This window comes from Oryctolagus cuniculus, chromosome 10 (genome assembly GCF_964237555.1).
Source record: "Oryctolagus cuniculus chromosome 10, mOryCun1.1, whole genome shotgun sequence".
Lineage (NCBI taxonomy): Eukaryota > Metazoa > Chordata > Mammalia > Lagomorpha > Leporidae > Oryctolagus > Oryctolagus cuniculus.
Genome location: NC_091441.1, coordinates 20718858 through 20863036, shown reverse-complemented (window position 1 = coordinate 20863036; position 144179 = coordinate 20718858). Strand labels below are relative to the sequence as shown.

Sequence of the window (144179 nt, the reverse complement as noted above, 5' to 3'; positions counted from 1 at the left end):
AGCCCACCTGATGCCATCTGGGCACGGCATGCAGGTAGGCTGTGGGCTGGGCGGACAGATAGTCTCACTTGAGGAGCCAGATTCCTAGAAGCTGTGGACATTTATTGTGAAAAACTGTCCCGCACAAACTGCCCCAGAGGGCAGGGACTGCAGTCCAGCTTGGCGCCTCTCTCACCATTTGAGGATCCATTACTCTTTCTGTAGAGAGCAGACTTTGTTTGGGTTGGAAGCACACCTCCACCGTAATTTAATCAGCATTGGACTTTGGCTCGTGTAATCAAATATACATATACTTTCTCCTGCAGGAAGAAAAATAATTTCTCTGTAACTGGTATTGACTTGAAGTCATGTAATCTCTGGAAAGCATCACATTTTTAAAGGGAAAGGTAAAATTAAGGGGAAAAGAATCCACAGGTCCAGTGGTTTGCCTTGTCCATTACAAAGAAGGGGCAGAGGGAACACTCTGAGAGCATGGATATTCGTGCAGCTCCAATTGCAGATATTTCACTACAATTCCTCTGTGTGGTCAGTTTCTGAGATCTGTATTGATAGGAAACCAAGTTAGCTGTCTCACCAGATCCTAGGACGTGGGTTAACATGTGTTGTATTGGCATCCTTGAAGGAACCTGTGTAGCATCTCATTTTTCTGCCTTTTGTTGGAGAATAGCAGCTCCCTGAGTTCCAGCAGACTCTAGGTGGGCAGCAGGCCCCATTCTTTTAAGGATGACGGGCACCCATTGCCAGCTTGTTCTCTACTCCATCCCAGGGCAGAAGCATGAGACTGTTCCCTAGAGCATTCTGGAGCAAGCATGGACTCCCCATCCCCCAGGGTGAGGCTCCAGGCTTTGCCCAAGTTGAGTCTGTTAGGGAATCTGTTGTAAACACAGATCCATTGATTTGCATTTGTCAGAGAGTAAAGTTAAACCAGTGAAAAGAGAAGCCCTTACCCTTTTATGCAGGGCCAGGGAAACCTTTCATATTGATCCTATTGATCCAACCTTTCCCTTTAAGGAAACCACATAGTTAAAGACCCTCGTTCAATAGATTTACCCTTCGCGCTTGTGATATTCCTTTAAGTGTTCTCATCTAGGATAGCTGGGCATTAAGCCCACACTCCAAACCAAACAAAAATGAAAAGGGAGTGGAAAGGGGGAGGGAGGTCAGGAGGCAGAATTGTGGGAAGTGAAATTAAATCAAATTGAAATGTGTAATGACCCAGTTGGGGATGTTTTTCTCATTTTTCTAAGATGGCATGAAGAGACAAAGACAAAATAGATGCATTTAGCATCTCTTGCTCTTTTTTTTTCCACAAAAGAAAAAAATCTGTGTATATGTATAGAGTAGCAATGTCTCAGGAACATCATTTTCTACTGTAACATTATTTCAGTCCAACCACTAGCTTGGTTAATTTAAGCTGATTCACTTTAAAAATAGTGATACTGCCACAGTCATTATTTTGGTTGATTTGTGGCAAATCAAGAACACAACTTTCCTTAGAAATGCAGTATTTTGGATTCTGTATATAAGCAAGCTTGGACACCAAAGTCAGTTAAGAAGAGAGGGAGCTTGGAGTTGTGTATTAGGATGGAAGTGAGTAGATGCTAGTTCAGGAATAAGGTACATTTGCTTTAGGACAGTGTTGATAGAACAGGAATTGCACCGGCGCCGCGGCTCACTAGACTAATCCTCCGCTTTGCGGCGCCGGCACACCAGGTTCTAGTCCCGGTTGGGGCACTGGATTCTGTCCCTGTTGCCCCTTTTCCAGGCCAGCTCTCTGCTGTGGCCAGGGAATGCAGTGGAGGATGGCCCAAGTCCTTGGGCCCTGCACCCCATGGGAGACCAGATAAGCACCTGGCTCCTGCCATCGGATCAGCGCAGTGCGCTGGCTGCAGCGCGCCGGCCGCGGCGGCCATTGGAGGGTGAACCAACAGCAAAGGAAGACCTTTCTCTCTGTCTCTCTCTCTCACTGTCCACTCTGCCGCGGCAGCCATTGGAGGGTGAACCAACAGCAAAAGAAGACCTTTCTCTCTGTCTCTCTCTCTCACTGTCCGCTCTGCCTGTCAAAAAAGAAAAAAACAAAAAACAGGAATTGCTAAATTTTCAGTATCCCTCTTGATTACAGATATGAAAATGAAAGTCCCCTTTGTCTCCACAACTGTTGGCGCCATCGGTTTCATTTCTTCCTTGACCTTAATTTGCTCTGTAAATAACATCTATCCGTAATTTTTTTCAGATGTGGTACAAGAGCTATTCCTAATTGGCTATCTCTCGGGTTGTTTTTGGACATTCATGTTTGTTTTATGTGATTGAAAAATATTAATGATTCCTTAGGTGAGCTAATGTATTTATCTGCTGAGTGAGTTCAAAGGGCAGAGTTCAGCTATGGTTCAGGTTAATTGAACAGGAAGCAGTGAGTTCTCCAGGCTGTGTTGAACAAGGGACCAGTCCCTTAAAATATCACACTCAGCAAACACACAATTTCACTGTCCTCATCCTGGAGTCTGATGTAAGAGGCTCAGATCAACTTGGATTGCCTGTTTAAAAACCCAAAGCAAAGCACAGCAACTGCAACAAAAACCCTTGAGTCCCCCTCGGGGAAGAAGAGTTTTCTCATTGGCTAATTGCTTTATTGGTAGCACTGACCTGCAGAGCAGCTGCAGGGGCCTGGATGAAGGCTTAGGCCTCAGAATAATGTGCTCCATTAGAACAGGGCAAGGCAGTTTTTTGTTTACTCGATTGGAGCTCCCTGCAAAGTGCCATTAACCCCAACCCAACTACATGTGTGCTGCAGAAGCCAAAGGTCACGCCAGTCGGTCTGTAGGCACAGCCAGCTTTGCCCTGGTGGGAGGGAGGGGGCATCCTGTTGGCACCATCCTCCCTGGAGCTTAGCCAGCCCTGGGGGCTGCTTCCAGAGCTTTGACCAAAGCAAGCAGTTGCACAACTTGTTTACATTTCCCAACTGCTGAATCATGTTATTGATGATTAAACAGTTTTGATCTGAGTACCATCAGTCACACCAAAAAAAAAAAAAAAAAAAAAAAAAAACAACAACAAAACACTTCTCACTGATCATCTCTTTTCTATTTAGGTTCCCTTCATTACTGTGCATTACAGTAAATAGAATTGTGCAAACTATGCTTTTAGCACGAATATAGTAGCCTGGATAAGTGCTTGGATCAACAGGAAGAGAGATCTCCAAATCCGGCTGGGGAGTTATTTGGAAGGAAGTTTTAAGTGGAGCCTTGAACCACGGCTTCCACTGCCAGCACCATGAACTACACTGCCACCTGCTGGGGGTCGTCTTAGAGGCAATCAGTTCTGCACTAACCCATGGTCCCAGCCCCTTCCTTCATATTGCCCCTGGTATTTGTGTCCCCTTCCCCACCCTCCAGATCACCACCCATGCAAACATTATCTCCCTGGAAATATCTTAGGTGACTTTTCCCGATCCTCTGGGACTCAACCCTCTGCCTTTTCTAAATAATTACCCCCAGAGAAATCAGTTCTGCCTGTCATGGGTGAGGTGATTCACCTACCCTGCACCTTGAGGTGTTCTGGTTGGAAAAGTGTTGAGGGAGGAGAGGCAGAGGAAGCAGAAAGTATCTACAGGAGAGAAGAGAAAAGCTTGTGTGTCAAAGAGGTATGGCTCAGTGGATAGTGCGAGGGAGGGTGATGCCAACTGTCATATGCTCAGCACAGGTGAAATACTGCAAAACGAGAGTGGACAGGAGAGAGTTCACATCCACTGGGAGGATGTGGAGGAAGAGATGCCAACTCAGCAAGCTCCAGGTGGGCTCTGGGAAGCCCCCTGGGGAGAGAAGTGAAGCAGCCGTTTTCAACTGCAGAGAACACAGCCAATGAGCTAGACTTGGAGCCAAACTGCGGAGCTGGCTGCAGCTCTGTGGGCGGCAGCTGCTTCCAGACTCCCTCCCATCGATCACAGCCAGGAGCCCTGTGGCAGCCAAGCGCCTGTGGATGGGTCGCTGCCTCCGCTCCCCGGCGGGCTTCAGCACCACGAACAGCACCACGGGGCACCCGCGAGTCAGTGTCTGCATCCACCTAGAGACGGGAGATGGGCCCCCTATTGGGCAAGACCCTGGCAGAGCAGGGCTTCTTTGGCTCTCAGTAAGAGGTCAGTTATAATACAGAAAGAGGAGGGTCAGGAGTGGGAAGACGAAAGGTGCTGAAGAAGAGCTTGGCAGGGGGATGCATTGTCTCCCTCCCCTGCTGCCTCTGGAGGCACTCTGCAGCTCTCGGTGTTTCAGGTTTAGGATTCCCTCTGAAGGTTTACTACCTGGTTGCCCCACACACCGATGTGCACGAGTGGGTGCCTTTGTTTCCTCACCTGTGTACTCCTGATTTTTGAAAATGTGGGTCTCATTAACGGTAAACAACATTCTCACATGTCAGCATACTATGGCAGGGAGAGCCCGCTATGGGACCTCAGTGTCTGCTGTGGATGTGTGATTCCTTGAGAGTATTAGTGATGGGGCTGGCTTTACACAGAACCTCATCGCCACGTCTGCTCCCCTACAAAGGGCTAGGGGTGTTGAGTCACTTCCGGCAGGCCACACAATGGAGTCATATGGTCCTGACCATAGTGAGGGCTGACACCAGGCGCCGACCCCTGACCCTGGCCTTGTTCAATCAAGTGCTCTGCTTTATTTGTGGTTTTATTCCAGAGGAAAGAGGCAGGTGGGCACTTTCGGTCAATGATGGAGCACAACTCATATCTCTGGGTTCTCAGTGAAATGCCCCTTGGTGTTCTAGAGATAATTAAAATGTAAATTTTTCACTTTATTTCAAGGAATGTTGGTTAAACCCTAGTTTCTTGCTGAAGTGTTTCTCAGAGAGGTGGAGTAGAGGAACAGACAAACATGTCCCCTTCAAAAGAAAGTGAAGAACTTTTCTCAAACATGAAAAAAAAAAGAAAAGAAAGTGAACAGTGTGATAAATAAATGAGATTTTTCTTCCCTGTCATAATTCATCTTTAAATTCCAAGTGGCTCTTGTGTGAAAGGAGAGAAAATCTAGCCCCCCCAAAAAACAATTCTGGTACAGCATTCAGATCCAGTGTTGAGAAAAAACAATTGTCTATGTGTCTGAGTATTTAAAATTTTGCTCTAAAAATGAACAGAAATATATCTGAGCCAGATCTAAGAGCTGGTTTTAAATCTACTTGATAAACTCTGACTAAAGCAGCTCCTCTAAGTGGTATAATATGTACTTCTTAGTAGTTATTGGGCTATGCTATCGAAACCCTTTCCCGTAAAACATGGATTTGATAGCATAGGCTGCTTAGTAAAGCCTGTTTTATATGCGTCACTGCATCTTATTTAAATAAGGCATTACACGCTGCATAGACTTGGACTGAATGCCCTTCCTTTCTAGTGAACACTGTATGTTTTCTAAAAGATAGTTTGACAAGACTGCCATGGGAACAGGATATTTTCTAGTCCTTTTTGGCTCCAAATACTAAAGCAAATATGTGAAGTAAGATAACTTTATGCTCTTCTGTATCAGGGCCACAGATCTAAAAGATGCAGGGGCTAAATCTCAGATGCAGTTGCCTTCTAATATGTTTCAAGGTTCAGTTCATGTTCAAAGCACAAGAGTGAATTCTCTAGTCACTCCCAGTGACTAACCCCACTCATCTTTCATTCTTCTGAAAAGGGAGAAACAATCCTCCTGTTCAAGGTCAAGTCCTCTACTAGGTTCAGGGCCCCTGCCTCTCCTGCCTTCTCAGGACCCTCCCTTCTCCTGCACTTATAACCTCCTCCTCTCTGCCAACATCTTTCCATTCTGCATTTTTATGCTCCATTCTTTTTCTAAAATGCCCCCTACCTGATGACTGTTGTAGCTATGTCTCTTCCTTCCCTTCATTTCTGGGGAGAGTTGCTATAACCCAGTGTCTGTTTCTTACCTCCTCCCTCAGCCTTAGCCCTCCTGTGTTCTCTACCTCCTCTTAACACTGTCACTTTAAAAAAAAAAATGTATTTGAAAGGCAGAGTGATAGATGGGAGGAGGAGGGGAAAGATCCTCCATCTACTGGTTCATTCCCCAAATGGTCACAACAGCCAAATCTGGGCCAGGCCAAAGCCAGGAACCGGAATCTCCATCTGGTCTCCAACATGGGTGGCAGAGACCCAAGCCCTTGGAACATCTTCAACCCTGCCTTCCCAGGTGCATGAGCAGGAAGCTGGATAGGAAGCAGAGTAGCTGGGATGCGGGATCACAAGCAGCAACTTAATACCCTGTACCACAACACTGGTTCTGCAGTGTGACTGTTGAGGTCTTTATAGATAAATCCTGTGGATTCTCAAGCCACTCCACAACATTCAATACACTGTTAACCATTCTTTGCTACAATACTTTCTTCTCTTGATCTCTATACTCATTTTCTTTTTAGCATTCTATTCACTCCTTTTCTTTCTAGCCACCTCTTATTTGTTCATAAAGCCCTATATTCTGGCCTAGGTGATTTTGTTGTTGATTTTTCCACCCAGCATAACCACCTTGGAAGATCTTATCCATTTGGTTACCACATCTTTACACTAAAGCCTTCTAGGTCTTTCTTAAGCCTGCCATCTGTCTCCAGGTCCATGTTTCTTCTGCATTTGGACATATTTGCCTAAGACCTTCAAACTCAGGGCATATCAAAGTGAACTCATTTTCTTATTTGCTAACCCTATGCACCACTACCACAAATTATGAGTCTCTTCTTTTATTCCCTCTTTGGTCAACATCATCCTGTCCACAGAATCTCAAGCCAGGGGCCAGTGCTGTGGCATAATGGGTAAAGCTGCCACCTGCAGTGCCGGCATCCCATATGGACGCTGGTTTCAGTCCCGGCTGCTACACTTCCAATCCAGCTCTCTGCTATGGCCTAGGAAAGCAGTAGAAGATGGCCCAAATGGCTGGACCCCTGCACCAGCATGGGATACCCAGAAGAAGCTCCTGGCTCCTGGTTTCAGATCAGCCAAGCTCCAGCTGTTGCAGCCAACTGGGGAGTGAACCAGTGGATAGAAGACCAATCTTTCTCTCTCTCTCTCTCTCTCTCTCTCTCTCTCTCTCTCTGCCTCTCCTTCTCTCTCTGTGTAATTCTGACTTTCAAATAAATAAATAAATCTTTAAAAAATAATCTCAAGCCAGAAATCAGACAGTTACCCTGGCCTCTTGCCCTTTCGTCTTTCCCCATCAGTCAACCATGTTGGCCATGTGGCTTATTCCTCCTAGTATCTGTCTTACACCATGCCATCCCTCTGCTGCTGCCTTAATTGGAGCTATTGCCAATGTCAACAGCCTCCTGACTAGCCTCCCTGTCACTGGTTACTCTCTTTCATTCTTAAAAAAATTTATTTATTGACTTGAAAGAGTTACACAGAGTGAAGGAGAGGCAAAGAGAGTCTTCCATCCACTGGTTCACTCCCCAAATGGCCGGAGCTGGACCAATCCAGAGCCAGGAGCTTCTTCTGGGTCTCCCATGCGGGTACAGGGGCCCAATGATTTGGGCCACTTTCTACTGTTTTCTCAGGCCATAGCAGAGAGCTGGATCAGAAGTGCAACAGCCGGGACTCGAACTGGCACTCAAATGGAATGCGGGCACTGCAGGCAGTAGCTTTACCCACCTCGCCACAGTGCTGGCCCCTCATTTCCATTCTTAAGCTAGTGATTTTTCTGGAACCCACATCTGACCACATTCCACCCTTGTTTAATACTCTTTATTCCTTTTGGTTCAACTAACTTGAATTCAACTTCAGGGCTTGGCTTAGATGCTCCTGCCTTAAGAAGTCTTCTCTGATCTTGTAAGTGGGTGTCTCCTAGAACTACTACTCCCATTTCATTTAGAACATAATAGGGATCACCTGATGATTTGTCAATGTCACCCCATCAGATTAAATTTCAGAAGAATGGAGGTTGGATACAGCATACAGTAGGTAGTCAATAGATATCTATGAATATATTAATATACCTTTTCTGTCATGGGACACCATTTCTGTCTGTTGTAGTCACCTCAATTAGTAGATGACATTTGAAAAAGAATAGTCAATACTGGTACATCATTTAAACAAAATATTTCCTATTTCACAATATCAAGTTCTTATCAATAGCATTTTCCTCCAAAGCTAAGACACTCCAGCCATGGATTAATTGTAAAGCTTTTTTCCCCTTTGATTTTATTGGATTTTAAATATTTCAGTGGATAAATCCTTATTTGCCTTTATAATAGCTTAATGTAGACTAAAGTCACGTTCGGAGCTTCAGAGGATTGCCAGTGAAATGAGAGCTATGAAATGATGACCACACTGGACACCAGAATAGGGACCCATTTTCCCAGCTGGTTCTGGAGTCCCTCGAGGTAACCTGCTCTGACCAGACCCAGGCCCTTCTCCCTGCTGTGCTTCTTGAGTTGTGTCCACATCTTTGCACTGTGTCCCTCCACTTGGGATGCTTTTACCATTCGTCTCCCGAGGTCCTCTCTGTCCTACGGCCATCCCCAGTCCTCCTTCCCTGAATTCTCCCCAGCTGACTGTGGCCCGTTCTTCCCTCTCCCTGTCCTGAACTGCCTCAGATCAGCGGGACTGATTTCTTCTTCAAGACATCTTCATGATCAGTAAACCAAATTTACATTTAAATGGCCATTACTTGATATTCTACAAATTCTTACATTGTTACTGACTTAAATTTAGCTCTAAAGAAACAAGAAGTCAATATTTTTGTAAGTTTATGCTCTTCTTTTCATTTGCTTATCTTTTGGCCAGCAAGTACATAAAGTTACTTGAGACTTTTGAAAGCCCGTAAACATTGTAGGGAATGAATACAATTCTGTCTATAGAGCACTGACCTAAGAAGTTAAGAGTGGGGTGGGGCGCTTTCTCTACTTCAATTTTACTAGGTTTTAAAAATTTGAGCAGATAAATTCTTATTTATTTTTATCATATCCACATGACATTGAGTGAGAAAAGATTTTATTACTACTTCAACTTCTGTGAGAAACTAAAACTAAGATAATTTAATTGTTCTACATCTTATATGGAAATTATATATTGTCCTGTGATATTCTCTTTTAGAGTTATATCTGACATTCATATATGAATAACAAATTGTGAAGACCAAGCATATATAAACATAATTTAATGTAAAAATTAAAAATTATAGGCATTTTTTCTGATGCTGCCAATTGAATGCATTAGTTTGCTTGATGATGATTAGGTTTGCCCAGTAAGCAGTTAACTTCAGTGCCTGCTGTATCTGTGCCTTGCATAGCCAAACCAGGATCACTTTGACAAGGCAGAGACATGCAGGGTATGGGTGACTAGGGAGCCTCTCTGAGGCCTGTTTGAGGGGTCTTAGAATCACAGCTCTGGTATGTTCTGAGCCCACCCTTCTCTCTGGTGGGGGCACAACAGCTGGACATGACTGCCAAAGACCAGGCCTACGTGGTGCCCCTGCCTACTCCTCTGCCATGCTCCAAAGGAAGCACGTAGGACCAGGAGGAGTTGGCAATGCTGGACCCAACCCTCCCTTGAATCCAGCTCTTCTTCTAGACTTTCAGACTCATCCTTCTTCCATAGGCAAGTTCTGCAAGGCAACTGAAAGGGCAGAGTGAGGTGTTGATAGGTGATTGGATTGGAAGGGAAGAGAAGACAATCCAGAGTGAAGCCACTTTTAGACCATAAGCCACACCAACCCAGGACCCAGGTATTTTACCTCCTTAGAGCTCTGGAAATCCCTACAATATGACTGTCTCTGAGATGAAGGAGGAGCCCAGACCAAGAGCACAGGAAGCCCAAGCAGTTCCTGAGAAAAGTGTCTATGTGAGCAGATCTTCTTCCTCCAGGCTGCTGGGAAGGAACTGTGGATAGCAAGAAGTCCTCTCTCTGCCTTCCCCTCACCCCTCTCTCAGAGCTGATCTTACAGAGGCAATAGTGGTGGCAAGGTAGCACAGTGGAATGAATGTTTTTGGAGTCAGACAGGCTTGGGAGTTAATTCTTTTTTTTAAAGATTTATTTATTTATTTGAGAGGTAGAGTTACAGACAGTGAGAGAAAGAGGCAGAGAGAAAGGTCTTCCATCCACTGGTTCACTCCCCAAATGGCCGCAATGGCCAGAGCTGCGCTGATCCGAAGCCAGGAGCCAGGAGCTTCTTCTGTGTCTCCCACGTGGGTGCAGGGGCCCAAGGACTTGGGCCATCTTCTACTGCTTTCCTAGGCCATAGCAGAGAGCTAGATTGGAAGAGGGGCAGCCAGGACTAGAACCAGTGCCCATATGGGATGCTGGCACCGCAGGCAGAGGATTAGCCTACTGCACCATGGGCCGGCCCCCTAGGAGTTAAGTCTAACTCTGCCATTGAGTAACTCCCTAGCACTCAACCTTTCTAGGCCTCAGTTTCCTCTTTTGTAAAACGGGAGTGCTATGTCCGCCTTGGAGAGCAGCTGTAAGTATTAGAAATCATCTGTAAAATGACTATCAGGTTACAGGTTGATGTGAAGTGTCTTTTGGATTTCCTCATAGAATCCTTTGCCAGGAGTAGTGATCCAAGGGACAAGATGTCATTGAGTGTTAGGAACCTGGAGAAAGGATGTAAAATACCTATTTTATTGAATATTTGTTACATGCTGTGTGTAACTTACCCAACCAGACAATAATGCTGGGCAATGCACCATGCCACCACTCATGGCATTCAACAGTAAACATTTATTTCTCAAACATCTGCAGGTTCCAGCAGATCTAGACTCCCAGCTGGGTTTGCCCATGCATCTGGGGTGCAACAAAGCTTGATCATGTGTTGGTTGGGAGAGGGGCTCTGCTCCTTATATCTCCCATCCTTTCCTGGAACCACCAGGTTAGCCTGGGCATGACTCTGTCTTGGCAATGGCAGAGGTAGAAGGCACAAGCCGTCACATGCTCTGTGATATCCCTATGGTGAAGAAAAGTCATAAGACTGAGCCAATGGCCAGCGCCGCAGCTCACTTTGCTAATCCTCCGCCTGCGGCACCAGCACCCTGGGTTCTAGTCCCAGTTGGGGCGCCAGATTCTGTCCTGGTTGCTCCTCTTCCAGTCCAGCTCTCTGCTGTGGCCCGGGAGGGCAGTGGAGGATGGCCCAAGTGCTTGGGCCCTGCACCCACATGGGAGACCAGGAGGAAGCACCTGACTCCTGGCTTCAGGTCGGCACAGCACGCTGGCCATGGCGGCCATTTGGGGGGTGAACCAATGGAAGGAAGACCTTTCTCTCTGTCTCTTTCTCTCTCTCTCTCTCTAACTCTGCCTGTACAAAAAAAAAAAAAAAAAAAAAAAAAAGACTGAGCCAAGAGACAGACTGGAATGGCTACAAGCTTACATAGCAAGGAACATAGGTACGGAAAGGGTAAAAGGGCTGGCACTGTGGCACAAGTGATGTCATTTATGTTGCCTACATCCCATATCAGCATGCTGATTTGAGTCCCAGCTACTCCATTTCTGATCCAGCTTCCTGTTAAGGTGCCTGGGAAAGCAGTGGATGATGTCCCTAATGCTTGGGCCTCTGCTGCTCATGTGGGAGATCTGGATGGAATTCCTGGCTCCTGGCTTCTGCCTGGCCCAGCCCTTGCTTTTGCAGGTATTTGGGTAGTAAATTAGCAGGTAGATCTTTCCCTTCCTCTTGCCCCCTTCTCTCCCTCTATCTGTGGTATTCTGCCTTTCAAATAAATAAATAAATTTGTTTAAAAAAGAAAGAAAAGGTGAAGAATTGGACCATTTTTGTTTTTGTTTTTGTCTACCTCATGTCACACTTTCAGTTCACTTGTTCTTGTAGGAAGCACTCCCAAGATCAAGGGGTGTTAACAGGGTAGGACTGATTTCTATTTATATAGAAGATGAATGTGTAAGTGTTTCACATTCACAAGTAACACATCTGTGTCCATCAGACCACAGGCCATGTCTCTGGACTGTGTCTGGCCTAGCCTACTAAATCACCTTCATCTTCCTCTTAGCCCTGTCCCAGTTCCTAGCACACAACTGGCACTCAATAAATGCGGAAGTCTTGGATGGCTCTTTGACACAGCAGTTAAGATGCCACTTGGGATGCTTACACCCCATATTGGAGTGCCGAGTGCAAGTCCTCCTCTGCTCCTGATTCCAGATTGCTGCTCATGTGCTCATGGGAGGCAGCAAATGATGACTCAAATACTTGAGTCCTAGCCACCCACATGGGAGACCCAGACAGAGTTCTGGGCTCATGGCGTCAGCCTGGCTCAGCCCCAGATGTTGCAGGCATTTGGGGAATAAATCAGCAGATGGAGATTTCTGCCTCCCTTTGCCTTTCAAATAAATGAATATATAAAATATTGTAAAATGTGCAACTCTGCATGACCCCAAGGGTCACGCAGCTTCAGTGCCCCAAAGGAAGGGCCCCTCAGCTCTATGATTACATTTAATTCAATGTATATTTTAAAATAAGGTTTCATGTTAAACTTCTAAAAATTTTGCCATTGAAATAAGAACCAGTCACCTAAGAAACAAAAATCTAAGTCTGTTGCTTACACAAGTTAAGGCATCCAGTTCAGATCCTGGCTGTTCTGTGTTGACAAAACCCAATGTAAATGCTGTGTGATATCTGCCAATGATATTCATTGAAGCAGTTTGCAAGTGGTATCAGAAAGATCAAAGGAGTTACTCATTTGTGCCTCTAACAATGTCTAGGTTTTTTTTTTTTTTTTTTTCAAAAAAAGAGATTTATTTATTTACTTGAGAGACACAGTTACAGACAGAGGTAGAGACAGAGAAAGGTCACCCATCCTCTGGTTCACTCCCCAAATGGCCACAAAGGCCAGAGCTGGGCTGATCCAAATCCAGGAGCCAAAAGCCAGGAGAATCTTCTAGGTTTCCCATTTGGGTTCAGGGACCCAAAAACTTGGACATCTTCTACTGCTTTCCCAGGCTTTTAACAGAGAACTGGATTGGAAGAGGAGCAGCCAGGACACGAACAGATGCCCATATGGGAGACCGGTGCTACAGGCGGAAACTTAACCTACTACCCCATGCCAGCCCCGGTTGTTTTTTTCTTTTTTAACCTTAGGTGCTACAACTTCCTCCCTCCCTCCCTCCCTCCCTCCCTCCCTTCCTTCCTTCCTTCCTTCCTTCCTTCCCTCCTTCCCTCTTTCTTTCTAAATCATATGCAGTGTTAAAGACTTGACAGTTCTGTCTTGAGTCTTAATTTGGATGTTAAGGGACAGCTTCCATTAGTGAGTATGCCCCAGATAATGTGTTTATTTGCATCCTCCTTCTTCCCTGCCTGTCCCCTAATGGTCTGGTACACAGAGGGCCACTTGAGCTGATTTATGTGGATCTCAGACTGGCTCACATATGTGCATTACTTAATTCAAAGAGGATATCACATTGATTTCCAAGCCCCACTCTTCAAGACATTTCCCTGACATAGCTATCTTAGCTGCCTTGACTCCATTGTCTAAAAAGGAAAACATTTTAAACCTTTGGAAGCAATTTTGATGGACATTTCATTGTGCTCTGTATTACTTACATAATTAAATTTCCTTCACTTCAACGTCTGTTTAAAATTAAATTGAAAAATATTTTTGAGCTCCATTGGGCAGTTAACTTTGTTTAGCTGGATTTGTTCTGCATACATATGAAATGGCATCCTGTGAATCAATGCACTTCCATAGATGTGAAGAAATGACAGCCTTCGTGGGCAGGGGTAGCCTCCTGCTATTCGTAATAGGCTGTTCCTAGCTATTAAGCTTGTTTACCCTATAATTCCGATGGTGCTTGTGTTTTGGTGCCTGCAGTTTGGCAGGCTGATTTATATGGACGCCTGGCGCTGTGAGCAAATCTGTAACTTCTCTCATGGCTTAGCTGGAGTTCTAGGACTCCTGCTTACAAATTCACAGCTCAGAGCAGCTAACTTCCTTTGGGGACATAGAGAAGTCTTATTTGCATAGCCAAGGGAGTAGAATTCTAGCTTGGGTTTGAAGGCAAATCAGGGAAGTTGTTAGAAGATTCATTCCCCAGCAGAACAAATGTGATTCTCAGTGTTTGTCTGGAAGCTCCTCCCAATCTGCTATTGAGGACAGAAAATCAGACCCTCCTCATCTTTTATCCTAGTTCCTGTAGAGCCAGCTATTCCATCAAATTCTGTGCCAAGGCAACCCCTGGGGATAACAATGTGATGGAGAAGTTAGCATTCCAAAAGTACTGCTTTAGTATTTTCTAAAAAAAATTGTCACGAAGAGCTGCTTTTTGTTGCATTGTTAGGCTTCATTAGATTCTTAAAGGTCTGTCAAGATCTTTATCTTGTTTATCTCTGTGCCTCAAATGATAATAGGTATATAACATTGTGAGCCTTACATAAGGAAGTGCATAAGATGCTTACAACAACTGATATATAGTGAGTGTTTCTAATTCAGCTGTGTTTAGTAGTTTTTGGTTACTACTGCCTTTTATAACTGCTCAGTATAAAAGCAAGAGAGTGGCCTGAGTCACCAACTCTCCCGTAGTATTTGTATACTGAGAGCATAGCTTGACATCATCACAGAGAGAATGAATGCTGGACTCAGCCCCGTTTGTGTCTGAGCTCCACTATTCACCAGCTGTGTGACTTCAGGCAAGGGATTAACCTCAGAAAGCATCTGTTTTCTTTTCTGTAGAATGCAAATAAGGCTGATGTGGGCAGACATCTCATTGGTGTGCTGATTAACTGAGATACCCAGCACATTCACTTCTGATTTTCTCAGTACCACACATGACACCTTATTGCATGGGTGCACATCTGTTCCTCAGCGTAATTTGTGTGTCATTTTCACCGCTGGAATTTGTAATGTGCAAGATTGCCAGATTCTACACTTGTCACTGGCTACACTGCTTGCAGATTAGTCAAACATGCAGCAGGGCCATTTCCTCCCTACCCCTTAGTGTCCTTTTAAGACTCATGCTGAGAGCTGTAAATCCGCGGTGCACACAGTAGGCTCCAACTGAATCCTTACAGGCTCATGTTGGGAGAAAGTAAGTCCATTTCGCAAAGGTAGAAGACATAGAGCAAACATTCTACATTTGATAGAATTTTGCATGTAAAATTTGCAGCTAAGCCAACAAGACTGAACTCTATCTCCTTAAGGATCACAGGTTGGGTCTTATCAGAAAGTTATTTTCATAGTTGCGAAGTGGTCATGAGGTTAAAAGTGCTAAGGAGAATGGTTTCCTCTTTAGTATTTTTTCTGGATCCTGCCTCTTTATCACGTTCCCCAAATCCAATCACGTGGGCTCCTGTCTGACACCCCCAAGAGCTCCTGTTTTGGGTCACAACCTTGTCTTTGATCCCAAATCCAGGATCCTTAACAAGAAAGGAAAAATAGAAAGGAAACCCAGACAACCAACTGTTGCTTTCAGGAAGTACTAACTTATTTGCTAATAGGAGATTTTGAAGCCATGGACCTCTGAATTCTCAACATTCAAGTGTATTTAAACAGTCTCCAGTATCTTCTCCTGACCCCAAATTACTCCCAAGCATTAATTGTCCTAGTGGTTTCATGGCCACATTATTTCATATTCATTACTGTTTTCATGAAAAATTATAACACTAATTAGAGCGGCTTCCAGTTAATTCACTTGGTGATTCATTACTCTCTCCCCACATGGTGTTCTGTATGTGGTCATCCTGGAGAAAGCCTCCAAGGGTAATTGCTGCTCTATTCCCTGAGTGATCACCTAATACCATTAGTTCTGATGTGCAGGCGCATCTCAGCAGCTCGGATGGGGCCTGGTTACAGCTGCACCCTCCCTGCCCTCTGGATGCAGGGAGGGGGGGATCCTGCAGTGAGAAGGGGTCCAGGGCAGCCAAGGAGAGGGACAGTTCAGAGAGAAGTGGGAGAGGAGCTCTGGGATATAAGCATCACTAGCATCTTCTCAGTCCAGGGGTCAGAATAGGATGGAACAAAACCTGCCCTAAGAATGTGCATGTAGGTCAGAGTGTGGAAGGCTGCTTCTCTTTGGTTTCAGCAGATGTGTGGACAGGCACTGAGCTAGACTTTGGAAGCCTAGTTCCCTCTAAGAGCTCTGACATCCAGTTCTTTCAATTAAAAATTTATTTGACCCATTAGCCTGGCTGTTCTAACAAAGAAAACAAACAGAAAATAACAGGTGTTGGTGAGGATGGCAAGAAATTGGAGCCTTGTGCGTGAGTGGGAATGTAAAATGATGCAGCCTCTATGGAAAGATCATGGCAGTTCCACAGAAATCCAAACACTGCATTACCATGTGACCCCCAAATGCCACTTCTGGGCTTATACTCCAGAAGAACTGAAAGCAAGGTCTCAAAGAGATATTTGTATATCTATGTCTAATGCAGCATTATTCATAATCGCCAAAAGGTGGAAGCATTCTATCTGCCCATCTGTTGATAAACAAAATATGGCATATGCAAACATTGCAATATTCTTCACCTTAAAGAGGAAGGACACTCTTCACAGTCTACAGTATTGATGAACCTTTAGTGAAAAAAGCCAGTCACTAAAAGACAAATGCAGGCTGACACCGTGGCTCACTTTGCTAATCCTCCGCCTGTGGCGCCGGCACACCGGGTTCTAGTCCTGGTTGGGGTGCCAGATTCTGTCCTGGTTACTCCTCTTCCAGTCCAGCTCTCTGCTGTGGCCCGGGAAGGCAGTGGAGGATGGCCCAAGTGCTTGGGCCCTGCATCCGCATGGGAGACCAGGCGGAAGCACCTGACTCCTGGCTTTGGATTGGCACAGCACACCGGGCATAACAGTCATTTGGAGGGTGAACCAATGGAAAAGGAAGACCAAGACCTTTCTCTCTCTGTCTCTCTCTCTCACTGTCTAGCTCTGTTTGTCAAAAAAAAAAAAAAAAAAAAGACAAATGCTACAGGATTTCACTTCTATGAGGTATGCAGGGGAGAAACACAACATAGAACATCTGGGACTGAGCAGAGAGGGGAATGAGGAGTTGTTTAATGAGGATAGAGTTTCAATTTTGCAGGATAAAACGTTCTAGAGCTTGAATGCGCAACAGTCAAGACACTTAACAGAGCTATATATTTGAATAGGGTTAAGATATATGTATTTTACCTCCATTTCCAAGAAAAAGGTGATTTCTCATGTATACTGCAATGCTTCCTTAATTTAAAAAAAAAAAAAAACAGAAACAGGAGAAAAATTCTGCCACCCACAGACAACCACATTATTATTTTGCTTTTATTAAAAGTATCTTTTAGTTACTTAAGTAACACACTGAAACATTCTCACTATAAAAAACCAAGATACCAATGATCAGGATGAAGTCCTCTTTGCCCACTTCCTTTAACCCCAGTCTCCTTCATTACTGCCTAGGATAATCACTCATATGGCTACAAACACAGCTGCTGATCCAGGTGCCTCCAATGTATTTATCTGCCTATATTCAGACTCACAGAAAAACTGTCTTATATATCACAGGTCTGTACATTGTTTTAGCCTAAGGGGCATCACCCAGCATGCAGCAGTCTGAAGCTCCCTTCCTTCATGCAGTAGTGCCTGCCCGGCTTCCACATGTAACTGAGGTTCCTCAACCTGCATGCTAAGAGTATGAGGACCCTTCAAAAAGCTCTAAGGAAAATGGCATTCAAAGATAAGTTTATTTTGATGCAAAAGACATTTGAAATCCATGCATGGTTTTCATAAGACATATTTTCAGTGAACTTACTGAAGATCCCTCATATATATGATTCCAAAATTTTTTTGAGCAAAAGAAACTTTTAACTCTATTCTTCCATGACCCTTTAAAAATACTCTGATATTTTCATTTATTCCACCATTCCTGTATTGACAAGCAGTGCTGTGTGAACATTCTCGTGCCCTCCCTCCCTGTGCACCTGTATGTGTCCTGGAGCAGACGGTGAGGACAGGGCTGCTGGAGCAGGCAGTGAGCATGTCTTCATTCTGACAGATGGTACCACATTGTCTCCCAAATTGGTTCCCTGTCAGCATGGCAACAGAGCCCCTGTTTTTCCCCACTTGCCAAAAAAATATATCCTCCACTTCATTTATTTTTTTGGCATAGCTGGTGTACTAAACAGTGGCATTTGTAATATTTACTTGTTATATTTTTGTGATTTCTGGTGAGCCTGTATATGCTGGTCATACATATTTCCTTTTCTGAGCCTGTCCTGATCATATCCTTTGTCCATTTTCTCAATGGCGTATTTCCCTTTCCTCCTTTTGAACATTCTTTGTATATTCTGGGTGCAGATCCTTTGTTTCTTACTACTATACTGCAAATATTTTCTCCCATGGATTTTTTTTTTTTTTTGAAACTTACTAAGGCTTCTTTTAACATTGATGCAAATTGCTCTCATGTTGTTTTATTTTATATGTTTTGTTTCTTGGGTCATTTGTAAACATTCAGATTTTCACTTCTTAATCTAGAATTTCCTTTTGTGAATGATGTGAGATTGGGCTCTATTTTTCCCCCCACAAAAATATAGTCCCTTAATCCACCATTTGTTTCTGAACACTTCATCCTTTTCTCACCATTTGAAATATAATACTTCTTAAACTATACATTGAATTTTTTTATATACTTTGCAGTGTTTCCGGACTCCATGCTGTTTTATAGATCTGTTAATTTCCATGTCAACTTCACACTATTTAAATAATGTTTGCTCTATCATTTGTCTTAAACTCTGATAGTGTAGTTTCCTCCTCATCTTTTGTTTCTGTATTAAGCTCTCCTTGCACTTCACTCTCCCATAGGAATCATGGAATCAGCTTGAATTTGCATATTATTTTGACCTTCTCAATTATGTATAGGGCACCAGAGTTCTATTTATTCAAATCTTGGCAAGGAAAGAAAAGCTTTAGTTCTGATCTATTTTTTTTTTTTTTTTTTTTTTTGACAGGCAGAGTGGACAGTGAGAGAGAGACAGAGAGAGAAAGGTCTTCCTTTTGCCGCTGGTTCACCCTCCAATGGCCGCCGCTGCAGCCGGCGCACCGCGCTGATCCTGGCAGGAGCCAGGAGCCAGGTGCTTTTCCTGGTCTCCCATGGGGTGCAGGGCCCAAGCACCTGGGCCATCCTCCACTGCACTCCCTGGCCATAGCAGAGAGCTGGCCTGGAAGAGGGGCAACCGGGACAGAATCCGGCGCCCCAACCGGGACTAGAACCCGGTGTGCCGGCGCCGCAAGGTGGAGGATTAGCCTATTGAGCCACGGCGCCGGCTTCTGATCTATTTTTTAAAAAATCTTTTAATTTTTAAAATTTTTATTTATTTGAAAGGCAGAGTAAGAAAGAGAGAGAGAGAGAGAGAGAGAGATATCTTCCATCCGCTGGTTCACTACTCAAATGCCCACAACAGCTGGGGCTAGGCCAGGCCAAAGCCAGGAGCTCAGAACTCTATCCAGGTGTCCTACATGGGTAGTAGGGACTCAAGTACTTGAGCCATCACATGCTGCTCTCCAAGTACATGAGTAGGAAGCTGCACCAGAAGCAGAGGCAGGACTGGATCCCAGGCTCTCCACTGGCATGCATGCTGGCATGCTGAGCAGTGGCTTAGCTTGCTGCACCACAACATCCACCCTGATGTTTCCACTTTGGGGTTAGCATTATTCTTACTTACTTGTACTACTGTGAAGGATTTCTTTCTGTTAAATTTTCAAATAGCTTATTTATTTTATATAATGTATTGTATGGATTTAAAAATATATTATTGATAATGAAATACAGAATCAGGGAGTACATAAAATAATCATACAGCTTAATGAATTATTGTAAAGCAAACTGAATATTGGGGCACTCTGGAAGGAATAAGCAATGCTGCTTATCAAAAACCCCCTCCCTTCACTGTAAAGGTACGCAAAAATCTGCCTTTTATATGATAGCTCCTGGCTTTGTTTCATAGTTCCTAACACTCAAGTACACATCCTCACCATTATAGTTTTGCTGGGTTTTTTTTTGTAACTTTATAAAGACAGTATATATTTCTTTGTGTCTGTCTTCCTTTTTCCAAGATTATGATCCAGCATTATGCCCTCATACATACTGTTGCAAGCAGAAGTAGCAGTGGTTCCTCCTTCTTTGTAGCTATATGATATTCCATCCAACTAATATGCCAGTTGATCTATGTTCCTGTTCATAGGCACTTGAGTTGTTTCCAGTTTTGTTGCACACAGATGCTCTGAACATTCCTGCATATGTATGCTAGTGTATAGAAACAGACATTTCTGTGGGGTTTTCTGAGTGTCCTCAAAAGCAGATCTTGAAGGAAGGATTCAAGTACAGGCATAGTTTATTTCAAAGGTGATTCCAGAAAATGCTAGTGGACGAGTAGAGAAGCAAGACAGAAAAGGGAAGAGGTCCAGTAAATGTTGTTTCATCAAGCACAGTCCCAGAGCGGGCAACAGGAGCTCATTCCTACAGAGCAATTCCGTGGACTCCATAGAAAACATGCCCTAGACATTTCCAGCTGAGGGAAAAGGGTGCTGGCATGTTGATCAGGCAGATCCAGTTATTCCCTGACGGGCAGAAGCTCCTGGAAAGGGCACTGATTCTCCAGTGCTTCTGGCCTGCCCTCCCGGCAGCAGTCAGGCAGAGAAATGAAGGTGCTGGGAGTTGGAAGTTGGGCTGGTGGGGGCCACACTGTGGTGAAGGCCAAGGGAAAGTGCAAGCCATGTCAAGATCTACCACCAAAATAAATCTTTAAAAAACGGGGGGGGGGGGGGGGGGGTGTGTGCTGTGGTGCAGCGGGTTAACACCCTGGCCTGAAGTGCCAGCATCCCATATGGGCGCCAGTTCTAGTCCTGGCTGCTCCTCTTCCCATCCAGCTCTCTGCTATGGTCTGGGAAAGCAGTAGAAGATGGCCCAAGTCCTTGGGCCCCTGCACCCATGTGGGAGACCTGGAAGAAGCTCCTGGCTCCTGGCTTCAGATCGGCGCAGCTCTGGCTATTGCGGCCATCTGGGGAGTGAACCAGCAGATGGAAGATCTCTCTCTCTCTCTTTCTTCTCTGTGTAACTCTGACTTTCAATAAATAAAATAAATCTTTAAAAAAAAAAAATCTACCACCAGGGAATCACCAAGAGCAGAGTTTCTCCATCATGGAGAGGAACTGCCGGCCAGTGCTGTACCAATTTACACTCCACCAGCAGCCCAGGAAGGTTCCCAGGAAGTCACATCCTTGGAGGCTCTTGGCATTGGCAAACCTTCATGTTTAAATCATTTTGGTGGTGTGTAGTGGTGGTGTTTTAATTCCTGGATTGGCAATAATTTTTATGTGCCTTTTGTTTTCCTCTATTAAAAAGGATCCCAGCATCAAGGTAGGGAAGGGGAGAACAGCATAGAGAAATGGGGCAGAAGGATAACCCTCAAAAGAAGGATGGGAGGGGAATGTTGTGAAGGCAGAATAGCCTCTGTAAGAAATTGGAGAAGGGGTCTCCACACCCAGAGATGAAGGCAGAGACCACCTTCGCAGTGGGCTTTTCTCCAGGCAGGTGTCCAGGAGAAGAGGAATAGCAGGTCTTCTCTCAAGTGTGGGAGCCCCGCATTGCTCACTCTGAACACCTTTTTCCTTTAGTAGACAAGAGTGCTGCAGGCACTGAAGGCAGAGATTCATTTGTGTGGCTTAAAAATCAGTACATCCAGGGGCAGATGCTTGCCACAGTAGTTAAATTGCTGCCTGGGATACCTGCATCCCATGTTGGAATCCCTGGGTTTGAGTGTGAGTTCCACTTCTGATCCAGCTTCCTGCTAATGTGCACCCTGGGATAAAGCAGGTGATGATCCAAGTACTGGGGTCCCTGCCACCCATGTAGGAGACCCAGATGGAGTTATCTGGGACCTGGGACTCCTGGCTTAGGCCCCTGGCTTAGCCCGAGCTGTTGTGGCCATTTGGGGAGTTAACAAGTGGATGAAAGCTCTCTCAATCTATGCACATGTGTGTCTCTGCCTCAAATAAATAATAAGCAATTTAAAAAGTCAACATGTCCAGGAGCAGCTGTGTTCCAGGGTAGGCACCACTGCCTACCCTGGGCCAGGTCCCCTAAGGAAAAGGCTCCTGGGCTAGAGAATCCATCTCCGGCTGAACATCCCCTGGAGGTGCGGGATCAGGTCAAAGGTGTTGCCCATCAGTCAGCTTCCAAATTTCCATGAAAGAGAGACTTTTGATGAAACGTCTCTGCAGAGACTCAGCCAACATAGCACTTAGCCACAGGTGCTGTGCATAGATCACAGACGAGTGCAGCACCACAGGTGTAAGCACCATCTTGTAGCTGCAGATTCTGTAAAGTGAGCCCACCTGACCCACCACTTCTTGCCAGAATGTTCTCTGGCTTCAGGGCCCAGGCAATGGGATTATTGGCATGAAAGAAATCTTGGCCTTTTGTGAACTGGCACGTCAGATCCTTGATGCCCTCTACCAGCAAGTGTAGTGGGGGTGCTTTGCCCAGATTTGTGCTTAGGGCTTGGTCTCCTTGCTCAAACCCCAGGGTCACCTTGGTCTCTTGGTCAGTTTGAGAGGTAGCACCAATGTCCATCAGTACAACAACAGTGGAATAATCAGAAGCCTCTGGCTGCCCCAAAAAAGGCCACCTCAGGGCCAGCACTGATGGGAGGGTACCCTCCAGTCCCTCCTCCACAGGGCATGTGCACACTCTCGAGAGACACAAAGTGGCCACTGTTGGGATCACAGGCCGTGTTCACCCTCCCTTGACACAATACCAATTTCAGCCACTGGCTCATATAAAGAAGAGGCCTTTCTCAGGTCGCACCAGTCTGTGAGTTGTGGGGTGGCCCAGTATTGGGCCCAAAGCCAGTTCCTGTGGCACCATACAACTGAGCTTGGTCCTGGGCAGTTACTACTAATCTTCAGCGTCTTTTATGTAATGACTGGATATCTGCATTTTTTCTTCTTCATAAAGGGCCTGTGAAAGTATTTTGGGGGAGGGGGGTGCAGTTTTCCTATTGTAACATCTGGCTTTTTCTTAATCAATTTCCAGTAGATTCTATATAATCTGGGTTCAAGACTGTTGTCAGCCATATATGTAACAAATATCCAGGACTTTCCTTTTTAGTCTCAAGATTGTTTTTTGATAAACTGAAGTTCTTCATTTTAATGGGCCCTGATACATAAATCTTTTCCCTTTGGGTTGGCACTTGCTGAGTCTTAAGAAATTTTTGCCATAATTATGAAGTTGTTGCCTTATGTTATTCTCTCAAGACTTCAATGTTTTGCCATTCACACTCAATTCTGTGATCTGTGTAGATCTTGTCTTTTGTGTATGACATGAAGCAGGGGTCAAGAACCGCCACCTGCACGATGCCCATACACTTACCTGAACCCAGCATCACACTTCCTGGTATTCTCCATTGCCAATCGCGTCATGAAATCAAGTGTTCATAGGTGTATGGGTCTCCCTCTGGGCTTCCTGCTCTGTCCCACTGGCCTGAACTTGTATATCCTCATCCCAGTACATTACCATTGTCAACTTACTAAAGTTCTTGATATAGCTCTTGGTTGTAGCTCCTGCCTTGTTCCTATTCTTCAACAATAGCTGGACTATTCTGATTTTTGCATTCTTCTGTAAGTTTCAGAATCACCTTGAAAAATTCCAAAGACTGAAAGGAAAGAGAGGAGGAAAGGAGGTGGACCAAGAAATCTGCTAAGATTTTGGTTAGAGATTACATTGTATCTCCAGACCAATATGAAGAGAATTAAACTCTTGATAGTAAGTGCTGACTCTTCCAATCCATGAATGTAGGGATTCTTTAATTTCTCTTCCAGAGTTTTGTACTTTTTCTGTCAGTCTTGCATTCCTATTGTCAGAATTATCCTGTGCTATTTTGATCCTACTATTAATGACATCTTTTTCATTTTCACTTTGTTGTGTTCTATAGAAGCACAATTGATTTTTGTCTACTGATTTTGAGTCCTATTAATTCTAACAGTTTATCTGTATTCTCTTGGATTTTTTTATATACACACAATCAATATTGATTTTCTATGTTTGCCTTGTAACTAGCCACCTTACTGAACTTTCTTATTACTTCTAATAATTTTTCTTTGAGGCTCTTGGGTTTTCCAAGTAAAAAGTCACATCAACTTACAGTTATAAGGACTCTCTTTCTGCCTGGAGAAGCAGTGTAGGGTAGCTGAAAGGTACAAGGAATCTGGACTCAGGATGCCTGAATTTGAACCCTAGATCCATTACTGACTATGTAAACTTACTAATTTGCTTAATCTCCTATACCTCAATATCATGAATAATAAACTGCTTTCTAGGATAGTTTTAAAAAGTAAATGACTTCATACAGTTAGAACAGTGCCAAATAATGAGCTATCAGCTTATGTCAGCTTTTATCATTTTAAAAAAATATTTATTCATCGACTTGAAAGAAAGAGTAACAGAAAAAGAGACAGAGACAGGGAGAGACTGACCTTCTATTTGCTGGCTCAATCCATGTGCCACAATATCCACCCCAGCTTTTATCATTTTATCAATTTTATTCCTATTTTTTCTTATTATATTGACTACATTTTTTATTTCCCTATATTGGCTACTTTTCCACCATAAGACTGAATAATAATGGTGCTTGCAGGCCCTATCTGAAACTTTATCACTATTATTTCTGTTGTTTTATGGGATTTTTTTTTCATGTCAGACATATCTCAAATTCCCTTTCACTGAACTTGTAAATCTGGTTTAACACCGCAAAGAGAGAGATACTTTCCAGAGGAGGTTCTTTAGTTCAAACTAAGTTATTCATATAAAAATCAAAAACATTAATGATAAAATTATTTGTTTTGAGACATCATAAAGAACCTGTGGGGGAAACAGATGCCAGCCCTTCCCCTTCACTGGAGAAAGGGTGCCATTTGCCAATACAGTAAAACGTGGGGCATCTGGGAAGAGCTCAGGGGTGTTCATGGCCACACAGGGCTACTGATCAGTCTTTTGGGGGGCAGTATCACATTCTTGAGTTTTTAAGTTTGATTAAATTCTTAGCAAGCCGAAGTAGGTTTTTAACATATTTTACTTTTCATAAAGAATATATAGGTATACTTTTTACATCATTAAATAACTGAGAATGCCTTCTTATAGGAAAGACCACCTGAACTGCATACAAGTCTAGCATTGCAACCATAATGTCAGTTTTGCTTTTAGTATCTTCCAGTGTTACTACTGTATTTCTCATTTTCCTGTAAAATTTTTATCTTTTTTTAAAAAAGATGTATTTATTTATTTGAAAGGCAGAGTTACAGAGGGGGAAAAAGAGAGAGATGTCTTCCATCTGCTGGTTCACTCTCCAAATGGCCATAATGGCCAGAGCTGAGCCAATCTGAAGCCAGGAGCCAGGAGCTTCTTCCAAATCCTTCTGCTTTCCCAGGCACATTAGCAGGGGAACAGGAGCAGCTGGGACTTGAACTGGTGCCCATATGGGTTGCTGGCGCTATAGGGAGAGTCTTAGCCTGCTACACCACAATGCCAGCCCCCAAATTTTTATCTTAATCATCTTTCATCTTAGTGATTTTTCTTTATATACTATTACCTATAGATCTATTTTCTTTTTAATTATTTTTGTTCCTGTTTCATAAAAGCCATCTCTTTTTGCATCACATTGTGATTATCAAGCAAGTCTCTAAAATGTTCTTTAAGTTTCTGTAAGATATTTTCAGATAAATTTTCTCTGATTTTTCAGATCATAGTCCTTATTTATGTTTCCCACTATTTTTTTAATCTCCTTTATGGTGGTTCTTTGCTCATTCACGCATGATGTGTTGCACAGAAAGGTGTGTGTTTTGCACACAGCTTCCTCTTTGCATGTTAGTGTTCACTAACATACATGAAGCCGGCAGCTGATGCACCTACTGGAGCCCCTACCTTCTGAACTGACACGGAATCAACCCCCGCCTGCTCTGATCAGATGAACTATATGCAGCAGTGCCCAGTACCTGCACTTCAAGGGCTGCTGCTCTTGTCCTTACACTCACTCATAGCACTCTGGGAGCTATGCCTCCAGGGAGTGCTGCACCACCACCATTATCCCTCCCCCACCCCCCAACTGGTGGGTGGGCAGGAGTGGACCGCACTCAGGCTGTTCCAAAAGGCAGCACCTACCAGGTAGACTGATGGCTGCTAAAGCTGAATTTCTGAACAGTTGGAAGACTCAGACATGCGGATGCCATCTTTCTCTATAGTCCCATTGGCCTTCTAAACGTTTAGGTGAAAATTCCCCAGAAACGCCCCACCACCACCACCAAAAAGGCTGACTGCAGTCATAGTTTTCATTATGGTAAGCTTGATTTTTCACTGTGGGTCTTAAATGATTTTAATGGGAAGTCCGAGAGGCTGCCCCAGATGTTAAGTCAGACGTTTTCGTCTAGAAGTAAATATGTGTTATAGCAACCCAGGGCTTCCTAGATGGCTTGGAGGGATGCAGCTATAGGGCAGAGCTAAAGATTCCTCATAGCCAGGCTTCTGCACAGGCAGAATAGAGGACTAGGAATTGTGATTTCAAAGCTGACCACCCCTTAAGTTGTATTCCAACAGGCAGGTAAGAGAGAAAGGCCCCCTGGACTAGACAAGGGCTTCTGTGTTCTTAGAGCTCTGTCACAGCCCAGTCGTATCAGTACTGGGCACACTATGTCACCTCTAGGAGTTCTGGTCTCCAAATCTCTAAAACAGGAGACTGGGCCAAATGGTCTCTAAGGTCCTGCTGTTCTAGGGCCTCATGGTTTTACTGGCTGGCCTGGACCATCTCCTGTTAGAATCCCATTCTTCAGGATTCCTTGCTTTTACCATCAGACCTTCTGCTGCAGGGAAGTGGAAGTAGGGCCTGTCTGGCTGGGCCAGCTGCAGGACTTTTGGGCAGCTTGCGTTCCCCTCCTTCTCTCTTGTTCTGTCTCAGTCTGCTCTCTCTCCTCCTTCCCTCTTGCTTCCACATCCTCTTGACTGTAATGTTGGCTCTAATAAACCATATAGCTGGGTTCTCACATGCATGTGAGCTGTCCAGGACACTCTGCCCAATGGCTTAGAGGTCTTGCCAGGGCTTTGCCTATACCCACAATTAGAAGGGAACAAAAGGGGAAAGGAAAGCCAACAACCAGTGGACTACAAGTCCCTTGGCACAGTGCATCCCTGGCCTCTGCTCCTGGCTCCCTAAAGGGATGCTGGTCTGGATGTCACTGGCTCCACTGCCTGAATGGATTGGCATTTGGTCCATGAAGACTAAGTTTCTGAGAAAGCCGGATCTTCAACTTGAGACAAAGCCACCAAGCTCTCCCCAGCCTACCCCCAACTCAGATCAGGGCCATTTGGAAAAACAAAGGCCAAGTTAAGAGTTTAATTGTTGGGGCCAAGTTCATTGGACTGGCTCAGTAGTAATTTGGATCCAGGTAGCCTTTGATGATAAAGTTCCACAGAGAAATAGAACAGACTACAGGGAATCTAACTGGAAACCACAGCTTCCAAAATTTAAGAAGCACAGATTAAATATGGACTTTTAAATAGCATCTCCCCCTCCAGTAAGCCTTCCCTGCTCTTAGCTGGTTATCAATGTCCTAGCACTAGCCCTGAGTGAACAATGGAACTGCCTAGAGCCTAAGCCCCAACTCCTTGTATGTCACCCTCTCCTATGTCCTCATAGTAATCTGTTGGCACTTGCTCTTAGCCTGCATGACCAAAACTGACCAACACTGAAGATTAACTGAAGATTAAATATGTAGTATCAAAAAGTGTTCAATTATTTTAAAAAAATTTATTTATTTCAGAGGCAGAAAGATGGATATACAGAGAATTCCCATCCACTAGTTCATTCCTCAAATACCCATGACAGCCAGAGCTGGGCTAGACTGAAGCCAGGAGCTGGCAGCTCCTGGTCTCCCACAATGGTGGCAGGAACAAAATTACTTGAGCCATCACCGCTACTTCCCAGGGTCTGCATCAGCAGGAAGCCAGAGTCAGGAGCTGGAGCTATGAATTGAACCCAGGCACTCCAATGTGGGATGTGGACAAATTAACTGCTAGGCCAAATGCCCACTTCAAAGTGTGAAATTCTTCTATTTTGTTTTTTGCTTTCTGGTTTAATGCAAGATCTTATTATTTTGAAGGTTCTAGAATATGCAAATTAGTTCCACAAGAAGGTTGCTTTTAAATCACCATCACCTCTTCCATGGGTTTGCTATTCTAGCAGCAACAAAATGAAAGAAGTTTGTTTCTTTATTTGTTATTCTTATCTCAAAACCCATAGCTTTCTCAGGGAACAAGGTCAGACATGCAAATGTGAACTATTTTGTAATTGATTTTCCTGGCATAACCCCACTTGATGACCTTGGTTGATCTTTGCAACATAACTACAGCCCCCCACGTTCCCCCTGGAGTATTCCCTTTTCCATGAAGAAGGTCACTCTCCCCCTCAGTGCAAGCCCTTCTAAAAGGGGCAGCTTGGCGCTGTCCAGCTGCAAGATGAAAAGGATTCTGGTATAGGCATAGTTTTCAGACCCATATACTTGGAGGTTAAGTGTTTGCTGACAAATGCAGCCTGGATGAGTTCCTTCCCCTCCCCCAGCCTCTGCCCTGGCAAGATCATATTGAACTATTCAGGGAAAGTATTTACTGAATGCAAGGAGAATAGAGTACTGCTGCATTATTTATGATGGGCTAACAATACCCATCATATGTAGAATGTATTTGGACATAAATTAGTGATGTTAGGAAACACCAGTGGTCCACAACCTATTAGGATCTCTGACACGTGTGTGAAAACACAGAACGGTCTTACCTTGCACAAGGCCGGGAATTGGCTATGAGACAACTGCACAAGGAAAACAAAGCTCTTTAACCTTTTCTTTGCCATGAGCCCTCTGAGCAGTTCATCTACTCTTGAGTAAGACCTGAGAAATCACTTCAAATAATGAATTCCTGACTTCATCCTCTTTTTCTCTCTGTGAAGGAAAACTGTTCACATTTCCTGAGTGCCTACTATGTGCTAAATGTTACAGCTGGCTGCTTGATGTCCTGGAGTGGTGGCTGTTAGTATCCCCATTTACAGGTGAGAAAACTGAGGCCCAAGTTCATGCAGCTGATAAGTGGCCAACATGGAGCACGTTCTCGATTTCAAGCTGAGGCTTTTCACCACACACTTCACTCCCTCCCTGGGCAGGAAGGCAAAGGGTGTTCTCAGTTTCTATATCAGTTATCTGTCAGCATAGTAATGCTTTGCAACACAGAACTGCAAAATGGGTGGCATAAGACAACATTTACTTCTGTTCAGAAATCTGCAAGTTGGCTGGGCTGATCTGCTGATCCAGACCATGCTCGGCTGATCTCAGCTGGACTCACTCAAGCATCTGAGGTAAGCTGCTGGGTCAGCTGAGGCTGTGATCCCAGAGGGCCCAGCCTAGGACAGGCCATCTCCCCCAGCAGGCCAAAGTGCCTGCACCAAGCACGCAGCTTCTGGAGGCCTGGTCTCACAGCTGCCGTGCCATCACCTCCACCACAAATCGGCCAAAGCCAGCCAAAAGGTTGGCCCAGAGCCACAAGAAGGTGGATCTTGCTGGAGGAGCTGTAGTCACATTATGAGACATGTAGACATAAGGGAGGTTTTTGCAATCAGTCTGCCGCAGCTCCTCTGTGGGGCTGCTTCCCGGAAGCCCCAATTCCCTCAGCTCCTTCCTCTCAAAATCTGTCCCTGATTCTTGGCTGCTGCAGGTAACTGGGCTACTTGGAGATCTCCCCCTTGTCCAGCTCTGAGCATCTTTGCCTGACATTGAGTTTGCTGTGGGGCCAGGGTCCTCCCCAAAGCTTTCTGCAACAACCCCTCTTTGGGCCATGTGCTTACAGCTTTAGGGAGGATTGACGGGAAAAGCAATGTCTGCAGGAATCCCCATGCTCACCGAGTCTGCATAGGAAATGACATTCTAGGTGGCAGTGGAAAGGGAGGCGCTGAGCAGGCCTAGACTGAGGTGGGCGTGGCTCGGAGGTGGAGCCTGGCCTGATGGGCTTAGCCCAGAGGACAAAGGCAATGGCCAGAGGACAGGCATGGGCCCGAAAGCACGTGAAAAACAGGTGAGAGAAGTTAAGAGTCCCACGTGAAGGATCAGATATGAGCAGAAGCCAATGACTGCAGAAGCTGGAGACCTAGGAGACCACCCTTCCCTGCTGCTCTCTCCCTCAGGTAGTTCATGCACACCCACTAGGACTGCGACTGGGTGCCCCCAAACCCTGAAGCTTCCAGACTGGGAGGGTGGAGAGCCCAGCTCCTGATTCCCTCCTCTGCTGGGGGGAGGGGTGAAGCACCAGGAGGCAGGAGGCAGTTTTCGCCATCTTCTGAGGACTGAGGGAGGGTGAGAGGAGGTGTCCCTAGGAAAGGCCACATTTGCCTTTGGTTTGGGTGAGCAAAACCGCCAGCTAGAGGACAAAGGCTGTGAAAACCAAGTCCCTCACCAGAAGGACCTGAGCAAGCATTTCTGGCCATCACCTCTAGGCAAACCAGGCACAAGCAGGCAAAGTGACTTACCGGAGTCGCTCAGCAGTCCGTGGCAGAGCTGATGGGGACCTGCTTCCCACTTTGCCACTCTACTGTCCTTCCACTGGTTGCCTCAAGAAATACAAAACTATAAATATGGACTTTAGCTTTTAGGTCTTAGCCATGTTCCCTCCTGTCTAGTGAGGCTACTGGACAGGATTCCTCATTGTTCCAGTACTCATAAGACTGTAGCCAAGAATCAGGGTGAATTCTCCAAGAACAAATAGGAAGCTTCCAGTCAAGCACAGAGATGGTTGTTCAGTGGTTTAAACCCAAGGGTTTAAGGTGGCCCAGCTGACCTCTTACCTTCCATTCAGAATTTTCCTTGAGCAGCTGGGACTCAGGAGCAGCTGAGCAGCATAAGGTTGTGGTAGTCTCACTCCAACTGCACTGCCCATGAGCGCCTGCCCTTCAGTTGGGTTTCTGACACAACCCTGAGTTGTAGGGAGCTATTTGGCCCTTCCCTGGCTGTTCAGAAATGGGTACTTACTGACTACAGAGTGGAATATTTTTAGGAATACTAATGCCATTTACACTCTACCTGTGCCTATAGGGGACAGCTGGCTATGTTATGAGAATTCTGAGGCTACAACCTCATACCAGCTTCCAGACAACATTCAATCTGTCAGCTTCTCAGACTTTCAAAGTGGGTATTTCCCTCCTCTTTTGATACTCCTTCAGCCCCTGGCCCAGTGCTTTTGTAAGACTCATGGGCTGGCCACTTCCAGCTGTAAGGACTCTGGGAAAATTAAGGATCAACTGCCTCAGTACTTTAGGCTCTTGTACTTGTACATTTGGAGACCACAGCCTACAGCTTTGCATTTGCTGATGTGAAATCTGAGCACTCTGGAGAGCACCTGGGGAGGCACAGGCAGGTTGTATTGACTTTTTTTTTTTTTTTTTTTTTTTTGCTGCAGCATAGAAGGCTAAGTCTCCGCCTGTAGTGCCAGCATCCAATATGGATGCCAGTTCAAGTCCCAGCTGCTCCACTTCAAATCTAGCTCCCTGCTGGTGGCCTGGGAAAGCAGCGAAGGATAGCCTAAGTCCTTGGGCCCCTGCACCTGTCTCTCCTAAGTGGGAGACCCGGAAGAAGCTCCTAGCTCCTGGCTTCAGCCTGGCCTATCCCTGGCCACTGGAGCCAATTGGGGAGTGAACCAACAGATGTAAAATCTATCTCTCTCCCTCTCTCTCTCTCCCTGCCTTTCAAACAAAAATAAATAAATATTTTTAAAAAGATTTATTTATTTGTTCGAGAGACAGAGTTACACACAGAGAAAGAGATCCTCCATCTGTTAGTTCACTCCCTAGATGGCAGCAACAGCTGGGACTGCGCCAGGCCGAAGCCAGGAGCTTCACTCAGGTCTGCCACACGGGTGGCAGGAACCCAGACACGTGGGCCATCTTCCACTGCTTTCCCAGGCCATCAGCAGGGAGCCGGATTGGAAGTGGAGCAGCCAGGACAGGAACCAGCTCCTATCCAGGATGCGGCATTGCAGGCAGTGACTGCACCACAGCACCAGCCCTTTGACCTAGTCTTTCTCTGCAGCCTGCTGAATATTAAGTCTTTAACATTTTTCTTCTAAATTAAGAGTATATCTAACACACACACACACAAGTACTTCAAAAGGTTCATGGAAAATGGAATTAAAAGATAAATTTATCTTGTGTGCAAAAAATATCAAAATCCATCCATAGTTTTTCCATGATATACTTTTTTCATGAACTTTTGGAAGACTTTGTATGTGCATACATTGCAAGATTTTTTGTACCAATGTCAACTCATCTTTTAATCCTATTTCCCACAAGCCTTTTGAAGTACCTTCTTAAGTGTTTATATCTTTCCATATATATATATGGAAACATATATATACACACATACACATGTACATATATATGGATATATACACACATTATACATAACCAAATGTAATTTAGTAAGTCCATGTTGTCTAATCACCCTATTAAAAGCACTATTATAGCTGAAAAATAATCCATATTGGTATGAAAATTGATTGCTATATGGTTAATCCAAAGGACTAGAAATTGACAGAAGACCTCAACTAATATTTGCAGAAGGTTTTTGCCACAGTTTTGTTACTGGGAGCTTATTACACATCGCTGTTTTTTTAGAGTCCTCCAGATGAAAGCTTGGCACCAAGCATCCCAGGAGGTGGGAGCAAGGATGAGAGATGGTGGTCAGGGACCTGCAGTAGCAGTGTGGTCAAGCACACTGGTTCCCCAAAGGGGTTGGGAAAACAGAGTCCAGAACCTGACCTCACAGGTGACAGTCACAATCCCGGTGTGGAGCCCAGACTTCCCTGCACAGAGGGTGTCTTCAAGGTACAGTTGGGTGTGGGTGACACCCTGGAGAGATGAAGGAGAGACAGTGTGGTCTCAGGGCCATCACTTACACTCTCCAGGTCTCCATTTATTTCCCTTTGAAAACAAAACAATTTCTGCCCAATGGCCTAGCTCTGGATTGCTAGAGGAATCCAGTGAGAGAAAAGGCCAGAAGTGAACATTTACCCAGGTTATCTCACGGAAGCCTTTCCTGAGGAGAGCGCTCTGATTTCCTTCATCAGGTGGTAAGGACAGACATGCCTGTATTCAAATCCAGGCCCTGCCACCTACAAGACCCACACCCTGAGTCTTTCCCTCCCTGGTTGTTTTGTTGTGCTTTTAATGTTTCCAAAGTCAGAATGGAGGGGATTTGAGTCAGAATGATACCATCACCCTGTCATTTCCAATTTGATTCTGTTAGCAATGTTTAGAATCGTGATGGGTAGAAGGTTTGATTTGGAAAAAAAGGAAATATGCACTTTGCAGTTCTTCTGCAGGCTCAGCTGCATGAAGGAGGAACTCCCTCACTGGGCTTCTCTCGGGGCCCTGCTGTCTCCCCTCGCTTCCCAGATTCTGATTTCAGAGATAAGGAATTTTGAGGATGTGCTGGGAGGGCAGGGACAAAAAGAGAATGGCAACTGCACAACCAGACTGCGTGAGCCGGCCCTGCTGTCTTCCCCAGGCTCCCAGCCCATGGTTAACGGATGCCTTCCATCACCCGCAGATGAGCTGGGAAGGCTGGGTATTGACAGCCCGGCAGTTTGCACAGTAAAGTTTAATGCTTTACATCACTTTGTACGACCTGGTCAATGTTGTCAATGGATCACCTTTCAGGTGCTGGTTCTCCCACTCTCCCTGACTCCTCTCCTTCTTCTCTTTTCCTTCAAGCATGCAAACGTAAAGAGCAAGAACCAAACAAAGACAGGAACAACTCCCAGAAGAAATCCCGCCTGGTGTTCACCGACCTCCAGCGCCGCACGCTCTTCGCCATCTTCAAGGAGAATAAACGTCCGTCGAAGGAGATGCAGATCACCATTTCTCAGCAGCTGGGCCTGGAGCTCACCACCGTCAGCAACTTCTTCATGAACGCCCGGCGCCGCAGCCTGGAGAAGTGGCAAGACGACCTGAGCACAGGGGGCTCCTCGTCCACCTCCAGCACTTGCACCAAAGCATGATGGAAGGACTCTCACTTGGGCACAAGTCACCTCCAAATGAGGACAACAGATACCAAAAGAAAACACAAAGGAAAAAGACACCGGATTCTCAGCTGGGGCCCTTCACTGGTGATTTGAAAGCACAATTCTCTTGAAAACAAACTTCTATTCTAGCTGTAATCATAGGCCAGGTGTTCTTTTTTTGTTCTTAATGGCTATGGAGTCCAAGTGCAAGCTGAAAATGAATCTCTTTGAACCAGACACTGTCCTCTGAGCATGCTAAGCATTACAGAAGCTCAAATGGGGCCTGTAGGAGCTGATTCCAGTATGGTGTCACCTAGGCTCAGGATTCCTTCAAATGTCAACAGTCCCACTTGAGTCCTGCCGACCTCTTGCAGTCAGAGTCCCCATGGGAAATGGTAGGAATTCGGTCTGTGTAAAGACTCTAAGTGTAGGCTTCCAGGATGCTATTGGAAGAGAAGAATTTTACTGACAAGATGGACCTCATTTGCTTTCCAAGTGCTTAGCCTCATGATACCACAGTACACCAAAGTTCACAGCCATAGTATAGAAAACATCAGAATGGAAATTACTGAGCACAAGTTTTAAATATGGAAGTTAAAAAAAAAATCCAAGGACCTGTTTTTCCAACTCAGGCATCTTTTCATTGAGTAGCTTAGAACACTTTAAGTTGATTCAGTTTACAATTTTCTTACCTCCTGGAAATTTCACATGGTCTTGGATCTGTCCCCAAACAAATCAGTTCACTTGAGCTCAAAGTATCAAGCACAACAAAGAGAAACAGAAGTAAGAAAGGTTCTGGATTCACCGCATCTGGATTTTCAAGAAGCCGAACGTGAAGTCCTTGGGGAATCGTTGGGAACATGGCTTCAAGCACATTTTGCAGTTTGCTACAAATTCTGTTTGTACATAATGCAGACGCACACTCAGGAGGCCAATTTAACTGTTACGGTACATAGAGAAGATACAGCATTTTAAAAGATCTAAATATTTTTAGAGCATTAATATATCCTTCTTGGTTTATTAGTCATCTGGTTCCTCCTATCACGCATTATGATCACTGCATAACTCATTCTCTCACTTTCTGATTTCTGTTGTTCCCTCATCCATCCAGTTAGTAGGAATGTTTTCAGTGTTTTCTAGCAAGGAAACAAATAATAAACCAAACCACCATGCATGTTGCTCATGACTGTCATCTAGTCCTAAATCTCCTCCATGTTGAATCATCCTTGCAAAACAGCTACATAAATCTGGAGAAAAAAAAAAAAAAACACAGCACACCAAAGAAGCAGAATACTGCAAACCAAAGACGTTTCTTACTTGCCATTTTCTAGCCTAGAAATACTGTGATTACTTTTAGAAATCAGAAAACCTCTGCAACCCCGAACGGCATTCAGCTCTTGCATCAGGCTCACCATCAGGCTGAGCGAACCAGCCACGCCAAGGACAGTAGCCAAGCTTCACCATGCCAGCTCTGGTTCCTGGCTGTCACCTTCCCACAGCAAGTGGCAGAGAGAGCACCCGCAGAACTCCGGGAGATTGCGAAGGTCACGATGTGCGTATTTACCAGTGAACGGCCCCAGGTGGGCACCGTGGGGGTGTTCAAAGCAAGCCAAACGCAGCAATGATTCTTTACAGACACTTGAGACTGACTTTTTTATGAATTACTTAATCGAAACCAAAGAAACTTTTTCTGCACCTACTTCTGCAACAAACAAAACTGTCCCATTAAAGTGAATAAATAAATCCGTGAATCAGTGGAAATCACCACCAAGAAGGAAACACGACAGAAATTAAAACAAAAACAAAAAAACGGCGAGACACACTGTGTTCAAACAGACCTCTTGGGACAATTTTTGGAAGCAGATTTTAAAGAAAGGGTTGAGACAAGAATAGAAGTAAGGAAGGGCCTCAGTGGCTGCTGCTTCATTTGACAACTCACGCGGTAATCTTAAAGTTGAAGATTGTCTTTAATTTGTGCCTATGCAGTTTTTCAAAAGAACACGGAACAGAGCAACAGAAACCTCAACAGCTACAATACCAAAGATGAGGATTTCTCACACCTTTTGTTTCAGTTCATTATCTCTTCTTGCCTGGCTAAAATACTAATAGCGCCATTGATCTGTACAAAGGTAATCAATTTTGTTTCTCTGAGCAACAAAAGGAAAGGGTCATTTATTTGATGTTATTGTTTCCCTTTAAGTTTGTCTTATGGGTTTTTTAACCCCAACATGGAATCTCTCAAAAAGCTTCCATGGACTCCAAGTTCAAGATGTTGGGATACTGAATGAGTCTCCCCTCTCTGCTCAGCAGTGTGGGGACTGGTATTGTCACTTGAATGTTCTTTGCTTAACCCTTAGACTTGGTTCCTTCTATGTTCAGAGTCTGATCATCAGGGGAGGAAAGGGGAGTGAGAGTCAAGGGGGAGGGGGGTCTTGGTGACACATCCTCTCCCGAGCCACAGAACCAAAGAGTTTATAGAGGAGTTTACAGTCTCGTCTTCATGGGACTGCTACATCCTAACAGGGCTTCATTTGGGGGTGGGGGAAAACATGTAAAAATAATTGCCAGTTTCTACTTTTCTATTAGCTTTTTAAAAATCAGCTGTAAAGTTGCATTTCTAAAGAAAGATATATATAATATATGAATACATATATAGATCAACTTGACATTGGTGATCACTCAAAATTCTTGCTGTCCAAATTCATGTCTTGTTTTTGTCAAGTGCTTCATTTGCTAAGTATTCAGTTCAGAATTTTGCTCATTTCTCATGCCATTTCAGAGTTAATTTGCCACTGTGGATGATGTGGAGTATTCACATTTCTATGAAAATTCCTGGGAAAGGTTGAAAGTCAAGTTCAAGGATTTCAACATTTAACCTGTTGGTAAATGGATCCATGGGGTGAATGAGCTTGATTTGAATTTTAAGCCCTATTTTATGCCTCAACCATGGTCAAGATGGTGAGTGAGGTTCATCCACCAAAGCTGAGCCATGGACAGTGCAGTGCTCATCTGCAACTGCTGGGAAGGCTCAGGGGTCTGTTCCCATCAGGCATGGGATGTGAGGCCAGCCCCACGCACTCTCCTGTCCTCCAGGAGATGCCTGTCCATCAGGGTTTTCCAGAGCCCCTCAGTGAGTGGATCCACCAAAAGGGACTTCTCACGGAGAAGTCCAGCTCCTGTGGCAATGGGCTGATTAGGTTTCCTCAGGGTGGTAATTGCCAGTTTGCATTGACAAGCCTGTGTTGCAACCACAGCCAGCTCTAGGGTGGGGCAGTGGTGGCGTTGGGGTAGGGGATATTGCAATCCTGGAGAGAAAATATAAAGCAAGTTTTGAGGAGAGTCCCAGAATCCTCCCCCAGGAGAGCTCCACTGTCTCCCTCCTTGCTCCCACCGTGCAGGGGAAGTCGTCGTGGAGCGTAAGAAAATGAGGCTCTCTGTGATTTTTGTGATTCATCCTGCCTGGGAGTCACTCCTTGATTGCTCCCTTGTGTCCCTTTATCCTGTGCTCATACTTCATGTACCCTTCATCAGAAGACTTAGAAAAGGGTACATTTCAGCTGGGGGTTGCTACCCTGTGGGTTGATAAAGATGAATTTCAACTTTGGAATTTCTAAATGAGTCCTGGTGACTTGTAGCCACTGGAAATGGTTGTTCTTCTTGAGGTTAGATTGAGGAACCAAGCCTACTTGGTTTGATTAGTGACTCTTCGACACATTAACCTCAGCATTTGGTCTTGGACATCCTCTAAAGATGTCTAGACCAAAAGAGGCTGTCTTTGTGCCCTGAAATTTCAACACTGGCCAAACCAATGTTCTGATGAGTGGAGGAAGATGTTGCAAAGTAAGAAAAGGCAGTAACTCCCTGCAGTAGCGCCTGACAAATGTCTCATACCAGATAGTGTCCTATCTAAGAGAAATGCTTGCATTTAAAAAATTATTTACATTTATAAAAATACATGTGTACCTATACATTTTGTATCCAAATTTTAAGTCATGCAAAATTTCAATTTGTTAGACATCTGAAAAAAAATGCTATATTGAAAGATAATAGAATCTAACCCAGTGTGTTTCCTCAAGTATCTTAAAATTTTAAATTAAGAATTTCAAAGAACATAACCATATGGACTTGGTTATAGTTTAGAATCCATTTCCTTAATCCAAGAAAAATTCCAGGCATGCCTCAGCCATCAGCAATGAATGGGACAGTGTAAAGGGACAGTTCTCCACCAAACTTGACAGGCAGTAGAAATACAAATGCTTACGGCTATTGAGTGGGGACATTTTTTTTTCTTCATTCCTTTACATAAATAGGCTAGCTTTGTTTTTCAGTGTGATTTTGGTACTGGGGATGTAATTCTTTCATTCCAGGAAATTAAAAAGAAGATAGAGCCAATACATTTATTTTTCAAAGGAAAATAGCAGCAGTGGTAAAACCTCAACACCAGTATTGAAAACTTTTGCTAAAATGTAAAAGGTGCTTTAGGTTGTTCTCCATAAAGGCATGGGCTAGACTGAGCCAGGAAGAACCTAGCATGATACTGCTTCTGGAGAAATCAGAGTATGCTAGACAGCTGCTCTTCTCCCACAAGCTCTTGGCAACTGTAAGGTTAGGAAAGCCACGCTTAATTTTTCACTTCAAGGCAAAATAAAATCAAAATTAGAAAGGTAATTCTGCTAAAGTCAAACAATGTATTTCGAAGCCAAATATAGGACCTTTTGGATAATCAACCATTTTACCATGTCTATGCTGGGCACTCACCTATTAGTGACAAGAAATTAAAGTTGAAACGATTTTTTAAAAATCACTACTTCCTGGGTGTGGGGAGAAACTTTCACACTTCTGAAAGCATTGGCAGAATTACAGGAGTATCTGTGTATCAAAGTGTCATGACAGCAAGCCTTTAGAATGAACTTGGGTTTTCAGGAGGTTGTATAGTTGGAATTTTTTTTTAAACAAAAGAACAGACTGGGTTCCAATTTTGTTGAAGAAAAATGAATTCTATTTTTTAAAAAGAGAAAAAGAGATGATACGCGCGGTCAGGGATTACCACAAGCCCCAGTTACAAGTACTTTGAGAATAACCCTCTAGATTAATAACAGATTAGAGTTGAGTTTTCTTGTTGTTGTTGCTAATGCTGTGTGATTCAGACTTGTTAGCCTAACTAGGATGAGGGAATGGAAAGTGGTAGAAGAAGGAATAGACCTGGTATACCTGTATCTTTTGAAATTTATCTACAAATCTGGTTAGATTGTGAAAATTCTTTACTTTTAAAAACAAGTTATTTCTGAAACAACAAAAATTCCAAGTTTTAAAATAAAGCCTCAGAAATCATTACTGAAGGAAGACTGACACCCCAGTTGGTTGTATAAATCTCAAAAGATAATGATATTGGCTTTAAATGTGGATGACCCAATTCCTATTTACATCAATGATTTGTTTCTTTCTAAAGTCAGGGGTGGAGTGGAGTTTTGTTTGTTTTAGAAAGTCCCAGAATAAAGTACAAAAATAATTTTTAAAAATTAATATAGGAACCCTTCCCCCATGTAAATAGATAGAAATATATCATAATTGAAGCTAATGGGCCATGGTATGAATCTCACAATCCCTCATTGTCCAAAATGGTACCAAAATGACTCTGACAGGTTGAGGCACATCCAAGCTAGAGCCCAACCTTCCCATACAGATTTTTGAGTTAGGTTAATTGGAATTAAACAGCTAATGCCTTTCTAGTGGAGAAAAAACACCTTGCTACAGATTCATTCATCCAAAGGAAATGTTCCACTCTGCTCCATTTTTAGCAGTAGGCATTTGGTGTAGCATAAATCTTGATAGCTAAGTTGGCCTAAAGCTTACACAGTCTGTCAGCTTGGATGTATACAGATTTAGATACATATTTTTATATGTATTCTCACTCATGTCTTTACAGCAACACACAATACCTATAAGTGTCTAGACTGTGTACATACAAGTGTGTACAGACATCTTAATACATCTCTACTGTAATCTGTTACGATAAATAAATTTTAAATAATTAACATGTATGTTTTACTTCTACAATATACATTGTCTTCATTATTATTTATTGTAACATTGAAAACCAAAGTACAGGAAGGGGAAAAAAGTATCCCAGCATCTCCATTTTGTACACTTGGAATTACTTCCATTTGGGCACACCCAAGGTAAACTTAACTTTCAAGAAACTCTGGATATTATTCAATCACCTGTATCAGAATGACACCTATGCTTGATGGCTTCGGTTGAATAGCTTTATTCTGGATCGTTCATAACTAAAGCTAAATCCAAAGACCTGAAAAGGGACCAAAAAATTAAAAAAAAAAAGAAAAGAAAAGAAAGAAAAATAATAATGTGCAAAGCAACGGGGAGAAAGTGGGCTCTGGTTTCCAGGGTTGAGATGATGGTGACATGGCCTTGTGGAGGCTGTGCCAGCTGGGGGGAGGGGGGTGATTTTTTTTTCATGCTTGTCACATCTAAATGGTCTTTAATGTGAAAAGGCTTTAGAAATTATAATTCACTGCTTTATTTTAATTTTAGACACAGAAAGAGGTTACACATTTTGTCAGCCAAAAAGTGCACACAACTTCCAAAAAAAAATTTTTTTTTTTTTAATCTTGTCTCTTTGGGTTATCACCCAACAAGCTAAGTACGGTGACTGTAATTAATTTATTTAAATTAGTTTTAGTACTGCAATGTATAGGATTTGGGTACTTATTTAATCATCCTTCCTTTGTTGGATTTTATTTCTTGTGCTTATTTATCAAAATCTAAACCAATGGTGCATCAGAGATGCAAAATCCTATTTAGATGACTCTCGAAGTTTAGTTTGCTTTATAAAGCAGTAAAATTCTGTTACAGGCAGGGAAGAATTAACTACAGGTTACAGAAAAAAAAAAAAGCAGAATTGGGGATATTTCTCCTTCTTGAGTTAACTTTTAAAATAGGTTAAGTAACAATTATTAAATTATTTAATTTAAGTTCGCAGCCCCACCTGGTACCAGGCGAACTTCACTTCCTAGTTATTGAGGCCCTCAGAGCCTTCCTATTGTAACTTATTTATTTAACTTATTCAGCATCTGTGAAAGGTGCACTGTATAGTTTATATTTTTTATTTAAAACAACAGAGAGCACTGCAGTTTGTTTGCTGTCAGAACAACAGAGCAAAATTTCGTGGACAAGCAATGACTATTCAACCTGAACTTGTGCATTCAGAAAACTTAAGTTGAGACCCTGCCTCACCAGCCTGGATTTCGGGGCTTCTATACAGAAACTGGAAAAAAAATAAATCATAAACAAAAAGAGAGAAACCCTTACACTAGCTGCTTCCAAGAATGAACTCTGTGTGTGTGTGTGTGTGTAAAGCAACAAAACAAAAAAAAAAGGAATAAAAAAAGCAGAAAAAAGAAAAACAGAAAAAACTTTCTATTTCTAGTGAGAACCAAAGGAGGCTACCTCACTGACTGTTTCCTTGTGTAATTTTAATCGTGTTGATGACACCAAAGATACCAAAGATTTCTTTCTCTGTGCGGTCTGCGTTTTGCCTGTGCTCTTTTATAATTTGAACTATTCTCTCTGATGTATGGTATGTACAGCCACAGCTCAGATACCCCAAAGAAATGATTATCTATGCGATGGTGGCTGCTAATTTGGAAAGGGATATTTTCTGTGTTTCGCTCATTTGTTTGCTGTCCCCTCCTCATGTTCAGGGGTGCAAGTTTGGACACTGTTATATTTGGATTCCTTAAATTCTGATTCCAAATGGGTAAAAATACTGGTTGGAAATGGCCTTCAGTCCTAGCCGTAGCCTGTCCCCACTTAGGAGCCGTCACAGGAAAGAGTTCCAATTACTAAACCACAGCAACTCATAACCACTGGACAACAGAGCTGGAAAGGCCCTTAGAAATCCCTTAGTCCTGCCCCTAGGGCTGCAGGAGTGACACAGTTATTTCAGTCAAATGACTACCTAGAGACGAAGGCTACGTAAGCCTCCTGGCTCCACCCCAGTGCACTGCCCATGGTGCAGTGTCACCTAGGCCTGAGACAGGTCACATGTGGGCAGACAGGAAGGTGGCAGTCCTTTAACCATCATCAGACACTGTGGTTTATCCCTTGACACTTCATTCTGCGGAAACAGCCACAGGCATTTTCTGTGTCTGTCCAGTTATATCTCCACATAGTCATATACAATCAGTTGCTTAATAAAGGTAATCAGCTTTGAAATATCAGGGCTCATCCAGGCATTACTGAGCCCACAGGATGACTGCTTCTTAACCGCACCACTACACAGTATTGTATAAATAAGCTTTTGATTCAGTGAGAGGAGAAGGTTCACCCTTATCTGATTGAGTTTAATTATTATAGTTTTTTAAGTCAGCATTTATTAAGAACATTTGATCACCATTTATACATATGACATTTCGGTTCTCCAGCTTTACATTCTGGGTGCTTACACTTCATTGCTAAGCCAACTCTGTATTTATGAGGGAAGTTTAAGCTTCACATCATTTGGTTATTCATTGTAAATGAAAAATCTAAGACTTCCAGAGAAATTAATGTCAGTTTAAGTTGCTTCCCTCTTCTCTAATTACTCATGGAATTAATTGGTTTTATGTTTCTTTTAATTCTATCAAATGACTAAATCACTATTATGATCCATCCATCAAAATGATCCAGATGTTAGTCATAGAATCTTTCTCAGCTTTTGATCAAATGGGTTTTAGACACATGCAAAGATCCACCTCCTATCTTGAATGCTTTCCACTGAGTACTGGTATTTTGCATTTCATGTAATGTAGTTATTCTGAGCTTTTAAGGAACCCATTTAGAAAGAGAAGCTAAGACAGGAAAGACCCAATCAACTTGTCAGTTCCATGCATCAACAGAGGGTAGCTAGTAGAGTTTAGAAGACAGACTGACAACTGTAGGACACATTCAGTTGCCCTCTTTGTGACTTTCTAAGCACCATCCTGACATACAGACAAGTTCCCTGCTGTCTCAACAGGCTCACAGCGCTCTCTTCTCCCTATACAAGGTAAACCTGTAAGGCCTTTCTTCCAATCAGCAAATTGCTTTGGTTTTCTTCCCAGATTCTTATTGGAAACAGAAGTCTCAGACAATCTGAGAATCCAACAAAGATGATTTAACTCATAGGGCAGCAGAGTGCTCCCCTGTAAGTCAATATTACCTTCCCCAGCCTTCCCACCACCAAGCCCCCATAAGGGAGAACCTAGAAAGAGTGATGGCAGCCTGAAAGAGTGATGGCAGCCTGAACACAGAAAACATCCCCCAGTGGCAGACCCCTCCTCAGCAATCCCCCCTCAAGCCTCATGCTTCACTTGCAAAGTGTGACATAACCACGGGACGAGTGCCTTGCTTGAACCAAAGCAACGATTTAGCCAGTCTGGACCTCTCTGTGCTTTTTTTAATCCTTCCTGTGAATACCTCAGCTTCAACTGGGCCTCCATGCAGTAAATTGGTGGGCTTATTGTACTGTGGTGCTTTGCAATGCAACCCTGCAAAGAACAAGATTTGTACTAATACCAAAGGTTCTTTCTCTATGTTTCCTCCTCCTGCCGCCCCGTTCTTCCCCTTTTCTAGTTCTTCATGGTTCCAAAGCTTTAATATGAACCTGGGCATGTTGGCAATGCAGACCGCGCAATTCCTTACCGAATTTTCTCAGATATACCTCATAGATAATAGTGTTTAGAGTAATGTTATTATAGCGTATGTAATAAATTATTCACTGTTTCTTTTGGTAACTGTGATTTAAAAAAAGAAAAAAAAGAAAAAAAAGCTTTATACGTTTTAGGTTGTGCTTTTGTAATAGACAAAAAGGTGCGCTTAAAAAGAAAATGTATGTTCTTTTTTTTCCCCTTTGGATTTTATTTATTCTGGATTGGGGAAAGTTGCAGAATGAGCCCAAAGTTTACAGTTTCATATTTTGCTGAAGAAACAATCTGTGTTCATTTGCTCTGTTAAAAAAATGATTATTTTCTACTTTTGTGCTACTTGGTCTGAACAATTAATTGTTCTGTGTTAACAGTGTAGTATTATAATTAGCAACTGCCAATCAGTGCTATAATTTTATGCATGAAGCTAAAAATTTAGCTGTGTGATGCATTGTGGTTTTAATAGCAACATTTTTTCATTTTGAACTAGATCCTCCCCTTCGGTTCACAGACTTTATTTATGCATGGACGCCTATTGTTTGTTAGCAGTCGTGGAACAGTTGTGTATCATTAACCTGTGAAAATGTACACAGTTCAGCCTCAGACAGTGGTAATATTGGTTTTATTGGGAGATGTCTCACCTCGAAAATACCTTCACATCTGTTGGGATTTCAAAATGAGACTGAATCGGGTTCAAATTTTATAATGAAAAAGGTCATTCCAAGTTGAGTTAGTCAACCTGCATTCCACAAATTGGGATCCTCATAACCCAGTTACATCACTGTATCCAAGAGGGGTTTGAAAACAAGTGTAGAAAAGCAACTCACCTCTGCCTTTTTAATTCCCACTAGAAAGAGTGATTTTGGCTTTGTGTTCATGACCTCAGACCCATCTGGCCACACACCTGGGGATGCTAATTCATCCAGCTTTAGCTCTCTTGGGTCTCTGGCTCGGCAATGGCAATTTTTGACTGTGTGTGGTTTCTTCTAATATTTTGTTGTCAGGTCAGTTTCCAGCAGAAACTCAAATGGCATCAATATCACTAATTCTTCTCTGGCTTTTTTTTGTCCACTCTCCTGGACATTCCACCAAGTGGTTTCAGAAAAAAATGTAGAACCATTCCCAAAAAATTCACCTGTGCAGCTGCAACATAATTTCTCCTCACTAGGGTCAGAGGTCACTGTAACTGACTCTATCCACCCCACAATGTTCTATCCATCTTCTAAAGGGGAAGTAGAAGCAGTTTTCAAATACAGATTATGAACACCATCCCCAGTCATCCGGGGTCTCTGTATCTCAAAAGATATTTTTCCACGGCAGAGGATTGGGCAAACTTCTGATATTTAAGTTCTGAGCTCCACTCTCAAGCTTCATACCTGTTCCCCAAGCTGATATGTTTGACATAAAGCCAAATCAACCACCAAGCACATTTTATTTTGCATAGGGAGTGTATTCATTAATACAAAACCACATGGTTTTAGTTGGCCTTATAAAAGTACATTGTGATCATGAAAGCTTTGTAAAACAGTATTTTTATTTTTCTTCTAATTAATCTGCCAAAGATGGGAATGGATACAAGAATTTTTAAATCAGCTTTTGTAAGACAGTTGATGATTGTAATAGTGTTTAACCTTCCAGAAAGCTTTATATGTTCTTCTGCAATAAATCAAACCCATATTTATTTCAGTAAAATTCTCACCTACTCACAAAACCACAAATTGTTCCTTTTGATGCAGATATTGTTGTATCGACAAAGTTCAAATGCATTTTAAATCCAAAGAATACAGAGGGTGTCTGAGACATGAGTGTGCCCAGTCTTTTCTATCACAGGCCACACACAGGTCTGGCTCACTGGGATTTGCCAAGAAGACTTCTCTATGAAATTCAAGGTATATTTTGTTATGCCATTTCATGTCCTTTTTTTTTAACTTTGTGGAAAGTGATATGTTGAATCTAGTGTAAGCGGAGTTTTCCAGACAACTGAAGTAGCTACATTGTGAATGTTATTTTGTTATTAAAGGGTTTTTACTCAATGCTTTGTGCTAATGGATGTCCTTTTCCTTGGAGACACAGAACTATGGAATTATCTTTTTGTGGCCTCAAGGGGGGAATATGGGCCTGCCCTGGAAAACCAATGGAAGGTCATGGGCTAAAAGGTAGGTTTGGGGCACTAGGAAGACATCTCTGTATCTTTCAGCTTTAAAAAGAGCTGGGTTCGAACTCTCTAACTTTCCTCTTTCTGGATCCCAAAGCTTCTCTGAGACCCCTTACCCTTAAGCACATGGCAGCATGAGGGCAGAAACTGATTTGTATAGGAAAGGCAAGATGGAGAAAATGTCAACTTTGAATGGTCTGTAACTCCACACACATACCTACCCTCCCCAAGTTGAATTGACTCAGCCAAGGCTGTGGTGACCCATCTGCTTGACTCCACCTGGGTCATCAATGAAGGCGGTCCCCTTTCTCTTGACATCTGTAGGGATCTACTTCTCCTCAATGCAGTGCTCTTCCGGAGCAGAAGCCCTCTTCCCACCCATTGTGTACATCCCATTTAGCTTTCTCACTCAACACTTTTGGAGATAATTATTTGGAATACAAAGATAGGTATTGAATAGGGGTTTTTAATGTTTTGTTTCTAAGTTGTATTTTAGATAGACCAAATTCTTTGAACTGGAAAAACACAGAGGGAAAAGAAGCCTGTACTGTCTCTCTGTGCCTTGCTCCCCTCTCAGGGGTCCTGCACATTGCCCATGCTGTTGGTCTTTCTTAGGGGACAGGCTGAACCACAGCTACTGAGCCAACAAAAAACACTGCCCATCAATGCAGACTTTATCTTAGCATATAACTCCTCTTCAAAAACTCGTAGCATTTAGAGTTTCCCCATATCCTTTACTTTGGCTTCACTGGCATTTCGCATAAGAGTCAGTTTATTGTCTAGGAAAGATTTTTTTCAGACTGTGACTGGGAACCTGCCATCTGGGAAGAAAGGTGAAGTATCCAAAGACTAGCTATTGGGTAGGTAGTCACATCATTAACAGGTACATCCTTGAAGATTAAATATCACTTCCTTTCTTTACCATGTTTTTGTGGTACACAAGTCCAAATGCTACCAGAGAACTCTGCACCACGAAAGGTTGCAGAACATCTGGCATGCTGAGATTTCTGAAATAAAAACCCGAGCTTCAGACTGACAGGCTGATAAAGAACTGCTGAAGTTTGGAGGCAGAGAGCTGAAGCAGGAGTAAACTTGCTGTTGGTTTCTCTGTGAATCCATATCTCCAATCAGCAAATCTTATTTTTCCCCTTCCATCCAAGAGCAGTTCAGCCTTTTCTGCAAAGGTTTCATGGGCAAAGATAATTAGGGATTGATCAACATTTTAATTAGTTCTTTTCTTCATTGTTTACTTTTCTCAAAGAAGGTGTCTTCTTGGCCTTCAGAGAAACAGCCTGGCCAATTTTTTTCCTATTTGAATATTTCCACCTAAATGAATACTTCATTATCGCAGGTATTGCCAGTTCTTTTTTGGTTGGTGAAATCTCATAAGAAAAACTACCCTCCCATCAAAGTTCCAGTTCCACACAAGTTCCAGTATCTTTTTTTCCACCTGGCTCTGTTCTCAGATCCAAATCAGTCTTGGCTATTTTCTCACTTTTGGCCTCGGCCTCAGATGTGTTTACTTGTGGTATTAAAAACACCTTTTAATTTTGCATGCTGGCCTGTGGGGCTTCACTCCTTTCTTCCAATCTGTTGGTTACTTTATGGTATTTAAAAATGACTGTAGTAGGGGAAGGACGGAGTGGTAAGAGAAGTCCCAGCTCTGTTTAAAGCTTCAAAATGGAAAAGAAACCCACGGGGACATAGCTCTGGAATATGATTCCTCTCTGTCCAAGAACACCCTTTACCACCTGCCTTCTATAAAGTGGTTCCAGAAACCCAGCACTTTAATAGAACCCAACTACCCAGACTCATGGGTGTGTGTTCAGATTCCAAGAGGACAGGAGATCAGAGAGTCACATGCACATCTCTCATTTTATTTCCTTGCTTCTACAGATATTACCTCAAAGAAAATCATTGGAAACTTGAAGCTGTTATTTTTAGTCATTCTGTTTGCCATCACCTCTTACATTTCAAATCAGGAAAACATGCACCTAAAATTCACACTTCCTCCTGTTTTGCAAAAGAAAACCCACACACTGATCCACATGCTTATTTCCTTTCACCCTGGGCTGTATTCCCAAGCGTGCTAGAACCCAGACTTTGCCCTGTGTCAGACATATGAAGTCAGATTGTGATGACAGCTTTTCCAAGGACAGTCAGCAGGACATATGTCCACCGGCTGCCCTCAAATCCTGGGGGGACTGAGGATGACTCTTCATTGTCAAGGGTATGCTCACCCCTAGCAAGCTCCCTGTCCTTGGGAAGATTTCTTTGAATGTTAATTACATTTTCAATTTTGCTCACTCCCTACCCTGTTTTGTCTGCAACGTTGCTTACACTGGATTCTTTCTATTTTTATTCCTATCATTAAATGGTAGTGCTGTAAATTCTGCAATTAATGTCAAATAAACTGCTTTAATTCATTGACCATGGCTCAGTGGCCTTCTTTCTCCCTTCCTAGAAAGACTCAAACACTCTCACACTGCCTCCCATTGTAGTTTCATAAAGTGAAATTGAAACTTCTTCCTCTAACAGGACGCAGGCACATTCTATAATCAGTTATCAGTCACACAAACGCAGGGATACTCTAAAGAGTACCTTGTTCTTAAGCTATTAAAACTTTAGAGATAACCTACCCTAAGCTTATCCTTATACAGATTCCATGTGAGTCACCTGTGGTGAGTCAAGAGCAAGACCACATAATTTGCACCCTGTGGAAGAATCAAGGCAGACAAACAGACTTGGAGCTAAGAGCATTCATATGGCATCTAAACTCTGCTACAAGTTAGTTGTATAACTTTGAGCAAATCATTCAAATTCTGGTCTTCAGTTTCTCCAAATGTACAAGGTGGAAGTTACGATAGGTTAAACCCAAAATCCTTTCCATCTTTTCATTTGCCAAGAATTTTTGAAGTAATTTATATCTTTGCATACATAATACTGCAGATTATTATTTTCTGTAAATTAATGAATTACAAAATTCTTAGGCTGGCATTTGGTTAAGATGCCACTTTGGAATGCTCACACCCCATATCATAATGCCTGGTTTGAAGTGCTCCACTTCTGATTCCAGCCTCTTTCTAAGGAACACCATGGGAAACAGCACACAGTGACTCAAGTACTTGTGTTCCTTCTCCCCACGTGACAGACCCAGAATGAGTTCCAGGCTCCTGTCATCAGCCTGGCACAGCCCTAGTAATTACAGGTATGTGGAAGTGAACCAGTGGATGGAAGATCTCTGTCTCTCTCCATCTCTTTCAAATAAATAAAATAAATAATTTTTTAAAGATAAGAGTTTGTCTATTCGTTTTAACATATATGTCCTAAGTTTCAAAGGAGTCCCATTAAGTTAAACTTTGGTCTGACCCACCTATAACTCAGCTCATGAAGTACCAAGTGCCTTTATCTAGACTAATGGTTTTTAACTCTGGATGCAGATTAGAATCATTCAGAGAGCACTTAAAATATACTGATATGTAGGTCCATCCCACACCAATTAATCCGACTCATTAGGTGACTCAAATATTGGTGTGCCAGTTAGCTTTTGCTGCATAACCAATCACTCTGACCCACAGAGGCTTAAAAGAACATATAATTACACACTACCAAAAAAAAAAAAAAGATAAAACCCATGTATCCTATTGTACCCCATAAATATGCACAAATATTTTGTGTTAATTTAAAATTAATTTTATATAATTCTTAAAATTTTACAAAAAATAACCCCCTGGTTTAAGGCTCACAATTCTGTTATCAGTTTGGGCTGGTCTTGGCGGGGCTCACTTGGGCAGCTGTAGTCAGTTCCCCAGGGGCCTAGAAGCTGGCCAGCCTAGAGTGGCCTTTATCTGAACAACTGAATCCTGTTGTCTTTTACACCCCTGCAGGCTGCCCAGGAAGGGTCAAGCACACAAGTTCCCCTGAGGCCTACACAGGGAACCAGTGTAATCACTTCTGCTGCACCTTATGGACAGAAGAAACCCCTAAGTCCAGCCCAGACTCTCAGGGAAAGGAGTGGAAAGAGGCTCCACAGGGGCTGATGGAGAAAACTGTGAAATAACATTCACAAAAAAGAAGTGAAGGACTGTACTTTGAATGTGAATTACATTGATTTTGTAATCTACCACAATCCATGTTTTTCAAAACTCACAGAGTCTAACATGTAGCTCAATTTGTAAAGCAGCACTGCCAAGCCTACTGTCCCCCTATGTTTCCCATGCCCCCAACCCTTATTTGTGTCAAGTCTCAAATTTTTTGGTGTTATAGCTTGAGTCCACTTTATGAAAAATCTCTTTACAACATCCAAACTTGCAAAGCAGGTATCATCCATGGGCTAAGTGTATACAGTTGCAAACAAATATTCCAGGACAGGTATTTTGTGAAGTGGTTACTTGAGACAACCACTCTCACATCAGAGACCCTGCTTGGATCCCCAGCTCCTCCACTTCTGATCCAGCTTCCTGATAATGTGCCCCTTAACAGGTAGCAGGTAATGGCTCAAGTACTTTGGTTTACCACGTGTGTGGAGACCCAGATAGATTTCCAGTCTCCTAGACAGAAAGGAGCATCTTAAAAATCAGTTGCATAGGGGCTGGCTCACTTGGTTAATCCTCCGCCTTGCGGCGCCAGCATCCCATATGGTCACTGGGTTCTAGTCACCGTTGCTCCTCTTCCAGTCCAGTTCTCTGCTGTGGCCCGGGAGGGCAGTGGAGAATGGCCCAAGTGCTTGGGCCCCTGCACCCCATAGGAGATCAGGAGAAGCACCTGGCTCCTGGCTTCGGATCGGCGCAGCGCTGGCTATAGTGGCCATTTGGGGAGTGAACCAAGGGAAGGAAGACCTTTCTCTCTCTCTCTCTCTCTCTCTCTCTCTCTCTCTCTCTCTCCATCTCTCTCTCACTGTCTATAACTCTACCTGTCAAGTAAATAAGTAAAAAAAAATTTAAAAATCAGTTGTATAAACATCCTCAGCTTGTGCCAAGGCTAGACAAGGTCATCAAAACCTCTTCAGACTCTGCTAGCCCTTGTCTCTAAAGGTCATTATTCTTGCTCAGAAAGTGAAACACTGGCTAAAGATGGTTAATTTCAAGGCCAAGGATCTATGGTCTCAGTTTAGCCCCATCAGGATGGGTGAAATTAGCAATTTCACAATCCAAGTAGACTCTTTAAATGACAAAGCAGACATGTTGGAGGAAAATGCTTTCTGTTTTGGGAGCTCATTGACATGAGGCCATTTGTCTAGCTTTGGTTAAAGCCATCTGATGATATCCTTCCGTCAAAATGCCCTAAATCACGGCCACCATCTTGAAAATCCCTTCTGATGTGTTTTCTCTGCTCCTTGGATTCTTCCCTCCTTAAATGGGGCTAATTATAAGGGGATGAGTCATTCACAAACAGGAAGTTAAAAGCAGGAATAAATTCATGTATGCCCATCAAGCATCAGGAAGCGGTGGTCAGCCCCCAGTGGTTCCCTGAGCATAATTATTTCTGAAGTTAGTGATGGTGGTAGCCAACCTTGCAGGAAGCCACTGTGTCATCACCTTCAGAATACTTCCTTGCCCTGCACAACAGCTGTTCAGAGCACATATTTTAGGGTAGGGTCTGTCTGCCCTACTGACAAATACAAGAGTGGGAATGTGACAACATAAAGAGCACAGGCAAAATTGGCACTCAGACCCAGGTGTCGGCGTTGCTCCTGTGCAGGTAGTCACCAATGCTGCACTGTGGAGACCTGAAGATGAGCAAGGAATGCTTCCTATGGTGGAACTGATTAGACACACACCACCAAATCATTCTTGCTGTGGCACCACATCAGATCTATTTCAAAGAGGTGGCACAAAAAAAAATGCCAAGATTTCAGAGTAAATGGGAATCATCCCCAATTAGCCTGGACAAATCTCTCACAGGCATTTAGCAAGTAAGATACCTGTCTTGGACTCCACATTCTTAACTGTGCAGCAGGTTAAGCTACCACCTGCAGTGCCAGCATCTCATATGGGCATCGGTTCCAGTCCCAGCTGCTCCACTTCTCATCCACCTCTCTGCTAATGGCCTGGGAAAAGTAGCAGAAGATGACCCAAATGCTTGGGCCCATGCCACCAACATGGGAGACCTGGATGAAGTTCCTGGCTCCTGGCTTCAGCCTCGCCCAGCCCCAATTATTGCAGCCATTTGAGGAGTAAACCAGCATATGGAAAATTCTCTGTTTCTCCTTCTCTTTCAAATAAATAAATAAATCTTTAAAACAAACAAACAAAAAGACACTTGTCTCCCACATAGAAATCTGACTCCAGCTTCCTGCCAATGCAGACCCTAGGAAGCATGATGGCTCAAGTAATTGAGTCCTTGCCACCCACATGGAAGACCTGAATTTCATCCCTGGATTCCGGTGCCAGCCTGGGCCATTGCAGGCATTTGGGGAGTAAACTAACCAATTGGAACATCTCTCACTCACGCTCTTTTCTCTCTTTTCCTTCCATCTTCCCTCCCTCCTTCCCTCTGTCTCTCAAATAAGTAAATAAAATGTTTAAAAAGGCTGCTCTCCATTAAGATTTATAAATACTACATTTTTATTACTAAGCCCAAATGCAAAAAAAAAAAAAAAAAAAGGCAAAATAAACCCAACTGAACACAGCTCAATGCACATACCTATGCAAGTTTGTGGCAATAGATCCCTGCCTGCAGGCAACTAACCTCAGATGTAGAGTGTGTTCTTCATTAATATTTAGATGGCTGAATCATGCCTCCAAATACTTTCAGCTCTAATCTGAGTCAACAGGTTTATATTTATGTACTAAGTCCCACCTCTTACTAATATGAGGCTCTGTACAAGTCACTTAGTCACTTAAAATTCTCTGAACTTCAGTTTTCCTAATATAAGTTGAGGATAAGAATATATTACTGTCCAGTCTCATTGACCGAAGTTATTATGAGTATGAAATCACATGATATATATAGAAGTGAGCTATTAAAGACAGCTACCATTATATATGAGAGACATCAGAGAGGTTAGGTAACTTGCCCTAGGTAACACAGTAGGGGAACCAGGATTTGAGTCCAAGAATTTCTGTCTCAAAGCCTCCCTAGAAGTGGTGTTAATGTACCAAATGTGGATTCCCCAAGTGAAAGGTGAGAGCCACATCACAGTGGTTGTAAATACAAGTCATATGCCATTACCTAACAGCCTTGACAATAAGAGAAAACTAGTAGAATTTGTAAACATGTGTGTTCTACTCCAAAATGATTATTCAAAAAGATTTTCACACAATGACTCAACCAATTTGATCACGAACATCATTTGGGTTCTTTTTGGTAGATAATTGTAGCCACCAAAAGCTTTTGAGATAGGCAAAAGTTACCTACTTTCAGACAACTCCCTGCCAGATTTTGAAGAAAGTGAGTCCAGCATCAAATAGTGCCACATACACTCACTTAGCAAATCAGGATCAGAGTCACACATGTCCTCTGCCATATACATTCAGTCTGAATGTCCCTGTGCTGCCAGGAGTTCTAACCACATATGCTTAGCAACATCCCAGAGGCAAGATTTTGCTAGTCCTTGGGTAACATCAGACAACAGGTAACCTCCTAGAGTGGACTCAACACAGGAGCTTTTAGGGATCAAACCTCTTGTGCTTTCCCTAAGGGGGCAGGCCACAGATTTCACTGGATTCTTAGGCCCAGTTCATACACAAGAACAGGATAGGGTCTCCCCAACCCACCTATCTTAAGTCCCTTTAATAATTTTTCAGTCACCAGGGTGCATCTGTCACACGAGGGGGACACAATACAAACTACTACAGTCAGAATGGGTCTAAACCTTGGTTAATGCCTATGGGTTTTATGGTTAATTAATTTGTCATTTATACTTTTTGTTTCACATCAGATATTCTTATACTTTGCTCTGAATATTTTGAGGAAAGAGGAAGTAAAAGGAAGGGGAGGGGGAGGAGAAACAGGGTTAAAGGAGAAGGAGGAAGTAAAAAGAGAAAAGCATGAAGTAGAGGTGGAGTGCCAATCACTGCAATGTGCTAGGGGGCCTAGAACTGCTGAGTAAGGCGTGGGTTTCTGCAGATCCTTTATCAGAACTTAACAAGAGTAGCCGCATCCCCCAATCTGTCTGCTGTGTTCCTCCAACAGCAAAACCCAAGATCATCCACATGGATTAAATGTTAGGAAATTGTAATGTTTGTGACACTTAAATTCCCCAAGATCTAAAGTGGATTTTATAGCCATGGGAAGCTGGGAAGGGGCATGAGGATAAGCCCCTCTTCCCCCTAAAACTGGCCTATTCCACAATGAGAGACATTCCTTTGCTAAGAAACATCACCAAGGTAAAGTACTGATGTTCCCATAAGGTCTGTTCTTGAAAGGATAAATCTAGGACCACGGACAGCTTCCCAAACCCTCTCACTTACCACTGTTACTCATGACTGGTCACTGCCCCAGCCTCACTTCTGCTGGGTCTTGGCTGGCTCAGGAATTCCACAGTCTAGCAGAGAGGGGAAGGAGGTCAAGAGCGGCTGGTGTGAGGTTTCTACTGGGCCACCCAGCTCTCCTCCACCCACAGAGCAGAGCAGAGGATACAGGAGGCCTTGAGTGCTGGCTCCTCATTGGTTTGAAGTGTCTTTCATGGATCATTGCTTCAGTGAGGAAACTGGGGTCCCCTCAGAGAAGTGGCAGCATCTTCCAGCCACTCGGGGCTGAGCCATGTCCAGACATTTCTCTCCAAGACAGCTTCTTTTTAGCACAAGTGTGAAAAACAAAGAATGACTTTGTCCCTCTAGCATATACAATGGGAAACCATGCACACGCATGTGTCCCTGTATGACCCATGTGAGAACATCGGTGAGGCATGTACCAGGAGTAGAATTACTGGGTATGAGGTAATTGTATAGTGAACTTAACCAAACAGACAGTAGCTTTCATGGCATTTGAAATAAAAAATGCAACCTGCTGTGAAACTGGGGCCTGAAATGAAATCTCTTTTCACAAGGAACTCTTTTTTTTTTTTTTTTTTTTGGACAGAGTGGACAGTGAGAGAGATAGAGAGAAAGGTCTTCCTTGCCGTTGGTTCACCCTCCAATGGCCGCCCGGCTGACGCGCTGTGGCCGGTGCACCGCGCTGATCCAAAGCCAGGAGCCAGGTGCTTCTCCTGGTCTCCCATGCGGGTGCAGGGCCCGAGCACTTGGGCCATCCTCCACTGCACTCCTGGGCCACAGCAGAGAGCTGGCCTGGAAGAGGGGCAACCGGGACAGAATCCAGTGCCCCGACAGGGACTAGAACCCGATGTGATGGAGCCACAGGCGCCGACCCACAGGTACTCTTTTGGGTTAAATGTTGCCCTGTTTGGCTGTTCCTTTTTGGTTATTTCTTCCTTAGGGCTTATCTCTTACAGATATATTTTCAGTTATTCCCTCTTATCCTTGCTGTCTGCACCATTAGTTCTCAATCAGGGTTGATTTCTCCCCCAAGGAACATTTAACAATGCCTGGAGGCCGGTGCCGTGGCTCAGTAGGCTAATTCTCTGCCTGTGGTGCCAGCACACCAGGCTCTAGTCCCAGTCGGGGCGCCGGATTCTGTCCTGGTTGCTCCTCTTCCAGGCCAGCTCTCTGCTGTGGCCCGGGAGTGCAGTGGAGGATGGCCCAAGTGCTTGGGCCCTGCACCCGCATGGGAGACCAGGAGAAGCACCTGGCTCCTGGCTTCAGATCAGCGTGGTGTGCCGGCCGCAGCACACCAGCCGCAGCGGCCATTGGAGGGTAAACCAACGGCAAGGAAGACCTTTCTCTCTGTCTCTCTCTCTCTCACTGTCCACTCTGCCTGTCAGAAAAAAAAAAAAAAAAAAAAAAACCACATCTTCAGTGATCACAACTAAAGGGAGTCACTGGCATCTAGTGGGTAAAGTCCAGGGATGCTGTTGATCACACCTACAACACACAGGACAGCCACCCACTACCTGCCACCTATCAGAGAATCCTCAGCCCCAATGCCACTAGTCTGAGACACTGCCTACACCCATTCTACTCTCTCATTGCAGCATTATCATTTTGCTTACATGTGTTCACACAAAATGCATATGGTTGGGAACAAGCATTTTTTTAAATTTATTTTATTAATTTAAAAGGCAGAGTGACAGAAAGACAGGGAGAGACAGATCTTCCATCTGTTGATTCACTCTCCAAATGGCTGCAATAGCCTGGGTTGGGCCAGGCCAAAGTCAGGAGCCAGGAACTCCACCCCAGTGTCCTTTATAGGTGGTAGGGGTCCAAGTACTTAGACCATGTTCTGCTGCTTTCCCAGTTGCATTAGCAAGCAGCAGGATTGGAAGCAGAGTAGGTGGGACTCAAACTGGCAGTCTGATATGGGATGCCAGCATCGTAAATGGTGCGCCACAACGCCAGCCCCAAGAGTGTGTGTATCTTTAATTTATGTTTTGAGTATTGCACCAGATTATCTCATTCTTTTTCTTATTTCCCTGTGTTCAAGACCCATTTATATTTCTGTATGTGCTCTGATCCATTGCGTCTAAGTGCTGCACTGAAGCCCAAGGGGAACATCACTATGTTTATCCACAGGCGCAGGCCCCAGGGCTACCTTCCACTTCCACCACCACCACCACGGCCACAGAGAACATGCTGTGTGTGTTCCTGTGTGGTGCCACAGGAGAGTATCTGAGGCACATGTACCAGGAGTAGAATCGCTATATGAGGTAACTGTACAGTGAACTTGACCAGATATTCTCAAACAGCTCTCCAGAAAGGCTACTCACAGTATACTCACACCAGTAGCACACAAAAGACCTAGATCCTAGGTTTTCTCAGGGTGACCATTTGTGCAGTGGTTCAGATGCTGCTTGGGATGCCTGCATCCCATATCAAAAGGCCTGGGTTCAATTCCTGATTCCAGTCCCTGTTAATGTGCACTGTGGGAGACATAAAGTGATGGATCAAGTACTTGGGTCTCTGTCAAACATGTGGGAGACCCAGAGTGAGTTCCTGACTCCTGGCTTCAACTTGGCCCAGCTCTGTCCATTGTGAGCATTTGGGGAGTGTACCAGAAGAAGTAAGATTGATCTCTCTCTCCCCTTTTCAAAGAAATAAAATTCAGGAATAAAGTTAAGGTGGTCTTGAAAACATATATAAGCTATGCTAATGAAATCACCACCACATTCTGGATGGTTTTGTCAGATCAGCTTCCTCACATAAAGTAGTTTAAGTTGCTTGGAAAGAGAGGTAAGAAGTGCTTACTACTGGTAAAAGATGCCACTAGAAAGAGGGGAGGGGACGACCCAAACACAGGAGTTCCTGTTGCAATTCATTTGGCTGGGTTGGTGGGTGTCTGTTACTAAGCTTTAAAGGAAAAAATCAGAAATAATTTTCACATGAAGCCTTTGTCTTTCTTCCACAAAGAGGAACAGCCTAGAGAAACAGAAGCATGCAGAGCCCAGCCCCTGCGGACTTGGTGTGCACACTTGGCCACGCTGTTATTCATACTTCCTTAGCCTTTTAGCTTGCCCAGAACATGTAATCAACACAGCAACAAACCCACAAATAAAAGCCTATTAATGATGCACTAGCAGAGAATGTATAAAAGCAAATTTTTAAAAGGTTCAATTAGGGTTCATCCTGGGTTTTGGCACAAAAGAAAAAAAGGTTCAGTAACATTGTACACCAAAGTTGGTCACCTCCAATGCCTTGAAGTGAAAGGCCCTTCCCACCAAGCTAGCAAATGGTGGTCAATGAGCCCTGACTGTCAGACACTGGCTCTGAGCTGCTCAGAAGGCATTTAAGGATATCAGCAGGACCGGCCAGACAGCAGGGAGCCTCTTGGGATGGGACTGTGACCCTGATGCCAGTGCCTTGGAGGGCCACCTGTCCTTTGAGATGTGCAGGACAAAACCTACTCTGGGTTAAATATCTCCCCACATTACTTGTCTTCTAAGTTTTCTCCCAGATCTTCCCTCAAAACAAAAGGTGGCAGCTGGGAGATTCTTTTACATCCACTCCCATGTGTTCTCCATATGGAAGTCCTTATTCAGATTTCCTTGGTTTTTAACTAATGCGCTTTTCCTGTTTCAGGACCCAGTATTACATTCAAGCTTCACGTCTCCTTAGAACCCCCTAGGCTGGACACGGGATTTGTCTGGTGGTTTTTCTCATGACTAGCCTATTGGAGGAGACCACAGAAGTCAGGGGCCTTTCTTATCATATCAAGGTTATATACCATTGACCCGACCCTGAATACCTGTCTGAGGAGGGTTTGCCAGTTTCCCTCACTGCAAAGTTACTCTTTTCCCCCATTCCATACCATCTCTCTGAAGTCAGTGTATTCTACACTTCTTTCCCATCTCTGTCTTCAGTTTCCCATCTTTCCAGAATATTCAGCTTAGTGCTGTTCTAGGCCGAGGGCTAAGACCTCATTTGCAGTGACACAGCCACCTTCTTCCTTTCCTCTTTGGGCCTTTCTAAGCTTAGGTTCAGGAGGAGCAGCCATATCTTTGTGAAAGCTTCTGTCTTTAGTCACCTCCCACTGCAATGGACACAACCATCTCAGAGTTCCCAGGAAAGCTCCAATCTCAGCAGTTTGGTCCAGCCTTCCATGAACATGCTTTAATCTTTAATTCAGAAAGAAAAAAAAAGTCATCAGATCAATAATGTCCATGTGTGGGGATACACACACACACACACACACACAGAGAGAGAGAGAGAGAGAGAGAGAGAGATGTAGAACACCCCATAAGCAAAATTCTGAAGCAGGCAGAGTTAATCTCTGAGGCCCTGTCTCTTGCCTGAAAATCTTGCCTGAAAAGTCTCTCTCCCGACACGTCTTCCAGGCCATCACTGAGAGCCCCCATCCTTATCTGCCCACCACTACCCTGGATTCTCACTGCCACTCCTTCCCACTAAGTCAAGACACAAGTGAATTTGCAACTGGAGTTGCAAACTGGGTCCAGAGCAGGAAAGGTGAGATGGAGACACCAGACGCTCCCCACGGGAAGAAAGAGGCCAGGAAGGGTGGTTTGGCAAGAGCGATGATTGTTAATCCATCTCCCTGTCATTGCCTGAGACCTTTGAAAGTCTCCTACCTCTGTGCTTTCAACCTACGGAAAACACAGTCATCATCGAACAGTGAAAAATTGATTCTGCCTCTAGGTGTTTCTATTTAGCCAGGGGATCCAGAGGCAACTTTTGATTTGCATTTCTATCGCTCCCTCTCCAGGCCTGATTAAGGTAACCTGTGCTTCCCCACTGTACCATTAGTTTCCACAACCACCTTTGGCTTCTCACGGTCCCCATCAAACTCCATTTTAGAAATAGTAGGCATCTCTCAGAAACTTGGGAAACTTTCTGCTTTCTCCCTGTGTGAAGTTTTAGAAAAAGATTTATTTTACCTTCCAGGCTTATTTTACTTAGCTGAAGTCATCGGAGACAGCATAAACTTTGCATTTTTATCAGACTTCTTTCAAATGTGCTGGCGCTGCAGCTGAATTTCAATGATTGCGCTCAATGATTTGCAATAGAGAGTATCAAAAAGGCACACTCACTCCCAGAGCTTTCCTGTTGGTAAAAGTCCAGAGAGCACAGCATTTTCTGTCTATTTATTGTCAACACAAGTGCACTGACTCCCATTCTTTTCACAAATAAGTATGAGCAGCACCCTCCTATGAGCCCAGCACCTCCATTACCAAACAAAAAGTTTAAAATAGTCCACTTTGTTTCCGAATCCTGATAATCCAACTGGGAGTCAATGTACACACATAATATGGTTAAACAACATTAGAAAGTAATATGGGATCCAGCATAGCAAATTAAGCTGCAGCCTCAATGCCAGCATCCCATATGGGTGCCGGTTTGAGTCCTGGCTACTCCACTTCTTTCCAGCTTCCTGCTAACAGCCTGAGAAAAGCAACAGAAGATGGCCCAAGTGTTTGGGGCCCTGCCACCCATGTGGGAGACTAAGATGAAGCTGTTGGCTTTGGTCTAGCCCAGCCCTGACTATTGCAGCCATCTGGGGAGTGAAATAGCAGATGGAAGAACTCTCGCTCTCGGTCTATCCCTCTCTCTATAACTCTGACTTTCAAATAAATAAATAAACAAATGATTTTAAACAAAATAAAGGGAAAATTTTTTTAAAAAATGCTAGATGTTACATGCCCACAGTAGTCAACTTGAGGGGAAAAAACCCTCATTCCGCAATAGTGTCATGGCTCAAAATGTCTTTAGATATTTTGTAGAGCTAAATCAAATTAGGGGGCAAAAAATGGGAGAATTGAGATGGTGGAATAGGGAGGGAGCTTACTGCTCTAGTCTAGGGGAAGATAGTTTAAAAACAGTGTAGAAAGCTCAGTTTGAGGGAGGAGTCAGGGAGAAAACAGCAGAGGAAATACCACACTTATTAGAGGGACACTGTGAACCTACATGGAGGGTGTATGCACATACATTTCAAGACCCCAGCAGCCGAGAGCCTCAGCCCCAGCTTCGGAGAGTGAGGCGAGACTACACTGAAGCAGCCCAAGCTACTGGCGATAAAGCTGTGGGAAGAGGCTGGCGCCGCGGCTCACTGGGCTAATCCTCTGCCTTGCGGCGCCGGCACACAGGGTTCTAGTCCCTGTTGGGGTGCTGGATTCTGTCCCGGTTGCCCCTCTTCCAGGCCAGCTCTCTGCTGTGGCCAGGGAGTGCAGTGGAGGATGGCCCAAGTACTTGGGCCCTGCACCCCATGGGAGACCAGGATAAATACCTGGCTCCTGCCATCGGTTCAGCGCGGTATGCTGTCCGCAGCGCGCCAGCTGTGGCGGCCATTGGAGGGTGAACCAACGGCAAAGGAAGACCTTTCTCTCTGTCTCTCTCTCTCTCACTATCCACTCTGCCTGTCAAAAAAAAAAAAAAAAAAAAAAAGGTTGTGGGAAGATCCTGGCGAGAGTCTGGATTGGAGCCCTAAGAGGGACAGTGTACTTGCCAACCTAGAGGGAAAAGAGGGGGGCATGTTTCTCTCTCCATAACCACCCAGCACCTGTAACTAGTTGAGAGAAGGTGGGCAACATTTTGGACATATGCAATAGCTGTGCGTGTACTCTTGCCCAGCAACCAGCCAAGAAGAGACACCTGAGTCTGACTGGGAGACTTGGCAGGAGGCTGGGAGCTCGTGACTGTGGGAGCCTTACGTGCCAGGACTCTGAAAACACTGTGGCTACATGGGAGAGCACAGGGTGTGGCTGGCACTTTGGGCAGTCACTGTGCACAGCTCCACATGCTCAGGGCTCCCTGATTCCCTGGTGAGGGTCACTGCTGCAGGATCTGTGTTTATACCAAGGACTGCACAGATCCTTTGTGTGATTTTTGTGGCAGTGTGGATGAAAATTGTATACACTGGGGCTAGTGGCCAGGCATTGGTCTCCTTTGAGGAGAGGAGGTGAACAAGAGACTACACCAACAAAGCTGAACAAACCTCCCCTCTGATGAAAATAAAGAGAGAGATTTACCATGCCCAACTTGAGTGTCACCTTCAACACTCCCCTGACCCTAAAGCACTGAGCAGAGCTCTGTGACCACACGCAGAATATATATCTGGGTATTCACTGAAAGAGTAGATACTCCACTAAGCCACAGAGGCATAGTTCAAAGATAAAAGCCATCACAGGGAAGGGAAAAAAAAAAAAAAAAAAAAAAAAAAAAAAAAAAAAAAAAACAAGTATCACCACAAATGCCTAATAACAAAGGCAGCAATTTAAGAAACAAGAGTAAGGAAGACAACATGATTCCCCAAAAGAAAAATACTTTAATACTAGAATGTGAAGATGAAAAGATTGATGAAATGCCAGACACAGAATTCAAAAAATTGATCGTAGGATTACATAGTAATTAGAAGCAAATTAATGAACTAAAGAAATCATACATGGGGCTGACACAGGTAAAGATGCCACCTACAGTGCCAGCATCTCATATGGGTGCCGGTTCAAGTCCCGGCTGCTCCACTTCAGATCCAGCTCTCTGCTGTGGCCTGGGAAAGCAGTAGAAGATGGCCCAAGTCCTTGGGCTCCTGCACCCACATGGGAGACCTGGAAGAAGATCCTGGTTCCTGGCTTCAGATTGGCGCAGCTCTGGCTGTTGCAGCCAATTGGGGAGTGAACCAGTGGATTGAAGACCTCTCTCTCTCTCTCTCTCTCTCTCTCTCTCTGAGTCTCCTCTCTCTGTGTAACTCTGACTTTCTAATAAATAAATAAATCTTAAAAAAAAAAAAAAAAAACAGGGCTGGTGCCCCAGCTCACTTGGCTAATCCTCTGCCTGCGGCGCCAGCACCCTGGGTTCTAGTCCCAGTTTGGGTGCCAGATTCTGTCCTGGTTGCTCCTCTTCCAGTCCAGCTCTCTGCTGTGGCCCGGGAAGGCAGTGGAGGATGTCCCAAGTCCTTCGGCCCTGCACCTGCATGGGAGACCAGGAGGAAGCACCTGGCTCCTGGCTTCGGATCAGCACAGCATGCCGGCCATAGCGGCCAATTGGGGGATGAACCAATGGAAAAGGAAGACCTTTCTCTCTGTCTCTCTCTCTGTCTAACTCTTCCTGTCAAAAAAAAAATAAATCAGACATGACATGAATGAAAATTTTTCCCATGAAATTGAGATTTTATAGAGAAATCAAAAAGAAATATTGCAAATGAAAAATTCAATAGAACAAATAAAAAATATGGAGGAAAGCCTTAACAACAGACTCAGTGAGGCACAGGAAAGAATATGAGAGTTAGAAAACAAATCTCTGGAAATTTTAGAGTCAGACCCAAAAAAGAAAGGAACACCCAAGTACAGGAAACACATAGAACTCCTAACAGACATGATCAGAAAAGATCTTCACCACAACACATTGTAGTCAAACTCTCCACAGGAAAACATAAAGAAAATATTCTAAAATGTGCATGAGAGAAATGCCAGATTACTTTCAGAGGATCTCCAATTAGACTCTCAACTGACTTCTCATTAGAAACCCCACAGCCTAGGAGATAATGGCAAGATATATTCCAAATCTTAAGAGAAACAAAACTGTCAACCCAGAATACTGTACCCTGCAAAGCTCTTATTTATGAATGAAGGTGAAATAAAGACCTTCCATAACAAACAGAAATTGAAAGAATTTGTCACCACTCATCCAACCTTACAAAAGCTGCTTAAGGATGTGCTATACACAGAAACACAGAAACTTGGTCATCACTATGAAAGAAGGTAAAGGCAAAAAATCTCCCAGTAATAGTATAAAGGAAATCCAAAGTAAGCAATTAGGAATACTTATGGAAAAATGGCAGGACCAAGTTGTTACTTATCAATAGTCACCTTGAACATAAATAGCCTCAACTCCCCAGTTAAAAGATACAGACTGGCTGAATGGATTAAAAAAAACAAAACTCCTCTATTTGCTGCCTATAAGAAACATATCTCACCAACAAAGATGCACATAGACTGAAAATGAAAGATTGTAAAAAGATATGCCGTGTTAACAGAATCCGAAAAAGAACTAGTGCAGCCATCCTAATGTCAGAAAAAATAGACTTTAACACAAAAACCATTAAAAGAGACAAAGGGCACTATGTAATTCAACAGGAAGATGTGACTATTATAAACGTATATGTACCTAATTACATGGCAGCTAGCTATTTAAAAGAAATGTTCATGGATCTAAAGGGAGACACAGACTCCCATACAATAGTAATGGGGGACTTCAATACTGCACTTTCAGCAATGGACAGATCAACCAGACAGAAAATCAGCAAGGAAACAACAGAGTTGATCGACATTATAGAACAAATGGACCTAACAAATATCTACAGAACTTTTCATCCTACAGATGCAGAATACACATTCTTTTCACAATGCATGGAACTTTCTCTAAGATAGACCACATACTAGGCAATAAAGCAATTCTCAGCAAATTCAAAAAAAAAAAAATCATGCCATACATCTTCTCTGACCACAATGGAATGAAGCTGGAAATCACAACTCAAGAATCTATGGAAGATATGCAAACACACGGAGCCTGAACAACATGCTCTCGAATGAACAGTGAGCCATTGAAGAGATTACAAGAGAAATCAAAAAATTTCTGAAACAAATGAAGATGACAGTGCAACATATCAAAACTTACGGGATACAACAAAAGCAGTGTTAAGAGGAAAGTTTATAGCAATTGGTGCCTACATCAAGAAACTGGAAAAACCATAAATAAATGAGCTATCAATGCATCTCAAGGACCTAGAAAAACAACAGCAAACTAAACCCAAAACTAGTAGGAGGAAATAAATACATTAAAATTAGAGGAAAAATAAACAAAATGAAAAAAAAATCAGCGAAATGAAAATCAGCATATGAAAGAGTTATCTGTACCTCCATGTTTATTTTAGCTCAATTCACAATAGTTAAGATATGGAATCAACCCAAATGCTCATCAACTGAAGATTGGATAAAGAAATTATGGTATATATACATATGGAATACAATACAGCAGTTAAAAAAATGAAATCCTATTGTTTGTAACAAAATGGATAAAACTGGAAAACATCATACTTAGTGAAATAGGCCAGTCCCCAAAGGACAAATACCATATGTTCTCCCTGATCTGTGATAATAGAGCACCTAAAAGGTAATCTACAGAAGTGAAATTAACACTTCAAGATGCAATGATTTGCATAGCCCTCATCTCGACTATTGAGGAACTTTTTTCTTCATACAACTTGTTGAACTCTTAGTATGTGTATAAAGTTAATTGCAAATATATTTTAGTAAAAAATAAGAATGGGAACAGGAGAAAGAGGAGGAAGAGAGGAGAGAGTATGGGTGGGAGGGCAGGTATGGCAGGAAGTATCACTATATTCCTAAAGTTGCATTTATGAAAAGCATTAAGTTTGTATTCTTTAAATAAAAACTTTCTGGTATAAAAAAAAAACAACTTGTCTACTTTGACGTTAGAGTTTGAACTCTGCGGCTGTTTTTAATATTACAGTTACTATGTGGCAACCTATCTTCTATAGAAGATTTGACTAGAAATTATCTTAAACCACAATCAAAAATAACACGTGTTCTCCAGTTTTTTCCCACACATTCTGTTCTGTCCATCTATCAACCTCCCACCATCTTGATTTCTATCTAGTCCAGAGCACAGACCCACTCTCCAGTGACTCCTGCGAAGCTCTCCAGTGCCTTTTGCTGCTGCTAGCTTCCATTGCACACACTGAAATTCTGAGCCTGGGATTCATCCTACTCTCCTCTTCTCCACACCTCAGTCATCCAGCTCCTCAATAAAATCGGAGAAGTCTGATGCTACCACAGATCTGGTGTCCCCGAAAACCAGCAACTCTGACTGTGGCAGCCACCTCCACTGGACTTTGAGTCAGCCCTACTTCCTGGCTCTGGGGCCCAGGTTTTACAAATAGTTTTTACTGGGGCTGGCGCTGTGGTGCAGCGAGCTAACACCCTGGCCTGGAGCACCGGCATCCTATATGGGCGCCGGTTCGAGACCTGGCTGTTCCACTTCCCATCCAGCTCTCTGCTGTGGCCTGGGAAAGCAGTGGACGATGGCCCAAGTCCTTGGGCCCCTGCACCCACTTGGGAGACCAGGAAGAGGCTCCTGGCTCCTGGCTTCGGATTGGTGCAGCTCCAGCCGTTGCGGCCAAATGGGGAGGGAACCATCAGATGGAAGACCTCTCTCTCTCTCTCTCTCTCCCCTCTCTCTGTGTAACTCTGATTTTCAAATAAATAAATAAATCTTAAAAAAAATAGTTTTTACTCTTCTCAAGCCTGCTGTTCTACATCTATCCTCTCACTCCCCGCCCCCACCTTCACACCATCAGCAAGCACAAACTGGCACTCGCCAAATTTATCTGTCTTTGCTTCTGTTCTTCCATTCTACATATTCACCTCAGGACAGAATGACCCTCTCTTTTACCCTATCTTCCACTTGTCTGACTCTACTCTACTTTCTTCAAACATCAACAAAATTTAAAAAACCCAACTTAATTTATATTTCCTGAAACTCCCTTTAGCTATCATTCTCTTTCCCTACATATCAGAATATTTGAAGTAACAGTTTACTGTCAGAATCAACACTCATTCACTCCTTAACCCACTGTAACCTGACATCTTCCAGACCACCCTCCTGAAAACAGACCCTCAAGAAATCAAAACAGGGAGCAGTTTCACGTCATTGTTATGATGCCTGCAGCTTATATCAGAGTAGCTGGATTTAAGTCCTGGCTTTGCTCCTGCTTCCTGCTAATATGCACAGTCAACATCTTTCTCCTGGCATTATGTGTTAAGTAAGACTTGTTGCCCAAAAACACATGCAGATGTTTACATATTAATGTCTTAATATTAATTAACAATGGGTTAAGAGTAAAAACTTGATCTAATTGTGGTAACTTGAAGGTGGGATCAGTGGGAGGTCTATAGGTCACTGGTGGTTCTTACAAAAGGATTATTACTTGAGTTCAAGTTTTTCTAGCTGTTCTCTATCTGCTTCTTGGCTCATCAAGTAATTGCTCTTCTGTACCTGCCATGACCAGCTTCTACCAGACAATGGACTATGGGGCTGCCTGATCCTGAACTGTAACTTCCAAACTGTAAGATGAAGTAAACCTTTTCTTTCCCAAGAAGAGTCTTGTATTTTACCTAAAGTAATTAAAAGAAGACTAATACAACTGTGTTTTATATAAATAATATTTAATTTCCTACTAGATATCCGATAGACACTTGAAACTCTACTTAAAATTCAATGTGTCATTTTCCTCCAAAGTCGGCTTGCATTGTTGTCTTTGAATGGCATAATGCCACTCTGTTGTCTATTCCAGAAACTAGGAGTCAGCTCTGACTCCTCTTTGTCACTCATCCCTTTACCTAACTGATGACAGTTCCACCTGCTCCATGTCTCACAGGTCTGTCCCTTTCTCTGTCCCACCACCGCTGCCTGGATCAATGCCTCACACTCATAGTTTCATTATTGGTGTTTAAAAGAGGTCTTTCTTGTCTGCAAAACTTCTTTGGCTAAACAGTCCTTTATGGCCTTGGTTAAAAGGCCAATAAACTCTCTTTCTTACTTAAGCTAATTTGACTTGAGTTACTGTGACTTGTAACCAAAAGAGGTCCTAACAAATACAAAGAATTCCTATGAAAAATTCTACATGAGGTGTCATGGGCTAACTTGTATTGGAATAGTTAGCAAGGTAAATGTGGTCAGAGGACACTTGGGGCTCTAAACAGGACCTACTGGAGTTGGCTCTAAGGAACATAAAAACTCAGTAACATCTTCTAACAGATTAGCATTCGTACAATCCAAATGTGTTGATTCTTTCATAATAATTATCTTGGGAAACCAAATATACATTCTAACCATTTGGCAAGAACAATATGAAAGGCTAAGAGTTTGAGTGGAAAGGGCCCCCAAATTAGGAAGAACATGAAGCTACAGACTACTGGGAAACCACAAGAATGGAAAGGGTCAAGTCCAGAAGAGAGAGGAGCCAGCAGCTATCCAACAAAGAGAAGTGAGATCAAGAACTAGTCAAGTGTCAGCAGTGAGCTCACAGGTGGAGGGCTCTTTGGGGAAGAGGCTTACAGGGGCATGAACATACTCGGTTGAGAAGCAGGGTCCTGAGCCTCTGATTTGAGCCGTGGAGAGCTGGCTTCCCGTGGACCACATTACATCACAGGGTAAGTCCTGAAGCCAGGTAGAGTAGAGGCCAGGGACTTCACTTCTCATAGGAAGGCTCTGAGACTTGCCAAGACACCATGACCTTGAGTGACCAAGCTGTTAAGAACACCGAGGGGCTACAACCAAATGACTAGCCAGATTCAGATAGATTTGCTTGAGCACAGGAACAAAAGTCCTGGGTATCCCAGAAAGCCCTTACCTTTTCTCCTATTTCCAAGGAAATGAATAAACTTGCTGTAAGTTTCTCCATTAAGTTTTCAAGTCTCAAAGAAAATCTGCTTCCTCTCAATGTCTATCTCTTTGATGTATATGTACACAACGGCCCTGACAAAAGTCCCTCTTTCATATACGGAGCTCCCATCTCTCGCCATACCATCCTGCATGAATGCTGATACAATATTTATTAAGGCTTAAATAGCACTGTTGAGTGCACATGTTGATTTAGAATGATGGAGCATGTCAATGCAAAGCACAGGAACTCAGCCACAGAGTAGGGACCCCCAAAGGACAAGTAGATATATCATTTGCTAAAGACTCACCCTAGCAAATGTCACCAGCAGGGAAGAACCATTCTTTAATTAGCGCTTTCTTTACACCTATTGTTAACACCATTTTTTAAAAAAAATATTTTTTAAAAACTCAAAATGATATATGCACAAGATTAAGAAATTCAAACAGTATAGACTGCTATTAAATGAAAAGTAAGCTCTCCTTCCCACCTCCTCCACTGAGTTCCACCCTTCACAAGAAATCCTTTTAACCTTTTGTTGTTTATTCTCCTGATAAATCACCACCATAATCCTAAACAATAGGCTTAGATCTCAATTCCTCCTATTATCAGGAGTGTGATAATATCAAGTCATCCACTCTTTAACAGTTCATTTACACTTCCCACCATATCTCAACTATTCTTGGTTTTGTTAGTTACATTAATGGGTGTAGTTCTTCAGTTTGTTGCCTTTACACTTTCAAATAGTATACACAGCTTTATACTTTTAAGTAACATACATAAGCTTATAATTTTTCCATTTTTCATCCCAAAGTTAAACTAAGCAAGCTGTACCCCTACACTTGCCCTCAGGCTGCTCACAACTTGAATCCCACAGCTGGAGAACTACTCCCACCCACCCTCCCACCCGCACCTGCACCATGTCAGCTGTTGGACACATATTCCCAAAGGCACCTCCACTGTGTCCATTACATACACAATTCTTGCCTACCACAGTAACTAAATCTTCTGTCTTGATAATTAAAAAAAAAAAAAAAAACTAGCAGCCATTTCATTATATGATTACAGCACTATTACTGCAAAAATAGTATGGTCAGAACCACTGATTCTCTTGAAGGGAAACGCCTCACAGATAGGTCAAATGGAATCTCTTTACTTACAATATTGCTTGGATTCAGGCCGCCGTTTGGGGGGTTTCGTGTTTGAACACTTTCTTCTCCAGTTTTCCCGCTCTTTTCTTGGCGTTTCTAATTATGCTCTCAGGGCTGGCGACGGTCCCCTAACAGTCTGAGCCGCCATCACTCCTTCTGGAAAGAGGTCATCAACACTCTTCCTGCGCGTCCCACCGGGCTGACAGCAGGAGAGACGCCGACGTGCACTCCATCAACACTTCTGGTTGATTAAATGAGGGGGTCCGGGCAGGGGTCTTGGGTTAAGGGTCTGCCTGCTCCATGGCTAATGGACCATCATTCTCCCTGCAAGCCCCCAGCTTGCCACCAGAGGGGCCCAGGCTCTGCCATCTCCCACAGAGAACTTTCCAGAATGACTCCGGTAGTCACGTGCTCTGTTCACGGCCTTTCTTAGCAAGGAGACAAGAGCCAAAGCGCAAACCTGTCTCTCCTCAGGCTCGCGGCAGGCTTTCCCGCCGGCGAGAACCAGCGGCTCTGTGGAAGCCGCAGCGCCACGGAAGCGGTTCTGACCGGATCTTCCTTGTTCACGGAGCCGGCTCCCACCTCGCTTCCGAAAAGGCGCCGTCGTTCTGGTTCCGGTCTTACTCGGGTCTCCTTGGTCCCGCAGGGAGGACACTGGCTGTTTAAGGTTCACGGCTTCCTCCTCTGTGGAGGCCCGGGCTCACCCGCGTGAGGTGACAGACCTCGGTCCCCGGTGGGTGAGGCTGACTCGGTGAAGCCCGCCCGATCCAGTCAGAACCAGACGGACACGCATTGCCGGCCATGACAGAAGCAGTGCTTGCTGGTTGGTGAGTCTCTCTCCTCCGCGTTGAAAAGCCAGGTGTGCTGCAACCCGCCTCAGACTAAGAAGGCTGTAGCGCCTCCGAGGTGAGGTTGTCCCCTCCAAACTCGGGGTGGAATTTTTTTGTTGTTGTTTTTTGTGTGTCTTTTTTTTTTTTTTTTTTTTTACTTATTTATTTGAAACGCAGTTATAGACAGGCAGAGGCAGGATTATAGGTGGACCCAGGAGGGGCCTTTAAGAGGTGATTAGATCATGAGGGTTCTGCCCTCCTAGTTGATTCGGCCACTCACGGATTAATGGATAAATGCATTTATTGAGGGAGTAGTTAGGAAAGCGAACTCTCTCTGCAAACTTGGTCTGTCTCACCACGCATGGGGTGCCCTGTGCCCTTGGAACTCTACAGAGGAGCCACACTGGCCAAAAGGTTCTCGCCAGGTACACCCCTTGCTCTTGCCCTTCCTGGCCTCCAGGACTGTAAGACATGCATTTCTTTTCCTTCTAAATGACCCAAACTGTGAAATTAAGTTATAGTGGCCGGTGCCGCGGCTCAATAGGCTAAACCTCCGCCTGCGGTGCCAGCACACCAGGTTCTAGTCCCGGTCGGGGCGCCGGATTCTGTCCTGGTTGCTCCTCTTCCAGGCCAGCTTTCTGCTGTGGCCCAGGAGTGCAGTGGAGGATGGCCCAAGTGCTGCACCCCATGGGAGACCAGGATAAGCACCTGGCTCCTGGCTTCGGATCAGCGCAGTGCGCCAGCCACAGTGGCCGTTGGGGAGTGAACCAATGGAAAAGGAAGACCTTTCTCTCTGTCTCTCTCTCTCTCACTGTCCACTCTGCCTGTCAAAAAAAAAAAAAAAGAAAGAAAGAAATTAAGTTATAGCAACTGAAAACAAAGACCTTAAATCCACACAAGCACCTGCTGGAACTCACAGCTTGGAAGAGTTCTCTTGAAGAGCCAGTTTCACTTGCACAGTCCACAGGCCACGCCCCTTTCCAGTGGCTTCCAAGGCCTCCAGACCAGGTTTCAGAGCACTTTCCAGGCTCTGAGGCCCCCACTCTGCACCAAGGCCCCAAAGTGCCCAGCCTGCCCCAGACTCTCCTAGGAGCCCTAGGGCCCTACCAGAGGGACGGTAATGGCAGGAAGCCATAATGTCTTAAAACAGTAGATTAAAACAAACCAGAGCATTTTGGATCATATTACACATCACTTTCCTCACGTCTGACAACAGAAAAAAAAAATCAAAGGCGGTAAAAGACAATCGTAGACCATAATGGTCTAATAACTCGGTGATAAAAGTGCTTGTGGGAGCAGCGTGGGAGCAGCCTGCTCCTGGTGCAGGAATCAAAGCCCTCCTCCGAGTCCACAGCGGTGTGTTCGGAGGCATTACTGCTTAAGTGCTCACTCAAGGCTTCCTCCAAAATGCAGTGGGAAGCTCGCTGGAGAATCGTAATTAGGCCTCAGTTGTGGGCCATATTCACACATTGTGCATCATCCTTAAAGATGACAGAAAAAAAATTACCCAGGGCTATGTGGAGTGAATGTTAGATCTCTTATCATTGTCCTCCCTGGAAAAAAAAAAGGCACCACTTAATAATCCCGTCTAGACTCGTAGCTATCTGAATATTGAGCAGTATGACTTTGTTTTGTTTTGAAATGAAAGAAGAAAAGCCCAGAAAACAGGCAGTGAGCACAGAACCTCGACATTTACTTAACAGCCTGTGGACATGGTCAGACCCTTAGGAAAGCACTTTTCCTTGCTTGGGGCACTGTCAACACCTGCAGGAGACAAAAACCCCAGGAAAGTCACAGATCAACATACTCAGGAGCACAGCAGCAGTCCAGATCTGGTGAACTTTTTAAGATACGTCATCTGTTGAAAACCACTCCCACATAATAGTCTGTGTGATGGAAGAAATGTCCACAATGATACATACTTTTAAGTATCATTCTAGTTTTCTACAGTAAGAGGCATTTTTAAAAAACATTTATTTATTGGGGCTGGCGCTGTGGCGCAGTGGGTTAACGTCCTGGCCTGAAGCGCCAGCATCTCATATGGGCGCCGGTTTGAGACTCGGCTGCTCCACTTCCTGTCCACCTCTCTGCTATGGCTTGGGAAAGCAGTAGAAGATAGCCCAAGTCCTTGGGCCCCTGCACCCACATGGGAGACCCGGAAGAAGCTCCTGGCTCCTGTCTTCGGATCGGCACAGCTCCAGCCGTTGCAGCCATCTGGGGAGTAAACCATCAGATGGAAGACCTCTCTCTCTCTCCCCCTGTCTGCCTCTCCTCCCTCTGTGTAACTCTTTCAAATAAATAAATAAAGATGAAAAAAAAAAAAACCTAAAATTTAAAGAGGCAAAGTTACAGACAGAGAGGGAGAAACAAAGAGAGATCTTCCATCTGCTGGTTCACTCCCCAAATGGCCACAATGCCTGGAGCTGGGCCAATCCAGAGCCAGGAGCTTGTTCCAGGTCTCCCACATGGGTGCAGGGACCCAAGCACATTGGCCATTGTCTACTGCTTTCCCAGACCATCAGCGGAGAGCTGGATGGGAAGTGGAGCAGCTGGGACTCGAACTGGTATCCGTATGGGAAGCCAGTGCCACAGGCAGATGCATAACCTACTATGCCACAGTGCCTGCCCTGAGAGGCATTTATTTTATAAGCAGAAAAACAATAATTGAAAAAAGCATCTGTGTGTTGTTTCTTTCATAATAACATTTCAGTTATTTATTTTTAAACTTTTGCATATTTATTCATTTTAATTGAAAGGCAGGGAGAGACAAAGAGACACATAGATAGATGGTCAAACACAGAGAGATTCCATCCACTGGTTCACTCCCCAAATGCCTGCAATAGCCAGGGCTGGGCCAGGCAAGAAGCCAGGAGCTGGAAACTCAGTATTGATCTCTCACATGACTGGCAGATATCCAAGTACTTCAACTATCACCTGTTGCCTCCCAAGGTGCACAACAGCAGGAATTTTGAATTGGGAACAGAGCCGGGACTTAAACTCAGACACTGTGATATGGGCTGTGGGTGTCCCAAGCAACATTTTAACTGCTACACTAAATATAACCTCTCCCTATCTTATTTTTTTATTCTGAAATACTTAACTGACAAAATTTAAATATACTTAAGGTATATAACATGACTTACATATACATTGTGCAGTGATTTCCACAAGCAAATTAACATTATTAGGTTTATTTTATTTACCTGAAAGGCAAAGTGTAGAGAAACAGGGAGAAACAGGGGGGGTGGAGTGGGAAATTTTCCATCTTTTGTTTCACCACCACCACCCCAGATGACCACAATAGCCGGGTTTGGGCCAGGTCAAACGCAGGAGACCAGCACTCTATCCAGGTCTCCTGTGTGACTTTTAGGGGCCCAAATACTTGGCCATCTTCTGCTGCTTTCCCAGACACATTAGCAGGGAACTGGTTAGGCAGTAGAGCAGCCAGAAATCAAATCGGCACTCTGATATGGGATTCTGCCATTGCAAGCAGTAGGTTAATCCCCTGCACCACAACTCTGACCCCTAAAGAAAAGTAATTGGCACATCCACCAGTTCCCATGCTATCTATTAGAACCCCGGAACTTGTTCATCAGATACCACTTGGGCACCATCTCCCCATTTCACCTACCCTGTGGCCAGTGGCAACCACCGTTCTACCCTCTGCTTCTGTTTGAGGATTGCACATCAGTGAGATCACACAGTATTTGTCTTTCCGTGTCTAGCTTATTTCACTTAGCATAACGTCCTCCAGGGTCAACCATGTTATCACAAATAAGTTTCTGTGATTTTAATGAAGCTGTCTCCATTATGTAACTGGCATAATGGAACCTCACCTCTGATCACATGATTTCACAGCCACTCTTCTTAACACCTCATGACAGTCCCCCATTTCACGGGAGGGAAAATAGATACACAACTGCAAAACCCACAGTACTCTAAAATCACTTCCTAGTTGATCATATAGCTGCAATTGATGGTTATTAGTAATTAGCCCTAATTGATGTTTCTGTGTCCTAAATATTACTTATTATTTAAATTCTCATGTGTCGGAATTCTCAACATGTGCATCATGCCAACAATGAGGCAATCATTGCTTTGTGTTCACCCAACCGTTGCCCTTTCACTCTGGGCCTGTAGTGAGACTACGTTTTCCAGTCTCCCTTGCAGTTAGATGCACTCACATGACTGAGTCCTGGCCCCTAGAGCATGGGTAGAATCCTGTTATTTCCAGATCTGGTTCATGAAACCTCGCCTGCAACCCTCCCTCCCCTCATCCACCTGTCAGACACAGAGAGGAAACGGTGGCACCCCTAATTTCGGAGCCTGCATCCCTGACTGATGGTGTGCAGTAGAGAAGGCCCTTCCTCTACTGGATTGGGATTTGCCAAGCCACCCAGGCTAAAGCAGTTCTCCAACCCTGAGCCCAACAACTATCCTATTGTTTGAGAAGTCATGGTCTCCCGAACCCCCTTCCTGTATTGGATATTTTCATCGTTTACAAATACAATGACATGGTTCTCTTTGAACAAACTGTGCCATTTCATTTGTTCCTTCTGACTTGTCCAAGTACTCATGGGGTACATTCCCCAAAAAGGCCCCTGGGTCATCAGGAGAGGTACAGTTTCATAGCCCTTGGCACTCTGTTGCCAAGCGCTCTTCAGAAATCCTGGAGCCAACAAGCATGGCATGGGCAGCTTCTGGTGTTTCCCCTCATCCGCAGCAACACTGGGCTTTATTGTCTTGAGTTCTGTTTTCTAATGCTGCAGCACCTCTTCGAAAGTGTTTCTTACGACTTTCCTGGGCTCATCGATACTTGCCACACTCACTCGGAGTTCCTCTGCTACAGAGGATGTGGCAGGAAGGTTTCGCGTTAGCAGCCGCAGGGACATCCAGGCAGCCCCAGGGACAGTCACTTGACCTGCAGGGAAATGATGACACCACAAAACGCTGTCAAAGGAATCAGGCTTTCGCTCCTACCTTACAAAAGAGGCCTCTAGAAACTCACAGCAGACATGGTAGTTTTCATGGGGAAAAAGCATTCTATGTTTCAAAGGCTGGCTTTTGAGCCCACGAAGCCTGAGGCCTGCAGAACCCGGGGCGTATGGTTTGGGCATAAATAATAGATTTGGGAGAATACGTGATCAGTCAGAACCAGACAGCTCTGCCCCCGGGCGAGATGAAGTTTTCTACTGACTGAGGCGGCGGGGAAGTAGCGAAGGAAGAAGGGGGCTTAAACGGCGGGTCCTGAAGGCAGGGGCCCGCATGGGGGCTGCTTCGCAGCCTCTCGCCTGCACGCACCGGCCCATTCTTTCAGCAAGGTTCCTGCGCAGGCGCTGTTCTGAGCGCCGTGGGTCCCACTGTGAATGAGGAAGATCAAAGTCTTGCTTCTGATCAGTGACGTTGTAATGGGGAGAGATGGACGTTAGCCATTAAATCAACAGAAATGTGTGTATGTGTTTACGTGCACATACACAACATGGATAATGAGTGGTGATAAGTGCTCTGAAGACAACAAGACGGGGCAGAGAGTGAGAGATGCTGCTTTAAATAAGGAGTCTATGGGGTCCATGTTTGGTCTGCTTGGGCCGCTGGCATCCCATATCAGAGCGCCTGATTCTGAACCCTAATTCTGCTCCTGGTTCCGGCTTCTGGCTAACATGCATCCTGGGAGGCAGCAGTAATGCCTCGGATATGTGGGTTCCTGCCACCCACGTGGGAGACCTGGATGGAGTACACAGCTCCTGGCCTTGGAAATGGCCCAGCTCTGCACTGGTCATCTGAGGAGTGAACCAGCAGATGGGCGATATCTCCCTCTGCCTCCCACCTCCACCCCCTTTCTCTCGCTCTCTGTCTGCCTTTAAAATTAACAAGAAAGTAGGTGGTTAGGAGAGGCCTCTCTGAAGTTGACATTTGAATAGTAACTGGGAACGGAACCGAGGTCATATTCGAGCAGGGAGCACTCTAGGAAATGAGAGCTGCAAACACCCCGAGACGGGAGTGTGTCCTGGCACAGTAAGATGTGGAAGATTGATGTGGCTGGAACCAATAAGAGAGAGGGAGAGGGACACAGAAGAGAGGAGGGCTGAGAGAGTAGGGAGGCCAGGGCACTATGGGGCAGGATGTCTGGGCAGCAGGCAGTGACTGAGTCCCAGGGGGCGCTACAGAGCCAAGGCAGTGAGGTGGCACCACAGGGATGAGGCTGATGGTCTTCTGGCCTCCGCTGTCTCCTCCTGGCTCCCCAGTGGTGAACCTTGGCACCCACATCCCTCTCCCTGCCTGTGGGCCTCTGCAGTGCACCCAGCAGGCAGTTGGCTTGCCCTGAACCTTGAGGAGGTCACTGGCAGAGTGCTAAGCAAATTCCATCCCCGAGTCCCACACCCCCTGCTTTGCAACCTCATTGCTACCCAATTCCTGCTGTCTTGGTGTAGTCTGAGCAAGTGCCACATGTGCACCAGCTTTCCAGATCTCAGCCCCTTTCTCGAATGCAGGAATTCAGACCAAGGCCATCTGATTGCATGAAGAGGTAACCCATGCATTGAAACAGGAGTGAGCCAGCCCTCCATAGAAGTAGTTGCTGACCCACATAAGTAAATCTCTAACTGGGTGAATAGAGGAACAAAAGAGAGATTTTTCTTTCCAGCAGCTTCTTTTTGTTGTTTTTTGTGTTTTTTAACCTTTATTTAATAAATATAAATTTCCAAAGTACAGCTTATGAATTACAATGGCTATTTCCTCCCCATAATTTCCCTCCCACCCGCAACCCTCCCCTCTCCCGCTCCCTCTCCCCTTCCATTCACATCAAGATTCATTTTCAATTATCTTTATATACAGATCAATTTAGCATATATTAAGTAAAGATTTCAACAGTTTGCACCCACACAGAAACACAAAGTGCAAAATACTGTTTGAGTACTAGTTATAGCATTAATTCACAATGTACAACACATTAAGGACAGAGATCCTATATGAGGGGTAAGTGCACTGTGACTCCTGTTGTTGACTTAACAAATTGACACTCTTGTTTATGGCGTCATTAATCACCCTAGGACCTGCAGCTTCTGACTATCTATTTTTCCACTCCAGCAGGTGAATACGTGCATAGCCACAGGCCCACCTGCATGCATACACGCACACACACACACACACACAAAACACACACACACCTCCACATGGTCCAGCAAAGATCCGGAATCTGGCACCCACTATCGACAGATGGCCACTCTCGTTCTAAATGAACTGCGGCCTGGGCCTCCTTTTCATCTCCAAGGCCATTTCATCTTCCTTCCGGACTTCTCCTGTGACCTTCATTTTATTCTCGTGCCTGAGTGTGGCAGCTGAACTGGATTCAAGTTCCTGTCTTGTTTCAAATTCAAGGGCTAAACAGAGCATTTAAATGAACTTGTAGCAGGCCTGACCATCAGGATTTTGGAGTCTGGTTAACATTTCTCCCTCAGTGTCCCCCCCTGTTCCCCCCACTTATCACTACTCCATCTCCAGGTTGGCTTCTGGGTGAAGTTCACGGCTGGTTAAAAATGACATCATCAGGGTGAGTGAGAGTAGATTAATGTTCACCCCCATCCATCCATCCATCACCAGCAGTCCTGGGTTCATTACGTGTGCACCAGGCACAGTTTCCCTCCATGCCCCATGATTCATCCACAGGTCTAATGATTGAGGGTTAGGTTTGTCAGTTTTCTCAGGTTTTGGTAGAAGAGACAACAATTATTTGGTGCCCAGCATCTTTTGTCCTAGAGAGAAGATGAGAGGAGGATGGGAAAGTCCTGACACCATGACATAAATGTCACAGCACGCCCATTCATCATTTCTGAAGAGCTCCCACAAGAACAGGGACATGGAACCCACACCTTTTCTTCTGCACAAGGTCTTCAGTCTGATTGCTATTTTTCAGGGAGTCACCTGGTCCCTCCATTCTCTCATTTCCACTGTAATTTCCTGTGATGCCTTTCATGACAGAGGAAGGGGCATGGGAGGAGAGGCCCAGGCACCCATCCCCCAGGGCTGGAGCAGGTACGTGTGACATCACGCCCGCACTCCATTCTCAAGGATCTGTTCATCTGTCCATCCATGCATCAGTGGTCCATCTCTCCGTGCACTGTAACAGCTACTGTGCCAGGTGCTGGGCCGTTTTGTTTTATTTTAAAGATTTATTTACTTATTTGAAAGGCAGAGTTGCAGAGAGGCAAAGGCAGAGAGAGAAAGGTCTTCTATTCACTGGTTCACTCCCCAGATGGCCACAATGGCAGGAGCTGGGCCAATTCGAAGGCAGGAGCCAGGAGCTTCTTCTGGATCTCCCACACAGGTGTGGGGGCTCAAGGACTTAGGCCACCTTTGTTGCTTTCCCAGGCCATGGCAGAGAGCTGGATCGAAAGTGGAGCAGCTGGTATTCAATCTGGCAGCCATATGGGATGCCGGCACTGCAGGCGGTGGCTTTACCTGCTACGGCACAGCGCTGGCCCCTTGGGCCGTTTTAAAACCTGTTTTCACTCAGGTATGGTGAGGTCAGTAAACTCAGAGGCAACAGCCATCGGAAGGAGACTTTCTTACGGTTCCCTGGAGGAGGGGATAGGCCGTGCCCTACCAGGCAGAGCCACTTGGAGAAGCAGCAGCGTGGGTCTGGAAGCAGAGGGAGTGAAAGCAAAGCTCTGTTAGGGTAGGAGCCTTTATTGTGGTTCTCCAGGGAAGGAGCAGGTGGGGCCAAGTAGATTGCTGGGCAAGTTTAAGTTTGGGCACTTTGAATAACTTCAGTGGGGCCCCGTCTGTAGGGGTGATCTTCGGTTGCCTATTACTTGGTCCTGAGCAGATGTGGGGCAAGAGGATGGTGTCAGGGCTGCCTGAACCTGAGAAAGGTGTTAGATGGGGCGATAGACTGGTTAGTTTGCATATCAAAGGCATTCTTGCTGCCAAGTTATTTGTTATGCCTAGGAATGAGCTAAGGCTGTCAGAGGCAGTTTCTCCCTGGGTCCACATGGTCCCAAGATGTCAAAGCAAGATAAAATATAGAAAGCAATCATAATGAATACATAGAGTTTCAAAAATTGATCATCTCTGCCTTTGAAGAGCCCACAGACCTCACAACAAACAAACAGTTCCAGTAGTTTTGATACCATAATGGCACAAGGAATTATACCAGTCTTTGAAGATGTCTGCTCAGCACACAACCTTCTCATTCTTGGGAAATAGATCCCATATCCCACGTGGTAGCACTCCCCCCACCCTGCCCTAGCTAATTGGGCCAAGATGGCCACCTGGTCTCAAGCTCAGCCAGTGGGATTTTCCCTCCCATGGACTTGTACAGAGATTCAAAGGCCGCAGACCTGAGTGGATAGGTATCACAGCTGGTAAACTCAGGGGCCAGAGAGGTCTGGCTGTACCACACAGATCAGGGATCCCCAACCCTGGCTACACAGTAGAGTCATCTGAAGAGCTTGTAAGAAACACTTAAGCCCCAGCTCAGACCACTTAGATCACAATCTTGGAGGGTAGGTCCCAGATGTCACAGCCCTGGTCCCAGGCCTGACTCACTCTTCATCCCTTCTCTGATCAGGCTTTTAGCCCATGTCCCACGGCAGTGTACATGGGTTCAATCTCCTGGCTCTGGCCTCCTGACTCCAACTTCCTGCCAGTGCACACTGGGAGGCAGCAGATGCTGGGCAAGTAGTCGGGTCCCTGCCACCCATGTGGGAGACCTGGATTGTGTTCTTAGCTCCAGGTTTTAATTCAGCCCAACCCCACTTATTTTTCTCTCTCTCTCTCAGCCACGCTCTTCTCTCACACACGTGCTGACTCTCAAATAAATAAATAATAATAGTAATAAAAATGGAATTATCTTTGGCCTAGGCCCTCTGAAAGCACCACCTGCAGATTCTGTCCTATTTTGCTGTGTGGTGCTCACATGGGATTGGGCCATTGTAAGTGTGCATATTCTATACATTCACAGGCTCATGGAGCGTGGCAATAGGGTGTTTGGGGCATTTTTTAAAAGATTATTTATTTAAAAGGCAGAGTTACAGAGAGGCAAAGGCAGAGAGAAAGAGAGAGAGAGGTCTTCCATATGTTGGTTCATTCCCCAAATGGCTGTAACAGCCAGAGCTGTGCCAATCCAAAGCCAGGAGCTTCTTCCAGCTCTCCCATGCAGGTGCAGGGGCCCAAGGACTTGGGCCATCTTCTACTGCTTTCTTAGGCCATATCAGAGAGCTGGATCAGAAGTGTAGCGGCTGGGACTCAAACCAGTGCCCATATGGGATGCCGGCACTGCAGGCAGCTGCTTTACCCACTACACCACAGTGCTGGCCCCTACATGGGCCATTATAAATAAACTTTCTTTCACTGAACTTCTAATAAAGTGAATGCTCGTCAAAAGAAGATATGCAGTGCACCCTAGAAGCCAATGCCGTGATTGACCGGAAATATTTTTGGAGAGGGAGATGAGTGGGAGAAAGGATGGGCACTTCTGCTCTGTAGGAGCTTACAGTCTAGCTGGAGAAGGGGCCTCGATGTTGCTGCTGATGTATAAAATATAAATACATATGCACATGTACATGCTGTTTCATTCACAGCAGAAAACCAAGCATAACACACACTGGACAAACAGAGGTATTCCACATGATCAGAAAAGAAAGATCACTCTGTGCTTGGCTGCTACAGGGAGACTTCTCAGATGTGGGAGGGTTTATTTAGCCTGGTATTTAAAAGAAAACTGGGTTTCAAACAGGTGGAGAAGGCAGGCAGGACATCCCAGGCCCATGGACCAGGATAACCAGCTTTGTAGGTGCTTGAAAGAAAACTGTGAAACACAGGCCCCATCCAAAGGCGTTGTGCACCTTCTACTAGCTCCCTCAGATCTTCTCTGCATTCTTTATTCTCCCACACTCTTGGGGTTTGTGACTTCTTTATCTATCATGCAAACCAGAGACTTAAGGGCCTAAACACCACTGACCCAGGTCCAAGCAAGAGTAAGCACCTAAGTGGGGTCCTCTGACCTCTCAGAGAGCAGGTGTCAGGAGAAAAAGGGAACAATTAGGGGGAAAAGGAGACCTGGACTCACTATTAGACAGAAATCTGTTTTCAAAGACAGAGAAGTCAAACACAGAAAACCTGGAGCCACTTAAAATTGGTTAACAGGGTGAACATTTAGCCTAGCAGTTAAGACACCTGCATCTCAAATTGGAGTGCCTGACTCCTGCTTCCTCCTAATGCAGCCCCTGGGAGGCAGCAGTGATGGCTCAAGTATTTGGGGTCCCTGCCATCCATGTGGGAGACCTGAATTAAGCACCCTCTTCCTAGCTTTGTTCTGGCCCAACCCTAGCTGTCATGAGCATTTGCAAGAATGAACCAGTGGATGAGAACTGTCCAAAAAACCAGTAGCTTTCCCTCCACTTTGCTGGAGCATGAGAATAATGTTGGATCTGGGGACAGGTGTCTCAGAGTCACCCCGACACAGGACTCAGTTTCCCCATGCTACAGTGCAGAGTGGACCCTGACCTCTCTCCAAGGACGCCCCCCACCCCCACCCTCCACAGCTGATCCTGTTGATGGGCTTTTCCCCCACCAGGGCAGCTTATTTGTAGCTGCAGGCTTTCAACCATGCTCAGCTCTGCTCCTTTCTGCTGTTGTGGAACATTTTCCGTGCCACTAGGGAGTGTAAATGCTCCTCACATGCATTTTTGAAAGACCTTGGAAACCTCTGCATAAATCAGTGGAAGTTCATTTATGGTTGTAGAATATTCTGGATAATTTATTTGGTGTCAAGCATCCTGAGTCAGAGCCTTCCCTTTTCCACCAGGGCCCTGCTGGGCCTCGCTGCATTTCCCTTGCGTGTTTGTTTTGGTTGGCCCTGAAATGCTAGCCGGCCACAAGGAGCCCTTTATCGTTATTCCAAATAGCTCTTCCCCTTCCTAATGACATTCTCTTTGGAGATTTGACTTGGAGCCAGTGCTTCTTCCCCTTTTAAAAAACCAACAGCTAATACTGAGCTCTCGCTTCCAAGCCGCACAGGCCATGGCTCTCAGATTTCAGCCTTGTCCTGCTGCCCTTCCTCAGAGTTTGAACTCTGCGGTGCCAGCTTGTAGAGCCATCTGATGAGTGCCTGCTGTCCTCCCGTGGCCAGGGCAGAAAATTGGACCTGATTGAACCTGCTTGTTAGCGATACAATAAAAACCCTAAGGTTTTACACCGAACCGTCTGCAGCTTGGTGGGTGAGCATCCTCGGGCCCTCCTACCAGAAACAGTAGAAAGATCCAGTTGACAGTCTTAGCGATCTGCCCAGTGTCCACCTCCTGTGGCTGTAGAATGAGCTGTGGGAGAGGGTGTTCCCTGCTTTTTGTTCCCTCAGCATTTCTCCACCCTGATCATGTGGCCTGGCCTTAAACTCCTGTCCTGTGAGGACAATCAGAATGACACCTTTAATGTCTGGGCCTTATTTTATGGCCTCGTGATCTTGTGCCCTCTGCAGTTCACAGGTCACATCAGGCAGCAGGCCAGGAGGTTTTTGATGTAACCTCTTAACCCCAGAAACAAAAGAACGGAGGTCCACAGAGACAATCCATCTAAAAATGATCCCATAAAGAAGGCAACTCAATCAGCCCAGAGCATGCAAATCACCTAAGATCTCCATGGCACACCCTGCTAAATCCGAACTTTGAGCTGAAAAAGGACACAAGCCCCATGATCCCATCACATAAATCTAAGCTTGAGAAAAGCAAAGAAATGAGTTTACAACCAGCTCAGAATGGAACGATTTGCAAGATGTGATTCATAAATTGGTTCCCTCCTCACCTCTCCCTCTCCTCCCATCTGCACACAAGCTCACACACATACCAGTCAGTACCACAGCACAGTGGAAGAGCAAACACCTTGCCCATGGATGGGCGGGTAGGGGAGGTCTGTGGAAGGCCAGGTGCTTTCTCTTGGCCATCGTCCTCCCCACCTCCCCCACCAGAGACAAGCTGGAAGTTAGGAGAGCAGGCAGCCTATCAGAAAGACAAGGACCTGCCACAGAGGTGAAAGGGTAGCCCCACAAAGAAGGGTAAATTCTGCAGAACAGATGTCACCTTCCCCACTACACAGATTGTCCCTCAACAGTCCTTAATAGCTGGCACACACGCCCCTGGGGCAAAGGGTCAGATTCATTTCCGAGGTGATGAGAAACTCTATCCAAAGAGTTAGGGGACAGGCAGGGGTGCTCCTGTGTTTATGAGCATTAAAGTGTTATTGTTTTCTTTAGAAAGAAACACTTTGAGTGTGTATGGAGATGCCTAGATAAGATGTGATGCTGGGAAATGGATCTTGAGAACGTAGCTAGATAAGTCTGCGTGAGTGAACGTTCTGGTCAGAGGCCAGAGCTGCGGGAGAGAACAGTAGATGGGCCTTACCTGTTTAGATGAAGACTGGGTTTGCAAATAAAAGGTGTGTCATCTTCGACACTGAAGATGAAAAGCTGTGTAGACACATCTGGATTCTCCTGGCAGATGTTACATTTGAAAGAACCCCTGGCTGCTCTATCTCATCCTGGCTTCTTTCCCCCCCCTTTTTTTTTTTAAGATTTATTTTATTTGATAGACAGTTACAGAGAGATGTAGAGCCAGAAAGAGAGAGAGGTCTTCCATCTATTGGTTCACTCCCCAAATAGCTGCAACAGCCAGAGCTGAGCTGATTTGAAGCCAAGAGCTTCTTCTGGATCTCCCACGTGGGTGCAGGGGCCCAAGGACTTGGGCCATCTTCTACTGTTTTCCCAGGCCATAGCTGAGAGCTGGATTGGATGTGGAGTAGCTGGGACTCTAATTGGCTCCTGTATGGGATGCCGGCACTGCAGGCCAGGGCTTTAACCCGCTGTGCCACAGCACCGGCCGCGTCCTTTCCCTTTAATTTTGCACCAGTTTCTAAAGTCCCTGGGACCAGGGAATGTATTTTAACCATGGCTGAACAATAGCACAACTGCATCCAATATAAAAGGTGCCATGAACAAAGGACCCTAAAGCCATTCTAGATCAGGTACGGACCCTGGAAAGAAAGAATCCTGACCTTGGCCTTGGAAATCAACTCTGTGTGGCCTTGGACAAGTCACTTCACCTCACTAAGCTTTAATTGCCTTCATCTATGAATTCCATTGTACCTGGGCTTCCTGAGTGGCTGCTTCACACTGGCTCTGCTCAAGCGCTCAGACAACCTCAATCCTTTGAGTCGAGGCTGCATGACTTCTGCTTCAGGGAGATCCTGTCTAGGCACAAGAGAATGCACTCAGTAGCATCTTTGCTGTCTGTTCTTGAACTCAAGGTTTCCACAACCCGTTTCCTTCCGAGAGCACCTGAAATACAGCCCACTGGAAGAGGCACCATTTTCCAAGTGATACCTGAGCAGCAGACATTATTTTTGGAATGTTCTGCAGAATCCTCTGTGCTATTTTGGAAGCCCAGACTGCGGAATATGTGTGAATTGTGCTGAAGCTGGGCAAAAATAAGAACAGCCAATCTCAGATCTTCCTGGGGAGTTTCTGCCGAGAGAGGGCACTAAGGCGATCTTGGCTGGAAAGGCTAGAGAATCACGCTATTTAATCACCACCACACTCAAGCGTGGAAACCAACCAGAGGTCACCGGGTTAGTTGGGAACTGTCATGACAACAGCCTGAGTTCCTCCATTCCCAGCCCCCAGTAACAACTGCTCCACTGAGCAACCACACTGGTCTTGAGCATTTGCTGCTTTCTTTTTAAGTTACAGATTTTTTTATTAACATGTAAGATGTGGGCATTTTTATGGGGTATAGGGAAATCCTTTAAAACATGTATGCAGCATAAACAGATTAAGCCAGACAACATCCTTTCCATCTCCTAATCTTTTCCTCGTGTTTAGAGCTTACCAGCTCCTCTCCCCTCAGTGGTTCATCCGGTAAAGAATACCTGGTTGTGAACAACAGTCACGGCCATGCTGGGGAACACGAGAACTTGTTACTTCTGTCTGTGTCTTGGTACCTGTCCCGATGTGGGTAAGGAGGTAGCAACGAGGAGCTGAGGATTGACAGCACCTGCACGGAAGCACACATGCACCACAGCCCCATGTGCACGACCGAAACTGCACTCCCTTCCATGTAGACTGCAGCTGCTAGGTTTTGCCATTTAGAACCGGTGCCACCCACAGCGCCTGTGCCGGTCTCCTAGTGAGGGTCATCTAGCTCTAGTTGTGGGTTCTTGGGGTAGGAGAGGGTTTGAAGTGCGACTGAACGGCCCCTTCCGTGGGGCTTAGTTATATTGTTCCCAGTGGACATCATAGGTGATAGTAGTGGGGTGCACATGGTGGTGGTATGATTGAAACTTGCCACAAGCAGGCATTCAGAAGAGTTGAGTGGTCACACTGGAGCTGAAGGCTGGACATGAGGTGACCGGGAAAGGGCCTGGGTCCGTTGGAGTAAAGATAACCTGACTAACTCAATTGGCCATGGGATATTAGGTCAGTAAATAGGACAGAGGCTAAGTTCCGGGGAGATAGCTTAGCCTCCTAGAGCTAAGTTTATTAAACCACACGGAAGCTACAATACCTTGCAGATGGGAAAACGTATACATTACAGTTGGAGACCTGAACCATACTAGGTTGGATGTTGATCAGGAATCTATTAAATAGCTCTTTGCTGGGAAGACTTCACCCTTCAGCTTCCCCAGGGGAAGGAAAATCTCCTACATTATGCAATAATAAAATAAACATCTGGGTCTCTGCAGCTGTCAGTTGCTCTTTCAACTCTAGGATCCATCTTTGGGCCAGAAGCCTGGTCTGGGCCTAGGAGGACACTGGCCTCGGGATGCTCAAGTTGGCTGCACTCTCTCCTTTCCCGCAGACTATGCACAGTGCCTGGGGCGGAAGGAGGAGAGGTGGTGCAGTTTTCTCTGCTGAGCCTCCCCAGCAGGAACAGTAGTAACAAATGCGCTTTTCACACTAAGGTTTCTTCATTAGTTCTCCCATTAAGCCTAGATCCTCCCACAGTAGATTGCAAACTCGAAGTCCGTGTGATCCCATAGCCATTGCACTGCAGGTGCCCAGCAGTGACAGTGGCCTCAGACTGGGCTCCTTTCTGCAGTGTATGTGGCAGCAGCCCGTGTGCCTTTACCTGTTGTCAAACTTGCAAGCATTTATTCTGTCTTTATGATTGTCATGGGGACTGAGGTTCTTCAGAGAGAAAGAGCGCACTGATGACACGGTGGTTTTACACCTACCCCCTGGACAGGGAGTTTGCACATAGTTGTGAGCTGTGAGCGGGTAGTGCACTGCTGCTGTCACTGAAGGCAGGGTTGATCTCTCACTTGCTTGATAGTCACAGTCAAGAGCATCTAGATTGTGTTGGGGAAGAGACCAGTTGTACTCATGGCTAATTCAAGTATTAAAATGAGGTTGTCCCTACAGCCTTTCTAATCATTCAGGATCCCTGTAGCCAAAATAGTATATGTTCCAGCTGCAGAGAGTTGACTGCTCTCAGCTTGCACAGCACCTTAGGGGAGGAAAGAATATATGGATAGGGAATGGGGTGGAGAAAGAAGGGTGGGAATGTTGTCATCTGCATGGCTTTAGGGTCCTAAGGAGTAGAGAAGGACGGCACTGGGGAGGTCTGGATGGATCTGTGGAGGAGTTTCCTGTAGATAAATTTCTGATCCCCCAACTACTATCCCCAGTATGTGATGGCTGAATTATATGTAATCAACTGCATTGTATCTAAAGCCTTAGAACTAGTCAGGTGCTCCCCCCACCCAATACCATTTCTTACCCTCTAATCCTACCTGATCTTTAACAAAGCATTAATAATTCTAAGGATAATCTCTATTTTGTTATGCTTTTTTGTAACTATTTTAAATAAATCAATTTGTACTGTAAAAAAAAAAAAAAGAACTGGTGCCAGCTAAAAATATCCAATATGGCTTCAGGCTGGGTCCCTAGGATGACCTTCAGGCTGTTCTAAAGTAATTATAATGAAATTATCATGGGTGGTGCTCCCACTCCATCATGCACCTGATACCATGACAACTCTGAGATTTCTAAAATAGGACATGGAAATAGGTAGAACTCCATCCCCGCCCCCAAGCCTCACCCTCTATGAATATTCAATTAAGCCTCACCCCCAGACACCACACCTACATGCTCCAGATAGTATATAAGGACAGCCTTGAACCTTGTTGATTGCAGCTCATTCTATCTCAAGCTTTCCCATGCTTATTCCTTGAGTTTGTACTTTTGCTTTAAATAAATCTTGTTTCTCTGCACAGCTTTTTCTACATCTCTTCCTTAAATTCTTTCTCATGTGGAGACCAGGCTGGATCAAGCCTAGCAAAGGTGAACCTCCACAATACTCTGACCTCCATCTCTCTTTTTATGTGTTATATTCCTCCATCTTTACAGCAATATGAGGGGTTGGGCGTCCTAAGAGGTTCAGTTACTTGCTCAGATCTCACAGCTAACACATAGGGAGCTGGGATGGGGTTCCAGGCCCTCAGATGTGGGCCTGTGCTTATAAACACCCACTACAGCCCTGACCCTCTTTTCTCTCTCTCTCTCCTTTCTTTTCTTTTCCTTTCTTTTTCTCTCTCCTTGCTTCCTTCCTTTCTTCCTTCCTCTCTCTCTTTTTTTTTTCTTAAAGACATATTCATTTATTTGAAAGGCAGAGCATTAAAGAGAGAATAATCTTACATCTTCTGGTTCACCCCTCAAACAGCCACCCCTTACATCTTCTGGCTCATCCCTCAAACAGCCAGGGCTAGGCAAAGCCAAAATCAGAAACCAGGAACTCCATCTGGGTCTCCCACAAGGGTGGTTAAAGATCTAAGTGCTTGGGTCACCATCAGCTGCCCTCCCAGGTGCACCAACATGGAGCTGGCTCAGAAGTGGAGGAGCTGGGACTTTAACCTGCAGTTTGATAGGGGATGCTGTTGTCACAAGTGGCTGCTGCTTCACCCACTGTGCCACAACACTGGCTCCCTGAGAACTCCCCCCATCTCCATACCCTAACCATATAATAGTGCCTCAGCAGCAGAACAATGAGCCTCTCAGAAGTTGAGGAGTGTTTCTGGGTAGGGGGAGGTGGGCAAAGCAGGGAATGTGCAGTAAGTCTGCTGGTACCCTCCTAAGAGATCTGTGTGAGCACAACCTATTTTGGAAAAGGGGACGTAACAGATGTAATTAAGACCAGACATAGTCTAGCCTGAGTCCAAAATATAGATTGACGCATTAAGTGCCTTGGGAATGTGTTAGAGAAGAATTCTTTATCTCAGTGAAGGTTTCCTACAGATACCTCTCTATTGCAGATGTATGTTCCGTGTAACTAGATTTTCAAAACATCCATCGCCTTGGACATTTTTAGGAACATCCCTCCTATGTGAAATATGTTTCCATGATGTGGATCGACTGCTTGTTCCCAATAAGCCCTTGGGTTATAGACAAGGGAGAGGTCCCTGTCTGCGATAGAACCTTCCAGCAGGCAGACAGTCACAAGGGGCCTCCTCCTCGCTTCGCCATTGATGGTGAATGATGCTTCTCTGGCTCACCTGGAAACCCAGTATAAGGTGCAATTGGCTGTGCCCCATTGTCCTTCTTTGTCATGGGATGCTAGGTGAAGCTCTAGGCCCACGTAGCCATTGTTATGGGCTGGGGAAGGAGGAACTTGGATTTCTCATGGCTGTTTCTAGCCAGCCACACATACTTGTTGTTCCCATCTGTAAGCTGGAAGGACCATGTACCCTCAGTGCAGGAGTGGTTAAAATACACAAGGCGCAGCCTGCTGAAGCTCTGAACCAGGGACGTGGATGTTCATTTGACCATCATCCTTGACACCGTCTCCCAGTGTTTTCCAACTTTCCCAAGTAGGACACAGGTAAGAGTCTGCTTTGCTGGTGCTGCTCTGAGAAGCCCGGGTCCACTGTGTCCTGGGCACCCAGAGAGGACTTGCCTGACAGTCCAGGACCCCTGAGGCCACACCTGGCCACCCGAGGTCTCAGGGGACCAAAGAGCTCCCAACTCCCTGAGAAATCTCCCCAAACACAAAGACTTAGGAGCTCTGCCTTACATATGCTGTTTTTTTCCTATCTATTCAAGATTTAATAAACCCATTTTTTAAAAAAAGTCATGAAATCCAAATCCTCAGAAGCAAATCTTGGGAACATGGAAATATTTGAATATTCCTCCAAAGCAGATAAGAGACGAGTAGAGGATTTTCAAATGAGAAGCTTATATTAAGATTTTTGATAGAATGAAACCACTATAATATAAAGTTCTCTGGGCTGCTGTTTCTTCCCATGAGTTCTGTTGAGAAATAACTGCCTCTCCTTGGCATTGAACATCCTTGTGGATAGGTAGTTTGGGGAATATAAAAGCCCCGCTTTCCTCCAGTTTCAGAACAAAGACTCCCTTCCTCCATCCGCTGACTCCCCCAACCTTCAGGCGCACACATGTGCACGCACACCCATGTACACATGCACAATGAACCAAGAAAGGAAGGAAAAGAAATCAGTAATGAGAGAGCCCACTAATGGATTGGCTTAAGTATAGAACAACAGCCCATCACAGTTCTAGAAAATAATCAATCAGGCACTTAATTTTAAACATGAAAGTAAGCTGCCAGGAGACTGTTAATAGATAACCAGATAAATTAACAGTTGTAGGTGGGATCTGAGACCAGTGCAGACTTTCCACCAGGCTCAGGCTCCCTGCATATAAAGGGCCTCTCTGGCGTGGCACTTGATCTCACACTGTTTCAAAGTGGGAAATCTCCTTTTAGCCAATATCCCTTCGCAGCGGGTTCGTCACTTCAGGGAACTGTCCTTTGTGCGTCTTCCATAAATTTTATAACACCACTACTTTAAAATATCGATGGGCAACTTGGCCTTGGCCCAGGCCCGCAGTGGGTTAGCGTGGACATGAAAACCTTCAGGAGCATAGAAACAGGAAGGAACACCTTCCCCGCTGACCCTTGTTAAGGGACAATTGTGTAAGTGCGGTGGCTACCTGAGCTGAGGCCTGCCTGCCTTTGATGGATGGCTCTTCCCCTCTAGGAGCTGGCTCAGAGCCCTGTGGGGACAGGAGGGCATTTGGGACATACACAGGCAGTGTCCAGCTGCCTGCAGCTCCGCAAAGGGTAAGTGAAAGCCACACATAATCCCCCAGGTTGCTCAAACTTGAACCTGAACTTTTCCCGACACTCAAGCTCACTACAAAATGACAATGAATAAGGATCCACAGCTCTGTACTCTGTCTCTTCCCCCTCGCCAGTGACCCCCTCAGAACAAGTAGCCAAAAGTAAATGGCAACAAGGAACATAAATGATAGGACAAGGGAATTGACCCCTGGCTTCCTGAGGCTCTGTGAGCCTTCTGAACTCATCATGTCCTTCTGTAGTCACACTCTCTTTATCATAACAAGGACAATAAACCACTGTAAAAATCCTACTTCCTAGAATAAAGCCACCACGGAGAACAGCACAGCAATAGTTTGCCACACACATGAATAATGCAAGTTAATAGTAGCTACCACTCATGGGGGCCTTTAACACACCTACTCACTGTGGTACCTCTCCAGTTCTGACCCCACTGCAATGGAAATAGACAAGAGGTCAACCATTCACAAGCAACCCAGACAGGGTTTATGGCGGGATGCTCCAGCCCAAGGGAGCCAGCTCATCAGGACCAGGTCCTCCCATCTGGCTCAGTGAGGGGAGCTGGGCAGGGATTTGGATCAGGTGGGAAGGTGTAGCAGTGTCCCCTGGGAACACCTGCCTGGTGTTCTGTGCATTCACTGTTCCCCTTGCACACAACACGCTCAAGATGGCAGTGCTGCTCACTCCCACCACCCCAGGAGGGTCATAAACTAGAGGCGTCGGGCTACTCTGGCATGCACACAGGCAGGAGGGGGTGTCTTCTCTGTGTGGAATGTGGGTGCTCCTTGCTCCTAATTGACTAGAGATGATACTGTCAAATTGTGCTGGGCTTGGTTTTGTGAGTCCTGTTTCTATCCTGTCTCAACTGTGCTGCACTAAATACATCACCTATCTGATCCCATTTAATCCTTTTTTCAAAGCTGCAAAAATATCTTTTGATCCAGAAAAACAGCTTCCAAGAAGTTTTCCTAAAGAAATGATTGAGAATATGTCTGAAGATGTTGTCTATAATGATGTTTATCAAATTACTGCTTAGTAATAAGTGAAAAATGAAAATAATAAAAGTTCTGATAATTAAGAACAGGATAAATGATTTATAAATCTCTATATACGGCCAGCGCCGCGGCTCAGTAGGCTAATCCTCTGCCTTGCGGCGCTGGCACACCGGGTTCTAGTCCCAGTCAGGGCACCGGATTTTGTCCCAGTTGCCCTCTTCCAGGCCAGCTCTCTGCTGTGGCCCGGGAGGGCAGTGGAGGATGGCCCAAGTGCTTGGGCCCTGCACCCCATGGGAGACCAGGATAAGCATGTGGCTCCTGCCTTCGGATCAGCGTGGTGTGCCGGCCACAGCGCGCCGGCCGCGGTGGCCATTGGAGGGTAAACCAACAGCAAAGGAAGACCTTTCTCTCCCTCTCTCTCTCTCTCTCTCTCTCACTGTCCACTCTGTAAAAAAAACAAACAAAAAAACTATATAATACTTATGTTGTGTGGTCATTTAAGATTACATTGTAAAATAATATGCAATGACAACTAAAATATGTACATGCAATGTTAAGTAAGCAAGGTTATAGAGGAGTAAGAACAACAGAGTAGTTTTATAAAATTAAAGTATGCTTAGGCTGTGGTGTAGCCGGCATCTCATATGGGCACCAATTCAAGACCCAGCTGCTCCACTTCTGATCCAGCTCCCTGCTAATGCACCTGGGAAAGAGATTTCCAGGTTGTTGGGCCCCTGCACCTACATGGGAGACCCAGGAGCAGCTCCTGACTCCTTGCTTTGGATAGTCCAGCTCCAGCCATTGAGGCCATTTAGCAAATGAACCAGTAGATGGAAGATCTCTCTCTGTCTCTGTGTCTCTCTATCTATAACTCTGCCTTTCAAATAAAATAAATAAATCTTAAAAAAATAAAGTATGCATAAAATATGTGGGATTAGATTCATCAGTGTCCTAAGACTCCTGGTGTTTTCCCTTTCTTTCTACTTACCTTACATTCTAATTTTTTAAATAAATTATACTAAGAAAAATATTTTCATAGATGATTGACATAGTGGTGAACATGCCAATTGGGATGTACATACCCCATATCAGAACACCTGTGTTTCAGTCCTGATTCCAGCTTCTTGCTGAAGTACATTCTGGGAAGCAGCAGTCATGGCTCAAGTTCTAGGGTCTCTGCCACCCACATGGGAGACCCAGATGGAGTCCCTGGCTCTTGGCTTTGGCCTAGCCCAGTCCTGTCTGTTGCTGACATCTTGGGAGGTAAAGCAGTGGATGTGATATCTTTCACATAAATAATTTTTTATAAATATGACCTTTGTAATATGTCCAAATATTCACAGATGTTAACTTAGTATTGATGCATTTGACATATAAAGCCCTTTCTTGTCTACACTAGTTGTACCCATTGTCTCAGATGATTCTTATACCAACCTTTTCAGATGGGTTGAGCAGACGTTTTATAAATCTGAAAATTTTCAAAAATACAAGAAAGAAAGAGAAGAACACAAGGAACCCAGAGCCTGCCACTGCATCCCCAGGCAGGCTGCACTAAGGCACCCCCGACTCAGCATCTGCTGTGGGAGGTGCAACTCTGCACCCTCTCAAAGCTGTCTGCCCTGTTCCTGTTTTGGCTTTTCTCCCCTTGATGCTTAAGTTTGCTAGAATTCTACTCTGCTCAGGACAGGTGAGGGAACATTCCAGAATACAGGTAAGCAAGGTGGTGGGCTGGAGCTGGCTCACAAAAGCAGTGGCCTTGACCAGTGACGCCACGTCAGCCAGGCTGGGAGTGTTTACATCATGGGAATTAGCAAATGCCACAAATCAGGGTTCCTCTCTCTCCCAGGGAGCCAGTTGTTAAACACTTCCCAGCGTACCGCTGGAGTCTCGGGAGGAAAAGCCCATACATTGAAATGAAGGTCAAACACCCAGACTCCTGCTTTAAGCAGGATTATGCTGCATAGAATAAGCAGACTACAAACGCTGAAAAATGATAATGCATTGTTCAGAAAACGTGTCCTCTTCAAAGTCCACTCTGTTATGTCTAAATCTGAGGGACCCAACCAACGATTCACACCAGACAACTGAGCCCTGAGCCGGCTCCCTGCTTAGAAGTCCCAGACAGCCCCGCAGTCTCGTCCCAAGTGTGCCTTCACTCAGGCGAAGGACTGGGCGGCCCAATCCTCCTGCCTCCCCATCTTTGGGCCATCTCCAGTGCTTCACGCACCATCTCTACTCTTTCCGCACTTGCGGGCAACTCAGCTGCGAGCGAAGCAGGATCAGGAGATAATTTGGCCCAGATGGCGCTAACACAGACAGACAATGACAGGCAGAGCGCCTGCGGGGGGCCCTCCAATGTCTCTGAGAAGCTGCCGGTCCCCTCGGAATGCTACCTCCTGTTTGAGCGGCGATAAAATGTCTGCTCAGGCGCCTGAAGACACGCTCAGCTCAGCGCGCAGGAAGGCAGGGCCCCGGGAACCTTTTCTGTCGGCTTCCTCTGCGGCTCAGCTTGGGACTTGGCCCCTGGGGGATGCGGGAGATCAGGCATAAAACCCCGAAGATATCCGCAGCTCCTGAGGATCAAAGGCTTGCAGCGAAGGATAACCCCGCGCTAGAAGCAGAAGGAAGCTTTGCAGACTGCAGCGTTGAAAGGCGGTTGAAAGGCGGTGAGGAAGAGGCAGAGAGGCTGGGGGACCCCGGGAGCGTGCGTGGCTGCAGAGCAGCGACCTCCACGGCAGTGGAGTTCTGGGGCAACCGAACAGGCTGGGAGTCACTGTTTAAAACAGTTCTCTTTCCTGCCCTGTAATCAACACGAAAAAGACAGATGAAAGGAACTGCTGTCCACAGAGCCAAGCCCCGGGAACTGTGGCTTGTCTTCGGGAAGAGCAGGAACTGCGCCACCCGAGGCACAAGAGAGAGGGTGGCGTGGCAGTGAGAGGGTCCTCCTAGCTGCCCCTGGGAGCCAGCGAGGGTGCCACAGCCCTGGACACTGCGCCGGCTCCACCTGGCTCTCTCCAGGCCCTTTGCAGAACACACGATTTACAAGTAATAAATAAAAGGCACAACACTCTTCAGTGTAAATCCCGTAGAATCAGCTGATTCTCAAAAAACGCATTTACTGATTTCTACCAAGCGCTTTTATCTGCAGCCAGCCTATGGTCGCAACTGATCAACGAGTATAGCTCTGGCTTGCGTGTGGATAGTTTTGTTTACATCCATCAGTGATGTGAACACGAAGCAACTTCTCTGTAGGTCAGAACTTCGCTGGGTGGACTGAGCCTTCCCTCAGGCGTGCTCTCCGCGATGGAATGGCTCCCGAGACAACTTTTAAACTGTAAGTTTGGCCATCACTTCCTTAAGTCTAGATCATGAACCAGTTAATTATATAGTGAGTAAAGAGGAAGTGATGGATTCTGAGTGCTAGCCTTAAATTATAGTTTCATGGTGATTTATATAATTTTTAATGATCAATGTATTTAATAACCTGAAATTTATCAATCAGCTCACAAGCCAGCACACAGTATGTGGATTCCATCCTCAATATAGAAATCACTTTTTAAATGAAAAAAAAAAGGTACAAATGCAGATTACTACACATATTATCCGAGAAAAATCTACTACTTCTTAACATGATAATATGATAGGCAGTAAAGCTTTGGCCCCTGAGGGAGACTGGAAGTTAGTCTGTGTGTTCCTTTTGGGCAGCAGACCGCCAAGACTGTGTGCCTGGAAACAAAAAGCTCGCAAGGACCACAGACAGGGCCTGCTTCCTACCCAGCGGCTTCATAACAAAGGTTCCAACCAGGCCTTTTTCCAAAAATGTTTTTAATTCCAATATCCTAATGGCCTACCGTAGACAAATTTAGCCAATAGCTGTTGTTATACTAAAAATGGAAGCTAATGATTTCAGCTGAAAACAGCTAAGCCAGTACTATCAAAGAATATCGTCAGAGAGTGATTATCACGGGCACATTTGTTCTTCACTTCCTGTTCCCTATAGAAAGGCTTAATAAGATTCCCACATCAAAGCCAGCGCATTTCTGCCTCTCCCGAGACCTTAGAGCATTATGAGCCAGTCCTCCAGAGGCAGCCACCTCCCAGGGCCCCTCTTTTGTAAGCCTCACCGCACGCAGGGAGCAGTGGCTGGGCTGAAGCGCAGCACCTGCTCTTGCTGGCCATCACCACACCATTCAGCCCACACCAGGGGGCTGCAGAACACTCACAGAAAGTGTGTATTATGAAAAAAAATCTGTGCGTGGATTTCAAAATTTGTGCACCAAATGCACTTTTTAAGTTCTACTGCCCATGAACTTTTTCAGTCGCTCTCCTATATCTCTGCACACTTTCTAGTTTTCCAAATGAAGTGCATTTTGATAAGAAATATCGCTTTGAAGGCAAAGGTCAGTTGACAGCCACACCACCCAGCTGGCTGGAGGAAACCTGGCAGAACAAAACATGGGAAGGTTTTCAAGCCCTGCTGCTTGAATGAACAGGAATGCTAGACAAAAGCCCGTGAAACCGTGACATGATTATGACACCAGCACGTATTCCTACTGGCAATGAATCCAAATCTTTTTGTGCTGTCCTGATGAGCAGTGTTAGTCCATTTGACATCTGCACCCTCAAACGCGATAGTTTCTTTCTGAAAAATGAAATTTCTATGTCATGGGAAGCGCCCTGCACTGTGAGAAGTTACTGAAGGAACCTCAAAGATCAGAGCCAAACCCCTGTGAACAACATTCATAAAGCCTTAATTAAATGTTTTTAATCTTACAAGTTTTAGAAATAATGAAAGTGACTAGCTTCTGTCTGCCGAGGAATTCCCATCTTGTTATTCACAGCTGAGAAAGCGAGGAACCCTAATGCAGGGCAATGGTTTGTATAACACAGAATGTTCTCTCTCGAGGCGCGACAGCTCCAGGAACTTCCCATTTCCACCTGTCGGGAGCCACGTGCCTGGTCCATCCTCAGGAATCTGACCCAAGAGGATTTTCAGGCAAGGGGAGGAGGTGAGAGATGCACCCATCCATGCATGCACAAGGTCACCTATTAATACGGCCCCCAGCTGTAGCTGCGCAGGGCGGTCCCTGCTGCACCCCCACCTACCCCTGATGCAGGAGCAAACACACCAGAGCCCCGAGGGCAGCCTCGGGCAGGCTGCAGGCCTCACTCACTGCTGGCCCTGTCCTGGGGGTGAGGGGAGCCCAGTCCTTCCCCCTCAAGGCGCAGTTAGGAATTGTTGGATAAACACAGTGGCATCCCATTGAGCAGGCAATCTTCCTTACATACCGTGGTTTCCTAAATTAAATATCCAATTGATGAGAACAAAGCAGTCAGGGAAAGCAAGCGTAAGTCGGTGTAGTTAGCCTAAACCCAAGTCAAGAAGAAAAAGGTCTTTATTTTTCAGATCAACTGGAAACCCCAGTGACTTCTATTACTTAAGGATTGCTGTGCCGCCTGGGCAACTTGGAGCAGACGAGTCTACTTTTCTCTGTAACTCAGCCAAAGTTAAGGGAGTCTGTGGAAGTGGCACATTCCACTCCTGTGATTATCTGGGCAAGGATGTGGAGTCTGAGTTATCTGGAAGAGCCACGATGTTTTGCTGTTCGGTCAGCAACAACGTGCCCCTGTTACGTATGTAAAGGCTTTCAAACCTGAGTTCATTTCTCCTGATGGGAAGCAGATTTTCCTTGGGTGCAGAAATCCTGTTACAGAGGTCAGCAGTTTAAGGAGCAGAGGTAGGAGAACACCTTCCTCCTGGATACACGGAGGGACCTGGGCCTTCCAACGGCCCGCCCGCACGGATTCATGAGCTCAGAGCCAGGCTGGTACACAAGTGCAGCTTTGAAGAAACTGCCAGCAATCTGGTGCTAATTAGCAGGGCGCAGAGTTGTTATTTCAAGGTTGACGCACAGGGTAACAATGCTCAAAGACCGTTACTCTACAATGATTCCTTCCTGCTAGATGCTCTGCTCTCCGTCCACCATCCACGAGAAGCAACACATTCTACAGCAACAAATGCATGGGTGGTGGGCCCAAGAAACTGCCCCTTGCCTCTCGCTACAGAAGCTCCTGACCCAGTATCGATCAGAATATCATCACAGATAGCCCCATCACTGCCAAGTCTAGGTTTCCATAGCAAACGAGAGGCATCAGAAAGCCTGGCAAGCGCCCTGAACTGGAGTTCTCTACGTTCCCATGATAGATGCTTACCTCTCAAATAGCTGAAGTGAAGCAGACCCTCAGCCAGGGTCCTAAAGCAGAGACAGGTTGACAGCGTAACCTGCCCTCCAGCGCCACACACGGACCCTGAGAGTCCATGTAACCATGGGCCACTCGGTCTACTTGCAGCCTAGTTCCCAAAAAGGTGATGGCAAAGCAGAGTTCAAGTCCGACTACCTATGTTTTGTACTAACAGAAAAAGCCAACAGGAGACAGGGGGATGTAGATGCTACTCATGGACCAGTGTAGGAGGACTATTACCGAAAGCTGACGGCATATTCCTTTCCTTGTTTCACAAAGTAAACTCGTATTTGGTCACTGTGACGGGGCAGGCGTCGAGCCTAATGCTTAAGGTGCCAGGTAAGACACCCACATCCCACATCAGAGTACCTCCAGCTCCTGATTCCAGCCTTCTGCTAATGCAGACCCTGACACCCAATAACCACGCTGTGGGACAACAGCATGATTATAACTGGCTGAAGCCTTAATGTCATAATATTATCTACAGCAAATCCTGATTATAGAAGATCTATGAATCCCCTAGTACTGTCACTTTATAAACTGGCTTAAAAAGAAAAAAAAAAAAAAGAAAGAAATACTCTTTTGAAGAACTAAGTTTCTCGGCTTGGAAGAAAGAAAAAGAGATCATTACAAATGATCTTCATGGTTCCATCAGAGATTTTTAATCCATTTAAATCCAAATATAGAAGATCAGATTCTGATCTGGTATTATTTCTACATTTTTAGAGTAACTTTTCACTCACAAGTTCAAGGTGATAATGCCATTGAAAATATCCACAGGGCATTACTGGCAGGAAACCCAGTCTCATAATAGTGAGCTGCATTAGAGTGGTTTGTTTCTTTACTGTATTTTTTCAAATGTCCTGTTGTGTAGCTGTGTAATTTTCATTAATGAAAATTTGTAAACTCAGAAGGAATTCAAGATCACAAAATACAGTTGACTCCATGAAATAATCCATGAGCCAGTGTGCAGAAAGCAGGGCCCGCGGTCCCTGGCTGGGAGGCTCACCAGGGCGGCAGATGTAAAGATGGATCCCACTGGGAAGCATTTCCCAGCAGCCCTGTCTGGGGGGACAGGAGCAGCAGACGAAGCCCCCTTCACTTGGCACCAGACTCCTACCGAAGCATGAGTGGCCGACACAGTCATTAGCCCCGCGTGCTGGCACGGCCACGGAGCACCTTTGAGAGCTGCACTTGATTCAGTTCTAGGGTGGGGATGCCAATGTGACCAGCAATGATGGTCTCACTGACTAAAGCAGCCATCGAAGGCAACCAAACTGCCTCACCGGCCTCTTGCCACCCTGGGCTCAGGGAAAAATGGGTTACATTCCTTTGTCAAGTTATGTTTCATAAACTCAGCTATGTTCATTCTTTTTTTAATTTTTTTTCTATTTATTCGACAGAGTTATAGACAGTAAGAGAGAAACAGAGAAAGGTCTTCCTTCCGTTGGTTCTCCCCCCAAATGGCCACTATGGCTGGTGCTGAGCAGATCCAAAGCCAGGAGCCAGGTGCTTCTTACTGGTCTCCCATGTGGGTGCAAGCGCCCAAGCACCTGGGCCATCCTCTACTGCCTTCCCAGGTCACAGCAGAGAGCTGGACTGGAAGGGGGGCAGCCGGGACTAGAACCCAGCGCCCATATAGGATGCTGGCACCACAGGTGGAGGATTAACCTAGTGAGCCATGGCGCCAGCCCCAGCTACATTCATTCTTAAAACTACAGCTATAGGCACAAAGCTGCAAACAGATTCATTCACACTGACAGCCCACAAAGGAGATTCTCTTTACCTGGGCAGGAAGTTTGGGACAGTAAGAGTAAACTCTGTGTTTAAGATTGGTGAGCCTGGCGTCAGATGGTTTAAAAGCTCACTCTCAGCATGTCCTGGTGGGCTTTCCAGAGGGGTAACTATACCCAGATAGACGGGCATAAAGGCTTCCTGCAAAGGGCGACAAAAATAGAACACGCGCATACACACTCACACACACACACACACACTCGGCAGGAAGGACTTCAGAGCTGGGCCCTCTGGGAAGCAGTGGGCACCAGGGCACCTCACAAAGCTCATGGGAAAATGGAAGTAAGTTTGCTTTGGTTAAAAAAAGAAAGTTTTGAAATCCATGCATAGTTTTTTGTAACAGACACATTCCCTGAACCTTCTGGAGACCCCTTGTGTGTGTCACACGACTTCCTTGATCTCTCAGTGCCATATCACAGGTCTCTGGAGGTGGCCCTCGGCCAGCCCAGGTCACAGCCGCTGGTTGGTGAAGAAGGACTTGGTCTCCCTGCAGATGGGATTCACACAGAGCGGGCAGCCCAGGGTCCACTGCTTGGAGCACAGCTCGTCTGACTGTATGTGCGCATGCACCAGGTCTGCCAGGGCCTGGAATACAGACAGGAAGCACATCAGAGGCTAGGTGCCTGCCACCACCTGCCCACTGCACCCCCTACTCTGGGGGTCCCTTTCATCTGCGTTGGGAAGCTTCTGAACTGCGTCCTTTCCTAGGATCCTCGGCTTCGAGAAAGTTAGAGATTTCTAAGAAACAGAATCCTCCCGCCCCGCCCACTCAACCTTTGCTCTGCAAAGCAGACTGTAAATGAGACGCAGTCACAGGTGCGTAGAAATAAGAAAATGGGGGCTCTCTGAAGGAAAAAGAGTGAGCAGATAAGGAATTCGATTTTATTTTTGTAATTAATTGGAACTCCAAATGTTCTAATATGAGAGAAAACCAATATTCTGCGGGAGCTTCTCAGAGGATTACTCTCCAGCATGTTATACTAAAGCGGTTGCAGCACTACAGATACCTTAGAGAACAGCGGATTTCCATTAAGAGACTCTGCTCTTCTGATGTTTTCAACTCCACACTGAATCAAATGAGAAAAGAGAGGAAAAACACAAACACGTTTTATTTTCTTTTTGTTTGTTTGTTTTTTTTCCAAAAGAAACTGCTACAAAAACATAAACACATACACAACTCAAGGGTGACTTCAGTGTTCACGCCCTGCTCTGCGCTGAGAGCAGTCTCGGCCCAGCGCCTGGGCTGGTTCCCCTACCATCAGCGGCTCCTCACTTCTGTCCTTCCCCAGCCCCTCACCTGCCCACGCCGGCTTGGCGTCTGAGGTCACAGCTGATGGACTTCTCAAGTAATTTAAATAGTGGATTGCTCTGTTTTTTTGTCTGCTTTTCTACTCTACTTTTAACAGACTCTGCTAAGTAGAATATTGCTTAAGTTTGTTTCCCTACTTACTTTGATCCCAAGTGCTAAATGAAGTAAATTAATTTGTGGATTATCAAATGTATACCAAGCCTAGATTGGATCCAATTCAGAGGTGAGTTGTTACAGAGAAAAATGCAAAATAAAAAATCTGATGATCATTTCAGTATCTGCTCCTCTCTCCAAAAACCAGCAAGTTATTATTCCTCAAATAACTGAAAACCACCCCACCTAACTGTAATTACTCAGGCGGTTAGGATCCTTTTTGGCCCTTTCTCGCTGACAGCCTGTCAATGCTGTATCTCTTAGATCAGCATGAACATCAAGAATCTGGGTGGGGAAATCTGCGAGTCCGCAAGCCCATGGATCTCAGCTAAAGAAGAGGCTGCATCTTAACAGTCACAGAAGCGAGGGTCACAGCGGGGTGCCCGTGTCTGCAAAGGGCCCCGTCTAGCACCCAGCACGGCTGCCAGGCGAGTAGTGGGGAGTACATTGCTGGAGGGCAATCCGGGAAAGTATGTGTCAACGTGAAATTCCAATCTCGGGAATCCGCCCTAATCAAATAGCTGGAAAGGTGAAACGGAAAACGCATTACAGAATGATGCGTGACAGGGTTCTGTCGTGGGGCGTACAGATGACGACGTACTGCGTGTTTCTCTCAAAGAAACACTCCAAGGACTCCGGATGTTTTCCCTATGAAGAAATGCTGACTGTCTGAAGACAGACATGTTCATCCTGATGGGACATTACGTAGTCTATACATGTATAAAAACATCACATAACTATGTACAACTTTTATGTGGCTATTAAAAAACCTTAGGGGTCGGCGCCATGGTACAGCAGGTTAAAGCCCCAGCCTGCAGTGCTGGCATCCCACATGGGCGCCGGTTCGAGTCCTGACTGCTCTACTTCCGATCCAGCTCCCTGCTATGCTGAGAAAGCAGTAGAATATGGCCCAACTCCTTGGGCCCCTGCACTCACGTAGAGACCTGGAAGAAGCTCTTGGCTCCATGCTTCAGATCAGCTCAGCTCTGGCTGTTGCAGTCATTTAGGGAGTGAACTAGTGGAATGCAAGACCTCTCTCTCCCTCTCTCTGGCTGTACCTCTCACTCTGTAACTCTATCAAATAAATAAAATAAATCTAAAATACATCAAAAATTATAAATATTTTAGACATCTATTAATCAGATTTTTAAAAAATTACATAGGTCTAAGTATATTTATTGCTTTGGGTCTACAGTATATCTTTAAGGAAGAGAAAAAGCTTACAAGCCAGGGTGGATAAAATACCATTTTGTTACGTGTGTGGGAGAATGCCATTTCTGTTAAAGTACACACACATTCAGAAGGAAAAGGGGACCCACTTTTACCCAAATCCTAACAGATGTTACCTCTGAGGGGTAAGATCATGAGTGCATTGTCTCCCCGATATCCTCTGAAGTGTCTGAGATCTTTATTCTTCCCATTTACTTCTATTTGGGAGGGGAAGGAATTCAAAGAACTTTTTAAAGTTAGGCAGTGGTTGTACACATGCCATAGTGTCCCATCAAAACAACGGAATACATTGTGGCGAGGTGGTTTTCTTTACTATGTGGACTAATTTATTCATCACAGATTCTCCCTCTGAGGACTTAAGGATAACCTGGATTTACTGATATGAATGAATGTGAACTCTCCCTCGATATAGACAGAAATTCACCTTCCAAACACTGGGCTGAGATGGATTCTCCCTGGCGTCCTCTTAGGCTCACAATTAGCCAAGGTCAGGATGGGACACGGCAGGCATCATTAAGTGAAACCCACAGGCAACACTCTAACCTCGTCCTAGCCAATTACAACTGGCCTGAAAATCCTTTACCAGAACCACCGACAAGTAATTTAGGGACTCCCTAACTTCCTTGATGTTTGATTGATGACTGGCATGCACATACAAAGACTGGGGGCTCAGGGACCAGCTCAAGAGCTCCCCCCGCCTCTCTCTGCCCTGCCCTGCACCTGCCACCCAGGCCCAGAGAGGGGGCAGCATCCTTCGAGGCCAGGTCTTCATCAATCATGCACGGAAAGACCAGGGCCAGGAGTTGGCTTCTCGGCTCCCGGCATTTGCGCACTTCCCACAGAGACAAAGCCGTAAATGCAATGCAGGTTTCGGGCTGGCTCCCAGAGGCCCTGAGATAGGTGAGCAATAGTTTTTCTCTACCCCGGGTGAGAATCCACATCCATCTTGTATCACAAGACACCTGGGATACGGTATCTGTTATTTCAATAATCAGATTGATCACAACCCAGTAACGGAGAGCTAATTAAGTGAGTGCATAAAACGGGTCAGAGAAATCACATCACACGCAGCTTCCGTGTTCATTCCGTGCTCATCTCTTAAATCACAAATGACTCCCGTATGCCTGGAAGCCCAGTGAGAAGCAGTGCTGTAGTCCCAAGAAAAGGACGTGGCTGGCTTAGGCCAAGAAAGGGGATTAGAGAACAATGCCTCTGAACTGGTGAGGACAATGCTTTTTTCGTAAAGAACTGTAGGTATCATTATGTTCAATTTGTACAGTGACTCAAATGACAAAATGAAATGATGCTGACTAGAGCTACCCAAAGGCACAAATGTGTCTCCCGCTGCTGAGGTGGCACTAGCCGCCATGTGCTGAGATGATCCTGAACAAGGCACGCAGGCACACCCAGGCACACAGAGGAAACGGGATTTTGGGATGACACCATGAGGAGCTGCCAAGGCAGCTTCCTCCTTAAATCACGATGGGATCAATAAGCCAGACAGGTGCATCTACCTCCTTGGCTAAGACCTGCGAGTACTCGATATCCAGCTCGTACAGCGTCTCGATGTGGTCACTGGTAAATGCAATGGGAACCAGGAGGATGTTCTTCCTGCCCCTCTCACAGAGCCCTCTGATGGTCTCGTCCGTCTGAGGCCCCAGCCAGGGCATGGGACCAACCTGCGAGAAAGGAGAGGTGTAAGTGCGCTGCCTTCCCGGTGTGGCTCTGGCCCGCCACTGCACACACACGGGTCCGGCAGGAGAGGGAGCCGCCCTTCCACCTGGTTGGCTGACTTCTGGTATTAATGCATGGAAGCACAATCCTTCTAGAAGGTGGTCCCAGATAAATAAGTAGCGATTTCTTGCATTACAACTGAAAATGAAATCTTCAACCAGTGGAACTGAACCAGGCGTCTGATTTCCCCTGCTGTCCGACTTGCTGGCAGAGCTTTTCTACCCACGGGCAAACAATCAGGTGACAGAACACCTGTCTACAGACAAAGCCAAATCCTAGGATTTTACCAAGCCCTCCCACAGCCTTTCCCAAAGGAGCTGGCAGCCCGCAAGCGCGGGGAAGCCACCCACCTTGGACTGCCAAACCAGCCGGTAGGGGTTGGAGTAACCCAGCCGCTCCATGACTCTGTGCACAGTGGCACCCACCTCCTGAGGATAGGGGTCCCCTCTGTTGACCACCTGCAACAACAAAGACGCATTGGGTGCTGAGTGGCGAGAGCCATGAGGGGCTCCAAAAGCCTACAGCCGCATAGTGAGATGTGGGCCCTGGCCCACGGTCCTCCCTTTTTGCCTCTTGTCTGAATAACACTGTGACCCCAGCTCAAACAACACGCATCCTTAGCTCAGTTCTTCACTGGCCAAAGGAGAGCAAGGCACTCTGGCATCGCCGAGGCCCTAAGAAGGGGAGAAGTCTACGTGCTGCATCATTTGTGGTAGACTCACAGGGTCTTCCCCACCCTCCTCGCCTGCAGGGCAGGGAGAGTCAACGTGCAATGTGAATTCCTGCCCCGGGAGTCCCATGGGTGGGTGACTTTATAGCAAGAACTGCTGAGTTTACGGCAAACACCAGTGGAATGAGGAGAAGCACACGGTTTGGGTATAGCAGTGTGACCTATGTCTTCTACTTCCATTTTCTCTCCCCTCTCTTCCCACGGCCGTGGACTGTGGGCAAACACCATGTGCCTGTGGATGCGTGCATCATGTTCCTGACAGGACACCTTGCTGGCACCCACAAGGAGGTCGCAACAAATTCTTTTTATCTGCTTTAGTATTTAGCTGGGTCCTGACTCCCTAACCCCCTACCTACCCTGCTTGACTTTGTCCTGTAACACCCACTGCCTCCTAATCTTCCACACTATTTTCTTATGCTGTGCTTATTATCTTTCCCGCCTGCTCTCCAAAGACTAAGATTTTCTTCTGTTTTCTCCGTTCCCATATCCTATGAGGGTGGACACAACAGTTCTTGGAACACAGGTGCTCAATAAGGGTTACTGAAATGAGTGTTGACAAACGATACTGTTATTGCCAGTGGTTATTTAAAAAGCCATTATAAGCACACACATATGGGGAAGGCAGGAAATAAAATGTTGTCATTAGGAAGCACAGTTATACTATTACAGATAAGACCCCCAAAAGGAGGCCAAAATCAGTGGTAGAAGCTTGAGGAATAACAAAATATTTGCATAGCATAGTCTCAACGGATCTCCTCCAAGAGACTGTTAACTAAGAGGAGAAGAAGAATGGTTTTAAAATGGACAAATGCCGCAGTCTCCACCCGCCACAAGCGGCCCAGGGTCACATCTCCAGCAGCAAAGTCGGCAAAACAGTGCAGTGCTGCTCCAGCCGGCAAGGCACAGCAGCAGCCTCGTCACGAGCAAACATCAGACAGGTCCAAATGGCGCTGCCGGGCCACTGACACGGGGCAGAACGACTCTTCAACAGTATCGAGGGGAGGGAGGCACGTGTGGCCGAGGAGGCCAGACAACCAGATGCATGACAGCCCCTGCACTGGATTCTGGGAGGGAAAGGGGCTTTCCTGGGAAATGAATGAAATCTAAATACAGGCTGGGAGTTTAGTTAACAGGCCTGTAACAGCACTCATTCATTTCTGCATTATGATAACTGTACTATGCCAAGGCAAGATGGCAGAGGGGGTGGGGGAACACTCTGTACTCTCATAGCCACTTTTCTGGAAGTCTGTAAGTGATTTTCAGGGGCCTGAGAGGCCAGCATCCCATATGGGTGCTGGTTCAAGTCCCGGCTGCTCCTCTTCTGATCCAGCTCCCAGAATGCACCTGGGAAGGCAGCAGAAGATGGCCCAAGTACTTGAGCCCCTGCCACCCACATGAGAGACCCAGATGGAGTTCCAGGCTCTTGGCTTTGGCCTGGCCCAGCCCCCACTGTTGCAGCCATTTGGGGAATGAACCAGTGGATGGAAGATTCTCTCTCTCTGTCTCATTCTGCCTTTCAAATAAATAAATACATCTTTTAAGTGATTTCCAAAGAGAAGTCTAAAAACCCACGAGAGGGGCTGGTGCTGTGGCACGGCGTGTTAAGCCACCACCTGCAGTGCCAGCATCCTATATGGGCACTGGTGAGTCTCAGCTGCTCTACTTCCAATCTGGCTCCCTTTAAATGAGCCTAGGAAAGCAGTGGAGGATAGTCCAAGTCCTTGGGCCCCTGCACAAACATGGGAGACCCAGAAGAAGCTGCTGGCTCCTGGCTTTGGCCTGGCCCAGCCCTGGCTGTTAGGGCCATTTGGGGAGTGAACCAGCAGGTGAAAGCTATCTCTCTTTGCCTCTCTCTCTCTCTCTCTGTAACTCTGTCTTTCAAGTAAATATGTAGATCTTTTTTAAAATGCTGCTAGATGGGGCTAGCTAGCCCTGTGGCATAGCAGGTAAAGTCACTGCCTGCAGTACTGGCACCCCATATGGGCACCAGTTTGAATCCCGGCTGCTCCACTTCTGATTCAGCTCTCTGCTATGGCCTGGGAAAGCAGCGGAAGATGGCCCAAGTGCTTGGGCCCCTGTATCCGTGTGGGAGACTCGGAAGAAGCTCCTGGCTCCTGACTTTGGATTGATGCAGCTCTGGCCATTGCGGCCAACTGGGGAGTGAACCAATGGATGGAAGACCTTTCTCTCTGTCTCTCCTTCTCTCTCTGTGTAACTCTGACTTTCAAATAAATAAATAAGTTTTTTTTTTTTTTTTTTTTAAAGTCACTAGAAGCAACGCAGGAAAAGAGCGAGCTAGGCCGGGCTTCTCCCCACCCCCGTCTCCACAGTGCTCAGCCCTGTGACTTCACTGCACTCCAGAGTCTCTCCCATAACCCCCTGGGAGCAGGAGAGGGCCAGAGGGCTGGAGGCCAAGGGTGGCACCAGGACCCTTCAGGGGTTTCCTCCTGCCCCACAGGGGAGCAGCCCTTAGAGCAACACAGGCCTGGCCTGGGCAGGCAGAGGATGAGGACAGGGTGGGAGAAGGGGTGTGATAGCACCAGGAAAGAGGAGGTAGGAGCTTGCTGACATGAAACAGGCAAGCTCCCAGAACAAGAAACTTGTGTCCAGGGCCTGCTTCCCAAGCAGCCACTGTCTGCTTGGTTAAGGTGCAGGTGTGGGGAAGTGCACACAGGTCATCCCTGACGACCACCATGTGGCGGGAGGGAGCAGAAAGAAGAGGGGCCCCTGGCGCTGATTAATCCCACCTAAGAGAACCTCATTCCGCACCCTTCCTGTGTGGAAGGCGATGTTTGTAGAACACAGACCAGTCCCACGCTGAAGGAACTGGTTACTGATTCACAGCGTGTCGTCCTGCGTCTTAGCGAATGTGGTATGCTAATGACCGACCTGGTCACAACTGGGTACACTCGACAATCACTTGGCACGGTGTGGATGTTTGGTTTGAACGTGGAATTCAAACAGCTCCTGTCCAGTGCTGAGGGCGAGCAGAGGGGACTGAAGGCTTGGTCTGAATGGCGACTGCGCCACTCAAACACTAGGCACCAGGCTGGGCTTCAGCAGGGCAGGCAGAAGCAGTCTGTAGTTAACCGTCCCACTTACTTGAAGCTCTGATTTAAAAAAACAGATTTATTTATGTATTTATTTGAAAGGCTGAGTTACAGAGAGAGTGGGAAAGACAGAGAGAGGGGTATTCCATCTACTGGCTCACCACTCAAATGGCCACAATGGCTGGGACTGGACCAGGCCAAAGCCAGGAGCTTCTTCTGGGTCTCCCACATGGTGTCAGGGGGGCTCAAATACTTGAACCACCTTCTACTGCTTTCCTAGGCCATAAATAGGGAGCAGGTTCAGAAATTATGGAATGCCAGCATGGGCCAATACGCCAGTCCCCCGGAAACTATTATAAATGAATGCATCTTCAAGTTGCCATTAAGATAATTAAGAAAAAGAAAGACAAAAAATCTACTTGGAATAATATAATTTGAATTCATTGGTATGAAGCTTTAAGAGGTAGGTGGTGTTAAGTCTGGAAATTGGGGGTTCATCCTTGCCCTGGGGTTTGCATTCCCCATTGGAAAGGGAGGCCCCCCAGGCCTCTCCCAGCAGGCGACCCTCACTTACTGACATCGGCAGGGAGTGTGCGGAGAACAGGATGACCACCTCGCTTCGCTTCTCCGGGGGAAAGCGGTCCAGTTCCTTCAGAATGTGGTCTGCGAAGCACTGTGGGAATGGGAAGAAAAAAATGGAAGGAAAAAAAATTTTTTTTTTTTTTTACGAGAGCTTCACCACAAATCTCAGCGCACCCCTCGGAACCTGGAAGTCTCTCTATTCTCACAATGGCAACCAGTGCAGTCTCTGCTCGGGTTCATCATCAGAATGGATCCGAAGGGGTTCAGGGCCTGGGGAATTTGATGGGAAAGTCTGAAGCTCGCTAATGGCTCCGGGCAAATGCAGGCTGGGCTGGGCTTCCCCTCGGGAGGGCCACGGCACACTTCCAGATGGGAAGCAGGAGCCGCTCCGCGAGCAGGAAGGCAGCTCCGGGTCTTCCAGAGCCTTCTGCGGTCTGGCTTTCAAGCGCAGCCGGCTAGGAGCCGCGAGCCAGATATAGCAGGGGAAGGGGAAGACACCCATCTATTTTTACAGCCTCTTCCTTCTCGTTCTTCACAGCAAGCTCGCGAGAGCAGATGACCGGCCAGGCGGCCCCCAGTCAGTGGAGAGGGGAAACGGCGTGAGGGCTCAGGGGCCCGGTCAGCCGCATCTGTGAACTTGGGTCACGACAGGCCCAGTCAGCCGCATCTGTGAACTTGGGTCACGACAGGCCCAGTCAGCCGCATCTGTGAACTTGGGTCACGACAGGTCCGGTCAGCCGCATCTGTGAACTTGGGTCACGACAGGTCCGGTCAGCCGCATCTGTGAACTTGGGTCACGACAGGTCCGGTCAGCCGCATCTGTGAACTTGGGCCACGACAGGTCCGGCCTCCTCCCCCAGGCCTCCGTCCATCAGAGCAGTGAACTCCCTCCGCATTGCTGGCACTCAGCGGCTCATGCCGCCAGGTGCTGAAAGGCCAGATCTGAAGGGGCTTCCTTTCATCTTCCACTTTAATCTTTCTTTGTCACTTAACTTACAAAGAAAATGCTAAGGGGCCTGGGTTGTGGCTGTGGTGCAGCAGGTTAAGCCTCAGCCTGCAGCGTGGGCATCCCTTCCAGGCGCTGGTTCGAGTCCTGGCTGCTTCGCTTCCTCTTCCGCTCCCTAACGTGCCTGGGAAAGCAGCGAGGATGCTGCACCCACATGGGCGACCTGGAGGAAGCTCCTGGCTCCTGGCTTCAGTCCACTGCAGCCATTTGGGGAGTGAACCAGCAGATGGAAGATCTCTCTCTTCTCTTTGTAACTCTACCTTTCAAATAAATAAATCAAAAAAAAAAAAAAAAAAAAGAGAGAGAGAGAGAGAGAGAGAAAAGAAAAGAAAATGCTACAGCGGACAGTGATGGGTCAACTGAGAAAGCTGGAATATGGGCACCAAGTAGATAAAAGTCAGCATCAGTGTGGAGTGCACCCAGGTGAGTGTTGTACTGAGGCTGTGTAAGTGAACACCCCTGATCTTTTTTTAAAAAGCACACACTCAAGTACCTATAGAGGGTGGTGAGACAGAGTGTGTGGTGTATTTACATATACTCTGCAAAGGGTTAGAAAAAAAACTATGTGTACACACACACACACACACAGAGCATGCAAATGATAGAGCAAGGCGGACATATATTGATACTATGTGAATATAGGTAAGGGACAGGCCAGCGTTCCTTATACAACTCCTAACCTTGTACTTTTCTGCATGTCTGAAACTACTTCTGAATGCCAAGGCTTTTGTCAATTATAAAGGATCACTCTGGGGCCAGAGCTGGGGTGCAGTGGGTTAAAGCTCTAGCCTGAAGTGCTGGCATCCCCATATGGGCACTAGTTCTGGTCCTGGCTGCTCTTCTTCCCATCCAGCTCTCTGCGATGGCCTGGGAAAGCAGTAGAAGATTGCCCGAGTTCTTGGCCACTGTGCCCAAGTGGGAGACCCTGAAGAAGCTCCTGGCTCCTGGCTTCAGATCGGTGCAGCCTCCAGCCCTTGCGGCCATCTGGGGAGTGAACCAGCAGATGGAAGACCTCTCTCTCCCTCTCTCTCTCTCTCTCTCTCTGTCTCTACCTCTCTCTGTAACTCTGCCTTTCAAATAAATAAAATAAATCTAAAAAAACCTTTAAAACATAAATAAAAAGTAAAGGATCTCTTCTGGGAGCCAGAGTGGCGTGCCCGTGCAGGTACTTTGACAGAGCGATGCTCAGTCTACAAGACAGGGAGCATACTGTCCCCTAACAGCCCTACATGGCACTCACCCTGCCAGAGGCCTCGAAATCTGGGAAACGAATGCCCTGAGGCCCACGTGGTGCTCAGAGCCAAGTTCCTCCTTCGGAATTTAAGATCTGCGCACCGAAGCGCAGTGAGGGTCCGGGAGACAGCTGGAAACAGCATTTTCCGGCGGTCGCTCAGGAGCGCAGACACTGGCCTGGACAAGCAGGCCCAGGGCAAGGCTGACACAGGTGCTGGACCTCCCGCCGGCCGTGCAGGGGCGGCGCTGGCCGATTCCTGCTCACACCGGGCAGAAGCGTCGGTTAAAAACTGCAGTGTTGGCTTTGCTTCTTTACTGAGCGAGAGGGAGACCCGTCTCAGGCAGAGGGGAGCATTTCTCCTCTCTGCAGGGCGCGGGCGGCCGCTGCAGTCGCCCCCTGCCCAGCTGCGGGGCTGTCCGCAGCCCCTCCGCAGAAGGAAAGGGGCCCCGCCTCTCAGAGCCGTCCATCACGCGGGCCAGGCGGGCAGACAAATGCCTCTAAAGTCCCTTTCATTTCCCGAACAGAGACTTCCTCAGTGAAGAGACCTTCCCGTCTCCGGCTTCCCCCTTTTCAAAGGCTGCATTTTAATGCAGATCTAATTACTCACTCCATCAGGGCAGGCAGATGCTCTGCAGACCCTCCGTTCCGCTACCACATGTCGGCCGGCTCTGCTCCCGGGCCGCCGGGCCCACATCCACACCCATCCCGAGGGCAGCTTCCCGCGTTCCACTTTCCACTTAAAACTGGGTTTCAACCCGGGCGTTAACCCTTCCCTTGCCTGAGGCTCATTGTCCGCTCCCGCGAGAGCGGCCTTCTTTTAGTGATGTCTAGCGCCACCTCGTGGCCACGGGTTTTAAGCACGTAGTCAGAGGATGTACAGGGGGAAAGCAAGCAGGATGAGACCAAACCGCTTAGCGTTTCTCCTACAGAAGGAAACTGTCTGCAGGATTTAGGGCAATATTTTACCAGCTCCACTTTCATGCAAAGAACAAAATAACACCAAAACTTCTGACTTTACAGTTGTACGCCTGATTCTTCTAAAATCAAGCACTGATTCATTTATATTATATATAAAATAAATTGTATAGAAGAAATTACAATTTTCTAAGTCTTTGAAACTTTCTCAATTGAAATGTTAAATTTGCTTTCACGTCTCATAATACATACATACCTTTACATTTCCCTTAAAAAATCTTTGTCATTTTAAAAGAGTTACAAAATAGAGGATTTCATTCATTCCAGTCTGTGAGTGTGTGTGAGCTGAAACACCATGCAGAATCTCTAACACTCTCCTGGTCCTAGGAAACACGACACTTTCTAAAAGAGAATTTTGTTACGGCTTGGAACTATCAGCGTTAATCTGAAGAAAGAAAAGAGGGCAAACATTTCATCTTCATCTTCCTCTCTTTTTGTCATCAGTTATGAATCTGCTACTTTTTCAAAATCCCCAGCACATAATTTAAGTCCAAGGACAGTAAGGCTCAGAGGATGTCACAAACCCAGGGCAGCGGCTGACTCACCTGGATGAGGAGGGGGTGTGTGGGCCACCTGTCAATAGTGCTCCACCTCATGGCAGGCTTCTTGCCTGCGCCGTTGTAGTATCTGTAAATTGCATTTAAGCTGCTGCCTGAAACATATGGGGGGGGGGGGGCACTTAGTAGATGCATTCCGATCGTGGTGAAGTAAAAACCACACTAGTAAGGCAGTAATTACAAGTTCAAAGTAGGCGACATCTCCTGTGCTGCAACAGTCTAAGAGCAATCATTCCAGAACCTTACAATGCATATAGATCTACCTACCCTACAAATGAAGGTCACGAAAACCCAATCAATTTCGACCGATGCTCAAAGATTCCTGAGACCATTTCTAGTGAGAGACGCGATGGCCGTGGATTGATGAGAGAGAAGCGGCTGCTATTTGCAAGGACCAAATCTTCACAACTGAAAGTATGCTAAACATTTTCTTCCCACCATGAAGGTGATCAACCCCATCACAGAAAATGCAAGGGATGGGGGAAGAAATGAAAAAAAAAAAAGCAAGCCAGCCATTAGCCCAGCCAGCTAGTCATACCACTAATGTTTTATCCCAGCACAGTCATTGTCTGTGATTTTTTATAGTGGTTTTCTTTTACAAAGTTGTAATCTCAGTGTAGGTACAATCCCATATCCTCAAAATCCAGGGGCCCCTTTACTTAATATTAGGAGGCAGACATATTTCATGTTGCAGAGATTTATCGCCGCCTTTCTAATGGTCTCATGCTTAGGAGAGCAGCTTACTGAGGTTCCCATGAGCTCTCTCTGTTTTATCTGCTTCCACAAAATGACCATCCCCCCAGGAATAAGCTCAGTGGACACCCCATCCTTAGAGGGAATCCGAGAAAGCTTCTGTGTGTAAGTGAGAGAAATCATGAAAATTCCCAGCCTGAAGAGAGCAGACGGTGCCAACAGAGCACAACTTTTCCCCAAAGGAGCGGGCACTGGGCCAAACCCTAGTCTTGTGAACACAACCCTAACGTGGTGCCTCTTCCCCAGTCTTACCACAGGGCAAGTCCCAGCACGGCTCCATGCTCCCATCGCCAATCTACCGATTCTCTGTGAGGACTAACAGCTAGGTGGCCAACATAAAATGCTAGTCGGGCAAAGCCATATTTCAAATCAAATGTGCTCTTGGGCTAAGACTCAACTTTCAAAAGAAAAAAAAATAAATGGGTTCCATGTGGGCAAGTAGAACACAGTAAATCCGAAGAATCCAAATTGAGTCCATTCAAGGTTCAAAAATAATCTCTCCAGAAATGCAAACCACAGTTTACAGGTGGATACTGTTTTCAGATGATCAACAGGGCTTCGGGAAGATACATGAGCTCTTTCGGGAGACTCGGAAACATGCAACGAACTACCAAGAAGTAAGTAAGACGGGGGAAATAGAACAGAAATTGGCCTTCAACAGGCGCAGAGAGCACACTGGCCCTGCCACACTAGCACAGATAAGACACGGCAGATAAACAGCACTCTGGGGCCTCGAAGAACAAACGTGCTTCCCTCGGCCCGCCCAGCTCGCAGGTGAAGACAAGATGCAACAGAGAACTGAGCGCACACGGAAGCTCTGAGCGCGCGGTGAGGGGCGGCGGGGCCGGACCCCACGGCCGGCCCCTGGCTGCAGAAACAGGCGCCGGAGCTCATCTCACGCGGTGACGGCAGGTGGTTCCGTGCTGAGGCGGCTTTCTGGAGCGAGGCGAAAGCATAGCTTAAAAATTCCTCAGCTCTCACTCACTGTCCAGTAGTCTAGTGGAGTTACAGAGGTACATGCCCAAAGGGAATCATACTCCAAACTCTTGCTGGGCGCGGAGAGCTCAGCTGTTCTAATCGGCGCTCTCAGCAAAGCCTGCGGGCACCTAACAAGCCTGGACGGCCTTCTCTACTAGAGGAATGATCTGCCTCAACACCCCCACGTCGGCTCGCCGCGGATAAAATGTTGGCTCTCGGTTCTTGAAACAGAATGCAAACAGACATATGTATTCCGAGGTGACAGGGAATGCTCTACCCGCAAGTAAGGACACACAGGCTGCCAAAGCTGCGTGTTCTCCAGCTCCAGGTAAACACACGGGGAACAGTGGGCAGTCACGCGGTCCGAGGCCAGGAACGCTGAGGCAGGCTCACAAGAGAAACCCCAAACTGGGCTTCAGTTGAACTCCAGATGGAAGCACAATCAAATACCAATACTTCCTGGGAATACGCACACCATTTCAACAGCTAGCGCCTTTGCTACGCCAGCAAGAATAACCACGGCAAGAAGGCCGATGACAAACGGAGAAAGCGGCTTTGGGCTCCTGCCTGATCCATCACCCGGCTGCGGGAAGCTCTGCTCGCTTGCTGCCACCCCCTTCCCGCCACCATTTGTAATTCTCAGCCAACTGGCCAATAACTCAAGGGACAGATGAACCATGAGACTTCAAATGGACAGACCTGAACTCTCGTGTTTAAAGGAGACAGGCTGCATTTGCCATTCAGATTGCGAGTGATTTCTCCTTTGCTCCCTGGCTGTTTGGGCTGGGGCCGGAACCACGTTCCCGCTGCCAGAGGGGCGCGCTTACCTGTGGTGGAGCAGCTGTACTGCGGGTATTGGGTGAAAGCAATCGCCCGCTCCAGGCCGTCCCGCTCCATCTCTTCAATGGCTTCTTCCGTCAAAGGATGGACGTACCGGAATCCAATATAGTATTTGTGAGGAGCTATTAGGAGGCACACGGGGAAAGGAGAGAGCATTTGTCTTTATATGGATTCCTTGCAGTCACCAAACATAATGCATGCTCAGGACAAAGAACCGCACAGCCGGCTTCCGGGGATGCCCGTAATGTGAGCAGAGCCTGGATCCCACTCATTCTCCAGCTGCTGGGTGGACTTCCAGCCACTATTTGATCCCATCCACTCCCTCCGCTTAGCGCAGCGGCTTTTTAAACCCAAGTTTCTGTCCTAACTCTCTGTTCTTGGCTGCAGTAAGACAGACTCAAGAAAAGAGAGGGAAAAAAACTAATACTTTTTTGTTTTTAAGTTTTTGTTTATTTATTTCAGGATGGGGGGGTGGAGAGGGAGTGAGCTATCACTCCATGCATTGGTTCACTCCCCAAAATACCCACAATGGTCAGGGCTGGGCCAGGGCCAACCTGGTAGCTGGGAATGCAGTCCAGGTCTCTCCCCTGGGTGGCAGGAATCCAGCCATTATCACTGTCTCCCAGGGCCTCCATCAGCAGGAAGCTGAAGTCAGAGCGGGGTCTCAAACCCAGGTACTCCAATAGGAGACACAGTGTCTTAACCACTAAGCCAAACATTAGCCACCTACGTCTCACTCTTAAAGTGTAACCTCCCCTGGTGTACTGGACACCAGGGCAAACAATTCCTCTTCTAAAGATTTATTTATTTACTTGAAAGGTAGAGCTACAAAGAGACCAAGAGAGAAGTCTTCCATCAGCTGGTTCATTCCCCAAATGGCTGCAATGGCCAGGGCTGAACCAGGCCACGGCCAGAAGCCAGGAGCCTCATCCGGGTCTCCCACATGGGTGCAGGGGCCCAAGCATTTGGGCCATCCTTCACTGCTTTCCCAGGTGCATTAGCAGGGAGCTGGATCAGAAGTGGAGCAGCCAGGATTCAAACCGGTGCCCATATGGGATACTGGCACCAGAGCTGGCTTCATCCACTACACCACAACACCAGCCCTGTGGCAGACATTTGCATTACTTTTTTCTCTCATTTAAGCCTCCATTTTTCAGATGAGAAAATAGATACTCTGAAAGTTAACGGGTCTGCTCAGTCAGCTGGAACTGTAACTTGGCCCCCACCACAAGGCCCATGCTCCGTCCACACCCGTAGCGTGCTCCTGTCACCCAGGTCCCATAGATTCCAGGTCACCTTGTTTGTAAAAACACATGTAAAAGCTCTGGGGTATAGGAAAAAGGGTTACCGATAACAAAGGATTAAAATGACTCTCCTCTTTGCAAGTACATATAAAACAAAGCTTACACTGGCGGTCCCACGGGAGATTTAAGGTCGTTTTTCTTGGCTCCTAAATGGCCCGACCCTGCTGCACATCCTTGTGTCCCTTCCCCTGTGGCTTCGACAACCCCCTCTTCTATCTTCTCTATCCTCTACTTCTTCCTTTCCTACATCCGGAAAGCATCCACATCACACAGTGTTGCCGGCACTTATGAAAGCCTGAAATGGAAAGCTCCCTGAAGTTACCTGCTTTTGTTTTCCAGCCTTTTCACAGGAGTGTGTGTGCCGTATGCTCCCGGATGACGCTGAGAGTTCATCATATAAATGCTGGGTGAGGGGGCCAGTGCTGTGGTACAGCAGGCAATGACGCTGCCTGTGATGGGCATCCCATATGGGTGCTGGTTCAAATCCTGGAGGCTCCACTTTTTTTTAAGTCACAGTTACACAGAGAGAGGAGAGGCAGAGAGAGAGAGAGAGAGAGAGAGAGAGAGAGAGATATGCAGGGAGAGAGGCAGGGAGGGGTCCTTCATCTGCTGGTTCACTCCCTAATTGGCTGCAATGGCCAGAGCTGCGCCGATCCAAAGCCAGGAGCCAGGGGCTTTCTCTGGATCTGCCACACAGGTGCAGGGGCCCAAGGACATGGGCCATCATCTTCTGCTTTCCCAGGTCATAGCAGAGAGCTGGATCGGAAGTGGAGCAGCCGGGACTCAAACCGTCGCCCATATGGGATGCCAGTACTGCAGGCTGCGGCTTTACCCACCATGCTGCTGATGCGCCTGGTGGAAGACAGCCCAAGCACTTGGACCCCTGCACCCACGTAGGAGACCTGGGTGGACTCCTGGCCCAGCCCTGGCTGTTTTAGCCATCTGGGGAGTGAACGAGTGGACAGGAGGTCTCTGTGTCTCTGTCTCTGTCCTCTCCCTCTCTATGTCTCTGCTCTTCAAATAAAAAAATCTTGAAAAAAAAAACGAGAAAAAGAATGAAACCAAGATGATGTCACATCCAAAGCCCTGGCAGCAGCTGCAAGTGAGAACGTGACTCAAAACTGTCGCAAGAGATATTCAGGGTAAGTGAAGGAAAAGCCGAGGCATTTACCATACACGAGCACACACAGGGCCACACGGTGACACCCCCATCGCCTGGTGCAGGGAGCTGAGAAATCATGGAACTCACTACCAAGCGCAGAAGCAGAGTGTTGTTAGACGAGAGGGGTGTCTCTGCACAGGACCAATGACTGGACTCATGGCTCCTGGGCAGGGGACTGCAGAAAGAGGAAGCAGGAGTATGATGGATGACAAATTACAGTTAAAACGCACCAGAGGACGTGACAGCGTGGACAAACTCCCAGTGACTGATAGCTCAAAGATTATGTGCTTCATGCTAAACCTGCCAGCTGTCACAATGCCATCAGGTCCATTTTTAAGCAACTCTCGGTGATCAGAGCGGAGGCTTTGCAAGCCACGAGAAATTGCTTTCTAATCTGTTTCGAGACAATACAATTATCAGACTGACAGTGTCCGATCCTGCAGGTCAGCGGGCTTTGCGCCTTTTCCTTCTCCCTGTCCAGTATTTGAAAGCCGCAGTGTAAAACCTGGTGTCCAGGAGCCCCTCCCACGTGCAGGCTAAGACGGGGAGAGGCTGCTCTTGCAGATAAAGGCGGGGCAGGGGACGTGTTTTCAAGCGAGAGAGAGAAAAATCTTCTGGAATGGACAGATAATGCTTTCTAAAGAAGCCCGGCCGCATGCGTTTAGAAAAAGGGGCCAGGCACCGGGTGACGGGGGCTGACTGGCCTGAGGAGCCTGCACTGCTCACCATGCGCCCTTGCCCCTTGCAGGACACAGAGAGGGAGAAGGGCCGCCCTAGTGCTGCCCTGGGAGGCAGCACATCTGGCCGGCGTGAGCCCAAAGCGTGAGTCACAGGCCCAGCCACACGTGCTGCAGAGTGGCTGTGCAATGAACACTGGCGAGAAAAGACGCAGAAGCTCGATTTTAAACAGCACGACTTCACAGGCTTAACATGCACGGAATTTCCAAGGCCTGATTTGCACCTGAGTCTTCGAGAGAAAGGTTAGAACTGTGCAGCGAATGCCTGCAGGGCTGGCATTCCATATGGGCGCCAGTTCGAGTCCCGGCTTCTCCACTTCAGATCCACTCCTTGCTAATGGCCTGGGAAAAATAGCGGAAGATGGCCCAAGTGTTTCAGCCCCTGCCACCCACATGGGAGACCTGGAAGAAGCTCCTGGCTCCTGGCTTTGGCTTGGGCCAGCCCCGGCCATTGCAGCCATCTGGGGAGTGGAACTGGTAAATGGAAGAGCTCTTTCACTCTGTCTCTCCCTGTCTCCATGTAACTCTTCCAAATAAATACATAAATCATTAAAAAAAAAAAAAAAAAAAAGACTTCTGAACGCCACTGGGTCACGTGCCTATGCCAGTGCTGAGCACAGGTAATTCTCACACCCGACGTTTGGCTTGCTCCAGGCTAGCACCTGTCAGGAAATCGCACTTAAGGTTCACAAGGCCCCTGGCAGCTGGGTTCTAGAAGCATCCCCATTTCCAAGACGGGGCCTGGTGAAGTCAGTCATACAGGCAGGACCAGGGAGGCCAGGGTCCCCTGACCAAGAACCATGCCCTAGGCCGGTGCCTTGGCTCACCTGGCTAATCCTCCACCTGCAGCGTCGGCACCCCAGGTTCTAGTCCCGGTTGGGGTGCCAGGTACTAGTCCTGGTTGTTCCTCTTCCAGTCCAGCTCTCTGATGTGGCCTAGGAGGGCAGCGGAGGATGGCCCAAGTGCTTGGGCCCTGCACCCCATGGGAGACCAGGAGGAAGCACCAGGCTCCTGGCTTCAGATCGGCCCAGCACCGGCCGTAGCGGCCATTAGGGGAGTGAACCAACGGAAGGAAGACCTTTCTCTCTGTCTCTCTCTCTCACTATCTACAACTCTCTCTCTGTCTCTCTTTCTCACTAACTCTGCCTGTCAAAAAAAAAATAAATAAATTTTAAAAAATTAAAAAAAAAAACTAAACTATGCTCTGACCCACCCAGCATCCCGCGGAGAACTGAACTGTGCTACTGAGCAGTACTTAGAGCGTCACAGAAAACAGGCACAGTCCATAGTTCAAGAACTCAACCAGGATGATTCAAGACATATTTGTGATCAAACGATACCTCTCTGTTTCCTTCTCTCTCACCGCAGTGCAGTGCAACTGTATGAAACCACCTCCCAGCTACAGTCCCCGTGCAACTCGCTGTCTTAGCTAGTTGGTCAATTTTATCCAAAGCCAATGCCAGTCTCAAAATTTCCATACTGGCTACCAAGCAACAACTACTGCCCCTAAACACTGGCAGCATTTAACATTTTTATTGGTTTGTAACCATCGCATTTTCTTGCCTAAGGAGTTTTCCTATTAGAAATTAGCCAGCTGATGTCTTTCAAGAGTAAAGTTGAAAACTACAGGTGAAGAAGGGTAAGATGGGAGGACGTCGTGGCCTGCTTCCTGCCGCTGTAACTGAACACAACAGAGGGGCAATTGATAAAGAACAGAGGTTTGGTGGCCGGCATCGTGGCATGGCAGGTTAAGCTACCGCCTGCAAGGACACCAGCCAGTTTGGGTCCCTGCTGCCCTGCTTCTGATCCAGCTCCCTGCTAAAGCATCTGGGAAAGCAGTGGAAGATGGCCCACGTGCTTTGGCCTGTCACCCATGTGGGAGACCTGGATGGAGTTCCTGGCTTTGGCCTGGCCCAGTTCTGGCTGTTGCAGCCATTTGGGAATTGAATAGCAGATCAAAGATCTCTCTCTCTCTCTCTCTCTCTCTCTCTCTCTCTCTGCCTGTCTCTCCCCCTCTCTGTAGCTGCCTTTCAAAATAAAAATAAATAAATCTAAACAAAACATAGGCTCACTAGCTCATGGTCTGGAGGCCGGGAGGACCCAGAGTGTGGTGCCAGCAGGTGCTGCACTGTGACACAAGAGGCATCACACAGCAGGACACAGCACGGCGCCAGCTCCGTCTCCCTGCCTCTTCCTATAAAGCCGCTAAGGCCATCACACCCACCCACCCTCAGGACCTCATCTGGCCTGGACCACCTCCCCAAAGCCCCACCTCCAGTGCCAACAGCATAGGAATTTAGGGAGTATGTTTCTCACCTATGAACAGCTGAGGGACACATTTGAACCCCAGCAAAGGAGAAATGCGAAAGAGAAAGAGACAGAAACGTGACGGAGGCGAGGGAGAAGGGAAATGACTGTGCTGTCCCCCCAGAGAGTCACCGGTGTCTGCCTCCCCCAGCTTTGTGCCCTGAGAAAGTGTGAGCAGCAGGACAAACAGCCTCCTTCTGGGCAAGCAGGGAGCCTGGGGCACAGCACTCGGTGATCTCCCAGCCTCCAGTGCCAAGCCCCGCCCCCACTCCCCGGGAGTTTCGGAGCCTGAGGCGCTCTCACTTATCCCACCCCCATTATCAGCCCTCATACACACCTCCCTGTCCCTCAGTGGGCTGGCGTGAAGCAGCAAGGTCCCACTAGGCTGGAAACTTCTCATAAGTAGACAGTTTGCAACTTCGAATAGCAGCACGAGGCAATGCCCCATGCCGGGTCTTCAGTGGGGTGCTGCTAGTAAACAAATGGGTGGCCTGGAGCCTTATCAATGCCATGTTCCAGACCCCCAGAGCAGGCCTGAAAAATGAGGTGCACGGGGCTGTTGTCGTGGCTCAGTGGGTGAAGCTGCCACCTGCACGCCGGCATCCCAGATGGGCACAGGTTGGAGCCCCGGCTGCTCCACTTCAGATCCAGCTCCCTTCTGATGTGCATGGAAATGCAGCAAAAGATGGTGCATGTGCTTGGGACTCTGCCACCCATGTGGAAGACCTAGGTGGAGCTCCTGGCTCCTGGTTCTTGCGGTCACTGGAGAGTGAACCAGTAGACGGAAGACCTGTGTGTGTGTGTGTGTGTGTGTGTCCCTCTCTCTCTGTAACTCTGATTTTAAATAAATAAATCTTAAAAATAAAGTGACGAGGCGTTCATCTCCCATGCAAGAGAAAGCCACATTTAATCTGCTTGCCCCAGAGGGTCCCTGGTCTGGGCCCCACCGGAAGGTGATGTGTCAAAGGTATCAGTCCCGATGCCCGTCCTGGGTCAGGACCTGGACGAGTCCCCGAGATCCAGAGAAGCCAGAAGCAGTCCCTGAGAGCAGTGGTGCCTGCCTGGGTGCCAGCCGCCCGGAAGCCCAGCTCTGGGAAGGCGAGAGCGCGCTGACTCACCACTTCTCCCTCGGCTGCCTGGGAGGTCAGTGCCTTCAATTAGCTGCTGGTTGGCTGCATGGATGAAGGGGGATGGATATGGGAATTAACGGATCAAAGAGCAGGTAAGTGAGCGAGCGAGCAAGTGAGCTGAAGGAGCAGAGGAGGAAAGACAATTTCCTGCCACGTTAGGAGTGATTTAGTGATTGCTCAGGCCAGCCACTGAGCTGACCCACAACTTATCCCCGGCACTCTCAAGGGGCAGGCATTTGGCACAGTGCTGATGTCGCGGCTTGGGGCTCTCACGTCCCATACTGGGCGCCTGGCTCGAGTCCCAACTCCTCTGCTTCTGAGCCAGCTTCCTGTTAATGTGCAGCCCAGGAGGCAATAGGTGTTGGCTCAAGTAGTTGGGGCCTGCCACCCATGCAAGAGATCCAGAGTGAGGTCAGGCTCCTGGCTTTGGCCTGGCCCAGTCCAGGCTGTTGAGAGCATTTGAGAAGTGAACCAGCAGACAGAAGATCTCTCTGTCTCTCTCTGCCTTTCAAATAAACAAAGTAAATAACTAAAATTTTTTTAAATCACTTTCACAGTAATTTCTATGGACATTACTATTCTTGGGCACCTACCAAAGTAGAGAATAATTAATTCTAGAATCTACACAAACTTGCCATTTCTTTCTTTGCACAAAACTGGCACAAATTAAAATGATCAGAATTTGACAGTAGGTGGGACACTGGGTCAAAGCTGGGCATTCCGTGGGACTCTGTCCAGCTGACCCGGGAGGTGTCCACTCAGCAGCCTCACCACAGACCACAGACAGGGGGAAACAGGCGAGATGCACTTACACCTGTTACTTTCCCAGGCCTGCCCACACCACGCACAAGCACCACAGTGACAAGGAGACAGAAGAAGAGGCACCTTTCCACCTTCTCTTTCCACTCAAGACAGTGCAGCAGTAGTCAATCCGAGTCATCTTTTACAGGACGGACTTTGACAAGGAGAGAGTCTGCTCCCTATCAAGCAGGAGCCAGAGGAGGGCAGCCATGTCCCCCACGGCCAACACTGCCAGTGATGCGCTGTGGCATGTGTGGCTGGACAGCACACATGCCCTTGGGCCACAGCGGAGGCAGGAGGCAAACCTCACACTCAAAAGCGCAGTTCAGCCATTTTCCAACTGAGAGGATCCAAGGGTCCGTCCCTTTGTGCAACAGGAAACAGTGGGTTCTGAGAGCCACTCAGGCAGGAGTGAGCCGCCCCTTTGCAGCCTGCTCAGTGTGGCTGTCTCCTGGAGGAGCGCCCCAGTGTCACACTCCTGTCCCGATCCTGGTGTCCTTGATTTGCAAGGAATGCATTTTAAGCACCTTAAGAGCACACTTTTCAATCTGAACACCCTCACGCCAGTGGATGCAAACAGCAGGGAGCGCGCACCACGGCATGCCCTGCCATCCCTGGTACCCTGGCGATCCGACACGGCCACTGTGGCTCGGTCGTGCACTTGCTGCTTCATTCTGCACACTTCTGTTGCACGTGGGCGTTCTCAGAGTGCCGTCACCAGATGTGCACAGTCCTCCCTGTGTCACCTGTCACAGCCCACGTGACGCCGCCCTTTACCATGGCGCCGCTGTCAGCAGCTGAGAGCACTTGCTGGACGTTGCTTCGTAGCACGTGGCTCAGTGACAGCTGGCTAATTCCGCTCTCAGTGTTGGCCTCATTAACTACCCAGATAGAAAGAGCAGGCAGGAGCAGCAGCCTCGATTCATTTCCTAAGGATTTCCCTCCAGTGTGTCTTCTGCTCAGGGTGTGGCACGTCTGCCCTATGATCTAGCTCAATTTACCCCACACCTCACACTTCTTTGGAAACTAACATTCCAAATGCTTGGCTGTCTTATTGGTAACAGAGGAAGGAATGGAAAAGGCTATGCACTGAGCAGATACAAGAACTAAGTTAAGTGACCAGGTGCTACGTAGAAACCCCGAGAAATGGTCCATGCGACAGCACCTGGCATCCAACGCTCTTCTGAATTTTGTAACTACTCTGAAAGAACAAACTCAGTGCCACCGGTCAGTGAAGAGGCCATACCTGTGTGAGGGGACAGCTCGTCCAGCAGCTTCACCATGCCTTCTCCTTGCTTGGAGGTCCACATCTTAATGGGGGAGCCGCCTCCAATCCTGCGGTACTGCTCTTGAATTTTGGAGGTCCGGCGTTTGGCGATGAATGGCCCCAGTTTGCTAAACCATTGAACAGGTAGGTAATTCAATTTTACTCCACCTTAGCAATCTGAGAAACATTTTCTACTCATTAATAATAATAATAAAGATCAGCAAAAAATTTTTAAAAGTCCTTAACAAGAGCCTGAGTCACTGGCATTAGCCTGCTCTCTGGATGGAGATGAGAGAGCTAAAGCCAGACACTCTCTAAAAACGTCTACCTCTGCACTCCACAAGTTCTAGGAGCACACTGTGGGGGTTCAGAGCTAGCCACACACCTGACACGTTTCAGCAAGAAGCATACATTCCTCCACATTTAGATAAAGTAGATTGATCCTGTACATACACTTGCATATGGGAGCAAAGACATGCACACATGAATGTTCAGTGCAATTCTATAAACAACCTAATTGGCCATCAGTAAAGCATGAGTTAAACACAAACAAAATCATGAAAAACAATGAACCAGATCTATACAATCTACTGTGAAACAAGATAATGATGTCAAGTTCAAAAAAAGACTAACTGGGCTGTTAAGGTCTTTTGGCCTAGTGGTTAAGACGCTGGCTGGAAGACCTGCATCCCATATCTAAGTACCAGGGTTTGAGTCCTGACTCTGCTCCTCAATCCAGCTTCCTGGGAGGCAGCAGGGGATGGTTCAAGTACTTGGGTCCCTCCATGCATATGGGAGACATGGACTGAGTTCCTGGCTCTCAGCTTCAACCTGTTTTAGCTCCAGCTGTTGTGAGTATTTGGGGAGTGAACCCAGTAGTAGGAGATTTCTTTCTCTCAAATTTAAAATTAAAAAAAAATGAATAGCAAAGTGCCAAATAATGTACATAATAAGTGCATTCACATTTGTGTAACAAAGGGGCAGGAATGTCTGTGTGTGTGTGTTTGTGTGTGTGTATGGGGATGCTTGGATATGCATGGACTATTTCTGGATGCAATTGGGCTGACCTCCAGACAACCAGGAGGCTGGAGTTCAAGGTGAAAGACAGTCACTTTTTACTGTAAACACTTTTATACTATTCGCAGTTTTTAATCATATGCGTGTCTTAATTTTTCATTATACAATCCTATTTTGAAAGGAAGAGGGAGGGAAGGAAGAGAGGAAGAGAGAGTCAACAGCACGGACCCCTATCCACAGCACAGATGAGTAATAATCACTGCTTGCCTGAGCGCTAATCCGCCACTGCCCGCCAGGACAAATATATCTCTAGAAATCTTTAAAGGCACTTCAGCTGTGTCAATACAACCATGATTTCCAGGGCCCTGGCGAGGGAAGGGCTCCAGCAGGATCCTAACTTGGTCTCTCCCTGCACTTCTCAGTCTCACGTCCTTCTGACACGCCACAGAACAGAATGCTGCCCCGATCACCACCGCCAGATACGCACCGAGACTACAGGCTCTATGGAGGTGCGCCTAAGGGAAAACGCTCTGCTCACGTGACTAGAGAGTGCAGGTGTCTACTCGAGTCTCACCTTTGCACAGGAAGTGTCATGAGGTCGCGGTCCAAGAAGAGCCTCAGAAGGAAGTCATGAACTTCTCCAAGGGTTTCAGGGCCTCCCATGTTTAACATCAATATTCCAGTTTTTGGCTTCCTACCAAAAAAATAAAATAAAAAATAAATGCAAGTTGATTTGTCGCCCCTGTGGCTTTCAAGAGTAGAATCCTGGTTCAGCGGGCAAACTCTCATCTCACCTGTCCTGTGAAAGGCAGAAACCTACAGACCCTTCCGCTGCCATCACACGGAGACCTGTCTGGGAACACACGAGGTCTCCAATTCTCCCCAGTCCCAGCTCAGACTCCAACCTTTGTCTCTGAGCTCCACCCAGGACACAGGCCTTCGCTTGCCTAGAGAGGTTTTCCTATTAAACCATCAGCCCTGAACAAAGCGCCAGTTCTTTAGGCTCGGAGAGTCAATGGAGAGATATGCAATGGTCCCAAGGCTGAAGCACCTGGGGGTGGCTTAGGAGCATTCAGGTTAAGACCTCTCCTCAACTGTCCAAAAGAGAGCCCACTCCCTACCTCAAAACGCTGACAATTCAGTGGGTAGGGTGCCTAGCCACCTAGCAGAGAAGGTTCCCTTGCAGTCTGAAACCTCCAAAGTATTCATCCTAGCCCATCGTTCTTTCTTCTTATTTTTAAAAAATATGCATTTGAGGGGCCAGGGCTGTGGTGTAGTAGGCTGCAGTGCCAGCATCCCAGATAGGTGCCAGTTTGTGTCCTGGCTGCTCTACTTCTGATCCAGCTCTCTGCTTATAGCCTGGGAAGGCAGTGGAAGATGGTCCAAGCGCTTGGGCCCCTGCACCTGCATGGGGGACCCAGGGGAAGATCCTGGCTCCTGACTCTGGATTGGTTCAGCTCCAGCTGTTGCAGCCATTTGAGGAGTGAACCAGCAAATGTAAGTCTTTTCCTCTGCCTCTAAGATAAAGAAATAAAATCTTTAAAAAATAATATTTGGGCCGGCGCCGCGGCTCACTAGGCTAATCCTCCGCCTAGCGGCGCCGGCACACCGGGTTCTAGTCCCGGTCGGGGCGCCGGATTCTGTCCCGGTTGCCCCTCTTCCAGGCCAGCCCTCTGCTGTGGCCAGGGAGTGCAGTGGAGGATGGCCCAGGTGCTTGGGCCCTGCACCCCATGGGAGACCAGGAAAAGCACCTGGCTCCTGGCTCCTGCCATCGGATCAGCGCGGTGCGCCGGCCGCAGCGCGCCGGCCGTGGCGGCCATTGGAGGGTGAACCAACGGCAAAGGAAGACCTTTCTCTCTGTCTCTCTCTCTCACTGTCCACTCTGCCTGTCCAAAAAAAAAAAAATAATAATAATATTTGAAAGGCAAAGCGACAGGAAGAAAGGGAGAGACAAAGATCTTTCATGTGTTGATTCACTCCTAAATACACACTCCCGGCTGAAGCTAGGAGTCCACAACTCCATCCAGGATCTTGTGTGGGTGGCAGGGACTGAAGTACTTGGGCCATCACTTGTGGCCTTCCCAAGAGCATTAGCAGGGAGCTGGATGGGAAGTGGAGACGGGACTCGATCCCAGGCACTCCACTATGGGATGCAGGCATCTTAAGTGGCAGTTTAACACAATGTACCACGATGCCACCCTGGCCCATCTTCCATCTGCTCCCTTCTCTTTGGTCATATGTTAAATTACTGCTGATCTAAATTATTTCTTGCTGTTCTGCCACCTTCTCTTGCCTCTCTTACTCCTTCCATGCGTGACAGAGTGGTCCTTTCATTTATTCCTTGGTTTTGTTGTTCACATTTAAAAAAATGAGTTACAGTTACGTAGTATAAAAGTCACCTTTTTAAACGTTTTTCATACATTCCGAAGCTTGTAATCCCATCCCAACTTTCTGCTTCCAGGCCACCTTCATCACTCTCAAAAAGAACCCTTATATCCATTAAGGCTACTGCTCATTCCCGCTCTCCTTACCCTGGTCACCACTAATCTACTGCCTAGAACTACAGATTTGCCCGTTCACGATGTCAGAGACATGGACCTCACACTTGGGCAGGTTCTTTCACCCAGCATGGAATGTTCCAGATTCACACGTGTTGTAGCAGGAATCACCACTCCTTCTGCTAAATAACAGCCCGTTTAGGGCCACATCTTCATTCACAGCTGGCGGAGCAGCTGTGAACGACGGGCCTGCACCCCACACCACAGTCCTGAGCACAGAGGGGTCTACTTCCTCAGCCTCCTCCCTCAGACCACCTCCGACCACCACGCAACACCATTCTTGGCGTGCTCTAACACCTATGATGTCACCATGATGTCTGAATCGACAGTTTTTAAACAGGCACCTACAGCACCTGGTCTGAATGTTAGGCAGCACAGTGTGCCAAATCTATACAGGCAGAAACCGTTTTCTTGATCAAACACACTGCAGGGAAGGGAGGTGGAAATCTGAACTCAGAACAGGAGCCAATTCCTGAGGAAGGGGCAGTGGTGCCTTAACCACAAGGGCAGGATTTTTCTGATTTAGACTCCCTCATAAAGATGAACTACAATCACCTTTCTGTCACTGCCAAACTTGGGGGAGGGGGCCAAAATGTCCCCGCCCCTTGTTGAGACCCATTGTCCTAGAGGAAGAGGGTTAAATCCCCCTTTTTACTAAACCAAGCAGCTACAGAAGCTGTCGTTTGTATATAACTTTTCCACAGAGAAGTCCTATTGCTGAATTAACCGAGGGGTTGAATCTTCTTTTCTTGATACCTGAAAATTCCAGCCGCATTATTTTGTGAAACTGTAATATTCTCTTAATCTTTCTACTTAGACCACCAATCTTTTCCTGGGATCCCGCCTTGCGCCCTCAAAATCTGTGACTCACAATAAATTAAGTGCATTTTTCCATGGACTGCTGCCAGTTACCAGATTACTGGTTAAGAAAGCCCAGGCTGAAGGACTTACCTAAGCCACAGAAGGTATCAGTGTGCAAACGGGATTTAGGACCGCGATTCTCATCTGCAACACCTGAGCTCAGAACAAGTGTGGCTTTAAAGGGGCTGTTGCTGTACCCTGCGGACCCATGTTGATCTCATACATGAAAGGGCCGCCCGCGACCTGAGGACGCCCCAGTACGCATGCACTTCATTCAAAACTGTGTTGTGCATGATCAATGGCGCATTAGCCAGCCCCCTCCGCCTCCCCTGTACTCCAGAATGTGAAGTGCAAAGCGTTAGTCAAGGGTCCCTGGCTCCTCTCCTCTCCAGACAGGGCACACCTGAGGCCAGGGGCAGCCTGGTCCAGTTCCCTTTGTTAGGACATAAAACAGAAAAAATATACTTAAAACTTCTTACTTGGAGGGCTGCAGGTGGACAGGAGGAATGACTTCTAGTGTTCTATGGCCAAGGAGCATAAATATAGTTGACAACAATTAATTGAACATTTCACAATAGCCGGTCGAGAGGGATTCTGAATGTTCCTAACACAAAGAAATGCTTTGAGTCTGAGTTCGTCGATATGCCAATTATTCTGATCTGATCATTACACATCGTACGCATGCACTGAAATGTCAGATTTTAGATATGTGCAACTACTAGGTGTCAAGAAAGAAAAAACCTTTTCTTAAAAACTCACTTGAAAAGGTTTCAGTGTTTGTCTTTGCTAATTTTTATATTCTGAGACTCTTAAAACATGAGCATTTTCTTCTGCACTATTAAATGTAAATAAGCTTATCAATTGATAAATAGACATTGATTCTATTCTACCGTCTATAGTCAGCATCAAGAGAAAGAAGCAAGACCCCAGCTCTTCATGAAACCTACAAGATGTAGTTGGCCGGTGGCTCTACGCTGCCTCCAGCACACAGCCCAGCAAACTGCAGCCTCTGCCTCCTGTGTTTTGTGAATAAAGTTGTGCAGGAACACAGTTCCACTCATTTGTTTATGTATCGTCTATGGCTGCTCTCACGGCAGCGGTGAACAGCAGCCAAAGAGACAGACAGCCTGCAGTCTAAAAAATGTATTCCAGGGGGAGGTGTTATGGCACAGGGGTCAAGCCACTGCTTAGGATACTGGCAACCCAGATGGCAGTGTTGGTTCAGATCTCAGTTACTCTACTTCTTTGTGGAGATGCTGCATAAGTGCCTCTGGGGGAGGGGAGGCACACCCCCTGAAATTAGAGACACGGCTGCCTGGAATGGGCACTCCCGCCCCAAGGAATGTGGCAGGGGGAACAGCGGAGGGCTAATGGACATGAATTGGTACCTGGAATATTTTTGAATTTGTAAATTTGCACAAGCATCTAAATGGGCCCATCTCTGAGGATTTACAACACAGCTCTAATCCCTATCTTAGACCACCAGACCAAATTCCTTTTCCCAAATCCTTAAGTTGATGTGTAACCTTGCCTACATGCCTGCTGGCTTGTAGACTTGCTGGTACCCTCTAAGTAAAAGTGGGAGTGCAAAGCTATCTAGAGGCACGCTCTTAGAATGGACACTCTCCTCATTTGAAAAACCCACACTTTTTAAAGATTTATTTATTAAAAAAAGAGATTTATTAATGTATTTGAAAGAGTTACACAGAGAGAGAGAAAGAGAGGCAGAGAGGCAGAGAGAGAGAGAGAGAGAGAGAGAGGTCTTCCATCCACTGGTTCACTCCCCAGTTGGCTGCAAGGGCTGGAGCTTCTTCTGGGTCTCCCACATAGGTGCAGGGGCCCAAGGACTTGGGCCATCTTCTTCTGCTTTCCCAGGCCATAGCAGAAAGCTAGATCAGAAGTGGAGCAGCTGGGACTCGAACTGGCGCTCATATGAGATGACGGCACTGCAGGCAGCAGCTTTACCCAATAGGCCACAGCGCCAGCCCCTGGTTACTCTACTTTTGATCCAGCTTCCTGGCAATGCATCAGGGAAGGCAGCAGATAATGGCCTAAGTGCTTGAGTCCCTGCCACCCAGGGAGCTCCTGGATCCTGGCTTCAGCCCAGTCCAGCCCAGCCCTGGCTACTGCAGGCACTTGGGAAATGAATCAGCAGGTGGAAGCGTGCTTTCTGTGTCTCTCCTTTTCTTGTCACTCTACCTTTTAAATAAATATGTAAGTGTAAAACAATTTGGGAGCCAACATTGTGATGCAGCAGGTAAAGCAGCTGCCTGCGACACTGTCATCCCATAAGGGTGTCAGTTTGAGTCCTGGTTGATCCTCTTCTGATCCAGCTCCCTGCTAATGTACCTCAGAAAGCAGTAGAAGACGGCCCAAGTGCTTGGGCCCCTTCACCCATGTGGGAGACCAGGAAGAAGCTCCTGACTTTGGGGGGTGAAACAGGAGATGGAATGTCTCTCTCTGTAACTCTGCCTTTCAAATAAATAAACCCTTAAATAAATAATTTACTCCCTAGCCCTTTGCAGAATAAGTCTCTCAATCCGTGGCATAGTCTGGTGTGTCACCTGGCATCTGTCTGGTCCAGCATAGGCACCAAGTGGCACAATGCCTTGGGGATGTCTGGCATCAGAATGACCCAGAGACAACCACCACTTCCCTACTTTCAATACCAAAAAAGTGCAAATAACCTACGTGTTCCATAATGTCAGGCTGGATGAATCAATTACAATTTAATAAACAACTCTTAAGCTATTAAAGTGCATAAGAATATATTTAGATGATGACCTAGCAAACAAAGATAATTGAAAAATAAAACAGAGCATTATCACATTAATATGTTAAACATATACTGAGTGAATACTAATGGACACAGAGACAAAATACTAAGATGATCAGGGATTTTTTAAACATTTTTGGTCCCATCTGTATATTCTCAAATGAACTATTTTTTGTATTAATATGATATAAAGTTACTTAATAAAATTAGGGAATTAGATTTTATTTAATTTTAATAATCTAATATTTTTTAAAATGTTTTAAAGATTTATTTATTTATTTGAAAGTCAGAGTTACACAGAGAGAGAAGGAGAGGCAGAGAGAGAAAAAGAGAGAGGTCTTCCATCCGCTGGCTCACTCCCCAGTTGGCCTCAATGGTCAGAGCTACACTGATCCGAAGCCACGAGCCAGGAGCTTCTTCCAGGTCTCCCACGTGGGTGCAGGGGTCCAAGGACTTGGGCCATTTTCTACTGCATTCCCAGGCCATCACAAAGAGCTGGATCGGAAGTGGAGCAGCCAAGATTTGACCCAGCGCCCATATGGGATGCCGGCACTGCAGGTGGATTTACCTGCTATACCACAGTGCCAACTCCTTAATAATTTAATGTTAAGACTACTTTTGACTCTAAGATAATACAGTACTGAAAGAATTATTCTTCCAGGGTTCCACATTGAGTCAGTTCTTCAGTTTACACCAAATCTTCATGCCAATCCCTCAGTACCTATGGTTGAAGTGGGAAGAGGGGCAGGGTACCAAGTCCATCTTTTAGGGGCACAGGAAGTTGAGAAGAGATGATCAGGGCCCCAGCCCTAATTGCATGTCCCCAGCACACTTAAGCCTAATTAGCACTCATTCAGTGAATCTAAGATCACACAAGGAAAATAATTAGCACAAAATTAAAATATCGACTTCTTATGGCTGTTGAACTTTACTGACAACTTCTGGTCTAGCAGAAAGGTCGAGGAGTTCAGCAGGTCCCAGCTACTTTCTTTCACTCTGCCTAGTGATAAGTATGCGATATCATGTACTCATCTAAGTTACTTCCCTCTGGGTCAGCGTGTGGCACACTGGGTTAGCCGCTGCTTGCAATGTCGGCATCCCATTGGAGCACTGGCTCAAGTCCCAGTTGCCCTGCTTCCAATCCAGCTCCCTGCTAATGCATCTGGGAAAGCAGTGGAAGATGGTCCAAGTAGGTGGGCCCCTGCCACCCACATGGGAGACCCGGATGAAGTTCCTGGCTCCTGGCTTCAGCTTGGCCAAGACCTGGCTGTTGTGGCCACGTGGGAAGTGATCCAGCAGATGGAAGATCTCTCTCTCTTTCAAATTAGTAAGTAAATCTTTTAAAAAAAATACATAACTCCCCTTGATAAAGCTTTCCAGGGCCACTGTAGAAAGCAAGAGTGAGAACAGTTAGCTTCTTACTGAGGAAGACACTCAGCAGGGCCCTGCCTACCCACCCCCAACCAGCAAATGGCAAAGGTGAGGTATGAAACACATTATTCATTTCTGTAACAAATTAGAAATCATATATATGATCTATAATTAGGTTCCCCGTGTTTCCAGATGAAAAACAATGACACGGTTTCCTATAGAGATTGTGGGTGGACCAGTTATTCTTTATCCTGTACAGGACATTGACTTCGTAGGTATAATTACATTAGGTTCATAAACACATTTCTAGCCAATGTATAATTTGTGTTATGTGACATATTCCAGAACCAAATTCTTAGATGATTTACAGACTGTCTGCACTCGACTACATGTCCTTTATCAAAAGCCCTGTTTGGGGGAAGGTGAAAATCTGTAGTGTAACAGCTACAGAAAGGAAGCCAAGAACACACCACACAGTTCCTGATGCATCGGCTTTCTCAGCACCTCTCCTACAGGGCAGCTGTATCCGCCGGGGTTTGCATCGATAAAGAGAAATCCCATTTTGTGCCTGACACTAGACTCATACCTCTTCTCCAGTTGAACTTGAGGTTTTGTACTTTGGGCACGCTGGGTTGTCTCGGCGGCGGCAGCGGCTGTACCCGACTGGCACCTCCATGGCTGATGGGCCCTCGAGCTGCCATGCACCGCTGTGACAAAATTAAAGTGCTAGCATGAAATCTAGCTGAACAGTAATTTCTTTTTGAGAGGTCCTCGGGGCATAATTCCTGGCTTTAAACTTTAAAGAGATGCGACGGCAGAGGTGATTTGCTAGCATTGCTCTGCAGGCGGGTAAAGGCACTTAAGGCCTCTCCAAGGGGCTGGGGTGCAGGGTCGCTCCCCTCGCACGGAGCAGGAGCAGCTGCACGGAGGCTTTCCCGAAACCGCATACACCTCCTCTCTCCACCTGGGCCAGACTTTGTTCCCATCCCTCATGAGAACCACAGCACATTCTAAACACTGCTAACGGGCAGAGGCAGCTTGGATGACAGGTGAGGGGCTTGCAGAACAGGTAGTGAGCCACTGACTCAGGGAATTAAAACTGGGCCAGTTTTCAGTAAGTTATGGATCTCACTCCTGCCGCCAAGTCTTCTCAGGAAAGCACCTGTGCTGAGAACCCCGGTGTTGCCCTTGGACCCTGACAAGGACGGCCTCTGCTCCACAGGGCCCACTCTGGCCCTCCTCCCATTGCACCCCAGCTGTGGGGCATGTGGGCTTTCAAGGCCATGGGGACACGCCTCCCCCATAGTCCCTGCCCAACGTCCCACACCAAGCTCCCAGGAGCCGGGACTCCAGACTTCTCTGCCCTGTCCCCACAGCCCCACGCCCACTTCTAGGGTCTGCATAGGCCTCTATTCCATCCTCCTGAGGGCAGATCATGCCATCTGTATAGGCGATGGTTAGCCAGAAGGGTGTGCAAGGGGTGGCTGTTGTAGGGCCAAGAATGGAACTGGGATGTGCAGACTGGAGCACTCGTGTGTGCACACAAGACACATCACCCAGGAAAAAGCTGGCGCGAGGCTGAGGAGCAGGGAAGCAGGGTTGCAGGCAGCTCTCCCGAGGCCTCCACATTTCTGCAGGAACCCTGGAGAGTTCGAGAACTTGCCCTTCCAGGCTGTTGTGAAGGCTCATTTGTCAGTGTGGGAGCACAGAGCCTATGCTACAACGTGTTAGCCTGCCACCTGACATGTCATTTATGTGGCTCTCTGGACACACTGACCTGGGACCCACAGGAGTCAGTGGTAGGCCTGGGTGGAGGAGACCATGTGCCACACTTGGTTGTAGCATGAAGAGTGGTGGGTTTTACAAGCACAATGAAATTCCACTGGAGCCCTAGCGTAAGTACGTGGGACAGTGGTCACCACTGCACCCCACGCTCTACACAGGACCTCCAACTCCATTCTCAAGCCAGCAGGTGAGAAACCAGCTTGAAACCACTTTCCTCTCCCCTCCTCCTCCAAGCAGAGATGTCCCGGTGAGGAATTCTGACTGCAGAGCAAGCAGACCTGTCTCTGACTCCTGCCGTGTCACTTACTAGCAACGTGACCTGGCGCCAGGGTGAAAGCTGGGCCTCACCTTCCTGTTTTAAAATGATACTGGGAATGATGTTGTGGCACAGCAGGTTAAGCTGCCGCCTATAGCACTAGCATTCAAGTCCTCGCTGCTCCACTTCTGATCCAGCTCCCTGCTATTGTGCCTGGGAAGGCAGCAGAGGGTGGCACGAGTGATTGGGCCCCTGCACTCACTTGGGAGACTGGGAAGAAGCCCCTGGCTCCTGGCTTTGACCCGGCGAAGCCCAGAGTGTTGCAGGCCATTACAAGAGCGAGTAGATGGAAGACCGCTCTCTCTCTCTCTCCTCTCCCCTGTAATTCTGCCTTTGAAATAAATAAAAAATAAATCTTTTAAAAAAATGATGGGGGCTGGTGCAGTGCCATAGCGGGTAAAGCTGCTGCCTGCAATGCCAGGATCTCATAGGAGTGCCAGTTCCAGACTCAGCTGCTCCTCTTCCAATCCAGCTCTCTGCTGTGGTCTGGGAAAGCAGCAGAAGATGAACCAAGTCTTTGGGCCCCTGCACCTGCGTGGGAGACCCAGAAAAACTCCTGGCTCCTAGCTCCAGATCAGCCCAACTCTGGCCATTTGGAGAATGAACCAGCAGATGGAAGATCTCTCTCTCTGCCTCTCTGTTAACTCTGGCCATTTGGAGAATGAACCAGCAGATGGAAGATCTCTCTCTCTGCCTCTCTGTTAACTCTGCCTTTCAAATAAATGAATAAATCTTAAAAAAAAAAAAAAAAGGATGTATCTTGCTGCTGGGATTCCTGTGAGGGTGAAAGCAGATGAGACAAGTGACGTACCCTGTAGTGTCTACCTCGTGATGCGTGCTGGCACTATTTCCACTCGTAAATTTCTAGAGTATAGGAATTACACCTGCTCTGAGGTTTTTTTTTTTTTTTAATCACCCAGCATACCTATGAGATATAGTTATCTCCAGGCCACCTAATTTCCAACTTTCCAGATTGCACAGCTTCCCAGTGGAACCAATTTATGGGAGCCTGTGTTGAACAATCCTCACTAACTCAAAGTGCAAGTGGAGAGATTGACATAAAGAAGTTCGATTCCACTCAAATGCGGTCTCATAGCAACACCCTTGTCCTTTAGACAAGTCTAATTCTGAACTTCATGATGAGATTTCACCAGGTTGTTAGTCATGCTGCCATGTCCCCAGTTCCTTAGATGGATGAAGCTACACTGGGTTCCATGAGGTATGGAGAAGAAAACTTAGACATTCTGGAATTTGATGGCTGGTAAAGAGATTTCCTCCTGTGAATCTAAAAAACGAAAAAAAGGAGGGAGAGGAATTTGGGGTGGGACTAGATTCTCCCATGAGTGTGTCAGGATTTCCTGTTACAAGCGTGGAGCTGGTGGGTCTCGCTTTAACTATTGCTATGACCTCTACTTATAACATTCTCTTCTCCACGACTGACTGAATTTCAGAGGAGGGGGAAGCCACTAGTGAGGGTCTTTTCCATTCAGGATTCAGTGTTAACACATTCAACCCACAAGGTCACCTCTACATACCTCCTCGAGTGAGCTGAAGGTTCTAGAACAACAAAGACCGTCTCCCACCAAATGATCAGTGTCTGTCTAGCTACAGGAGTTTAAATAAGGAGTCATTCAAAGGACCAGCTGAGGCCGGCGCCACGGCTCACTAGGCTAATCCTCCGCCTAGCGGCGCCGGTACACCGGGTTCTAGTCCCGGTTGGGGCGCCGGATTCTGTCCCGGTTGCCCCTCTTCCAGGCCAGCTCTCTGCTGTGGCCAGGGAGTGCAGTGGAGGATGGCCCAGGTGCTTGGGCCCTGCACCCCATGGGAGACCAGGAAAAGCACCTGGCTCCTGGCTCCTGCCATCGGATCAGCGCGGTGCACCGGCCGCAGCGCACCAGCCGCCGCGGCCATTGGAGGGTGAACCAACGGCAAAGGAAGACCTTTCTCTCTGTCTCTCTCTCTCACTGTCCACTCTGCCTGTCAAAAAAAAAAAAAAAAAAAAAAAAAGACCAGCTGAGACCCTGAAGAGACCCAGCACCCGTTGGAGGAGGCCCTGCAGGTGTAGGCAACACTGTGTAGACAGCATGTGTTCTGGAGCCAGAGATCCGGGCAGAAATCCCACATGGGACCAACAAGGAACACACTGTGCTTGGGCGGCTCACTTTTCTCATCTGTAAAGGGGTGATAAGGCCAGCCTTGCAGGGCTGCTATGAGTACTGGGGGTGGGGGTGGGGGGGCCCTTTGTCCCTCGTCAAGAACAGTGCCTGGCACACTGCATGTGGTTAGGCAAAGAGGTTAAGAACTCCCAAGAGTACAAACTGGCCAGCTTATGAATTAAGCCAGGTGTTTCTGCCCACTCTCCTTATATAGTTATCAATAAAAGTCATCAAACTGAGAGAGACAGGAAGGAAAGCTGATGATGATATAAAAAAACAGAATTTCCTAACTCCTGGACAAACCTGATAGGTGAGTCACTAAAAATACACTCATAACTTAAGAAGTCTAGGGGCTAAAATAAATAAAACTGAGCATTTAAAAAAAAAAAACTTCAGGGGCCAGCACTGTGGCACAGCGAGTTTAAAGCCCTGGCCTAAAGTGCCGGCATCCCATATGGGTGCCGGTTCTAGTCCCGGCTGCTCCTCTTCCCATCCAGTTCCCTGCTATGGCCTGGGAAAGCAGTAGAAGATGGCCCAAGTCCTTGGGCCCCTGCACCCGCGTGGGAGACCCGGAAGAAGCTCCTGGCTCCCGGTTTCGGATCAGCCCAGCTCCGACCATTGCGGCCAATTGGGGAGTGAACCAGTGGATGGAAGACCTCTCTCTGTCTCTGCCTCTCCTCTCTCTGTGTAACTCTGACTTCCAAGTAAATAAATAAAATCTAAAAAAAAAAAAAAGGATATAATTCATATATACAGGGGAACTTCAAATGTTAGTGGGAAGTAGAATTAAAAGATAAGCTTATTTTGGTGGAAAATGCTTTAACCCATGCAATTTTTTCTAGTATGCATTTTCTATCAATCACAGTATAAGGAGACCTAATTTATATAATACAAATATGGGGTGTGTGGCCCACTCAAGAAGTTCCTCCCTAATTTTGTAATATGTTAAACAGAGTATAAAACTTCACTTTCCCATTTAACTTTGAGAATTCATTTTTAGAATATTACTTATTTTTTAACCTAATGTCAATTCTTTCATATCAACCAAAATAAGTATTATAAATACACCTAAAAATCAGGGTCTGTATCGCAAGTGGCCTTCAAATCTACTGCTATGGTTTCTGAACACTTCCATTTAGTTCCTTAGGAGCAGACGACGGATTGTTTACAGTTCTCGTGCTGGTCCAGGAGCTGGGGTCGGTCAGGGTTGGAGAGCTCGGTGAAGGCCAACAGTAACTCAGTACTTCCTTCTGCATTGGCCTTCCTGTGCTCCCCAGGGTCTTAGTGAGCTGACCCCCACTGTTCACTGGTCCTTATGATTGTTCTAACACAGGCTATGTAACAAGATACCGAGGTTCAGGGTGGAAGCTCTCACTCCCTCTAAGTAGGTGCCAGGCTGATGCACTACGGGAACTTAGAGAAACAAGTCAGGCCGAATGCATTAAATAAGCACCTTCCCCGTTCACAGCTGTGGACACGGTGAGTACCCACTGGGCGCCAGGCATGGTGCTAGGGTGTTCACTCACCTAGCCCCTGCTCATCTCCATGGCACAAGGCGAGGCCTGACTGCTCTCCATGGACATGTCCCAAAGCTCAAGCGAGGCTGGGCTCCCAGCTCAAGGTGCACACAGCTAGGAACACCGCCCTAAGCAGGTGTGTGTGACCCAGCGTTGGTCCCATCAGCTCACCCCGCGGGCCCAACCCACATCCACAGTCTATATCAGAAACGTTGAGGCTGTTCAAGGAGCGCAGGTGATCCCCAATATTTCTAGCAGACACTGGCCCTGGCTGTCCCCACCGGCTAGGGCAGACAGGTGCCCCATCGCCTCCATGGTCAGGGAGGGGGCCGCAGGGCGGACGCCCGCGGTGATGGAGGTGACGACCGCGCCCCAGTCCTCTCGAGGGCAGTCCCTTGAAGGTTCTTTCCCTCTGGAACCCCCACCCCCACCCCCAACCTGTTACTACACCCCTGCTAGGGCTACGGCCAATCTGCTGACCGACGGACTCCCTCCCTGCGGCTTCCCGGGGAAGCCAGTGCTCCCCTCGTCCCTCCTCCAATGGGAGGGCCCGTCCCTGGAGTGAGCGGTCCACTGCCCACCCCCACCCCCAAGCCCCTGGCCAGGGGTCCCGGCCTCGGTGGTGGCCGCCACAGACCCACTTACACGGACAGCGGAACAGGGCGCCCGCAGCTCGCAGGGCCGCAGCCATGTTTGTGCCGGCTGAAAGCATTTCCGGGGCAGCCCGAGCCCGGGACCGGGGTTCCTCGCAGCAGTGCGCTCAGGTACCGGCCCAACAGAAGCCGAACCCAGGGGGGGTTCCCCCGCGAGCCCCAGTCCCTTATCCCGCGCGGCCGCCCCTTGCTCCCTCGCTCATTGGCTACCTACCTGGTCGGGGCGGGGACTCTGGGGCGGGGCCAGACGGGAACACGCCCCTGGCGTAGAGCCCGCCCTATGGCACGCTCCCATTCGCTGCCAGGAAGCGTGGTTCCTGGGGCGGGACAAGAGGGGACACGCCCCTCGCGGAGAGCCCGCCTTACTGGAGCACTCCGATTCGCTGTTTTGGGGAGGCGTGGTCCGGAGGGCGGGTCAGACGAGGACACGCCCCTCGCGGGGAGCCTGTCCGTGCTGGGGCCCGCCCCTACATGAGATAAGGCTGCGCTGTTGGCTCAACCACTACCATGGATGTCAGGGCACTGGACTCCTGGTTGTGCTGGACGGATGCCTTGGTGGCATCTGCCAAGCTGGCCAAAGCAGGAGCCGCGGCCACGACTCAGCAGGGGGCTTTCTCAACGTGCCTGCTGCTACTCCTGCCGCTTAGGTGTGGGATGCTTTTGCCTCAGTTCTCCAGTTTGCCTGCATAGTCACGCACAAGTGTGCATTACACATTTATGTCACATTCCGTTTCTTTGCATCACCGCTACGCAGCAGCGCTTGCCGGGTGACACTAGAAATGCAAAGGCCAGCCTGGCGGGTGCATTTCCTGAAGGGAGAGTTTGATGAGGTTTGTCTGTACCCTACTGGAACACGCACCCTCCAACTCACCCACAGAGGTTGCAGGGAGCCAGGCACACCCCCCTCGTGTCTAACCATCCCCACCCATCTGCCAGCTCCCCCTGTCCATAAATGTTCACAGCATGGCAGAGTGCAAGACCAGAAAGGTCTCAGGAATCACTCACTGAACAATTATTGAACACCTCCTGTGTACACTGAGAAAACAGCAGTGAACACGGCCAACAGGGGACTCACAAGAGGGTTAGGGGTCGTACAGAAATAAGTACAATATGCACTAGGGGTCTTCAAAAACTAACGGACAGTGAGCATTAAGAAAGAACTATGCATGAATTCCACTGTTTTTTTTTTCTCTAGAAAAGACACTTTTAATTCCATTTTCCACGAGCTTCTTTGTAATATTTTGAACGATGGACCGTCATAGAGAAGAATGAGCAAGGTTGGGGAGTGAAGAGATGCCAACTCAGGGGCTCAGAGACGCCTCCCTGCAGCTCAGGCTAAGGCCTGAAGGAAGAAGGAGGGCCAGGGGCACGCCAGGCGGAACATTCCATTGAATTAGCCTCTTGGCTATTACGGTTTCCTTTCGGTTATAAGCACAACAGAAGATGTCAAATTAAATGGATTGCCTTTCATATGCTCTACCAGATCTTAAATTCGAGCAGATGTTCCCTGAGAAAAGGAGAGCAAAACTTGCCCCAGGGATCAAACCACCTAACATTTTGCTAATTATAAAATCTCATAACAAAAACTGTATCGGGTTTTTTTTAATTTATTTATTTGAGAGGTAGAGTTACAGATAGAGGAGAGAAAGGCCTTCTATTTGCTGGTTCAGTCTCCAGATGACCGCGATTGCCAGAGTTGAGTTGATCCGAACCCGGAGCCCAGAGCTTCTTCCGGGTCTCCCATGTGAGTGCAGGAACCCAAGCACTTGGGCCATCTTCTGCTGCTTTCCCAGGCCATAGCAGAGAGCTGGATCAGAAGAGGAACACCCAGGACTTGAACTGGTGCCCATATGGGATGTCGGCGCCAGAGGTGGAGGCTTGGCCTACTATGCCACAACTCCAGCCCCAAATCTGTCAATTGTAAATGGCCCTTTCAAGAGGTGAGCTTTATGGAAAATCTACTTCTCTACCAAAAGCCTGAACCCGTTTCTTCTAAGTGAACCATAAAGACAGCATACTTAGCAATGCTGTGCTAGCAGATGTGTGGACGAGACCAGAGAACTGACAAGGGCAGGGAGCTTGGATGTGTGCGTTAGATGAACTGTTCTCAGTCACCTCTGGGAGGCCCCAGGTCAATCACCCCCGCCCTCCTGGCCTTGGGCCCCTCCTGCTAGCGGGAGATAACGGGCTTCTGGCCCCTCCTGGAGAAAGGCTAATGATTAGTGAGGAGGCATCAGGTACCAAGTCCTATAGGCTCAACGTCGACGGTGAGGACAGGTTAACTGTGGACCTGACCAGATGGAGGCAGGAGCTATCCCGCAGGCTTTATTAAATATATCAACATCATATTTTTAAAAGCAAATTCACACCATTTCATTCATTTTATTCACAGCTTGTACTTGCATTTTTACTGTCTTTTAAAAACTCATTCAAAAATCCCTCAGATCTAAAACCTCCTAAGGAGTCATAACTGAAAACAGAACATCATATTTTTCCCCAACAGAGGGTACCATAGCAATCCTTGTTTCTAGTCGGTGGCTTTTCTATTCCAAACATCAGCTAGAGCAGCTTTCCAACAAGTGTTTACGATCTTCTGAAATGAAAATATAGAATATGCTTTAAAGCTGTCATTAAGCACAGTCCTTAAGCCACAGATTGTGAACTCCCAATACAAGTTGCCTAAGAAAGCTGAAAAAGCCCTTGAGAGGCAAAAAAAAAAAAAAAAACTTTGCAAGATTATATGGGATTCATATACCAGTGTACTTCAAAAAGTTCATGGGAAAATGGAATTAAAAGACAGGGTTTGGGGAGGCATCGTGGCCCAGCAGGTTAAGCCATCACTTGGGACGCCTCCCTCCCATGTCAGAGTGCCTGGTTCAAGTCCTGGTTACACTTCTCCCAATCCAGCTTCCTACTAACGCACCTGGGAGGCAGACAATGATGGCTCAAGTACCTGAGTCCCAGCCATCCACATAGGAGACCCAGATGGAGTCCCTGGCTCCTGGCTTCAGCCTGGCCTCGCCTGGCTGTTGTAGGCATTTGAGGAGTGAATAAGCAGATGAAAGATGTCTTTCTCTCTCTCTCTCTCTCTGCCTTTTAAATAAATAGATAAGTGAATAAAATACAAGGTTATTTTGATGCAAAACTTCTTTGAAAAATATAATGTGCATTTTCTATGAACTTTTTGAAGATCCTTTGTATACATAGATCTCCAATTTTTCAGCAAAATAAACTTTTTGAGTTTTATTTATTTTCCTTTTATTTGAAAGGTAGAGAACAAGAATCTCAATCTACAACAGCCAGGGCTGGGCCAGGCTGAAGCCAGGAGCCCCACTGACCTGTGTGGGTGACAGAGGCCCAACTATTTGAGCTGCTGCCTCCCAGGGTGTGCATTAGCAGGAATCTGGAACGGAAGTGGAGCCACTACTTGAACCAGGCACTCTGATATGGAATGCAGCCATCCCTACTAATGGCTCAAATGCTGTGTCAAATACCCTACAGATTTATTATTTATTTGAAAGGCAGAGTTAGAGAGAGGGAGAGACAGAGACGAGAGAGAGATCTTCCATCTGCTGACTCACTCCCAAGATGGCCACAATGGCCAGGGCTGGACCAGACAGAAGTCAGCAGCCAGGAGCTTCCTCCAGGTCTCCCAAGTAAGCGGGGGCCCAAGCACTCGGGCCATCTCCTACTGCTTTCCCAGATGCATTAGCAGGGAACTAGACTGGAAGTGGAGTAGCTGGGACTTGAACCAGCACCACAGGTGGTGGTTTACCTGATATACACAGTGCCAGCACCTTTAATTCCTTTAATAATGAGCTTTTTGAAGTACTCTCATGTATATAATTGCATTTTTTTCTTACACATCTTTGGAAAAAATCATGCCAATTCCATTAGCAAACAGAAAGCTACAGGCACCGTGTGTGGGCTGTCTCACACAAGCAGCACCTCTGCCCCGGTGACTTAATCAGTGAGGAAAGCTGCCACAGACAGCCCTGGCCCATCAGCCTCTGATCCTAAACAAAATGAATTTGTTGGCTTCAGCTCGATGCTTCAGGGAAGCGGGGCTTGCCTTTACCCATTATTTGCACTGACTGGCAACTCTGAGCTACACAATCCAAATTTAGATTACTCAACTCTGTCTCCTTAATCAGAAAAAGAACAGGGTGGGGCGGGGGGGGGGGGTGGTGAGGTGACGTGTTCAGCACAAGAGAAACAGTGGCTGCGTGTGACAAACGGTGAGAAGCCTGATCGATGCTCCCCACAACTGCTTTATGACAGAGGCCACCAAATCCAGCCAACATGATGTGCATTTGACTGACTTAGTGATGGGCTTATCAGACCATCCACACATACTTACTGAGTGTCTGCATTACAGCAGGCAGCATGGATGATCAAAGAGTGAAAAGGTAGCTCATCTGTTTATGAAACAAGCCCTTCTATGTGTGGAGTCACTTTACATCAGCCATATAAGGTGCACTGGCACACAGCAAAGAAAGGGGCAGTCTCTGCTGTCACAGAACTGCCTTTCTAGAAGACTGTTTCACAACAAATGCAAAAGATGCATGTGGGGACTTCAAAAAGTTCGTGGAAGACGAAATTAAGTGACAAGTTCATATTGATGCCAAAAATAATTGAAATCTACGTATAGCTTTTTCATGATACTCATTTCCCATAAACTTGGTAAAAATGCCTTGTATGCATGGCTTTCAGATTTTTTTTGCACCAAAATAACCATGTTTTGTTTCATTTTTCTATGAAGTTCTTGAAATATCCTTTTATAACGTAATGTCAGGAATGGCCAGGCCATGAAGAGGCACAGAGGTGACCAAGGAATGGAGTGGGCCCGGAACTGCTAGTTTCGGTAGTGCAGGCAGACGTAGCCTCTGCAAAGATGGCCTTTCAGCAGGGGCCTGCAGAGACGGAGGGAGATGGGGCAGGGCGGGGGGGAGAGTAATGGTTTGCAGCTGAGGGACCAGCCAGGGCTGGGGGATGCATTTGAGGTGTGCATTAGTTTCCTAGACTGCTGGGAACAAAGTGCCACAACCAGGAAGAAAAGTGTTGTCGCCAGTTCTGAAGGCTTTACTAATCCAAGATCCAAGAGCGCAGGGCTGTGCTCCCTCTGAAGCTGTGGGGAGAATGCTTCCTCTCCCCTTCCTGCTCCCAGTGATGCCCCGAGATCCTGACATGCCTGCCCTGTGGCTGCATCACCTGTCCCTGCCTCTGTTGTCACATGCATGCCGTCTTCCCCTCTCACAGATGCCAATCAGTGGATTAAAGCTCTATCCTAATAACTTCATTTTAACTTGAAGACTTGTGCAAAGAACCTTTTTCCAATAAGGTCACCTTTTCAGGTACCAGCGGTTAAAATGTCAACATATTGGGGCCGTTGCTGCAGTGCAGCTGGTTAAGCCACTGTCTGCAGTGCCGGCATCCCAAATGGGCCCTGGGTTGTGTCCAGCTGCTCAAGTTCTGATCCAGGTTCCCTACTAATGTGCCTGGGAAAGCGGCAGAAGATGGTCCAAGTGCTTGGGACCCTGGACCCGCGTGGGAGACCCAGAAGTTCCTTCCTCTTAGTTTTGGCCTGGCCCAGCCCTGGCCATTGCAGCCCTTTGGGAAGTGAACCAGAGGTAAACCGCCACCTGTGATGCTGGTTTGAGTCCCAGCTGCCCCACTTCTGGTATAGTTCCTGGGAAAGCAGCAGGTGGCTCAAGTCCTTGGGCCCCTGTACCCACATGGGAGACCTGGAAAAAAACTGTCTCTCCCTCTCTGTAATTCTGACTTTCAAATAAATAAATCTTGAGAAAAAAAAATAAAAAGCCAACCCATTTTGGGGGGACACAACTCAACCAGCGGCAGGGATATTAGAGAACAGCAGGAGGCCATGTGGATACCCCCCCAACGCAGGATTTGATTTCCCAGTTACTTTTCTCCCCTCCCTGGAGCGCTGGGCAGTTGGAGAGCCTCTGTCCTTCTTGGGGCGAGTGGGACAGTCTCCTGGATTTCCTTTCACAGAGGGTCGGGGCTCTGGCCCTAACTGCAGGGCCATTCGAGGGGCCGGGTATATGAGGAGGCCACCGTGCTTAGGATGGAGCGAGTCCTTTCGGAGGGTTATAGTCTGGGGAAACTCACACACACAAAGGCCTCAGTGCCTTCCTCTGGGTTCAATTTCCAGCCCTAACCTTCAGCTCTCCCTCTGAGCCCCATCCCTTAATTCCGATGCTCTGAGATGTCCCATTCACGCTCAGCTAGGATTTAGGGAGCAGAGTACTGTCTAGCCAACGTGTTTATGGAAGGGGGACGGGAGGCTAGCAGATGCTTCCCCAGCTACCACCTGGGAGATGAGGAAGCCGCTCCCCCAGGTGGGTTAGAACTACTCGGAGGGCCGGATAGGAGGGTGTTGACGTGGGAGACCCC

At 46.6% G+C, this 144179-nt stretch overlaps 2 protein-coding genes and 1 long non-coding RNA gene across 13 annotated transcripts in view; 2 read left to right on the top strand and 1 right to left on the bottom strand.

Moving 5' to 3' along the window:
• ONECUT2 (one cut homeobox 2) overlaps positions 1-48288 on the top strand; it is a 56732-nt gene extending 8444 nt beyond the window's left edge. Inside the window, exons 2-4 of one of the 6 annotated variants that reach the window (XR_007921443.2) lie at positions 33726-45587; positions 45772-45854; positions 47750-48288. Coding sequence is in view for 1 of the 6 variants with exons in the window: in XM_051851187.2 (XP_051707147.1) it covers positions 33726-34012 (287 nt within the window). In the remaining 5 variants the exon portion in view is untranslated. Of the gene's footprint in view, positions 1-33725 lie in introns of all 6 variants that reach the window. The other 5 variants (XR_007921442.2, XR_007921441.2, XR_007921440.2 and 2 more) reach the window with 5 other exon arrangements.
• A 21308-nt stretch (positions 48289-69596) lies between these two features.
• Positions 69597-96410, top strand: LOC127492283 (uncharacterized). Its single transcript, XR_007921439.2, has 4 exons — positions 69597-69733; positions 94129-94210; positions 95783-95885; positions 96284-96410. It is a non-coding gene; the product is annotated as an uncharacterized lncRNA (long non-coding RNA).
• Positions 96411-97758: 1348 nt separating this feature from the next.
• On the bottom strand, positions 97759-137987 carry FECH (ferrochelatase). Of its 6 annotated transcripts, XM_002713647.5 has the most exons (11): positions 137755-137987; positions 131922-132042; positions 124344-124463; positions 122732-122880; positions 114032-114166; positions 111462-111568; positions 107694-107792; positions 103690-103797; positions 103120-103284; positions 99921-99980; positions 97759-99498 (listed from the first exon to the last, which is right to left on the bottom strand). In XM_002713647.5, exons 1-11 carry the CDS (start codon positions 137819-137821, stop codon positions 99364-99366), a joined length of 1266 nt encoding a protein of 421 aa, XP_002713693.3. In that variant the 5' UTR covers positions 137822-137987; the 3' UTR covers positions 97759-99363. The 6 variants fall into 6 exon arrangements, with proteins under 6 accessions (XP_002713693.3, XP_017199693.3, XP_008259619.3 ...); XM_017344204.3 differs by lacking the exon at positions 131922-132042 and having other exon boundaries at positions 137755-137984; XM_008261397.4 differs by lacking the exon at positions 103690-103797 and having other exon boundaries at positions 137755-137982.
• Positions 137988-144179: the final 6192 nt, after the last annotated feature.

What these genes read in the sequence shown, in the direction of transcription:
- FECH (XM_002713647.5), bottom strand. Translation starts at nt 137,821, where the DNA reads ATGCTTTCAGCCGGCACAAACATGGCTGCGGCCCTGCGAGCTGCGGGC. An exon ending in CAAGTTCAACTGGAGAAGAG is followed by an intron (nt 124,464 to 131,921) that starts GTATGAGTCTAG and finishes TTTTTTTGGTAG; the next exon opens with GAAGCCAAAAACTGGAATAT. An exon ending in GTACAGCTGCTCCACCACAG is followed by an intron (nt 111,569 to 114,031) that starts GTAAGCGCGCCC and finishes CATATGTTTCAG; the next exon opens with GCAGCAGCTTAAATGCAATT.